This window comes from Bos javanicus, chromosome 5 (assembly GCF_032452875.1).
Source record: "Bos javanicus breed banteng chromosome 5, ARS-OSU_banteng_1.0, whole genome shotgun sequence".
NCBI lineage: Eukaryota > Metazoa > Chordata > Mammalia > Artiodactyla > Bovidae > Bos > Bos javanicus.
In genome coordinates, this window is record NC_083872.1 from 75727488 (window position 1) to 75850444 (window position 122957).

Consider the following 122957-nt stretch of genomic DNA (forward strand, 5'->3'; position numbering starts at 1 on the left):
TTCTCTGCCCTCTTGGTAGGAACCCAAGCGATGGCAGCAGTCAGCAAAAGTTACCATAGAGGGGTCAGCCTCACAGAGCCAGATGTGAATAGAAAGAGGCCGGATGCCCGCCCCCAGCCCACTCCTTGCAGAAGGAAGGAAACTGTGGAGGGGAGGGGATGTCTCAAAGACCCTGGGAGAAGTCCTCAGCTCCTGCGCACCTCCTTCACATTGCTGGGGGAGCTGGCGCTGGTGCTTTGGGGCCCCACTGGGGTTCAGAAGTGAAGCGCTGGCTCATCGTTCTCTCCTATGGCTTGTAGTTGATCCCAGGGCAGATGCTGAGTCCCATTCATCTTCAGGTCCCCCAGGAGTCCATGCATACAGCTGAGTCCCAGTGTCAGTCATCAGGTAAAGAAAGTGGAAAGTGGGCTTTCCACTTCTAAAGGGCCCATGAACCAACCACACTGAGAGGGGGTCAGATGCTCTGCCCTCGTTCAGATCTTGCTGAAAAATCCCCTTCTCCGGAGGATCTTTTCTAGACTCCTTTTCCTATCGCCACCCTCTCCCTGGCATACCCTCTGTGCCCCCTGCTCTGTTACCATCCGTCAGACTGCAGGACTTCTCTGTTCAAGTGAACCTTTTTATCATCCCACTAGAATGTAAGCTCCCCGAGGGGAGGAATTTTTGCTATACCCTCAAAGTCCCCAATACTTTGGCCACCTAATGTGAAGAGCCAAATGCTGAGAAAGAATGAGGGTGGGAGAAGGGGGCCACAGAGAATGAGATGGTTGGATGGCATCACCGACTCAGTGCACATGAGTTTGGGCAAACTCTGGGAGACAGTGAAGGACAGGGGAGCCTAGAGTGCTGCAGTCCATGGGGCCACAAAGAGCCAGACACAACTGAGCAACTAAGCACAGCACAGCACAGTTGACTGGGGAATCTCAAGTCAGTGGGCTCCAAGCCTAACTCATCTTACTTTTTCTAATTGCTTCATCCTGACACCCTCTGCCAAGTCCTGCTTCCCACTGGGTCTTCATGACGCGGGTGGGGGGGCATTCCAGCACATTTCAGGCTCTCCTAGCTATTAAAACTCAGACCAGGCCAGTTTAAAACTCCAAGTCTTGGTTCAAAGCTCCTTTCTGGAATGCCGGGGGGAACACAAGATTTTCCCCGTCTCTCTGGGGCAACTTGAATAGAAGGGCAGAGGGTGGGTCCTCTTCTTTCCTCTCAGGCCCTCCCTTGGTTGGGTTCTACCTGCTGAAATCCCTCTGGAGATGGGGTGTCTGGCTCCTTGGGGGCAGAGCCTCCTCTGTGGCTGGCTTTTCCCCAGGAGGGGTCAGTCCTGCCAATGGAACAAGCACCCCCTGCCAACTTCTTTGGTGGTGGGGGGAGCCAGAGCCCCTCTCCTGCAGGGGCCCTTTGCCACATGGAGGGTCCCACCCTCCATGTGGCTCCCTACATGAGCCCTGGGGTTCCCTGAGCAGTGGAGGTGGGGCACTGGTTTCCCCTGCTGGCCGGCAGGTTTCTCCCCCTCTCCCCAGTCTCCCTGGAGGGAGCCCTGCACAAGTTGAGAGGATGCGTGCCAAAGTCCCCCAAGGACGCCCTCAACAGCCCATCCCTGCAGCTGGCACCAGGCTCCTGCAGCTCCGCAAGCATGCAGCTGGGGAGCAAGATGTCAGCCTCCTCTTCTGGGCAGCATCCTCTGTCTGGATTTAGGATTCTCCTGGGTGGTGGGGGGTCTCCTTTGCCTAGTTCTGGGGGTGGGGCTGGAGAGGGAGTGGTACCCATTCACCAACACCATCCACTCTCACTGCCTCCTCCTCTAAACGACTTGAGGTTCTAATGTAAACAGGAAAGAACAAGGAGCTGAGGGGCTGGAGTGGCTCCTGGCAGCAGGGCCAGTTCTGCCACCTCGAGGACACCCCTGAGGAAGCTGCCTGGCTCCAGCCTTCTGTGATCTCTTTAGGAAGTGGGTTTCTTAGCATCTTTGACCACAGCTGTGGGTCTGGGTAATGAATTTTGGAGCAACTGGAAACGTCCCCTCCATGTCTCCTTGGTTGTTTATTGTAGATCTTCCCATCCTTGGAACATGGGCCAAAAGACCAACAGCTTGAAATGACCAGTGCCTAGAGAAATGTCCGGCACATCGCAGGCCCCTACCCTCTGAAAGGATGTCTTGGTGGGAGGACGGTTGTGGCTACAGTGAGTTTGTGCTGAGAGGTTAACAGGACGGGGAGGAAGGGGCCTGAGGTGGTGGGCACTGTGTCAGATGCCCTTCACATGCTATTCTGAAATAACCTTCAGGGGCAGCCTAGCCATCACCGCCTCCTGCTCCTGGTCAAGCTCAGGTGGACTCAGGAGAGGGTGGCCGCTGTGGGCCGGGCTCTGGAGTCTGTGATCCTGACTTCGGTTCCTCATTTGTAAAAGTGGGAAAAAGACTCCACGTTGTGAATTTTAAATTAGCTAGTACGTGTAACATGCTCAGCTCATGTAGAGACATGGCAGGTCATAAACAGGAATGAGAGTAATTTCCATTCTCATCTCTATCCCTGGGACAGACCCAGGTCTGTTTACCCGCAAAGCCAGTGCTTGGACATCTCCACTCCCACCCAGTGGGGGACTGAAGGAGGCCTATGACCCTCTGGGGCACTGGAACAGAAAGAAGCCAAGACTCCGGTGTGAGGGTGACAGTCGGAGGTGGGCTGTGATACCAGACCTCGGCCCATAGCCCTGATGTAAGAGGCACTGAGGAATTTGCGTGGGTCTTTAATCAGGGGAGTGAAATGATGAAAGTGGTGTTTTAGGAAGATTAATCTGGCAGCAGAGATAGGATGGAAAACAGTCAAGCTCAGTGCAAAGAATTACGACTGCTGCCCGGCTCGCTGAGAGGCGGGGTCATTAAAGGAAAGTGGCCTCGTTCTTGGCTCCCTGGGTGCTCAGGGTTCCTGGCAGCTGGGAGGGGGCTGGGTCTTTATCAAGAAGAGGCACCCAGGGCGGCCGGCAGAGGGCACTATTTTGCCAGGGACAGTAGTCATCACCAGGGAGCTCTGGCATCTGGAAAGCGGGCAGACAGACAGCAAAGCTGAGTCTGTTAGAACAAGGAGAGGGCCATCAGCCTCACGGCCAGGCGGCAACTTCCAAGCTGAGCATCTCGACTGTGGCAAATTGTGGGTGGGCTCTTGTTGGGGAGTGTCCTTCGGGGAGGGCAGGATGCCCACTGTCCCAAGGGCCAGCTGCCACCACTGGAGGCTCTGGTGCTACTCTGGGAGCAGCGGCCAATGTGTAAAATGGCTCCAGGGCTGCCCTGGCCAAGAACGGAACGAGCTGCTGCTTTTCCATTTTCTCCTTTTATTTAAAGCTGTCACAATAGACTGGAAGTGCCAGGCAGCTCCATCTTCTCCCATCTTCCGAGGAGACGGAGCCCAGGGCTGGGTTCCACCGCAGGGAACGGTATGGCCAGCCTCTCATACCAGCGCCTGGAAAACCTCCAGCTTCTCCCGGTACAGGTGGTGAAACTGCTTGGCCAGGTAGTGGAAGGGGGCTTCATAGTTTTCCATCTCCTTCTGGAGAGACAAGTTGAAGAAGGGTTGGCTGGCTTTAGGGATGTCACAGACAGCTGGCATTCCCCATCCCCTCCTCCCGTCAGGCGCTCCGACCTGTGACCCAACCTCTTCTTCCCAGCACTCGGGGCAGCTACTACGGTTCCGCCCGTTTTACAAGAAGGCAGCTGAAATGCAGAGAGATGAAGATGGCTTGCCGAAAGCCACACACTTGCCTGTGATGGAGCTGGGTCTGAACCTAGACATGTTCCCACAGAGCCTGTGCTTTTAGCTAGTCTCACTCTGTGTGACAGGACATCAAAACGAGACTCGTTCTTACTTAGCTTTGCCTGAGGTCCCAGAGGTCAAAGCAAAACAACAGATGGCATGCTCTGGAGGGAGGACCAAGCAGGATGGAGGCGGGGGTGTGTGTGTGCTGTGGTATTTCCCCAAGGATGGGATGTGGGCGCTTCTCTTTTCCCTCACCCTGAGGTCAGTGGGAGGGTCCCAAGAGAAGCCTACAGCCCAGGGACTTAGGAAGGTGCTGGGCCCAGGCTTGGAAAGCACTGAGGTGAGGCTGGGGCTGGCTGTTTGGATGGCTGAGCAGGACAGGAAAGACTGTCTGCACTACCTCCTCTGTCAAACTGGGGTTGCAGCCGTGCTTCCCTGGACCAGCAGAAGGCCCTGCAGGAACCCAGTGTGAAGCTGTCCTAAAGGGACCTCCCGGGGACAGCCCCCAGGAGGGTGATGGGTTCCACCACCAATGGATGGCCTGGAACGGAGGTTGCAGGAAAGGTGAGCAGGTGTCACCTGTGAGGCGGAAGCTGCAGGTGAGCGAGCGCCCCCTATGTGGGTAGGGAGGGCATCTCAGACACCTGGCAAGTCCAGAGGGGCCAGAACAGGTCCCAGCAAAGAGAGCTGGAGGGGAAGCACAGGTGTAGAAACACAGACGCAGAAGCCCAGTCCTGCTTCCCACAGCAGGCTCAGGGGGTGGAGCTGACTTTAAATCAAGAATTTTGACAGTCACTCAGGACTGGCTACTTTTATAACTGAAACAATGAATAATTTTGTGACTAAAGGTGCCCAAAGGATTTTTTATTATCTGAGAGATTAAAGTTCTGCAACTTGCCCTAGATTTTCTCCATCCCGTGGGAAGAACCTGCCCTATAGGGTGAGCATGACAAGCTCTGGGGGAAAGAAAATGATACTCTCTCCACTTAGCTATCATTTGTCACTCTCTATAGGAGAAGGCAATGGCACCCCACTCCAGTATTCTTGCCTGGAAAATCCCATGGACGGAGGAGCCTGGTAGGCTGCAGTCCATGGGGTCGCTAAGAGTCGGACACGACTGAGCGACTTCACTTTCACTTTTCACTTTCATGCATTGGAGGAGGAAATGGCAACCCACTCCAGTGTTCTTGCCTGGAGAATCCCAGGGACGGGGGAGCCTGGTGGGCTGCCGTCTATGGGGTCGCACAGAGTCGGACACGACTGAAGCGACTTAGCAGCAGCAGCAGTCACTCTCTCTGTGTGTGCCCATGAGTATTTAAAAAAATTTTTTTAAAGAAATAAGTTGGCAGAAGAAAGCACCCACTACTTTCAAGACAGTAGCTCAAACTATGAATTCACGAGTACTTGTTTTCAGACAATCCTTGCCTGCTGGCAAAAGTGCAGTCTTGAGAAGAGACAATGAAATAGTCCCACTAAAATGGAAGGATTTCCAAACCAAAGTATGTAACGACGTTATCAAGCTCAGAGCCTCTGTTCTACAGTGGTCTGGGGTGCCAGGTGTGCAGTGGCCCAGCTGGCTTAGGCAGAGCCCAGCCTATAATTCAGAGGCTCCAAGTATGAGAAGAGCAGCCTTTCCACTCTGCCAGACAGGGTGACAGAAACAGGTATGTGAAACCAGATCCTGCAGAGAAAGTTACTGGACTTTCCGGGAAGGCAAGTCCCAAGGTAGAAGAGACAAGTCACCAGCAGAAGAACCAGAGGTGTCAGTGTGGAGAGGGGGCTGAGGAATGAGAGGACCACTGGCGGCCCAGACAAGTGTCGATACTAAGTTCACAACTACCAAGGACCGGAAGGCTGTCACTCTCCAGCAAGACCAAGAGGAATAACTCAGTTGTATCTGCAAGGTGCTTTGGGTTGTACAGAGTGTAACATCCTAGGACATGTCAAACAGCAAAACATTACCTTGGTTGAAAATGCAGTTAAGTGTCGAATGGGAAGAGAATGAGGCCGGCAAAGCACACACTTGAGGATTTCTAAATGAACCTGAAAGCTCTTAAAAGCTATATCTTAGGGAAAACGCAACATAAAAAGTGGGGAATTCAATGGAGGCAAGCCTTTTTATACACATGGAGTGCTCCTGAAGTAGCAGATGTAAACGGCACCATTTTCCAAATGCACTCGGAGGGCTTGCCAATGACAGGAGTCCTTTTGTTAAATGACAAATCATAGTCTCGCGGACATCTTTGGACACCTGTAGAGTAGGTCTGCTTTGCATGAAGAATCCTTAGAGCAGGGTCAGACTAGTGCTTAATCTGACCTAGAATTCTGCCCCCTGCTGCTGCTGCTGCTGCTGCTAAGTCACTTCAGTCGTGTCCGACTCTGTGCAACCCCATAGACGGCAGCCCACCAGGCTCCCCCGTCCCTGGGATTCTCCAGGCAAGAACACTGGAGTGGGTTGCCATTTCTTCTCCCCCTAGAGACTCCCAGAGTGGGCTCTGTGGGAGGCCATAGCCCCTTCGAGAAGGTTATCGAGCTGGGCAGGGCTGTGTTCTAGTTCTGGTTCTATGCTTGTTAGCTGGGTGACCAGAGAAAGCTACGCAGTCTTTCTGAGTCTGTCACCAGTGAGATAAAGAGAGCAGCAGGGCTGCTGGAAGCCTAAACAGATAATGTGTGCAAAACACCTGGTACACGGTGCAAACACCAGTTCCCCTCCTCTCTTCTTTCTGCAAGAGGAGCCATCCCTATGGATCTTTCTTGAACTTTCTTTTATTTAGTATTGCCCAACTTCTTAGAGCAGTAAACAATGCATTAAAATTTTTTAACTTCTGCTTAAAGAAATGCTTTAAGTTTTTTTGGTGTGAAAAGGCCAAATATTGAGGGGTGTCAGGAAGTCAAAGAGGAACCACAAAGGATCCCAAATAGCCAAAGCAATCCTGAGAAAGAACAAAGTTAGAGGCATCATAGTTCCTGTTCAAACCATACTGCAAAGCTACAGTATTCAAAACAATATGACACTAACATTAAAAACAGATACAAAGAGCAATGGAACAGAACTGAGAGCCTGGATATAACCATATACAGATATGGCCATCTAATATTTGACAGGGGAGTCAAGAATACTCAAAGGGGAAAAGACAGTCCCTTCAGTAAACAGTGCTGGGAAAACCAGATATTCACATGCAAAAGGATGAAACTAGAACCCTAATTGGCACCACTCACAGAAATTAACTGAAAATGAATTACAGACATGAAATCATAAAATTCCTAGAAGAAAACACTGGGGAAAAGATCCTTGACACTGGCTTTGGCAATGGTTTTATGAATATGACACCAGAAGCATAAGCGACAAAGGCACAAATCAGCAAGTGGGACCAAAGCAGACTAACGAGCATGTGCACAGCCAAGGAAACCATCAGCAGATGCAAAGGCAACCTGCGGAATGAAAGAACGTACTTGCAAGCCACACATCGGATAAAGGATTAACATCCAAAACACACAAGAATTTGTACAACTCAACAGCAAAAACATAAATACTATGATGAAAAGAAATGGGCAAAGGATCAGCAACAGATATTTTTCCAAAGAAGGTATTCAAAGGACCACCAAGTATATGAAAAGGCGCTCAACATTATTAACCATCGGGGAAATGCAAATTAACCACATTATGTCACCTCACACCTGTGAAGATGACCATCATCAAAAAGACAAGAGATAACAAGTGTTGGTGGCGATGTGGAGAAATGGGAAGCCGTGTGCACTGTTGCTGGGTATGAAAACTGGTGCAGCCAGTGTGGAAAACAGGATGGAGGTTCCTCAAAAAATTAAAAATAGAGTTGCATGTGATTCAGACTCAGACCCACTTCTGAGTCTGTAACCAAGGAAATGAAAGCACTATCTTGGAGAGATTTCTTCATCCACGACAACAGTCACAACATAGAAATAACATAAGTGTACACTGATGAGTGGATAAAGGCAATGCGGGCCACACACAGAGGAATATTATTCAGCCACAAAAGAGAAGGACATTCCGCCATTTGTGACAATGTGGATGAATCCTGAGGGCATTATGCTAAGTGAGATAAGCCAGACAAGAAAGACAAATATTGCTATGTTGTCACTTGTAAGTGGAATCTAACAAAAGACAACTCAGAAAGAGAGCAGATTGGTGGATGCCAGGGGCAGTGAGGGTGGGGGCAGGAGAAAGGGGTGAAGGTGATCAAAGGGTACAAAACCCCCCGTTTTAAAATGAGTATGTTGTGAAGATGGAACTATAAAGAAAAAAGAAAATCAAACAGCAGTAACTAACACAACATTTTAAAGCAAATACACTCCAATAAAAAAATAAAACAAAACAAATGGCCATGTAAGACAACTGTGGCTGCATTTAGTAAGAAGAGAGGAAGAGATGGGCTTGGCTAAGTCTCAAATGGCATTTGGTTGTATTTCCTTTTTAATTACAGCTTTCTTAACCGCGCTGCTGGTGGTACTTCGTTGGCATCAGCTCAGGGGGGACTAGTTAACCTGCACGGTTAATATCAAGTGTGAGCCGCAGCCTCCCCAGACATCATTTACACCCGCCCATTTCAATCGTGCAGAGGCGAACACCTGACCAGAGCTTGAACGTCCAGCCCAGTGGCCTCTCGTGATGAAAGCTGGGAGTGAAGGTTAATTTCTGAGTTCTATCAAGAATTCCAGAGAACGTGGGATATTAGGGTGAGGAGGCAATTTCATGAATGTGAGTGGAGGAGGAGGGAAAATGAAGTATTGTTTGCTGTGGGTGGAAGAGTTACTGCTTTGCTCAAAGGCGTGCTGTGTACAACATGGGTAACCCTCCATACAGTAAAAGCTCACTAACTGGAACTTCATTAATGCAGCATTTATGATTACTGGACCAGAGGCAAGACTGACATTTACCTCCGTACAGTCTAGGAATACAAAGATTTGGTGAGTAATAATAGTATAAATGAGATTACTGGGGGGAATAGTTATACTTAAAAAAAGCTAACATTGACAGAGCGTTTACTGTGCCCCAGATTTTGTGCTAAGTGTTTTTATATTCACCATCTGACTTAATTCTCATATTTATTACTCAATGAGGAATATATTTTATCATCCCTATTTAATAGGTGAGGAACCTGAGGCACAAACAGGTTAAATAACACTCAAGGGGCCCACAGATAGGGCTTCTATTCACCATCAGAGGACAGAACACCCGATTTTACTTGCTACACTTTCCCTAAGGAAAGCATGCTGCTTTGGGGTGTTTAAGAAGTTCACATCCAGGGACTTCCACAGTGGCCCAGTGGCTAAGACTCCACCTTGCAATGCAGGGGATGCAGGTTCAATCCCTGGTTGGGGATCTGAGATCCCATATGCCACAGGGCAACTAAATTTGCACCCTGCAACTACCGAGCCTGCGTGCTGCGACTGGAGAGTCTGTGTACCACCACGGAAGATCCCGCGTGACAGTGCAACAAAGACCCCCACGTACCGCAGTGCCGCGACTGGAGAGTCTGTGTACCACCATGGAAGATCCGCATGACAGTGCAACATGTACCACAACCAAGACCCGATGTAGCTAAATAAAAAAAACAGTTCACCGCCATATAGGAATTGAACAGCAGCACCCATCGAGTTTTGTAGATGCAACAAGAGTACCTGTAACTTAAGTGGAGTTTGAGCAGAAAACGACCTCAGGGCTATTTATTAAGTAGCCCACTGACTCTGAGAGAACCAAAGAATCAAGGCCAGAGGCCACAGGGCCGGGAGTGAGGTCCAAATGACCACTAGGGATGTTTCAGGCTGTGCCAGGCATGGTGAGTCTACCCAGGAGCCCCAGGAAGGGGTTGGCCCCTGGCCCCTACTGGCTCTGAAGTGGATGTTTCTGGGTGGCTCCTGCAGAGGGCAGTGTTCACTTGATTCCCTGCCATCATCGCACAAACGTTCATCCAAATGGTATAGCCTGGGTCACATGCCTGCACCCTGGCTGCAGGGAGGCTGGGAACTCAGAACTCCCCATACAGGAGGGGCTTCACGTGACACTGTGAACACGCCAAAATCATGATATCTCGCATTGAAAGTGCTGGGAACAAACCACTCTGTCCCAATTCCTGAGGGCTCCTGTGGCTTGGAGTCACTCTGGGGCTGCAGCAAGGTGGCGACTGGGAGCAGTGAGGGAAACCAGAAGTCGGGGGTCCCAGTCCTGGTGCATCGTCACCCCATCAGGAAGTAGGAAGTGTGGGACAGCTCCTGGATCAGGGGACTGATTCTGAGGGCCTATAAAATAATGTGCCAACAACGCCATAACCACGTGCCTCCTGCAGACGTCCGGCGGCACTGTGGCTGGACACAACACGTTTGTATTCCTTACTAACTGGTATCCAGCTTTTCCCAGGGCTGGCTGGCTGATCCGCTTCATTGTAACACACGAGTGACTCTTGCTATATTGAGACAAGATCTCAGGCGAAGGATGTAACATCAGCTCCAAATCTGCGTATGGTGTGGTAACAACTTGATGCATGCAAGGTCACGTGAAAAACTGCTTCCAGCCAAGGCCCTGCTGCAGACTGGGGCTATGGCGCAAGCAGCGGTACTTACCACGGATGTTTCAAAACATTCCAGGCCTTGGCCCAGTGCCCACGCCTGGGCCTGGGCCACATCCACCACTCGCCTGCCAGCCAGGTCTGTCTTGTTCCCCACCAGCACACCTACTCGAAAGAGACAATCAGAGCATCACATTATAACCATGGCTGTCTGGGAGGACAGCTGGAGAGAAAAAACAGCAAGCAGCCTACTTCTGAGGGGTGTGAAATGTCATCTGAGAGGGGCCGTCTGACCCCAGGTGGTGAGCACCAGCAGACTCTGCGCTGGGCCCCAGGGGCGGAGGCAGAGTGGGCAGCATGCCCTTCCACCTGCAGTTTTTGTTCAACCCCTTTTCTAGATCTTGAAGGTACCTGCCTGCCTTGTCTCCTTAAGGCTCTGAGTGCTGTGAAGGCGAGGACCAAACCGATGTGAGCATTTGTGATCATTTCTAGCGCATGGAGCAAACTTTCAAAACGGTCATTAATACTAATCTGAGGGCTGGGCTTGGAGTCAGGGATGCAGAGGTAATTTAGTTCTGTTGCCAGCTGTATCCGCTGCAGCTAATTTTTGAGCCTGCCTCTGGAGATTGCTTTCCTTGGTCTCTAATGAGGAGAATTTGTTGATCTCACATAGGGATGAGAAATAAACTGATTGAGAGCATTCAGAAGTGACAGCGGGCCTTGCATGTTTCCTGGTGCCCCACATACAGGAGAAAATGAGGGCTGTTTCCTTGGGGTGAGCCTTCCAGAAACAACTCGCATTCATATCCCAACACCTTCCCCTTAGTATGTTTGAGTTGCTCCACAACCCTGCCAGATGGGCATCACCAGGTCCATTTTACAGACTCAGAGGTGTGGCAACTTACTGAGGTTGCAAGGGCTCCGAAGGGGCAGAGCCAGGGTATAGTCCAGATTGCTACACCCAAAGCCCAGAGCATCTTGTTTTTGCACCCACAGGTACCTCTGCAGTGACCTTGTGCCCTTGAATTTGAAGGACAGAGGAGCTGCTGGAAACCCTGGATGCCTGCAGCTCTTACCTGGGAGGGTGGTCCCTGGAATCTGAGATCGAGCCTTCTCCAGCCACTTGCTGCAGTTGGTGAAGGACTGCTCGTTGGTCACGTCGTAGACAAGACACAAGACATTGGGACTCTCCCACTAGGCAAGGCAGACAGGATTCGAACACGTCACTGACAGAGAAAGTGACTTCTAGGCGGGGAGGCAATGTGGCCTTCTAAGGGAAGGGACACGTGAGTGCAGGGAAATGAAAAATCCAAAAGGGGATATGAGTCAGAAAACTGAGCCACACCCATGGATGAAAACGATTTATCCACAGGTATGAATGGGAAGGCCTAGGCGCAGTGACCATGATGGCGAGAGCTTGAATCCATGCCAGGCTCTCTGCTGGGCATTTTCTGTGTGTCACTATGAAACCTCCCAACTCTGCAGGGCTGGTCTGAAGATCCCTATCATGTAGCTGAAGGTAGTAAGTTCAGAGTGGGTAACTGACTTGCCCAGGTCACATGGGATTCAAACACCAGGGTGGAGCTGATGCCTTTCTCTACCCAGAAATGCTTTGTCTGCCTCGGTTCCATGAACTCATTCTGCTACTTGTTCTCATCGAGGGCCCACTCTTATGCAAGTTGATGTGCTTTTCTGCTCTGCAGGCCTGAAAGCGCATCCTTTTTTTTCATTAGCCAGTTGCTAGAAGGTGGTTTGCTAACATCTTCTTAATAAGGGTCAGCTTTTTAAAATGCAAAGGGTATGTTCTGCTTCTCCAGCAGTATGTCAGCCCTAATCCAAACCAGATCGGCCACTGGACAGGGTTCATGGTCCCAATTAAGAACCAAGGCTAAGCTCTCAGGAGCCGGCACCTTCTGGGGCTGCTCAGAGTCCTGGGCCAACCTGCTGCCTGGCACAGGCTATGGGACTGCGCTGATACTCGTCCTGGTCTCTGGGGACCCCCATTATGCACAATTAGAGACCGGTTTATTTCTAAGGTGTTATCACCTCCCAAGGTGTGAGGGAGAAGCCTTTTCCTTTTAGCTGTCCTTGGAAGGTCAGCCTGGAATTGGCTCTGCAGGCCTCTAGGATGGGAGGAACTTAGACTAAATTGATGATGCCCTTGCACCTTCACTTCACAGACTAACTCAAGAAGTCTAGCTGAAGCCACACTGACCACCTCTGTGAGCATGCAGGAGAGACCTTCTTCTTCCAGGCCTCAGTGAGTGGGCCCAGGATGGGCAGCAGGTGACCCTGACGTCCCCAGACACTTTATCCCCTCCGCCAGGCAGCGCTGGCCATTACGTAGGCACGTGGTAAAACACCAAGAACTCATGCGTGAGGCCAGCCCTGTGTGAAATTAACATCACTAGATCTATTTCTCTTAGACAAAAAAAAAAAAAGAAAAAAAAAAAGGAGGGGGGCAGCAAAAATTTCTATTAAAATGTAGCTCTTCTTGGAAAGGCAGGGGCTCTGGAGATCTCAAACCTTCTAATTAGCTCACTGGCCCAGATTAGCAGAACTGTTACCTTGGAAGGTACAGCAAACTGGATCCTAAGAGGAAGGCTGTTCCGGCTGGAGGAGCCTGGGCAGCAGGGGCGGGTCCCAGAGCAAACCTAGATGGGGTGGGCTTGCAAATATGGGCACAATAAAGGACAGAAATGGTATGAACCTAACAGAAGCAGAAGATATTAAGAAGAGGTGGCAAGAATACACAGAAGAACTGTACAAAAAAGATCTTCACAACCCAGATAAACATGATGGTGTGATCACCAACCTAGAGCCAGACATCCTGGAATGCAAAGTCAAGTGGGTCTTAGGAAGCATCACTACGAACAAAGCTAGTGGAGGTGATAGAATTCCAGTTGAGTTATTTCAAATCCTAAAAGATGATGCTCTGAAAGTGCTGCACTCAATATGCCAGCACATTTGGAAAACTCTACAGTGGCCACAGGACTGGAAAAGGTCAGTTTTCATTCCAATCCCAAAGAAAGGCAATGCCAAAGAATATTCAAACTATTGCACAATGGCACTCATCTCACACACTAGTAAAGTAATGCTCAAAATTCTCCAAGCCAGGCTTCAACAGTAGGTAAACTTCCAGATGTTCAAGCTGGTTTTAGAAAAGGCAGAGGGCCGGCGCGTGAAGCTGGTTCTAGGAGCCCCGGGTGGTGCAGGCGTTAGGGCAACGCGGAGCCCCTGTGGAGCCAGTGGGGTCCGGGCCGGAGAGGGGTGCGGAGGTTACGAGGGGGCTCCTCCAGGGCGGTGTTGACGGAAGAGGAATAGAGGTCACCGGGGGCATCAAGTGCGAGGGTGACCCTCCTCACCCATCCTTACAGGAGTCGCAGCCTTCCTCAAGAATGTCTGGGCCAAGGAACCGGTGCTAGTGGCATCCTTCGCCATTGCGGGCCTCGCTGTAATCCTGCCCACACTCAGCCCCTACACCAAGTACTCGCTCATGATCAACCGGGCCACACCCTACAACTACCCAGTGCCCCTCCGAGACGACGGGAACATGCCCGACGTGCCCAGCCACCCCCAGGACCCCCAGGGCCCAAGCCTGGAGTGGCTGAAGAGACTGTGAACGCCTCTGTTGACAGGGAGCAGCCCCCGCCCCGATGGCCCCAATAAATGCGTGAAAACCAAAAAAAAAAAAAAGAAAAGGCAGAGGAACCAGAGATCAGATTGCCAACATCTGCTGGGTCATCAAAAAAGCAAGAGAGTCCCAGAAAAACATCTACTTCTGCTTTACTGACAATGCCAAAGCCTTTGACTGTGTGAACCACAAAAAACTGTGGAAAATTCTGAAAGAGATGGGAATACCAGACCACCTGACCTGCATCCTGAGAAATCTGTATGCAGGTCAAGAAGCAACAGTTAGAACTGGACATGGAACAACAGACTGGTTCCAAATAGGAAAAGGAGTACGTCAAGGCTGTATATTGTCACCCTGCTTATTTAATTTATATGCAGAGTACATTATGAGAAACACTGGGCTGGATGAAGCACAAGCTAGAATCAAGATTGCTGGGAGAAATATCAATAAGCCCAGATATGCAGATGACACCACCCTTATGGCAGAAAGTGAACAAGAACAAAAGAGCCTCTTGATGAAAGTGAAAGAGGAGAGTGAAAAAGTTGGCTTAAAACTCAACATTCAGAAAATGAAGATCATGGCATCTGGTCCCATCACTTCATGGCAAATAGGGAAACAATGGAAACCGTGACAGACTTTTTTTTTTGGACTCCAAAATCACTGTAGACAGTGACTATAGCCATGAAATTAAAAGACGCTTACTCCTTGGAAGAAAAGTTATGACCAACCTACAGCATATTAAAAAGCAGAGACATTACTTTGCCAACAAAGTTCTGTCTAGTCAAAGCTATGGTTTTTCCAGTGGTCATGTATGGATGTGAGAGCTGGACTATAAGGAAAGCTGAGCGCTGAAGAATTGATGCTTTTGAACTGTGGTGTTGGAGAAGACTGTTGAGAGTCCCTTGGACTGCAAGGAGACCCAATCAGTCCCTTCTAAAGGAAATCAGTCCTGAATATTCATTGGAAGGATTGATGCTGAAGCTGAAACTCCAATACTTTGGCCACCTGATGTGAAGAACTGACTCATTTGAAAAGACCCTGATGCTGGGAAAGACTGAAGACTGGAGGAGAAGGGGATGACAGAGGATGAGATGGTTGGATGGCATCACCAACTCAATGGACATGAGTTTGGGTAAACTCTGGGAGTTGGCGATGGACAGGGAGGCCTGGTGTGCTGCAGTCCATGGGGTTGTTAAGAGTCGGACATGACTGAATGAACTGAACTGAACTGAACTGGAAGGGGAGTCACGCTATGGGACCTCGAGGGCACCCCCTAGTGGGGAAGGAAATCTTTGCTCCAGGCCTAGGAGGTAGCATGCATGCTAAGCTGCTTCAGTCATGTCCGAATCTGTGACCCCATAGACTATATGCCAGGCTCCTCTGTCCATGGGATTCTCCAGGCAAGAATATTGTAGTGGGTTGCCGTGCCCTCCTCCAGGGGATCTTCCCCAGCCAGGGATGGAACCTGAGTCTCTCAAGTCTCCTGCATTGGCAGGCAGGTTCTTTACTACTAGTGTAGGAGGAGGACTGAAAAAAACATCCGTAGGAGGGGGTTGCCTAAGAGAAGAGGGTCACCAAAGTCGGAGGGTACTCTGGCACATTGGGAGCCCAGCTAGTCCAGAGTTGGGGGGAGGGGCAATCACAAATCACATGCAAAAGCTGCTTTACCTGCCAAGGGGCCACAAGCCCCAAGGTTGGGAGGAATGACCCTTCAAGAGTGTTGCCATGGTCACCTTTCCTGGCGACTAGACTGCAGTGGCATTGTTAAGGGGCAAATCTTTGGAGGGAGGCGGAGGTTAGAAAAAAGACTGATACTTGCCAATTTATCCAGCATTTCAGAAAACAGCTCTTTGCCGGCTGAGTCAAAAATGAAGAGTTCCTGGAATCAGAAAGGCAGGTCTCAGAAAGTTGAGGAAAGCCCTGGCTGCACACGTGGATAGGACTCCTGCTCACCTTCAGGGTGATCCATGCATGCACACGTGCACATACATTTATCTCTTGCCCTCTGCAGGCAGAAGAGGATGGCAAGAGGAACGAACTCAGGTACACTTGTTTCCCACCCCAAGCAGCCCCTTCTGGGTGGCGTCTCACCTCTTCTAACCCCGAGTGCAAAAATACCAGGAACAAGCTGACTCCCCACCTGGCAGAACAGAATGCTAAACAGGCTGACAAGTGCTCTGGTTTCCGAAAGGTCATTCTGCACTTTGTTAACCAAATTGATTTTCAAATCTTGAAAAACGATCCTGTTTAAAGGAGGTCACGGAGGAGGCCTGGGGAAGGCATTTAAAGTAGGACAGTCTGTCAGGGTTCTGGACAGCTGAGGCTTGATGCTGGCGGAGGGCTCAGGATGACCCTTCCTGCCCGTGTCCCAACCTTCGCCGGCACAGGTGAGAGCCCCTCCCCGTTGCTGCCATCCAGGAAGTCTCCCCCAGTGTCCCTGTAATTTCCCACTGGCTCTGGTGACCAGCACACGCTGTCTGAAGGTCAGCAGCATCCTCTGCTTTGCACATTGGCGATAGCTGCGTTCATTTTATCCCTTCTCACTGCATCTCGGGTACTTAAAATTGCTTTTTGCTCATGGACTGCTTTGACAATCTGGCGATTCTTAAACCTTCTCTCCAGGAAAGTACATGCAAACATTATTGTTTGGTTGCTAAGTCGTGTCTGACTCTTCTGTGACCCCACGGACTGTAGCCCGCCAGGCTCCTCTGTCCATGGGATTCCCCAGGCAAGAATACTGGAGGGGGTTGCCATTTCCTTCTCCAGGGGATATTTCTGACCCAGGGATCTTCTACATTGGCAGGCTGATTCTTTAGCACTGAGCCACCAGGGAAGCCCACAGGCAAACGTAACAGCTTGGAATTCAATTTCAAGGGTTGAGCTTTACCACAGAGAGATGTGGGTTAGGAACTTTGATACTCAGGAAGTTCTAAGGGTGAGGTCCAGAGTCCAGTCTTTCTCACTTCCTCTTCTTTTTCTCTATAGATTTTATTAACTGAATATAGACTTCTATTTATTAATAACATAATATATGGCAGCCCAAGTCACCAAATACTGTTACAAAATATCCCCTCACTTTTGCTAACTGAAAATCAGGATATTGCTTTATTCTTTTCTTCAAATCATTACAAAACTATGGTGTGGTAGAGACAGTCATATAATTAGGTCCTGGTTGTTAACTCAATGGACATGAGTTTGAGCAAACTCCGGGAGATAGTGAAGGACAGGGAAGCCTGGCATGCTGCAGTCCATGGGGTTGCAAAGAGTTGGACAGGACTGGGTGACTGAACAACAACAATTAACTGTTTCAGGAGGGAACCTGGCCATGGCAATGTCACAGCTGAAATATGTACCTCTGAGCTCCTAGTCTTCTTTTCTTTTGGCAATTGTTGGCCTCACCTCCTCTTCTTCATCTCTTCCCTACAGTGCTTCCCATGTCCCTCTCATTCTGTTCCCAAATGCTCAGACAGGTCTAGACCAAGTCCTGGCACTATTGGGTAGCTAGTCAGATGTGAGCAGGTCCTGCTCCATCCTGGACATGATCCTCTTTCCTTCTCCCACCTGGACACTGGTGACCAGAGCATGCCCAGAGATCCTTCTTCTCCTAGTTCTTGACCACCTCTCCTAGTCAAGGACTACTGCTAAATTTCCAGCCTTAGCAAAATTAAGCAAGATAAAACCTCCAGCACAGGTTGGCACAGGCACACCAAGACCTAAATGGTGACTCAAAGTAACCAGGGGTTCATTATGCTGTATTTGTAATAAATTAGCACTGCACTTTCTGCCCCCTCCCCTGCTGTGGCTTACACTTGGGTGCTTATGGGTGACTGTGCATGAGGAGAAAAATTCTTAGAACCTAAAGCTGTCAATCAACTTGTCAGTCAGATGATGCAGGGCATAGGGAGGGACCACCACTCTAAAGACCCCAACTGTACACCACTGAGGGGCTGCTTCTGATTTCCAAACAACCTGTTCTTTCTCAAGAGGATACTCTTGTTTTGCTTAATAAAACTATTGCTACTTAAAACTGTTCTATGTCAAAGACAAATATCATATGATATTGCTTAAATGTGGATTATAAAAAATGGGTACAAATGAACTTATCCTCAAAACAGAAATCAAGTTACAGATATAGAAAACAAATTTATGGCTACCAGGGGGCAGGCAGGGGGAGGGATAAATTGGGAGATTGGGATTGACACATATACACTACTATATATAAAACAGATAACTAATAAGGACCTACTGTATAGCACAGAGAACTCCACTCAATAGTCTATAATGGCCCATTGGGAAAATAATCTGAAAGAGTGTATATATATAACACACACACACACGCACATATATATATGGGGGCTTCCCTGGTGGCTCAGATGGTAAAGAATCTGCCTGCAATGCAGGAGACCTGGGTTTGATCCCTGGGTTAGGAAGATCCCTTGGAGAAGGGCATGACAACCCACTCCAGTATTCCTGCCTGAAGAATTCCAAGGACAGAGGAGCCTGGAGGGCTACAGTCCATTGGGTCGCAAACACTTGGACACAACTGAGCAACTACTGAGATATATATGTGTGTGTATATATGTATATATATCTGATTCACTTTGCTGTACACCTGAAACGAATACAACTTTATCAACTACATCCAATTAAAAAAAAAAAAAAAAAAAGCTGCCCTATGTCTCTCCACTGAAGTCCTTCCCCCAGAAGGTGAGAGCTAGGAAATCACTGTTCCCCAGGGATAGCGCTGCTTCTCTCCCAGAGTGGAGGACAGTGACCCCCGGAGTCCGCAGGCAGAGCTGGGGCAGCACTGAGCTCCCTCAGGGGGAGCAAGGGGACCACTCACCACACTGTCCCCCGTGTCAGGGACTGGCACTGTTTTCACCACCAGATCCACCCCTGTTGTCTGCGGAGGAAAAGGAAGAACACACACGTCAGGGGGCCCCACGGGGTGTATTGTCAGGAAGAGCACCCCACCCTGGGAGGCGTGTCCCTGGCTCCGGTGTGTGTTCTGGGCTCACTTCTTGTGCATAAGTCAGAGAGGACCTAGTCTCGTCCAACCCCCTGCCCACGAGCAAGCTGTATGTGGTGACCAGCTGACCACAGGCTAGTCTGCTCCATACGGCTCTGCACCCTGTGGCTTGTGGCCATTCGTCAGGTCTCTGAGGGTTTCTTAAGGACACTGGGAAAGTCACTCCCTTAGGGGTTATCTGATCACTTCTCTTTAAGCCTCTGCCAGGCCTACGACACCCACATCTCACCAGGGTGTAGTTCTTCTGGAAATGGGCCCCGTCGCTGCGGAAGAGCTGTGCCAGGGCGGTCTTGCCCACGGTGGGGTCTCCTGTGAGGTCAGAGTAGAAGAAAAACACTGCTTTCACGCTGATTTGACTCAAGGATCTCCCACTCCAGAAACTTAGTCTGGAAACCGAAAAACTTCAATGAGTTCTCAGAGAAAACGTGCCTGATTCTCATGGGAAATTGCCCTGGGGTTGCTGGCAGGGCAATGGGTCTGTGAGACCCATTTTCCAAACCAGCCTCATTTCTTCCGGGCTAATCCTTTCATCTGCAAAAACTGACCCACAAAGTAACAGAGTCGAAGGAGAGCTTCTGAGCACTGGAAACAGAACTGAGACTCTTCCACTGAAACATACCTGATGGGGAAAACCTGTTCCTTACAAACTTGAATTTACTTTGAAGTCTTGAAGGTAAAAAGCTTCCCAGGTGGCGCTACTGGTAAAGAACCCACCTGCCAATGCAGGAGATGTAACAGACATGGGTTCAATCCCTGGGTCAGGAAGATTCCCTGGAGAAGGGCATGGCAACCCTCTCCAGTATTCTTGCCTGGAGAATCCCATGGACAGAGGAGCCTAGTGGGCTACAGTCCAAAGGGTCACAAAGAGTTGGACACAACTGAAGTGACTTAACACACTTGAAGGCAAGGAGGTATGACCAGGCACAGACTTACGGATTCAGGTGACTAAACCACTTTGAGCTAGAGCATTCATCCTTAGAATCCTGCATAATTACTGAGGGGCAGAGGGGGTGAGAGTTAGGTGGGACCATATTTATGACAGAGAGTCAGGGACTACATGTGCCACCTGAAACCCATTTCCAAAGGACATTTTCCACTTCCACCTCCTGGTACCCATTTGCAACCACTGTGGATCCATCTTCCCAGGGCCTCTCCTCCAAGTCTACTGGCAACAGCCACTGGTTCCTCTGGCAACAGCCACTGGTTCCTCTAAGTCTATCTTATACCTACCGGGTCCATCTCCTCAACTTTGTCAGTGGACAGCCCCATAAATTGGTACCTCCAAACTAAAAGTTAATGTCACATTTTCAAGTCTGAGACCTGGACCTTTCACAAGGTGGCAGGGGCAATTTGTTCTGGAGTTCCTCCCGGGCCCCCAGGGGTGCTAGAGACTCTCAGGGCTCATCCTTCACTCCCCTGTGCCCTCCCAACACCCCCACTGGTGGCTCTGCGTGGCCTCCTTTGATACCACGCTGTTTTCATTTGCAAGATCTTTTCCACCTTGAGCTTCACACTGACTCTCCCTCCATCACCCAGCACCTTGGCGAAACACCTGTCTCCTGCTTTCTCACCCCTTTGATCCTCAGCAAAATCGCCATCAAGCTCACAGCCTTCTTAGTTGCATCCTTTGATGTCATATCCTCACCTTAATCCACATCATGGGTGGCTCAACGTTCCTTTTACTTGACTCCTGGATAGCCTGCTGCTCTGTTCACTTTTCAGTTTTGACTTCTGTCACCTCATGTGAGACAACTACTTGACTACTTGTGACATTTCCTTTCACGTTGACTTCTCTGGGTCTGAATGAGCTAGTAAGGTCTTGCTTTTCTATCTGCTACCACTTCTTAGAAGGGAACCAACATGGGTTGAGCCTCCATTATGGACCCATTGATACAAACTCATTCACTCCTTCCCAGGCCCCTTACTTGACAGATGAAGATACTGAAACTCAGAGAGCTAAGTAATCTGCCTAGGATTCCAGTAGCATACTCTTTCTGCCAGTCCACCCCTCTCCTAGAGCTCAGGGACCCTTCTGGCCCATTTCTAAACTGCCCCTGCGGGTCCTCATCCCTGCAGCCTTTCAGGAGATGACTGTATCCACCCTCCCGACTTCAATTTTGTTTCTGCATCCAGTTGGAAATGGACTCCTCCCGCTTGTGAAATTCCCCACAGATTTGTTCTGGTTAATTTCATATATCTTGCTTCCAACTGTCAGTCAGAGTTCCCCATACTTCTGGAAAACCTCCAGTGTCGGCTAAGGAAGGATCTGAGCATGAGCAGCAAGGGGAGCCAGCCGATAAACACGTTTGCAGAGCAACAAGATGACAAGTGCAAGTTCAAATAATGCAAGCTGAGAACCAAGATGTCTGAGGGCGCAGGGAGGAGAGAAGCTGATGAGGGCTTTCGTCAGCAGGGAGGACTTCCCTGGAGGAAGCTGAACCCAGGGGTGATGGTGGGGACAGGGGACGACGGGTGCACTGCTTGATGGAGAGGGTGCCATCTGCAAGGTCACCTGTGACCTCGTAATTGCCAAGTTCAGTGGTTTTCCCTCAGTCCTCATGCTCCTTAACGTCTCTGAAAGATGTCAGCGTGAAGGAGCATCCCTCCTCCTCCACCAGGGTCAGAGCGGCCCTCTGGCCCTGGTGAGCCTGCACTGGCTTGGTCTTCCCGCTGCTCCTCCCCCTCCCCCATGTGGACATTCTTGTGCATCCATCCTTAGTCCCCATCCACTCTGTCCCATTTACTCTTGCTACCTTTGCTGTTACTTCACGTGCCACAATCCATCTCCCAAGCTTTGCATTTCCAACAACCTGCGGGTGTCTTCACTGCAACGCGGGGCCTTCACCCAGTCTCAAGTGTGTCCACAGCCACACTGGGGCCAGAGTGGTCCTGCCCCCGTCTCATTGTTCTGTTCACCATTCACTCTCACTGTCCCTAGACTTCACCCACAGTCGCCTCTGAAGTCTTCACCTCCTTCCTCCCACGCCCAGGCAGCTCCTCTTTATTCCTTACATCCTTCACTGGGTCTCCAGCCCGAATTTCCTTTGTTGTCAGGGCTGACACTGCCCTAGTTACCTTGAACTTCAACTGGGTCTCTTGTCTCAGCCCCAAACTCACCCATCCGTGGTCTGCCTTGTGATGCTGGGGGCTGGGGCTCCGCACTCACATTTCTCTGTCTCCCAGGGGCTTCCTGTCACACTCAGGGGCTTCCTGTCAGGCTCTGCCAATGTGAGTTCAAGAACTCTTCCAATGTGGAAGGCTGGTCGGGGGTAGGAAGAGGGACTTGCTCCTTCTCCTCTTTTGCAGTTTCTCTTAGCAGTCTCCTAGTGATGGCCTTCACCCCAGCAGCAGAGGTCGGCTGCTGCCTCAGTTGTGTTGTTTGTGGTTCTGCACTTCTGGGCCAGCCTGAGTACACCCCCTCAGAGACATTAGCATCGGTGGGTAGGGTCCCCTTCTCAGAGATCTGCAGCTCAATTCCAAGGCCCTTCTGAGCTTCGGGGTTCTGATACCCAGCCATCTTCCCTCTGTTCCTGCAGCCCTGGGGTGAGGCTCCTTCCTGCAGTTCCTCTGTGCTGCCTCGCTGTTCCCATTTGTCTTCCCCGCCCTCCAGTAGGTGTTTAATGAACATCCCATGCTAAATCCTCACTATCTAGACACTGAGTGCAGTTTCAGCTTTTGCCTGGACCCTACCTCATGCAGCACTCAGTAATAGAAGTGATCTTAAGACAAAGCCCCTTGGGACGGGCTGGACTTGTCTTTCCCTAAACCCAGGACTGAGCTCCCGGCTAGTGGGCAATGGGTCCTAGTGATCTATGACAAGTGCTGACATCACACACTGGGTACCACCCCAGCCGGGCAGTGTCCCCTCCTTGGAAATCTGGATCCTGGCTCGGGGGGTGGGGGAGGTTCTTCTTTAAGTTTCTGACAACGCTGATCTCTACCTACCCCTTCAGTGTCATGACAATGTTGTCTCCTGGGTTTTTCAGTCTCTGACACCCGATGAACCAATTCCATACATTAAAACCTCTCTGCTGAAATGCCTAATGTATCTTCTGTTTTCTTGACTAGATCTGGACTGCAAAAACTTCCCAGTTGGCCCTATTTCCTTTTTGTTTTTTCTTGCTGCTTTTCTTTCACCCTGAGTTTGGCATCAACAGACAGGCCTTCATAAAGCAGAGCTTTCCCCTGGTGATGTGCTCACAGAGCCTGTCCAAAGATGCTTTCCACTGTGTACCCTTCTCCACCTTCCAACCCTGTCTCCGACTATCCCTTACACAAGATCTGGGCTCTACCCTCCTATTCTCTTACTCCCTGAAAATTCCTCGAAGAAAATCTTCTTCTAGGTCTCCCTAATACAAATCCTAATCCCGCTCAATTTTCTGCCAGGCAAAGCTCAAAGAATGTCCTTCTGATGACCAGCCTCTGAAGGTCATCCCTTGGTCCTGTCTTTACCTGCCTGGCTACTGTGGCTCACTGCTGGTGGCATGAGACTTGTCAGAGCAACCTTCCAGGGGGGCACAATTATCACCCCCATGTCTGTCAAGAGGCACTAAGTACATGGTACTCAGGGCACAGATTCCAGCTCCAAGGCTTATGACCTGTGAGACCTTGGTTCTGTAATCTCTCTGGGCCTCAGTTGCTACATCTCCAAAATGGGGAATAACAATATCCATCTCAGAGAATCATTATGAGGATTTAAGGAGTTAACATCTACAGTGCCTGACATATATTAAGTAATATTTAAGTGATCTGGAAGCACATAAAATACAGATAAATGTTAAGTGTTGCTTTCTCTCTTCGTCTGAGGCAGCACAATTAGCAGCCGTGCCTTGAGGTATGCCTCTGGGAGCTGGCACACAAAGGGTGTTTGCTGCGTTATAAGCGTTTGTGTGCAATCCAGGGCTTCCTTCAGTGTGGGAGTGGGCTGGGTTCATCCTGGGATTCCCAGTGCACTTTGTGTGGTGACTTACACACAGTACGTGCTCAATAAATATGAGGACTGAATAAGCACTTGAATTGAGTCATCAGGACCTTTGGTAGCTAGTTCTGCGAGAGAACAGACGTAGACTGACTCCATTTAAACAACTGGTCAGTGCGGGAGGAGGTGCGTGTGGTGGGGGTGGGGTGGAGATGGGCTGTGCATAGCGATTCACTGCACCGAGGTCTGTTGTCCCTGGAAACTTCCAAGATGAGAAGATATTCTTAAGGCCTCAGAAGGAGGCTACAGATTGAGGGCTAGGTTGGAGTTTAGGAACAACTTGTAAGGCCATGGATGAAATCAGGTAAAACTAGTATTTGAGAGTGTGAGTATAAAGGACAAGGAGTCTAGAATCAAGGCCCGAGATGGTAGCCTGTGGGGCTAAGAACAAGCCCTGGAAATCAGATTACCTGGGTCTAGATACCAGCTCAGCCAAATCCAGCTGTGTGACCCAGGGCAAATGCCCCAACCTCTCTGGGCCTCAGCTGCCCCATCTGTAGAGGAGAATGACGATAATCCTGACCCCACAGAGCTGTTGAGATGACCTGTGCTGAGGGTATAGCACAGCGCAGGCACAAAGATGATGCTCAGTAAGTTGCCTCGTGATAGAAGTTGATTTAAAAAAGAAATAGGAGAAAGAACAGTCAGAGAGAGAAGCCCATTAAAAAAAAAAAAATCTAACTTCAGAGAAAAACATCTCCATCTTATCCATGAGGAGACTGAGGCTCAGAGAAGTGCTTTGTCCAAGAGGACACAGCCAATCTGTGGAATTATTTTTGTTGCACAATACTGCCCCCGCTGGTGCTCTGGAAACTAGACACTGCTTTTGAAGACCATTCATTTCTTTTGCTCCAGCATGATCTGAGTGACTTCGATCAGTCATCTTTCTGTGTGACTCTTTTACTTCCAAACTGGAAAAGTCATTACAAACACCACCCCTTTCAGTCTGAAAGAGAAGAATTTAAGAAAAATAATCTCCTTTTCCTCTATATAATCTCTCACTGCTTCTTTCCTGAATTGGTCAGAAAAACCTGGAAAGGTCACAGGTGTCAACAGTAACACAATTTAAGAATTATGGAGGTGAGCAGATCTGGGGGGTGGGAATCCGGCTAGGACCTTGGGCAACAGACTTCATCTCAGTCCTCAATGAGGTCAGAACAATTCAGCATCTAACCCAGGGTGCCATGCTGTGCTTAGTTGCTCAGCTGTGTCAGATTCTGCAACCTCATGCACGGTAGCCCGCTAGGCTCCTCTGCCCATGGGGATTCTCCAGGGAAGAATACTGGAGTGGGTTGCTATTCCCTTCTCCAGGGGATCTTCCCGACCCAGGGATTGAACCCGGGTCTCCTGCATTGCAGGCAGATTCTTTACCAGCTGAGCTACCAGGGAAGCCCTACTCCAGGGTGCTGCTGCTACTGCTGCTAAGTCACTTCAGTCGTGTCTGACTCTGTGCGACCCCATAGACAGCAGCCCACCAGGCTCCCCTGCCCCTGGGATTCTCCAGGCAAGAACACTGGAGTGGGTTGCCATTTCCTTCTCCAATGCATGAAAGTGAAAAGTGAAAGTGAAGCCGCTGAGTCGTGTCCGACTCTTAGCGACCCCATGGACTGCAGCCCACCAGGCTCCTCCATCCATGGGATTTTCCAGGCAAGAGTACTGGAGTAGGGTGCCATCGCCTTCTCCGCTCCAGGGTGCTACCTACTGTGAAAGGGTTAAATGAAATATATGTGCCTGGCAATGTAGCAAGGACTCAGGAAAGTACATCTGTGCTCTGAGGTCCCAGGTCCATAATCCAGGCAAATGTTACCTGGAGTAACATTGAGCAGTAACACCATAAATATGCATGCCACATATGCATTCATTCTACAAATGTTTACTGAGTACTTCCTATGTTCCAGTTGTATGTTCTGGGTGCTTGGGATGTATCAGTCAGCAAAACAGATACCCACTTTTGGGGGATTCAACATTTATGTCCTCAAACTTATGGGGCAGCAACCATAACTTTAGGTCTTAAAGACAACATACATGGTATTTTTGCAAACACTGGTCAGCTGGACATTACTGTCTCCTATCCCTGTTTTCAGAAGAATAGGGTCAAGGAAAAAAATTCCCGTAAGTAAGGACCACCTAAGTCACTGATGCCTAACTTTGAAGTACAGCACATGGTTTAGTTGAAGCACTTATGGTGTGCTTAGCCTGCTTTTTTTTAAAAACCAGTCTGCTCCTCTTGAATACAGCTCCAATTGGTAACGGTGGTCTCAGAGTATGACAGGGAGCGAAGGAAACCAGCCGCAGCTACAAGTGTGCTCTGGAAGATAATTATCCCATGCCTAATGGAATTTACTATATCAGTAATTGCATTAACTCGCCTTTGAGAGAGAGAAAGGGAAAGACGGTAGATAATTTACGTGAACAAAAGCTCTCAACAATTTATGAAGTCTCTGGATTTCGGACACTGTATTCGCCCGCAAGTTTTCAGACTCACCTGCCAGGATGCATTTGGCTGCGAGCTTCACCATGGTAACCAACCACCTCCACGGACCAGACAAGAGAAGAGCGGCTGCTGGAGGCGTTGGTGGTCCTGCCTGGGAAGGGGAGTAGGGAGAACTGGCGCTCAAGGGGCCAGTGGCCACGGTGGGGACCGGGACAATGGGGCCTGGACCCTTCGGGCCGCCCGTGGGGCGGTATTTGGCGCTAGGGTCCCGGTGGGGCGCGGAGGAGCGCCAGAAGGGGTCAAGTTCTTCAGAAGGCAGCCGGGAAGGTCCCAGGGAGGCTATGCGGCTCCCGAACCCAGTCCAGCCCCCGGCAGTGTGGTTCGGGAACAGTGACCCAGAAATCCTCCGGCCCCCAGCCCCACTGTGGCTTTGATGTCCGAGCAACCACCGCCCGCCTGCCCCGCCTCCTCATCCCCCGCCCCCGCCTCCTCCTTGCTGGCCATCGATTGGCTGCCATCAAAAACTCCCACCCCCGCCCAGGGCTCACGGAGACCAGTGAGAGAAGGGGGCAGGGCTAACAGCCTTTCCTCGCCAGATAATTCGTAGCAGCAACTGCTCTTCAAGTTTATCTCGCTTGACTAATAATTGCAGAAGATGTCAATCATTTCCGCCTCCCGCCCCCTCACGGCTTGAAAGTTCAGGGAAAAGCAGCTCCAACCTTGTATATCCAGAAGCGGCGATAAAACAAGCTTTCTGATTGGTCAGAGGCTGGCTAGGCCTATCTTTGGGAGGAATGGTGAATCGCCGTACCCTCCTGCCCTTCTGGAAGTGGGTTCGCCCATGAAGGGGGCCGATCGCGAGCGCGGGAGACGAGCGGCGCTGGCGCACTGGACGAGGTGCGCTTGCTCAGGCCGAGCTTTGAGCCAGCGCTGAAGCAGCGCTTTTCGCCTTTCCAAGTCCCAGATTCCAGGGAGCGTGGACATAAAGTGCATCAAGAAATCCAGTCTTTGGCTCCTTAAAGCCCAGGGATGTTATGCACTTTAAACATGAAAGTGTTAAAAGTGATGTCTATGGACAAAGGAGAAGTGGAGGATGTGAAGGAGCGGTTGGACTCAGGAATTTGAAGTTGTACTTTCCTCTGAGCCCAGCCCCTCTTGTGAAGTGGAGAACGTATTATATACCACACCTGGAATGAAAGCCAGCATCCTGGATATTTCCCCTCCCCGCTCCCCACCCACCTCCCAAGGAGGCTGACTTTCCCGGGAGGCCCCTCTCGCTCTGCGGTCAGGGACCCCAGACTGAAATCACTGTCGTCTTCCTGACCTGGGCAAGTGGCCTCATCCCTGAGTCTGTTTCCTCACTTTTAAAAGGGGCTCGTGGAATCCACCTTCGGTTGTCCTGAGACTGTAAGTGCCTGAGACACAGTAGGTGCTCAGCAGTGATGAATGGATGAATGAGAAGAGATTTACTGAACAGATTGGGTTTATCATCACCGTCATGTTGGCCAGATGCCTGCACCCCTTTTCTCACTCCTGCCGGTTCCTCTGGGATGGCTGATGCTAAAAGGGAAGAACAGCCCCTCAGGGAAGATGCAGCCTCCAGAATTTGCTATCATATGCCCTTCATTTAGGGCTTCCCAGGTGGCACTGGGATAAAAAATTTGGCTGCCAATGCAGGAGACACAGGAGCCGTGGTTTCAATCCCTGGGTAAAGAAGATCCCCTGGAATAGGAAATGGCAACCTACTCCAGTATTCTTGCCTGGAAGATTCCATGGGCAGAGGAGCCTGGTGGGCTATAGTCCATGAGGTTGCAAAGAGTTGGATATGACTGAGCATGCACACACACATGCCTTTCATTTACATGGAACCCTCTCACCTGCCGGGTGTCTTACTGTGGCTGCCAATCTTTCGCAGGACAATGAACACACACATGTTCTACAAACTGCTGCAAATGTTTCAGGCTTGAATCAGGACTGAAACAATGCAAGTTGTCTGGAATTATCTTTCCTTGCCTGTCATTCCCGGTATTATGGTTAAGACCTGTCTCCTGCATTCCGCCTTACTTGTTTTCTTGGGAGACATCATGCAGTCTGTCTCAGACACCCCAGGTCTCGGTGAGTCACAAAGCCTCTCCTGGTCTTCCTGCCTCCACCTCCAGACTGTCCTGTTAATCCCTTAAAGGACCTCTTGAGTGAGTCAGCCTCCTGAGGCAGCTCCGTGGGGCTCAGATGCTGAGATCCATCTGGGGGTGATACCTCTGGGAACCTCAGTTTCCTCATTTGTGAAGGGGTGGGGGGTAGTAATTGCACCTCCTTTATGGGGTTGTCCTCCTCAGCACCACATCTGCCCTGGCCCTTTCCTTCCTGCTCCTGGGTGTGATTTTGGTCAATACTGTTGTAAGAGCATTTTGTATCTTCCCAGAGGGGCTTCCCTGGTGGCTCAGGACTGTAAAGAATCTGCCTGCAATGCAGGAGATCTGCGTTCAATCCCTGGATCGGGAACGTTCCCTGGAGAAGTAAATGGCAACCCATTCCAGTGTTCTTGTGTGGAGAATTCCATGGACAGAGGAGCCTCCATGGGGTTGCAAAGAGTCAGACATGACTGAGCAACTAACACACACACACAGAGGTGGTAAACCCCATACGGTGAATTCTCCCACCTCACTCCCCCATCCCAAGGGCCTTCTATACACTACTGATGATCAAACAACAGCCACATGACTGTCACTGGGTTTTAGGGGATCAGAGAGTTTGGGAGCCATAAGGACGCTTGAGATATTCTAGTCTAACCCCTCCTTGAGCCACTATAACAGAGCTGGCATTTGCCAAGCCCACACTGAGTGCTGGCCTCAGTTTGAGTGCTGTAAAGAATTCATTAACTTACTATTCATGTTCCTGTTTGATATTGACAATAACCCCTGTGAGGCGTGTATCATCTCTGTTTGATAAACAGGGAGACTGAGGCCCAAATGAGGTGAAATCAGATGCCCAAGGTCACAAGGCTGGTGAAGGGCAGAACTGAAGGCAGGTAGACCATCAACCTCTTGGCCCTTACTGGGACCTCTCCTGCCTCTAATCCTCTCTCAGTTCTTTCCATCCTAAAGAGTAAATATTGATTGAGTTCCTTGCACTAATAGCTCCTACTGATTGAGCATTAGATATTCCAGACATGTGCTAAACACGTCACATCTTCTCTCTTATAGGATGCAATGACTCTGGGAAGTGGAAGGGATCATTCCTTCCATTTCTCAGGTAAGGAAACTGAGGCCCACAGAGAGCCCAGGCTCATGCAAGAAGAATCAGAACCAATCTCAGGTCTCCTGCTCTTGGGACCAATTTTTTTTTCCATTGCTTGGTGTACTCTTTCTGTTTTCATTAATAAGCTTTTCTTGAGTGCCTACTCTGGGCCAGGTCCTGTGCTGATTGCTGGGTCACGAAATGAAGGTGCCAGAGACCCAGGCAACTCTGGCAAATGTTGGCTATGGGGGAATACTGGCCCAGTCATATGGAACCCTGCATTTTCTAGAGGAGCCAGGAATCTGGATTTCTTTTGTGTGTGTATTCCCCCTGACTCTCAAATTTTGGCAATGAACTTCAGTTTAAAACACTGCAGCAGCTGCAGTTGAACACGTCTGTTGTCTGGTTCTCTCTGGGGGCTGCCCGTTTGTGACATTTAGTTGAGAAAGACAGATGTGTGAATAAATCTTATGACAAGGGTAGATACAGGACCCCAAGGAGCACTTTTAACCCTGGTTAGGTGGAGTTGGGAAGGATATTCTGGAAGAAGAGCCTTGAAGAATGGGTAGGAATTTACAAGGTGGACATAGAGGTAAGGACTTCCTGGGCAGATGAAACAGCACATGCAAAGGCATGGAGTCGTGGGAAGGAGCTGAACATTTGGAGGATGGCAGGTGACATGCTGTGCTTAGGGCTGAATGGGAGACTGGTAAGAGATAGGTCTGACCCAGGCCTTTGCTTGAAGCCAGATGTACAGCAGAATGGCAAAAGAAAGTGAGGCAAGGCCTGGCATAGAACCTTCTCTGAGGGATTCATTCAACAAATATTTTTATTGGGTACTACTTACTAAATGGGCTTCCCTGGTGGCCCAGTGGTGAAAAATCTGTCTGCCAGTGCAGGAGACACAGGAGATGCAGGTACAATCCCTGGGTTGGGAAAATTGCCCAGAGAAGGAAATGGCAACTGCTCCAGTATTCTTGCCTGGGAAATCTGATGGAGAGAGGCGCTTGGTGGGCTACAGTCCATGAAGTCACAAAAGAGTCGGACACCACTGAGAGACTAAACAACCATACTTACTAAGCACCAGGGACCAAACCACCATAGTGACTATTCTCAGGGAGCATCCAGCCCAGTGGGGAAGCAGATAATCAACAGTGGTTATCTGTGACTGCTTATGGTCAGTGTTGAGTAGGAAAAGACTAGTTGCTTTAAGAATAAGTATTCTGTGGTCCCTGGATCAGCAGGATCAGCATCATACAGTGACTTGTCAGAAATGCACATCCCCAGGCCCCACTCAGACCAACTGAGCTCTGAGGGTGGGAATCACAGTCTGTGTTCTCATAAGCCTTTCTGGTGATTCTGGTGCCTGCTCGTGTTTGGGAGACATTGCTCCTAGGTCATGCCGGGACCCACTTTTATCCATCTTCTCCAATTGCTTTATGGCTTCTCAAACTCCCCAAGACCCTTCCTACCTCAGGGCCTTTGCACTGACTGTTTTCACCATGGCTGCATGACTTTCTCAGTACCTTTAGCTCTTTGTGCAAATAAAGGCCTCCCTATCTCCTTGGAGAGGGCTTCCCAAGTGCCTGGTTTAAAGAATTACTCCCAATCTATCAGACTCAACTCCTTGTCTTACTGTGCTTTCTTCTTAGCATTCAACACTACCTGATTGTTTTCCATGTTTATTTATTTATTTGCCTTGTATCTGTCTCCATCCACTAGAAGATAAGCTTCATGAGAACAGGGATGTGATCTTTTTTGTCCTCCCAGCATCTCAGGTCATGCCCAGCATGGTGAGATACTTAGGAAGTACTTTTGAATGAATGAATGAATCTCCTAGGGTTTACCCTTCTGGTCATTCATTCGTTCAACAAGCACCAATTCCTGTGGAGGTAATGGGCTTATTGTTGGAAGGGGTTCCATGGCCATTTGGACAGGGGCAGCCTGATGCCTGGTCTTTCACGCCCCTCCTTCCCCCTACACTCAGCTAGCTCCAGACACAAAGAACCTCTGGATGCACCAGAACCTCCAGTTCTGTGGGCTCTATGGAGAAGGAGGAGTTAATAGCACTGCTTCCCAAAACCAAGGACTGGGCTGATTAGGAAGCTAGGACTTCGGGTGAGAAGGAGGTGGAGAGGCAGCTACTGACAAGTTGTTCTCAGGGAACATTCAATCATCCTGGGGTTGAATGCTTTCCGACAGCCCTGACAAGCAGCGTTCATCTGAGCTGCGGCTGAGTGCCAGCATCAGCCGCAGTATTCCACGCACGGTGCCCCGGATGACCGTGCCCACTGCAGTGGTTCCAGGGGGTTTCTGCTCTGCCTGGGCCACTCCTTAGAGCCCAGCGCTTGTGGAGTGTATTAGCAGGGTTGTTGGATGCAAAACAGTCCTGCTGGGGACATAAGAGGCTTTAAGAGAAATTAGTGGGGAAAGGCCTCTTGAGAGTTATCCAGCATGAATCCTCAGGAAGAATACCTTTGGTACATTAAAGCAGATTCTCCCTAATGCCTTCCTGGCAGAGGACAATGCAAAAGAGAGGGCCAGTGGATTGGTAGGAATCTTACATATTTAGATTAGGATTTCTTCATCTCCGCACTGTTGACATTTTGCATCGGCTATTTCTGGGTTGTGGGGGCCATCCTGTGCATTGTAGACTGTTTGCAGCACCTCTGGCCTCTACGCACTAGATGCCAGAATCATCTCCCTCATTATGAAAGCCCAAATGCCTCTAGATATTGCCAGATGTTCCCTGGGGGCCAAAATTATCCATGGATGAGGACCACTGATGTATGAACTCAATGTGTAGGGCTTATTGATTTTAAAATGGAAATCTGCAAGGATCGGGACTCAGACTGTGTAAGTTTGAACACTTCTTTGCCTTTTAAGCTCTGTTTCCTCATTCCTGCATCTCTGGGTGCCACAAGGATCAGCTGTTACACATAACAAGTAAAGGATCTAGACTGGGGGCCTGACAAATCCTAAGATTCAGTGAACACCACTCTCATAACAGCCATTGGGATGGCGGTGAAGCCCCCAAGGATGATCTATAAAGCAGCGGTGGCGTCTGTTTTACAATTATTTGCATAATGCACTGTGTCATAGCTGCCTCTGGTACACTGCCTTCTCATGGTAATGACCTTTGCTGTTGAGTTCTTCACTGTTCACGTGGGCCTGGTTGTTTATGCCTTCGCTGATGCAGTACTTGGCCGTGGCCACCCCAGTAAAGGGCAGAGGAAATGTGACTGACTCACCTTCTGTGCGCAGGGAATGCAAAGTGGAGCCCTGAGCTGGAGCCCGAGTTGCACAGAGACTGCCATATCCTGATTCGACCAGCAGGGGGCAGTAGCAGCTGGGAAAATGCTGGCTGCTGCAGGAGGGAGCCAAACCTTGCTGTTTTAATTTTCAAGCCTGCCAAGTATTCCGAGTTGAGCAAATCATCCTTCCAGAGCCACCCGAGGTTTCCTTTAACAGCTCATGGTAGCTTATCTGCAGGAGCCTAGAGATGCTCTTCTAGAACATTCTACGTTTACCATGTCTGCCCATTTCCGGATGGCTCAGTCTGAACCTAGGGCAAATTGTGCTGTGGCAAAGTTAAACTGGTTCCTGTTTTTCTAAATTCCTTTTTCCCTCTGCTCACCGCACCCCATCCTGCCGCTTACCTGAGTGACACAATGCCCGTCCCAGAAAGCACCCCAAGCAGCTAGCTGTACCTGTCACTCATGCCCAATTTTACCTTGTTCTTCATCCCCACCCCCACCCCCATATAAACTGCAGTCCAGAGTCTTCAGATCAGATCAGATCAGTCGCTCAGTCGTGTCCGACTCTTTGCGACCCCATGAATCGCAGCACGCCAGGCCTTCCTATCCATCACCAACTCTGGGAGTTCACTCAGACTCACGTCCATCGAGTCAGTGATGCCATCCAGCCATATCATCCTCTGTCGTCCCCTTCTCCTCCTGCCCCCAATCCCACCCAGCATCAGAGTCTTTTCCAATGAGTCAATTCTTCGCATGAGGTGGCCAACGTACTGGAGTTTCAGCTTTAGCATCATTCCTTCCAAAGAAATCCCAGGGCTGATCTCCTTCAGAATGGACTGGTTGGATCTCCTTGCAGTCCAAGGGACTCTCAAGAGTCTTCTCCAACACCATAGTTCAAAAGCATCAATTCTTCAGCTCTCAGCCTTCTTCACAGTCCAACTCTCACATCCATACACGACCACAGGAAAAACCATAGCCTTGACTAGCTGGACCTTTGTTGGCAAAGTAATGTCTCTGCCTTTGAATATGCTATCTAGGTTGGTCATAACTTTCCTTCCAAGGAGCAAGCGTCTTTTAATTTCATGGCTGCAATCACCATCTGCAGTGATTTTGGAGCCCCCCAAAATAAAGTCTGACACTGTTTTCCACTGTTTCCCCATCTATTTCCCATGAAGTGATGGCACCAGATGCCATGATCTTCGTTTTCTGAATGTTGAGTTCTAAGCCAACTTTTTCATTCTCCACTTTCACTTTCATCAAGAAGCTTTTTAGTTCCTCTTCACTTTCTGCCATAAGGGTGGTGTCACCTGCATATCTGAGGTTATTGATATTTCTCCCCGCAATCTTGATTCCAGCTTGTGTTTCTTCCAGCTCAGCGTTTCTCATGATGTACTCTGCATATAAGTTAAATAAACAGGGTGACAATATACAGCCTTGACGAACTCCTTTTCCTATTTGGAACCAGTCTGTTGTTCCATGTCCAGTTCTAACTGTTGCTTCCTGACCTGCATACAAATTTCTCAAGAGGCAGATCAGGTGGTCTGGTATTCCCATCTCTTTCAGAATTTTCCACAGTTTATTGTGATCCACACAGTCAAAGGCTTTGGCATAGTCAATAAAGCAGAAGTAGATGTTTTTCTGGAACTCTCTTGCCTTTTCCATGATCCAGCGGATGTTGGCAATTTGATCTCTGGTTCCTCTGCCTTTTCTAAAACTAGCTTGAACATCAGGAAGTTCACAGTTCACATATTGCTGAAGCCTAGCTTGGAGAATTTTGAGCATTACTTTACTAGTGTGTGAGATGAGTGCAATTGTGCGGTAGTTTGAGCATTCTTTGGCATTGCCTTTCTTTGGGATTGGAATGAAAACTGACCTTTTCCAGTCCTGTGGCCACTGCTGAGTTTTCCAAATTTGCTGGCATATTGAGTGCAGCACTTTCACAGCATCATCTTTCAGGATTTGGAACAGCTCAACTGGAATTCCATCACCTCCACTAGCTTTGTTCGTAGTGATGCTTTCTAAGGCCCACTTGTCTTCACATTCCAGGATGTCTGGCTCTAGGTCAGTGATCACACCATCGTGATTATCTGGGTCGTGAAGATCTTTTTTGTACAGTTCTTCTGTGTATTCTTGCCATCTCTTCTTAATATCTTCTGCTTCTGTTAGGTCCATACCATTTCTGTCCTTTATAGAGCTCATCTTTGCCTCTTTGCCTGAAATGTTCCTTTGGTATCTCTGATTTTCTTTTTTTTTTTTTTTTTGTATCTCTGATTTTCTTGAAGAGATACCTAGTCTTTCCCATTCTGTTGTTTTCCTCTATTTCTTTGCATTGATCGCTGAAGAAGGCTTTCTTATCTCTTCTTGCTATTCTTTGGAACTCTGCATTCAGATGTTTATATCTTTCCTTTTCTCCTTTGCTTTTCGCTTCTCTTCTTTTCACAGCTATTTGTAAGGCCTCCCCAGACAGCCATTTTGCTTTTTTGCATTTCTTTTCCATGGGGATGGTCTTGATCCCTGTCTCCTGTACAATGTCATGAACCTCATTCCATAGTTCATCAGGCACTCTATCTATCAGATCTAGGCCCTTAAATCTATTTCTCTCTCATAATTTCCCTCAGTCCGTTCTTGACCTGCTTCCTTGCGTTTTCTATCTATCAGCGAAGGATATCTTTGAAATTGAGATGAGAAAAAAGAGGCACACAGAAGTTGAGCAACGTGCTTAGATTATACACTTGAAACAGGGTGAGGTAGGATTCGAACCCATGCCAGCTGGCGTCAGGAGCCATTGCCGTGCTGTTTCCAACGGAGCATCTCTGCCAAGTAGGCAGGGCTGGCCTCTGCTGCCTCTTGGCCCTCACTCCGACTCGCTCAGTGACACCTCTTCTCCTGGCTCCCCGCCTACCCCCAGGCTGCCTTTCTCCAATGCATGGGTGGAGTGAGTCCTCCCTGCAGTGAGATGGTAGCCCCCAGGGCTATCAGCCTGCCCTCCAGGCGCTCCCTGGTGAGTATGCTCTGGCCATGACTTAACTCCCACTGTAGGCCACTTGATGTGGCTGGACTTGAACGAACAATTCTTCACCCCAGCCTCTCAGAGTTCCTGTGAAGCTCAAAACCGATACCACCTGTTGCCTCAGGCATGCTTTGCAAGCTGTAAAGTGCTGGACAAAGTTAAAGGCTGTCAGTTTTACCAAGATCGACTCCTTTCTCCATCTCTTGCTCCAAGCATTCTTGGGGCGTGTCATAAGCATATGAATGTGGCATCTGTGGGCTGGCATCTGGCAGCCTTTGAACAGACTGGGAATACCTTTTAGAATGCAGAGTCAAGGGCCTTTTCCGGATGGAAGCAGTGGGGCTGGTGGGCATGTTGCCCAACAGGGAGGCCTCCAGGCCTGCTTGCCAAGCCTCTGGTCCCTGTAAACAGGCGTGATTGCCTGGAGACCCTGGCAACCCTCTTTACATTTACTTGAGGGAGCTGACAGGACATGAGCTGCCCAGAGCATCTTGACTTCTCCCACTGGGGGGCTGTGTGCCTGATGGCACCAGAGGGACAAGGGGACAAACTTTTAAGTCAACAGATCTGGATTCAGAGTCTCATCTAACATAAAGATGGTTCTGTTTCCCCCTGTAGGTGAGACACCCCTCTGTTTCCCCAAAGAGAGTTCTGACGTCTCGCTTGCTGGGAAAGATTTTTAAGATCTCAAGAGGGAAAAGAAAAGCAAACAGCTGTGGGATATTTGAAATGAAGAATAGATACCAAGTCGTGTGGAGATTTCTCTCAAAGGGCTGACATTTCAAAGCTCTTTCCTGTTTTCTCAAACTTTAACAGTGCATCCATTTTCCAGAGGAGAAAACAGAGGCTCAGTTAAATGCTTTGAAAGACGTGTCTGACATCACATGGTTAATGAGAAGGTAGAGTGGGATTAGAATTCATATCGTCTGTTTCCACATCCAGCTCCACTGCTTACTGGTCAGGTGGCCTTGGGAGAGCTCAAGACCTCAGCTGAGCCTCCGTTTCATCATCTGTAAAATGGGACTAGTGACCTATGAGAGAGAGAGCTGTGAGAATTAAACAGGATAATTCCTGTAAACCATTTGATGCAGCCACAGAATAAACACCCAACAAATACCAGTGGTTTTTACTACTCTAGGATACGCTGTTATTAATGAATGAATGATTAACTTAAATGGACCTTGGCCATCTGCTGGGGCCTAGGAAGCTTTCCTTTCTAGAAACCAAAGAAATGAAGGCAGTTTCCTTTGCATGGAAATAAAGGCCCTAACTTATATGCAGAGTACATCATGAGAAACGCTGGTCTGGAAGAAGCACAAGCTGGAATCAAGATTGCCGGGAGAAATATCAATAACCTCAGATATGCAGGTGACACCACCCTTATGGCAGAAAGTGAAGAGGAACTCAAAAGCCTCTTGATGAAAGTGAAAGAGGAGAGTGAAAAAGTTGGCTTAAAGCTCAACATTCAGAAAATGAAGATCATGGCATTCGGTCCCATCACTTCATGGGAAATAGATGGGGAAACAGTGGAAACAGTGTCAGACTTTATTTTTGGGGGCTCCAAAATCACTGCAGATGGTGACTGCAGCCATGAAATTAAAAGATGCTTACTCCTTGGAAGGAAAGTTATGACCAACCTAGATAGCATATTCAAAAGCAGAGACATTACTTGGCCAACAAAGGTCCAGCTAGTCAAGGCTACGGTTTTTCCTGTGGTCATGTATGGATGTGAGAGTTGGACTGTGAAGAAGGCTGAGAGCCGAAGAATTGATGCTTTTGAATTGTGGTGTTGGAGAAGACTCTTGAGAGTCCCTTGGACTGCAAGGAGATCCAACCAGTCCATTCTGAAGGAGATCAGCCCTGGGATTTCTTTGGAAGGAATGATGCTAAAGCTGAAACTCCAGTACTTTGGCCACCTCATGCAAAGAGTTGACTCATTGGAAAAGACTCTGATGCTGGGTGGGATTGGGGGCAGGAGGAGAAGGGGACGACAGAGGATGAGATGGCTGGATGGCATCACTGACTCGATGGACATGAGTCTGGGTGAACTCCGGGAGTTGGTGATGGACAGGGAGGCCTGGCGTGCTGCGATTCATGGGGTCGAAAAGAGTTGGACACGACTGAGCAACTGAACTGAGTCATGTCTGGTGGCAGAATTGCCCGTTACTTCCTCTGGATCATTAACCTTCTTGAAGGATCCTTCCTAAAGCAGAGAAAGGGCCGCCTGCCCCCATCCCCAGTGTAGACCATCCCTGACCTTCTCTCTGAGGGCTGCCCCCAACCAGTGTAGACCATCCCTGACCATCTCTCTGAGGGCTGCCCCCCCCCCCCCCCAGTGTAGACCATCCCTGACCTTCTCTCTGAGGGCTGCCCCTCCCAGTGTAGACCATCCCTGACCATCTCTCTGGCGATGCTGACAAGCGGGACTTTTGTGATGATTATGCAAGAAGCCTTTCAATAACTGACCCTCTGCTCCAGCAAGAAGCTTTGAATTTTGCAGAACTGCTGGAGCAAAGTAATTTCTCATCTGGCACTGGCTCCCATAAGTCTCACAACCATCTCAGAATTGTCTCTGAAGTGCTCTGCCTAACCGATTGCCCTCTGCTCATTTCTCGAGAGTTAACAGATGTGAGATTTAGAGGAGAGGGTGACAAGTGGCCCGGGACCTGGAGAAGCTGTTGTGGTGAGAGGGGCCACTTCTCACTGGAGCACATCCAAATTGGCATCGTGGTGAATATAGAAAAAGCTAGAAAGTTTAACGGCCTCCATGGCTTCCCTGGTGACTCAGATGGTGATGAATTTGCCTGCAATGCAGGAGACCTGGGTCTGATTCCTGGGTTGGAAAGATCCCCTGAGGAAGGGCATGGCAGCCCTCTCCGTATTCTTGCCTAGAGAACCCCAGGGACAGAGGAGTCTGGCAGGCTACAATCCACAGGGTCGCAAAGAGTCAGATGTGGCTGAGCAACTAACAGTTTTACTTTCACACTCTCAGGGGCCCCCTTGGCTGCTGCTTCCCTGCTGCATTCTCCTCCCAGTGGCAGATGGTTACCTACTTAAATTTTTTTTTGTGAAACTTATTTTTTGAAAATTTATTTACGTTACCATATATAAAATAGGTAGCCAATGGGAATTTGCTGTATGGTTCAGGAAACTCAAACAGGGGCTCTGTACCAACCTAGAAGCAGGGGATGGGGAGGGAGGTGGAAGGGAGTTTCAAAAGGGGAGGGGATATATGTATACCTATGGCTGATTCATGTTAAGATTTGACAGAAAACAGCAAAATTCTGTAAAGCAATTATCCTTCAATAAAAAAATAAATCAATTTAAAAAAGAATAATAAATGGGACTTCAATGGTAGTAAAAAAAAATTTTATTTATTTATAGCTGCCGGGTCTTCATTGCTGCAAATGGGCTTTGTCTAGTTACAGAGAGCAGACTGCTCATGGCTGCTGCCTCCCTTGTTGCCGAGTGTGGGCTCTAGGGAGCCTAGCTTCAGTAGTTGTGATTCCCAGGCTCTGCGCAGGCACAGTAGTTGTGGCTCTTGGGCTTAGTTGTTCCCGTGACACGTGAAATCCCTGGTCAGGAATGGAACCGCATGTCCCCTGCACTGGCAGGCAAATTCTTAACCACTGGTGGTCCACACCGGGGAAGTCCCAACTAGCCACTTTTTAATTCGTGTTCCTAAATATGGGATGCACATCATTTACCTACCCCGTAGGACAGACAGCTGTAGTGGGTCTCAGCATGGGCTCTGGGGTCAGATAAACCAGGGGTGGGCCTGACTCCTACACGGTTTTAGTTTGGAGTTGCCCAGGAGACCCTGCCCAAGGACGTCAGCACAGTGTTTTAGGGTGAACCAATTCCTGAAAGTACTACTTGGGGAGTGGGGTGGAGACATGAGACAGGGCGGGGAGGGGACCTCTGGGAGGGCCCAGCACTAAGCGAACTGCTGCGGAGGGCAGCTTAGCCCCATGGAGACTCGGGGACACTGCATGGAGCTGGAGTCACCCCAGCTCCACGGAGGGAGCTGGCAGGTACTTATCCGCCCCAACATCCGGCCCTGGTTGGAGCTGCACAGCTGCGACCCTCCGTATGTCCGCCTTGCCCTGTGCGGGGGCAGGATGTCCACAGCCAGGAACAAAAACCCACTGGACAGAGAGTCTTGGGTCATCAGGGTGAGGGATGGAGGCCCTGCAGGAGCCGCGGTGACCGCTCCCCTCCCCCAACATGGGGCTGCCTGCCCTAGGCCCTTGGGAGTCTCAGATCTGATCCCCATAAAGCCCCAAATGCAGACACACCTTCTACCACTTCCCTGAGAAGGCAGAGTGGGAACGGAGGTAATTCAGAAAAGAGCTGGTTGAGATGCGGTTTGGGGTCCAGGCGGGCTGCTCAGGCCCTTCTCTGGCTGCACTGATGGAGGAGGATGCCCCTCACAAACGACCTCCTCATGCCTATACAAGCCTGAATGTCAGGTTCACCCGATTCAGATCTTCCCAGGCTAATGTCCTGCAGAGTGGTAGCAGGGGCACTGGGGCTGGGGCATCTTTACTCTAGGGGCAGAGTTGGAAGGAGACTGAGGGCTTTGGGAAGAGCTCTCAGAGTTACTATGATGACTCAACAAGGTGATGCTTCTGAAGTGCTTAGTTGCATAAGGAGCAAGTAATCATCCAAAAATCATTTGTGGAGATGAGTATGCTTTTAATTTTCATTTTCTATGTTCATTTTTATTGGCTGTGTGGTTTGGACAAATTACCTAACCTCTCTGAACCTCAGTGTTTTTCATCCATGTCACCCTTGGGGGGTCATGGTGTGGATTAAGAGATGGCATGTATTACATATGGGCTTCTCTGATAGCTCAGTTGGTAAAGAATCCACCTGCAATGCAGGAGACCCGGTTCAATTCCTGGGTCTGGAACATCCGCTGGAGAAGGGATAGGCTACCCACTTCAGTGTTCTTGGGCTTCCCTTGTAGCTCAGCTGGTAAAGAATCTGCCTGCAATGCAGGAGACCTGGGTTCGATCCCTGGGTTGGGAAGATCCCCTGGAGAAGGGAATGGCTACCCACTCCAGTATTCTGGCCTGGAGAATCCCATGGACTGTGTAGTCCATGGGATGGCAAAGAGTCTGACACGATTGAGCAACTTTCACTTTCATATATTATATTGGAGAAGGAAATGGTATCTCACTCCAGTATTCTTGCCTGGATAATCCCATGGACAGAGGAGCCTGGTGGGCTACAGTCCATGGGGTCACAAAGAGTCGGACACAACTGAAGTGACTTAGCAGCGGCAGCGTATATTATATACAAGCATCTGGTGCATACATAGTAAGTACTCAACAGAGGAAGAGGCAAATGTGGCCTTGTCCAGCCCCAGAACTGGAGCCCAACACAGTCATATTCTCCAGGTTTGTGACTGAAAGAAGAGTTCTGAGCCCTGACTTCCAATTTTCCCTATTCATCCTTCCCCATCTCTGGTCCTTCTTCACTCCCTCACCCCTCATCTGCATCCTTTCCCTGCACTTGGACATTCTATCCATCATTCAGCTTTCTGCCCAGGTGCAGGCTGCTCCCGCTGTTATCAAAAGGCACTCAGGAACCCACTGGCCAGCTCCTCCTCCCAGCCCGAGCTCCCTCCCTACCTGTTCCCAGCTTCTCCCAGACAGAAGGGAGACAGAGATAATGAGTGAGGCTCCTCTGAGCATAACAATGAAGGAAAGGAGTTGCGTTCAGCCGATGAACAAAGTAGAAAGGGAGCTCGGAGGGTGACGATGAGATGTTGGGGCTATGGATGATGGGTAGTTGGAGGCTGGTGACACTCAGCCTAGACCGGGAGGATGCTGAGCAGGGAGGACTTCCGCTTGGCTCCTCCCTCCCTGCTGCGTTTGGAAGGTCCTTGTGGATGAGGTACCGTGGAAGGGTGGGAAGGTGGGAGATGAGTTCAAGTCCTCTTTCTGCTCTGCACTTCTGTGAGGCCTTGAGTGAGTCACTGGCCACGTGGCCATATCCACATCATGCCACCTTTTGTGTGCCAGGCCCTGGGATCCAGCAGGAAACCCCACAGACATACTCTCAACATCTTACAATCTCTGGGGCACTTGGCTGTGAATTAGGTGGTTACACTCCCCCCACCCCCTCTACACCTGTAATGTGGGCAGTTTATGGGCTCTGATCCCAGCTGGGGGCATCGTCTGGGTGGTGTTCCTGAGGATGAAGAGGGGAAAGCCAGGGAAAGAGGGGCAAGGAGGGCAGAATGGTCCAGGCTGAGGGACCAGTTTGGAGGGAGAGGCAAAGTTGGAGGACAGGGGTGGGGAGTGGGAGGCTGGGCCATCCCTGGGGGCACAGATGGCTGGGCTGGGCTTCTTATTTTATAAAATGACTTGTGAAATATTTTATTATAAATATATTACAAAAATCTAAATAAAATAGATGGAGTAGTCACTGGACAGTTTTAAGCAGAACTATGTAACCTGGTCTGGCTTGGTAAGGGCACTTGGGGGCTCTGGGTGGAGAATGGATTGGGGAGGGGGAGAGGAGGTCAGGAGAGTGGGTAGGAGGCTGTGCAGGGATCCAGTGGCCAGAGCAGCTCCCACCAGCATCTCTCAGAGTCTTGTTGAGAGCAGCTCGTACAGTAAAGGTCCCTGCTATAAAAATGCCACACCTGAGTTACCAACAGCAACTGGAAGAATGGCGTCATTGGAAGAGATGCCTAACGTGCTGACCAGAGGCTTTTCATAAGTGTGAGAATCAGGCCACGTGGCTCCACGGAGTCGTGTCCTGCCATGCCCGTGATCAAGCCTGGACTGAGGCGGTGGCTGCCAGGGCAATGGATATGGGCCAAACCAAGACGGATGCAGAAGCAGGAGGGAGAGGAGTGATGGGGGTCAGTGTCACTTGTCATGACACCTCTGACTACACCATTCCCTCCTGCCCCCGCAGGGTACCCTTACCTTGTCCTGACCTTGTCCTGCTCAGGCTCCAAGCAAATCGTTTCCAAGACAGGCCCCTGGAGCCAAAATCCTGTGTCCCCTAAGAGGGTCAAAAAGACAGGCTTGGCGGCTGCACCACGTGACACCCCGGGGGGCATTGTGATGTGTGGGCGGTCGTCTGGGTGCAGGGTGAGAGGCGCTCAAGGCCACCCAGGCCAGCGGGCAGCGGCAGCTGTCACTGTTCCTGACTCAAGTGTCTTTCTCATGGAGCCCTGCACTGGTTTCTGTGGAGATGCTCCACTCCCTAACCCCCGCTCCTGCATTCCACATGGGTGATGTATAGGGGGGCCCCTCTTCATCAGCCTTGTCCTCAGGCTCCAAAATTGGGCCCCGTCAGACTTCACATAGAAACCTGGGTCCCCCAGGTCATGACTATTGTCATGAGCATGTGTGCACATGTGCTGCCCACTCATACACTCTCACACACTCTGGCTCACCCAGGCCCACTTCCAGCCATTTGACCTCAGCGTCTGCCTTCTCAGCCCCAGGCTGAGCCCCTGGTAAGGTGGCCCTTTGGAGCTTGCCACTGCTTTGGCGCAGTTCCTGGTTCTGGCCTCTTCTAGGCCTGGGTGTGCTGCCTCTGTCCACTGGTACTATGGAAGGCAGCTCAACCATCACCCGTCCCTGACTCTCAGCCTGGACCCTGATGGGTGGCCTGCCTGTGCCCCATCTTCAGTGAGAGCCCTCCCTGACAGCCCTGCCCAGGGCAACAATGCAGGGCCCAGGGGAAGGGTCAGCAGATGCCACTGGTACCAGGTCTGGAGACCTGACATGGGCAAGAGCATGGCCGCGGTTCCCACCCCAAGGCTGTTGTGGGGAAGAGCAGAGCCACTCTGCAGGACCACCGCCATGTCTGCTCACCCAGCTTCCCTCCCTTCTTCTGACTTCCACTGGTACCTCTCTCCTGATTCTTCTCCAGCCATGAGCTGGAGGCCCATCCAGGATGGGCCAGTCAGGGCTGCCATCCTTTGGGTTGTGATGATTGGTCCAAGGAGGGATGCAGGCTCTGGAGGGGGCTGCCGGTTTAGAGTCCTGACCCCACCACTTACTCACACTGAGATCTTAGGCAAACATGTATGGGGTTGGCCAAAAATTTTGCTCAGGTTTTTCCATAAGATGTCATAGAAGAAACCCAAATGAACTTTTTGGCCAACCCAATAACTTCCCTGTGCCTCAGTTTCCTCACCTGTACAATGGAGAGAATAATGGTCCCCACTTAATTGTTGTACAGATAGAATTATGTAAACGGCTCAGCACAGAATCAGTGCTCAGTAAATAAGAGCTGCTGGGATTAATAGGACTAAATTTGGGGCCTTCTGATGGAGTGATTGTAAAAGAGAAGCTCTTTTTTAAAAACTGATATTATGAATGTACACCTTGAGCTACTGGAGGAATCTTGCCATCAGGAGGGAAAGCCTGCCTGATAATGAATTCAGCACAAAGAAAACCAGAGCTCAGAGATGGGGGAAGAAGGAATGAATCCTGATGAAATCACTTGAGTTCCTTGATTCAGCTGTTCCTGAAAGTGTGCCCCTGAACTATTCAGGAACATAACCAAGTCTTTGTTTTTTCTTCTTTTTTTGCTTGCATCGTTTTGAGTTGGGTTTCTATCATTTGCAACCAAAAATGTCATAATGAGCATCCATCTGTCCATCCATCCATCCATCCATCCACAAGTCCTAGCTGTGGTCTAAACACATCACTTTCCTCTCCAGGACTTAGTTTCCACATCTGTAAAATGGGAATTTCATCAATTACTTGATGGATGGTTTCAGCGATGAATGGGCAAGCCATGTACCAAAGGCAGAGGAGGGTCTCAGTAAATTTCACTTCCATTTCATCTTTTCTGTCTATATCCTGCCCCACCCCCACCTGGAAAGTCAAAAGAGGATCCACGCCCTACCAGACCTTGCTCCTTCAGCAGCAGAATCTGATTGGTACAGCTTTTATTGTTTCTCTGTCATTTTCCAGAAGATTGGTGTCATGAGAGGGCCACAGGGAATGGGGGAGTAAAAAATAACATAAACAAACAGAAAGGCAGGAGGCAGCGAGAGGGGCTGAGATCGGGTCGTTCAGGGCAGAGAAGAGCCAGATCTGGGCAGTCAGAGCCTCTTAGCTTTCAGCCACCAGAGTGGAAAATTCTGCAAAAGAAAACGACAGAAGTGAGTCAGAGGGGGACCGTGGCCTGGGACACTGGCTGGGACCTGACTGTGGGGAGACACCCCCCTCCAGCTCCACTGCATGGTGTTTTTTCTTGATTCTCAAATATGCTGCAGAAGAGAGAGCTAGAGTGATGGAGGGAGTGAGCATGGGGATGAGTGAATGAAGGAGTGAATGAATGAGGTGAGATGGGAAATGATGCACCCACCATATTTTTTGTGTCATGATGTCATGTCACCCACAAATTATTAGTAATACTAACTACAATGCTAACAGCCCTGATAGTTTTCTGAATGTTTATCACATACCAGTCAGTTTTCTAAGTGCTTTATATACAACATCGTATTTAACTGACAAAAATCCCACGATGTGCATTTTATCATTATTCCCATTCTACAGAGAGGAAACAGAGGCTCAGAGTCCAGCAAGGTCTACGAGGTCACACAGCTAGGAAGAAGCACAGCCAGGCTTCACATCTCTTTCTTTTAGCGCTTGGTTTTTAGCTCCTCTTCTGAGCTATTTCTTAGCCCCTTGGTTTTACTCATGAGGGTCACCAGCAGAATCTTGAGAACACACGAAGTCCCAGGCCCTTGCTACAGAATTTTTGACTCAGAAGGTCTGCGGAGGGATGAGTTATTTTATTTGTCAAAAGGTGATTCTGGTGAACAGCCAAGTTCAGAAACAGCTGTGTGCTCCTCCTCCTCTGGGGGACCGAGCCAGGCCCTGGAGGAGACCGACCATGTGACTTCTGTACACAGCTCAGGGGGGTGAGTGTGTCCTGGTGCTCAGAATGAGCTGGGCTCTGTCTCACATGCATGCATGCTAAGTTGCTCCCGTCATGTTCCACTCTTTACAACCCCTGGACTGTAGCCTGCCAGACTCCTCTGGGATACTCCAGGCAAGAATGTTGGAGTGGGTTGCCATGCCCTCTTCCAGGGGATCTTCCTGACCCAGGATCAAACCTGCATCTTTTATGTCTCCTGCACTGGCAGGTGGGTTCTTAACCACTAGCACCACCTGGGAAGCCCCTGTCTCACACAGCTCCTCATTTAATCATCACAAACACTAGGGAACTGGGAGTTATTATCCCCATTTTACAGAGAGGCAAACTGAGGACCAGAGAGCAGAAGTGACTTTTCAGTGACTTCAGGTAGTAATTGGCTGAGGATTCAAGCTCTGGGATCCAGACCCCTCCATGTGGGCTTGCCTGCCAGTCCACGGTGGTCACCCCCTTCCCCAGCCGTGTACATTGGCCCTGCTTTGCCTTAATATTAAGGATGTCAGAGAGAGACCAGTGTTGGCACCAGGGGGCAATCAGACATCTTTCTAGTGAATCCAACTCCATTAAAATGAACAAAGGATGGGGCAACCAGGTGAGGGGAGGTGCAGGGGAGTCCAAGATGGTCCCCGCACCATGCGAGTTTCTGGAAGAAGATGCTATCAGGAAGTGCTCTGTGCTGCTGGCCTTTTCTCTGAATCTCAAGCGTGCCGAGGGCATTCACACCCCAGGATCTTTGCACCTGCCATTCTCGTTGCCTGGTACATTCTCCAGGCTGCCTCACGGCCGGCTCCTTCTCACTCACCTGGTCTCAGCTCAAATACCACCTCTCAAGGGGCCTTCTCTGACCCCTCTGGTACAAGCAGTGACCCACCCCTACTGAGACCCTTTTTGCTACCACCATTTATTTATTAGCTTCACAGCACTCCCACTCGGAATACCTCTGAGTCTATTCTTGCTTATTTACTTGCTGTCTGCTTCCTGCGTTGGACCCTCTCAGGCTTTGTTTCCTCCGTCCCACCTCTTGGCTCTGCATCTGACACCGAGGGGACCACATGTGTTTGTGAAAAGATGGGAGAGGCACAGAGACTCTGTGTTCCCAGCAAGAAGAGGTGCCTTCTATTTAAGGCATCAACAAAACCCTCAAAGAAAAGGTGGCTTTTGATATAGGCATATAGGCAGATGCAGGATTCCCACAGGAGAAAGCAGAGGGAGAGGTCCAGTCTCAGAGGGCAGGAAGCAATGGTGTGTATTTGGGGAAGACTCAGTAGTCGTGCTGGGCTGGCCTCTTGCATGTAAGGTGAGCTCAGCTAGAGAGGCCTGGGCCCCCGAATCTGGCTCTTCCCCTTGTGGGCTGTGTGACCTTAGACAAGGCGCTGAGCCTCCCTGAGCCCCACTAGCATCCTCTGTAAAAGACAGCTCTGCTTCTGACTCAGGGCCGTCAGAAGAGAGGTGCTGATGCACAGGAGGCCTCAGCCCCTTCTGGCAGCTCCTCTACCCTCCCCGCTCCACGTGTTCTCAACTGTGGGGTCCTCATGTGCTGGTCAGTAGGGTTTCTGCTCAGCAGTCAGGTCTTCTGAGACCTTTATTTGGAAGATTTACTTTAGGAGAGTCTTCCCTGTTGTTTTTCTCTCCAAGAAACGAGAGAAGACAGAAGGAGTCGGCCACCCTCTCCAATATGTGTCTCTGAGATGCCATGTCCCCAGCCTGCCAGACACTGCGGGACCCTCAGGTAAGGTCCCCGTCACCTCTGGAAACGCAGGTGTGATGTGGGGACAGCACAGGGGGGGACTGAGAACTAGATTTCGAGGCTCAGTCCAGCCCTGTTTGCTGGGCGTCCGCTCCCCAATCTGGCCCTGGAGTGAAGGGAGAGGGCAGTAACAATTCCTAGTCAGAGACAAACAAAAAACTGAATGTGAAGTGGCTTCACAAAGGCCACAAGAAGTATCTGGGGCTCCCCTGAGGTTCATCCTGTCCTCCCCAGGCTTGGTATGATACATACTGTGAAAACCTCCCAGGGTAATTTCTTCAATGCACATGGTTATGTAAAATGTTATCAGTGGGGATGCTGGGCTATTGTTGGACCTACAAAGTTAGAAGGATTTAAAAAATCACCAAGTGAAGAAACAAAACCACCTAAACAATACATGGAATCATCATGGAAGTGACCTGCCAGTGACCCCACCGGGTGGAGGGCTCCTCATCTTTTCGGGATTTGACCTGGGAGATGGACGTCACCCTTTCCTGTCCCCAGCTAGTCCCTGAGGCCAGGAAAGTCAGGTGGCCTGGAGGTGGGGGACTGGGGATCAAATCCAGGTGAGAGAGGGGAGAGTTCTCCTGCTCGTCCTGAAAACCCTCAGGGTGGCGGGCTAAGGGATCACAGTGAATGTCAGGAATGGAACCCATCATTAAACACTAAAAATTCCTCCCACAGTCCAGGCATCAAAGCGTCCGCTTTCTCACCAGGGGCTCCTCTGAACCTACAGCACCCCACTAAGGCAGGTGGTTCTTTTGAAATGGTTTTTTTTTTTTTTGGCTGCACAATGAGACCTGTGGGATTTTAGTTCCCTGACCAGGGATTGAACCTGTGCCCCCTGCGCAGGTGTCTTAACCACTGGACCACCAGGGAAGCCCCAAGATATCTTTTACCATTAGTACTTTGATTAATATTGCCCATTTTTATAGAATTTAAAAATTCTTATTTTTATTGCCTCTGTGGGAAGCATTTTTGCATTTACCATCTCATTAAGTTCTCACTTCCTCCATGGGAGAGAGGCTTTTGTCTGCATTTTATAAGGGGGGAAACTGAGGCCGCAGTCCATGCATGACCAAGATCGCACAGAGGACATGATTCAAACTTCCCTCTTTACCCTGGAGGTTTCCAACCTACTTTGACCTGGGTCTAGAGTGACACAGGCGTCAGCTCAAATATCGCCACCCCATGACTGTCATATTAGCCGTTTTTTATTTACTTCATGGTACTTATCACTCTCTGAAATGATCTTACTCATGTAATTGCTTATTTCTTTCAGTCTCCCCCTACCACACTGTAAACCCCCAGGGGTCAGGGGGCACTATCTCTCTTGCTCACAACTCTCAAGCAACAGAACAGACCTGGCCCCCAGCAGATGCCTGTAAACAAATACCAAATGGGTGAACAGATGGATGAATGGATGGCATGGCTCATGAGTCCTCCTTAGGTGTTCAGCAAGTACTGACTTTCTGCATATAGTTCTCACGACAGCCCCAGGAGGCGAGTGGGATGATTCCCATTTTATAGATGGGAAAGTGGAGGCCTGGAGAGGTCAAGTGTCAAGGTCATGTAGCATAGAAGGGACAGGAGCAGGGATTTGGCTGTGGTCTCAGGAACAGCCCCTACATGAAGGTAGAGAGGCCGCTCCTGAGAAGGCTAGTATCTCACGTCAGATGGAAACATGAAATCTCTCTAGCTTCAACCTGCCATTTGATCTGAAAAACTGGCTGGAGCCCGCATAGTCTGTCCTTGGGCACTGAGTCATTCTCTTCTGGGATAAAGGAGACATGAGTCTGTCCACCATCACCTGCTCATGGGGTAATTGTCAAGAGGGGTAATTGGTCCTTTCCATTTCCTGACCTCCATCCACGCCACCCCTAACCTTCACCCTAGAAATGACACGTTCTTGGCTGCTCCTCAGCAAAGAGCCTGACTATTACCTTCACACCAGATGGCATTTGGGGCAGTCAGTGTGAAGGGGGCCAGGGGACACCGACCATGGGACCCTCCAGCAGTAGAATGTCTGACATTCTGGAGCTATGGAGGTGTTTTCGACCTGTGAGGTTTTCAAAAGCCTCTAAAAACAGACCTCTGGGATCCCCCATGAAGCAGTCAGGGTGTCACAATAGTACATGCCCTGGCTTTTTGCAGAAAACACAGGATTCTAATTTTGTCCTCCCAGATCCGGCGGCAGGGCACTTGGGAGACAAATCGAGGGCAGGGGTCACCGCTTCTGTTCCTTTTGTGCCTCTCTCAGGGCAGAGCTCTTAGGAACCAGCCAATTAACTAATAGCCCTCCTACCAAAATGTCTCCTCTAAAACATCTGGGTCTCTCCTGAGAAAAAAACAAGCAAACCTACAAAGACTCTGTAAAGTCCAGGTCAAGTGATTTGGCAGTAGGAGGCTGGCATGGGGGACGGACAGCAGCGAATGGGGGTCTGGTCTTGGTTCTGCCTTTACTCATGTCCCTGGACAGACACCTCACCCTGCCAGGTCTGGGTTTTCTTATTTGTGCAGCCTTGGGTCTAGAAGACACCTTTCCAGCTCCCCTCCAGAGTGTGGAGCACAGGAGCTGGGAGTCAACCCTCAACTCCCATTTCTTGCTTCTGTGACCTGGGACTAGGTGCTTCACCTCACTGTGCCTCAGTTTCCTCATCTGTAAAGTGTGGCTCCTTGGGCTGTTCAGAGGAAGCAGCTCTAAAGCCCTTATCACTGGCTTGATCTGTAGCTAGCACGCAGCATTTGGTAGCTGTTATTATCAAGATGTTTCTATAGCTCAAGAACTTCCCTGATGGTCCAGTGGTTAAGACTACAGGTTTCCAATGCAGGGGGTGCTGGTTCGATCCCTGGTTGGGGAACAAAGATCCCACATAACCCAAGGGGAAAAAGAAAAGTATCATTCTATGGCTTCAGGACTCTGTGGGAGAGGGAGAGGGTGGGATGATTTGGGATAATGGCATTGAAACATGTATAATATCACATATGAAACGAGTCGCCAGTCCAGGTTCGATGCATGATACTGGATGCTTGGGGCTGGTGCACTGGGACGACCCAGAGGGATGGTATGGGGAGGGAGGAGGGTTCAGGATGGGGAACACATGTATATATCTGTGGCGGATTCATTTTGATATATGGCTAAATTAATACAATATTGTAAAGTTAAAATAAAATACTTAATAAAAAAAATGTAAAAAAACCCCCACCAAACCCATGAAATGCCTGGCTGCTGCCTGGCAAGGGGGTGTTGGGGGGGTGGGTGACACCACAGATGGCCCCATCACCTTTATTTCTTGCCCCACCCCCCCTCCCCCGCCCCTGCCATTTCCTGTCCTGTCTGGCACCTGCTGACAACCTTCCAACAATCCTGGAAGCTGGGTCTGAATCTTGCTCCATCGCATCCTGCCTGGGCTGGGTGGCCGTAGGTCACTACCTGACCTCTCCGAGCCTCAGTTTTCTCATGTGTACAATGGGTATGATAACGTCTACTTGCACAGCTCTTGGGAAGACCCGATGAGAAAATACAGATAGATGCCTGGCATATAGGAGATGGTGTATAAATAAATGTTAGTTCCTTGGATCTCCTCAGCACCACTGGGACAGGTTGGGGCTTTGAAATAACAACCGTAATCACAAAAATCCTGAGACTAAGATAGGAAGATGGAAACAGACAGAAGACACAGGAAGCCCAAAGAGCAAATCACTGATGTGATGCATGTTTCTGACACTGTCTATCCCATCCGAGTTAGGGTCCCATCCCTCATGTGCCTGTCCACAGACACTCATTCTCTGCCCCTCAGTTTCTGCATCTGTAAAATGGGGACACTGAGAGTATCTCCTCGTAGGGTGACAGTGAGGACTACACGAGGTACAGTGGTTCTTGGGCGGGGGGACATTCAGAGCCCTTCCTCCCAGAGGGATTCAGGTGCATCCCTACCTTTCGCCAAGGAAACCTCACCTGAGGCCCCTGGGGGCCACCTGGCTGGTGTCCTCATCATCTGATCAGGAAGAGAGGAAAGGTGGGGGGTGAGCAGAGGAGGGAGCAGGCAAAGGGTCAGAGGATGGGCGGGTTCAGTCCTCTCCTTTCCCTTCTGAAACTGAAATTAGCTTAATTAGGTCTGTCCCAGGTCCCTGCGCTGTGGGGGTTGGACAAAATTAGAAGCTATTGACAGGTGAGCGCAGCACCCGCTGATAGCCTGAGGGGAAAGTGAGACGAACTTTGAGTCAGCGCCTGGAAGACGCTTTCCTCCCCTCTGTCGTGAGGAGCAGGATGAAGGCAGGCCTCTGGTTTATCACCTCGCCTCTAAATAGCTCCTGGGCTGGGTTTCTTATAAATCGGTATTGCAAACAGGGATCACTTTCCCACCCGAGGACGGGGAGGCTGGGTCATTCGAGGTCAAGGCGGAAGGCAGTGAAGAGTCGGTGAACAGTAATGGGGGTGCCCTCTGAGCCAGGCACCACCCTAGGAGCCGTCCCACTTCATCCTTACCAGCCTTCTTATCCCCATTTTACTTACAGGGAAACTGAGGCCGAGCGCCACTCAGCCAGGAAGATTATAACTTAGGCCTGGCTCATGGTAGGATGCGTCTCTTTCTCAGAGGTTGGAAATGAAAGGCCCTGAGTGCTGAATTAAGCTGTAACCTCCAGGGCCAGAAGAAGGGACATCTTTCTTTCTCCCCTCACTGCTGTTCCTTTTGGCAGGAGGGCGGTTATATAAGAAGTGCTGCCTGCCCTCCCTTGGCTAAATCTTATCTAGTGCAGCATAAGGCTGGGAGTTAGGGAGAGTCCACACGGGAATAAAAGCAAGCATCTTGCTAAGCACAGAAACCATTTATAACTCAAATGTCCCAGCTCAGCCTGTTGGAGGGAGTGGCAGAGTCAGGACACCCAGGTTCCATTCGGCCAAGGGCTTGCTGTGTGACTTTGACACTTCACATCTGCGGGGCCCGTTTTCACATCTCTCACTGGGGATCACAGACTCCGTCCCCTAGACTGTATTGAGCCCGGATGAGGAGGCAATGAAATAGGACAAAACACTGCACGCCTCGGGGCTCTGCCATCAAGGCTGCGGATTGGCCCTGGTGTGCACCTCCTGCCTGCCTTGGAAATCAAACCCCATGGGGGCTGGAGGGCTGGAATTACAGGGAGGCGGCAGGATTCTCCTTTTGTCCTTCTCACTGTCTTCCCGTCTTAGACTTGGTTTCATTTCCTTTGAGGGTGGGTATTCCACTATTTGCAAAGGATTTTGAGGTAGCTTTAAGAGATGCAGGTTTGATCCCTGGGTTGGGAAGATCCTCCAGAGGACGGAATGCTGACCCACTCCAGTATTCTTGCCTGGAGAATCCCAGGGACACAGGAGCCTGGTGGGCTACAGTCCATAGGGTCACATAGAGTCGGACACGACTGAAGCGACTTAGTACTCACAAGAAAAAGCACATGAAACAAGAGGAAAAGAATCATTTCCAGAGTACTCACTTAACTCTCGCAACGATTTTTGAAAGTGGTTATTTTTATCCCTACTTTGGGATGAGGACATGGATGCTCAGAGAGGGGAGAAGGTTTGACTATTCACACTGCCGATAACTCGCACTCTACAGGTTGTGTTTTTTGCCTGACTTCAGGAGTTCCAGCCTGAGGGCTTACTCCTTCCCTCTCGCCTCCCACATTAAATAGGCTGCTGCTGCTGCTAAGTTGCTTCAGTCGTGTCCGACTCTGTGGGACCCCAGAGATGGCAGCCTACCCTGGGATTCTCCAGGCAAGAACACTGGAGTGGGTTGCCATTTCCTTCTCCAATGCATGAGAGTGAAAGGTAAAAGTGAAGTCGCTCAGTCGTGTCCAACTCTTCGCGATCCCATGGACTACAGCCCACCAGGCTCTTCCATCCATGGGATTTTCCAGGCAAGAGTACTGGAGTGGGGTGCCATTGCCTTCTCCCATTAAATAGGCTACTTAAGGATAAAAGAGAACAGATTTTTGCCAGAAGGAAGCAGAAAAGGCAAATGCCTTCAGGCACATGGAACCAACTGCAAGGGTCAGGCAATCGTTGTGACTAAATTTCTCAGCCATGGAAGCAAAAAGCAAACCATGGGCTCTTGAGTTGGACCAGGCCTGAGGCATAGGAAATGGGATCTGCCACTGGGATCAGGTTTCAGGAAACTAACAAGGATTGCTGTGTGTGGGTGTGTGTACATGGGGCGTGCAGTTCCTGTTTACAGTGTGGGGTGGGGGAGTGCTGGTGAGAGTGCGGAGGCTTGCAGCAGGTCCCCAGTCCTGAGTAGCTGAGTGATCGTGGGTAAGCCACCCACTTCCCTGGGCCTTGGTTTGTACTCCCTTCCCTTCCCTGTCTGTACAGTGAGAGCATGTCTTGGGATGCTGTTGTGAGGCCTGAGGAAGTGCCCACGAATGGTGCCTACTCTTCTCATCAGCCTGCCCGTCCATGTGGGCAGGGATTGGGTACAGAGAACCCAGACTGTGGACACATGCAGGGTGGCAGAGGGTTCTGCTGGGATCTCTGAGTCTCAGTTTTGACTCTGCTCTTGAGTGAGCCTGGGCATGCTCCTTAACTGCTGGGTGCCTCAGTTTCCTCATCGGTAAACCGAAGAGTGATGGCATCTACTTTCTAGGATGATCATAAGACAGTGGTACTCAGAGTGTGGTCCCCAGACCATAAACACCACGTGGGAACTCAGTAGAAATGCAAACGCTTGGGCTCTACCCTGGACCTAAGGAAGCAGAAACCCTGAGGACAGGGCCCAGCCATCTGTGTTGTGGGCTGGGTGCTGCTGGAGACCCACGGTGGGGGAGGACAAGTACTTGAGAAGGAACCTGACACTTCCTAGTCTTGCCTATTACTGATGCCTGGGTTTGGGGGCACCTTCCACCTTCTGGTCAGCTTCTTCTTCCTTTCCTACTTTAACTCTCCCCTTTACCAGCTCTGCAACAGGCTTTCAAAGGTGGCTGTCGAGAATCAATTGACCACATCTATAAAAGTCTTAGAGCTTCCAGGAAGTAAGGAAGCTTCCTTTACTTTCCCATCTCTTTCCCTGAGAGACAGGAAAGCAAAGGGTTATAATTAGAACTTTGTCTTTCTACCCACTCTTATCAGTCTGGGATACTTAATGACCTGGTAAATATCACTCATCTGCAGAAGGGCAAGCAGCTAGAGATGGAGGCAGTACCCCTGGTTCTGGAAACCCCAGGCACCTGCTACATGCAAGCCCGCAGCCAAAAACGGGTCTCCACCCTTAGCCTGAGGACAGCTCCCTATACACCACACTTCCTCGTCATTGTATCCCCAGGCTGGACACATATTCATTCATTCACTCGTTCATTGAACTTTTCTTTTACCCCTACTATGTGCTCTGTTCTAGGTGCTGGGGTCAGAGTTGAACCAAACAAAGTTCCTGCTTTTGTGGAGCTGACATCCATCCCAGAGGAAGAGAAGCAATAAGTCAATAAATAAAGTCATCTATGGTAGATGCCTTTTGACTTGGAATGAATGAATGGATAAAGCAGGCAGCCCAGAACACTTGCTTTGGATCCAGACAGACCCGAACTCAGATCTTGACCTTGTCTCTTCCTAGGCAAACCCTTAGCCTCTCTGAGTCTCAGTGTCCTCATCTGTAAAATGGGTATAGGAGTAGTATCCTCAAAAGAAGCTGGGGAGATGAAATGAGTAAAATGCTAAGCACAGTGTGTGGCGCAAGGGGGCACATTGGAGTTAGATGTCACTGCTGTTCCTACTCCAGGTCACACAGCTGAGCTAGCTGGCAACCTGGCCCTCTGTCTAGGGGTGTATGCACTGGGGCACCTGGGGAGTCCCAGGGATTGAAGAGACCCCAGGATTGGCCAGTCATCTGACTGCTAATGTTAAGAGCAGGCACCTAAGGGTCAGGGACAAGTTCCATAAATTGTCCCAAGTCCCACCGGGAGCTGAAGGCGTCCTCCAGTTGGTGGACAGGGCTTAGATTCTTTGGCCTTGAGAGGGAGTAGGCAGCAAAGCAGAGAGCCTAAAATAGAAAATTCTGGGCCCACGGAGGGCTCTTTCTTCCATCCCGCTGCTTACTGGGCTCCATCACACCCATCCTTCCTGTCGCCCTCCAGAAACAGTATGGTGCACGGGGGCAGAAGCGGGGATGCGTGTCTTCATCCTCTCATCTCCAGAGTACCAGATGTGGCCCCCCACCTCAGGGTGACCTGTTCTTGTTGCCCATTTCATCTCTCGCCCCTCTCTTCTGTTCTGCCCTGACTCCCACACTTGCACCAGGTTGGCTGAGCCTGGACTGTGCTGGCAGACAGACCCAGGTTTGGCCCCAGTGTCACCTTGGGCCCTGGAGCCGCTCTTCCTGCATCTGCATCTGTGTCCTCTGTCATCCCGAGGTCACGTGAGGTGACGTGTGTGCAGAGTCCAGCTTCGGACAGGACACACATCGTTCACCCTGGTAATCATTCTCTCTTGCCTCCCACCCTCAGCAAATCAGCTTCTAGTCCCTTTCTAAACATGCCCTAAACCTCCCAGCCTTAGTGCCTTTGCTGACTGATAGCCAGCCCTCGCCTCGACCTCCCTCCACTTGCCCCTTGGCCTGTGGCAGACCTGCCCATGGTCTCTAGTCTGCACCAGTGCCCGCTGTCTCCCTCTTGCAGAGCTCGTATGCACCTCCCGGCCTCTGCCTGGTATTTACCCTGTGTTTGTGTCTGTATCATAGAGCTGTGAGCCTTGCACAGATAGAATAGCAATAGTATGACAGCCGCTGTTTACTGAGCACTTACAGTGCTCTGCACTCTGCACTGCCATAGAATCCTCACAAAATCCCAGTGAGTTATGTGGTGTCATGTCAGGAAATCAGGGCTCAGAGGTGCCCAGCCAGGAAGTTGTGGGTCTAATTCCTCTTTGCCTCCTCCACTGCCTGGTACTGTAGATATTTGCTACTTAGTAAATATCTTTTTGGTTTGATTGAAGAGTTGAATTAGGGCTTTAAGATCTGAGTTGGGCAGGGAAGGAGGGAGGGAGAAAAGGAGGGAGGCCAGGATCTGGCCTGGTTTTTCTTCATTGTGTAGGTTGCTTGTGGGCAGCCAGCCATGAAGACCCTGCCTAGGGCTTCTGAGCTGTAGCATATTGGCTGCAAATAAAAATGGGAAGGAGGTCCAAAGGCCTGGCTTGGGGTCATGACAGGAACCAGGTTCTGGGTGGAACTGTCTGATAAGTGACCCGGTGAGGATGGGGGTGTGGGGAGATGTGCCATTCACTGCAATCACCTGAACCAGCCACCCATTTCCCTCTAGCACCCTCTGCTCTGGTTCTTTTAAAACCACCTCCCTCTTTCCCAGACCCAGGAAGGGCAGCTGCCAATGGGAGGCCAGGCGACTCATTGCTTCTGACCTTGTTAGAGTTGCTCCATTCTCATTTCTGGCATAAAACTTTAATAAACTATGTCCATGTTCAGAATCCTTGTACCTTTCCGAAGGCAATTTTGTGTCTCCAGCCACTTAATTTTTACAATGAGCCCAGGCAGGTCTTAGGATAAAACTGTGCACTCCGTTTGTCAGATGCAGGAACCTAGGTGTGGAGAGCTGATGGTCAAGGTCACAACTGGTGAAGAGCAGAGAGCAAGGAGAGCATAGGGGGCTGGATTTCATACTGAAGCAACAAATGTGTATTAAGTGTGGGCTGGGTGTGGGCTAGACACTGAGTATAAAAGGATGAATGTAACCTAGCTGCTATTAAAAAAATTAAACAGGCATGTATATAGCACTTCTCTGTGCCACTGTTCTGTACACATCACTCATTAACACAGGTAATCCTCTGACAATCCAATGAGATAGGAAGCATCATTATACTTAGTTCAGAGATGAGAAAACTGAGGCCTAAGAAGTTACTTGAATTGCCCCAAATCACAGTGAGAAAGTGGCTGGGCTGGGATTTGAACCCAGACAGCACGGGCCCAGAGCCTAAGCATTTAATACAATTTCCTTTTAAACTGGCCGAAGGGACCATCATTAGGACTGGCACAGATGTGGTGTAGCATGTTGGAAAGAGCTGCGTGGTTCTGAATCCTCACTCCCCACTTATGTCCTACCTCCCCGAGCCGGTCAAGCACCTTCAACCTCAGTTTGCCCATTTGCAAAATGGAGATGATTCTTAAGGATGTTGTGATGCTACAAAAGATAAAGATGCTGGGATGTGAATGCTGGATAGATCTGAATGGAGAAGGGTGTGGGATGGTCGACCACCAACCCCTTGCCTGTCCTGAAAGCAAAGCTCGAAAAGCAAGGTCAGGCTGGATGTTTCTTTTCCTAATTCCCAGCTGATCCCTGGCTGGTTGTTTTTTTTTTTTTTCCCCCCTCTGGCTCTCCTACAGTGCTGGAATGGTATACCTGAGTGAAGCCAAAACAGGTTTTGAAATTTGAAGTTACAGGATACCCAAGACAAGATGCTGAGGAGAGGAGAGAAAGAATTTCCATCCTTGGAATCTGAGAATGTGAGAGCCAGTAGGGTCCTTGGGGATCAGTTGGCCTCATCTCCTTGGGTTACAGATGGGAGGCTGAGGCCCAGAGTAGGAGAGAGACTGCCCAAGGTCACAGAGCCCATTTGGGCAGAGCTGCGACCAGAACCCAAGCAGAAGTGCAGACAAAGTTCAGAAAATATCCCCAATTCTCCTGGATTCCTTACACAGCAGAGAGAGAGAGAGATAGAGAAAGAAAGGATCTATTCCTTGGGGGTTGTTCAAATCTAGAAAAAATAGCAATTTTTTCTTTGCCTGGCTTACACGACAGAGCTCTTAGACCTCACGGATTGCCATTTTTCTTCGTATCTTGGGGACTGCAGGACTCCCCCCTCCCCTTCTCATGATGGAGGGACATAGCTCTGAGTTTTTGGCATCCAAACATCCCAGACCCACGATGTGCCCAGGTCACAGGTACTCACCATCAGCCCCAATCTTGCCATCTCCATCTTTGTCTCCAGCAGCCAGCAGCGTCTTGGTTTCTTTAACAGACAAGTCTCTGGCATCTGGGGAGAAGCCTTTCAGAATGAATCTGGAGGAGGAAAGGGAGAAAAGGGGGAGGGAATCAGGTGAGGGTCACCTTGTGGATGGTGGGCTGACGTCTGCACAGGGGAAGCAGGAGGCTCGAAGAGGAGGATGAGCAGGGAACATGCATGCCATTGTGCTGGGCCAGGTAGCCCCACCATGGCCAAGCTTCACGGATGGGTGTGCAGAGGACAGGCTGTCCTCAGCAAAGGGTTGCCCTCACTTCTGCTAGGGCACCTGAATTTGTTTATTTATTCAGTCAACAAAACAAATACCAGGGTATCTTCTCTGTGCCAGGGCCATGCTAGAAATGGGGGCATAGAGTTGGTCTTTGGAAGCCAAGTTGAAAAACAGGGAGGAAGTCAAGTATTCCAAGAGATGCCACACAGTGTGATGGAAGCAATGGTGGGAAGTGGAAAGCGGTTGCTTGAATGGTGCATCCATCCCACTGAAGGGGAGGGAAGAGTCAGGGGAGGCTTCCTGGAGAAAGTGATGCCTAGAGGATAAACAGAAGTCAGACTTTGCATGTGTGTGCGCGTGCGCATACACACTGGGCATGGGAAGGTAGAGGCGCAGGATCTAGACAAAGGGTACCCTTGTGAGATGGTTTAGGGGAGAGACAGGATGGATGGGGAAGTCTCTACTTGAAAGGCCCCTCTCCACACCCTCCCCCTTCTCTTCCTGACAAAATTCAAGGCAGTCTTGGCCAGAGAGTTACATAAAGCACAGCTGGATTGGCAGACGTGGGCCAGGTGGCCGAGGGGGTTATGGTGGGAGGATTTTTGCTGATGTCATTTTTTTGCCTTTTCCTAGTCATAACCTTCTCTGCCTTGCTCCCAGGACTCTTGACCCCTCAAAGCTGGTTCCGCACCCCATGACATGCCCAGAAACTGTTCTAACCATCATGGTACAGAAGGGCAAGGTCTGTGGGATGGCGGAAAGTGGCTTTTAGAGGAATGAAAATCAATGAAATACTCAAGGGAGCGCTCTCTGTCTTGGCTATGGTGTTAGGCAATGAGAAAAAGTGCCTCTCAGTTTGTATTAAATTATTAAGTAGCATCATTCCATTAGCAATATTAAGTGGCTATAATTTAACCTAGTTAGTTGCACTTTCTGCAGAGGATTTTATTCTTCCAGAAGCAACAGCAGATGGTTCTTTTCTGTGACGGATGCAGAGAGCAGGGCACACAGAAAGGAACCTGGAAGCAAGTGTCCCAACTCCCACCCTGCTCCCTCCCCCAGAGCCACAGAAGATAGTCCCTGCAGGCCTCAGTTTACCCCAGCTCCTCCTCCTCGATGAAGCCGCTCTTGTCTTTATCCAGGATATGGAATACCTTCTTCACGTCTTCCGGGCTCTTTTTCTTTAGGCCAACCATCTGGAAGAACTTTTTGTGGTCAAAGGAGTCGACAGCTGTTGGGAGATGGAGAGGAGGGTGTTAAAATGAGGACAGAGAAGGGTCCTGGGAAAAGGTGGGAGAATGGGGGTGTCACAGCTGGGCCAGTCCTGGGGGATGGAGGAGATACACCTCCGTGGCAGGGCTGAGGGAGTCCAGGCCAGGCAAGGGGGTTTGGACCAAGGTTGCACAGCCATGGGTAGCAGAGGGAGGATTGCACCCAGATCTCCCTGGGTCCCCAACTCCCTCCACCTTCGACTATACCCTTCGCTAAGGGTAGGAGTAGCATTTGAAGGCAGAGAAGTTTCCATGAAGCCTTTTGGGTGGTGGCTGAGTGGGGGTGGGCACGGGAATTGAAGGAAGAGTGAATATGATGTGTGTCTGTTGTTGGGGAGGAGGGTCGACCTTTTTCTTGGCCATGGATTGTGTGGCCAGAAAATCAACACGGAGAGGACAAGTTTCTCTCAAGGTCACCTAGTAGGAGGAGCGGGGGGAGGACACAGAAGTCCTGGCTTTGCTGCAGAAAGCCATTCCGGTGGGAGTGGGGGTGGGTGCTGGAAGTCTCCCCAAGAATTCCCAGTTAGGTTTCCTCTCAGAGGGACAAGATGGGTCAAGGAGAAGTGGGTGGGCTATCGCAGGGCTCTGGGAGGGAGGCTTCATGCCCAGGGGATGGAGTGCCAAGCAGAAAGGAAGGGAGCCCCCCTTCAATATTCTGTACCCTGAGCTCTTTTTTAAGGACAATCTGGGAGAGTAAACGACCTTAGACCAAGTAACATGTGTGTCGGGGGTGGTGGGGTGGTGTAGGGGCAATCCCATGGAAAGTCAAGGTATCCTCCCTGGCTAGAGGGGAGGAAAGTTGCTCTGTCCACCTCAGACACTAGATGGAGGGGGATGGGGACAGCACCTGGAGGTGACCCCCGTGCTCATCCCCCTTCTGCCCTGCGAAGTGACCTTGGGCAAGTTTCTAACCCTCTGCCTCCCTCAGTTTCCCCATCTCGGGGACAGGAGGGAGGAGGAACTTAAGCAGCTAAGCGTTCAAGTCCAGGGCAGCTCAGAGACATGAAACTGTCCGTTCCCCTCTCTCGGTGCCTGAGGAGGCTGGAAGTTGCAAGCGCGGAGGATGCTCTGCGCACAGCGCTGAGCAGAGCAGAGCGCCAGCTTGGGGAAGGTCATCTCGCTCCCTCGCAGATCCGTTGAGCGGGGTGGGCCCTGAGCCCCGGAGAAGGGGCTTGGACATTCAGGAAACCAGCAAGCAGTAGCTAGGCGAAAAGAGCCCTCTCCGGAAAGGGGTCGCGGGGAGAGAAGCATGCGCACCTATGGCCCCTCCAAGTGCCTTGAAAAGCCCCGAGCGCTCACAAGGACCCAGAGGTCCCGCTTTCCACCCCGGTCTTCGCCCTTGGTCCGGGACCTGAGTCCTCGCAGCGCGGTTACCCAGCCTTTGGCGCCCCAGAGTTTCGGTTGTCAGGCCAGGCGCCCGGCCTCCTAGCTCGCTGTCTGCGCCAGGTCCTGGCGGGGCCAAGTTTGGGTAGTGCCGTGGACCCTCTTCCACGCTCCGCTAGCGCCCGGCGGAAGCGTGAGCATAGAAGCGCCGGGAAGACTGGCCAGCCGCGGGACCCACGGGGGTGCAGGGGCCAGGGAGATGGATGAGGGGACAGGGATGCGGAGGGGAGCGCGCTGCTCACCGGTAAAGGCCCCCACTGCCTTCTTGATGTCCTCAGCGTGGAGCAAGTCTGTCATCGACATCCTGCAACTGTTTGAGCGGGCAGAGCAAGTGCGAAAAGATTAAAAAGTGCTTTTCTCATCATTTCTGCTCATATGACCTGCGCTGCAGTGCCGCGCGCCGGGCGCACGCCCGCCGGCCTGGCGCAGAGCCAGGGGGCGCGGGGCTCGGCGCGCAGCCACAGCGGCTCAGTCCAGCGGAGCCGCCGATCTGTGCTGACCGGGCTAGCCGGCGGGCGCACGATCCCGCCGCCGCTCCCGCCCCGCCCTGCCGGGGGTCCTTGGGACTCCAGGGGCTGCAGCCAGGGCTCCAGGGGAAGGGGCAAACCCTGGAATTTAAAGGGCGCCCGCGTTCCCAGTTGGAGGGTTTTCCTGCCGTCAAGGGCAAGCAGGAAGCGCCGGCCTGGTGCGACGCAGGGTCTGGGATCCGCGCACCTCCGAGGATGTCCGGCCTCTTCGGGGAGTATACTGGACCGACAGGGGCCAGGTCTACATCCTCGTGGGCCCCTTGGCCCTACTCCCATTCTCTCTCCACTCCTACCTCTGCCTCCGCTGTCTGTCCTGGATGCAAATTTATGCTGCAAAATCTAAGCTCTGAGGTCTGGAAACCTGACCCACAGGGAGGTGGTGGCAGGGATAGGCCGGTGCTGCTAGGGCCCTCTGCGGGTGCCCCATCCCACATCTGGTCAGGAACTCGGAATACAGAAACCTATTTTATTTTTTTCATAGTCTGACTTTTCAAAGAACCCTTCTTGGATCCCCACTAACTACTTGCTTTCCAGGTCTCCTGAGCCAAAGTATCATGCGGGTCTGGACTCCTCCTGCCCCTATAAACCGTATGGGGGAGGGGAGGGTGGCAGAAGGTACTTGCCCTCTGCACTTTCAAGGCTCACGCTTGGGGAGCTGGTGCCACCCTCAGACCACACTTCCGAGACACAGGTTTTATGGCCCCAACTTCATCTCTGGGAAACATGACACTACCTGATCTTTATGCAGCCAGAGACTGGTTGCTGTCTTTCCCAGGGTTCCCCGAGGGTTCAGGCTGCAACCAGCTGTCTCTAAAGTGTGCAGAGCACTGGACAAGGAGTCAAGAGTCCTGGGTTCAAGATCTGGGGTTGCAGTAAGTCCTTATGTCACCTTGGGTTGTGACCTTTGCCATCCCTGGGCCTCAGTCTCCCTCCACTTTGTTGATGGTATGTGGGTGGTCCTTTGTGGTGGATTCTCAACACTCTGACTTCAGGTGTGGGCAGGTGGGCGGGGCTGAGACAGTGTGCCTTGGTGGAGGAGCTAGGGAGAGCTATGGAGAAGGCAATGGTACCCCACTCCAGTACTCTTGCCTGGCAAATCCCATGGATGGAGGAGCCTGGTAGGCTGCAGTCCATGGGGTCGTTAAGAGTCAGACACGACTGAGCGACTTCACTTTCACTTTTCATTTTCCTGCATTGGAGAAGGAAATGGCGACCCACTCCAGTGTTCTTGCCTGGAGAATCTCAGGGACGGGGGAGCCTGGTGGGCTGCCATCTGTGGGGTTGCACAGAGTCGGACACGACTGAAGCGACTTAGCAACTGAAGCGACTTATCAGCAGCAGCAGCAGCAGCCCGGCTACCCTATAGCTCAGGTTCCCTGGCACTCACTGTTGACACTATCTCCTTCAGCTTGGTGTTGGACGGCTGCCCTTCCTGGGAACCTTAGGATGCTGCTGGCTCCAGTGGGCCCCCTTCTCTGTGAGTCAGCTCCTTCAGGGGACAGCCCACCAGCTGGTCTCCAAGGCACTGATGCTGCAGCTCCTGTCCTGATCTCTCACCGTGTGAAGCCATCCGTGGACCCCTCAGCTGCCCCTGTTGCTTCTGCTCTGACTGGCCTTTTAACTTAGAGATGCTGGGCTTCTGTGTTGTCATCTCAAGCCCCAGGCTCAGCTCACTTCAGGGGCCTTGTTGGCAAATCTGCTTCCCCAGCTGAGGGATTCTTATGCTATACTAGTGGGGAAACTGAGGCCAGAGAGAGTCAGCGAGTGGCATAAAAACACACAGCAAGGCAGTGGCTCAGAGGGATCCACCCCTGGCTCTACTAACGTCAAGTCCAGCGATCCACTGCATGGGGCTCTGCCAGCGCCCAGGACCATACCAATCAGGTACCACATGTCTCAGCCTCAGATCGGCTTCCGAGGAGCCCCGAACACTGACCCCTGTGGCAGAGGCTGGACTTCAACAGCCCCATCCTTCCCTCCCTGCTTCTTCCAACTCTCCCTGCTGCAGAAGCTTCCCATTAACTAGACACCATAGTCCACCCAGCCAGAGCATCAGATGATGTCTTTAGGTCAGCCCATCAGCCCTCCATACCCCTTCCTCCTGTGTCCTCTGCCCAGGCAAGGGCCACCTCACCTGAGTCCATAGATGTCTGACTCCACCCATCTTGTTCTGTAAGGTGGGCTTAGCCAGTGGGAGGAATTTGCCTCAGGTCACACCACGAGTTAGGATGGAAACCCCAGGAATTGTACTCTCAACCGTGAACTTCATGGCTGTCTGCCTCAGCCTGTGTCACCAGCCTAGCCTGTGTCTCTGGCAGGGAAGGGGACATTTGGCCGTCCCACCTCTCCTCCCCTCCATCCTCGTCCAGCCCCGGTGGCTGCCACTCACCTCAGGTGTGGCGTGGAGGGCTGGAACCTGGACCGAAAGGTTGGCTGGTGGGAGATCCCGTCAGGAAGTGAGCCTGGGGGAGGATGGCCACCTATATAGGCTTCCGCTCTGGCTATTTTGGGAGGTGGCGCTCCCCTCTGTTCCCAGCCCCCTCCCCTTCCGGTGTCAGGTACTTCCCAACCACGGTGCTGGGTGTCTGTATCACATTCACCCTCCCTGGGCCCCTCGAGCCAGGCCTATTAATAACCCCTAGTCCCTGCCTCCCTCCAGCACCCAAAACTGAGGCTCAAGCAGGGCTCTCCTCTTCCATGAAGTCTTCCATGAACACTCTAGATGCCAGTAACATCGCCAGGCTCCAAAATCCCACAAGGAAAGGAAGGCAGCACTCGAGCAGAGGGATGGAATAGGAACTGTCTTCCATGCATGGGGCTGGTTAGATTCCTATTTTTACTCAGTCTTCTCCCTCCAGCCTTGCAGTACAGGCCTGTCTCCCTCTTGCTCTTGCATGAGTGAGGCAAACAGACAGGCTAGGGGTTCTGCGATTGACTACTCAAAGCTGTGGACTGGAGCAGGGAGTGGACCCAGCATTTTCATAAGATGACCTAGTGCCTCCTAGAAACACATGCTCTGCATGTTCTCTGACAAATTCCTTCCTCTCTTTGCATCTCAGTCTCTGTCTGTAAAATGAGTTCAATTAGAGGCAGACTTGGCTCTAGAGATGGGCCAGATGAAGAACCCCCTGAAATTGTATTCCCAAAATCACATGCAAGTGCTCTTTTGTGAAGCAAGGGCCCACAGCTTTCAGGAGATTCACTAAGACATCTCTGGGGTGGTCTGTCTTGGATTGGAGATGACCATCCAAGGGGTGTGCTTTGAAAAGCATGAATGAATTTAACACATATTTACTGAGTGTCTAGTATGAACACCATGAAAGCTTCCTTTTCTCATCCCCAGCCTTAAAAAGAATTTCCAGGATGCTGACATTGTCAACAGGACATTCCAGTTCCTGATGGTGGTGTTAGGAGGCCCAGTCTCCATGCGAGGTAGATTGGAGGGAAGCTGTACTGGTCCTTCGTTGAGCATCAGTTGACTCCATGGATGGAAGGAGCAGAGGGTGAACTGGATGGGGAAGCTGGTTCTGGAGCCTGAATGTGTTGTGCTAAGGGTCTGGACTAGGGTGATGGTAATGGTATCAAGGAGGGATGTAGACATAGGATAGCATCTCTGAGGAGACTCTTGCAGGCTTGAGGGCTATGAGGAACAAGTTGGACAAGTCCTAGCTGACTCTCAATTTTCAAACTGGGGTTCACTAGAGATTGGCAGTGCTGCTTTTGAAGGCGGTAAGCCTGGGGAGGAAGTGGTACCAAGCTGGGGAGATGATAGTTGGAGATGAGCTCAGAGATCCTCCATAGTGACCTCCTACAACCTGCTCACATTGTAGGTGAAGAAACCAAGGCCAAGATGACAGACCCAAATCATGTAGAGAGTAGTGAATGAACCAGGACTTTGTGCTGGGTTTGGGATGCTTGGAGGACATTCTGGTGGAATGTGCCCAGGAGCTCTGAACTTTGGAGAGGGCTGACTGGACATAGAGCTGTGGTGGTCATTGGGGAGGTCAAGGAGTTGAAGTCACAGGCATGGCTGAGCCCTGGGGCAGTGGGTTGGGGGATGCAGCATCTTGAGGACCAGCCATGGAGAAAGATCCCCGGCTGGGGTCTGGGAAAGTAATCACACTCGTTTGCTGAGTATTATACCAGGTATAGTGTACACTGCATCATGGTTTCATCCTCATAACTCTCCCTATAAGGTAGGTATTGCCTTCAGGATTTTGCTAATGAGGGAACAAGGCTCAGCAAGGTTAGGTGACTTGCCTAAGGTTACAGAGTGCCAGGGTCCAGCCCCGGTTGGATCCAGGGATTCCCTCAGGATGATGGCGTTGGCGATTAAGGGATAGCAAAGGCTGAGAGATTTATTAGATGCTCAATAATAACTGGTTTACACGGGAAATCAATAAAGTTCGTGACACCAAACTTGCTCTGACCACGGAAGCTGCAGGCACCCTCTCGAATAGCGGAAGGTGCCCCACCTTAGGTACCTTCTCAAGTGGTTCTTAGAAGCCCAGGTAAATAAGTGGTTGCAGAGGACCCCCGCACTCCAAATTATTTTGGCATGAAGGAAGAACACAAGAGAAAAGGAAGAAAAGGAAACAAGAAAGAACGACACAGGGAGACCAAGCTTCGGTGAGCAAGGCCCATAGCTTTATTTTCAACAGGGGCTTTTATACCATAAGTTGCACATAGAGGATAATAGGGGGTGTGAAATCATGCAAAGTCAGCAGTCTTTGATCCTTATCGAAACCAGGGTTTCTTTTCTGCAAACTTATCGTGTACAAATGGTTTAGGTGGTTTACATCATCTTCTGGCCAGAAGGCTATTAACATTTTATGACTCTGACAAAGGTTTGTCAACCATAAGACTTATTTTCTCTAAGAGTAATTATTTTAAAGTTTGGCACCATCCTCCAAAGGTGTTAGATAAAGTTGCATTCCTATAGGGCAGAGATGCAATGGGTTTACAACAAAGGAAAGAATTTATTACCTTAAGGGTCTACAGTTGCTAACACCAAGGCCACTACTTATTTTTTCTACATACCAACTATATTAATTAATACACTTCCAAGGATACAATACAGGGGATGTGGAAACTTGGCAGCAAGCATTGGCTCATCAATGAAATCTTCTACTAGTTTTATTCTGACAGCTTCTAACTCTCCGAGAGGCTCTAAACTATTTGAATATCTTAAGCTTCCCGTGCCTCTTGAGGCTGGGAGACTGTAAACAATCAAATGCATAGCTGTAGGAGTCCAGCTAAACTTGTCAGGCAAGTTAGAGAGCCATCTGAGGGGTTTGGAGTTAAATACTCCTATTATGCCCAGGAACTTTATTAACTGGAGCTGTAAGTTAACTCTTTTTCAGAGAGAGAGATGGTGATGGGGAACAGGCCCCCGTAAAGTCAGAGGTGTAGGTGAGAGCACAAAGCAGTAAAGCAGGCAGACTCTGGTTTTGGGGTAGATGCTCAGGCAGGCCCAGAGGGGCACCCCTTGAGTTCTGGCTCGCCTTGCCCACCAGAACTCTCCCACATAACCTTGTTATGGGTGGGGACTCCTGTGCTGGCTCCCGGCATCTCCCCCTTTTTATTTCTTAAAACAGCCAGATGCAGTTCAGTCGCGAGCTTCTGAGTGCTCTGTCGAAGAATTCTGACAATACAAGGAAGAATGATTATAAGAAGCAGAATTAAAGCATCCAGAGCAACATAGCTAAAAACAGTAGACAGAATATTCTTTCCTGAAATGAAGTTAGAGCAAGTGTGGAAGAAGTCATTTGCTGCTCCAGCCGCAGTAAAATCTAATCGGGAGTGTTCCATGGTTGCTATTTGATCGTGAAGTTTCCCTAAATCTAAACCAATGTCAGAGCTGTTCTAGACACCTGAAATATGGTTTTTAATTTTTTCCCAATCATAATCTGTCTCATTTACTTTCAGGGGTGTTACACATATCCACCGGTAGTCAGCATGACAGGACATTGCCATTTTCACTTTTAAAGCCTGCAATTCAGTCCCAATATGTGTTACTGCTTCCTCTAGGGCATCTACCCTCATTTCTAATTTCCTGTCTATAGCTTCCTGGGTTGCCAATGTTAAAGAAACGTTTTTGGACATAGTATCAACATATTGAGCAGTATGTACTTGTTGAGTCAATGATATTGCTGCCACGGTAACAGAAGTAATGGCAGTTATTAAAGCTGCTATTCCCAAGATAAGTAAGCCCACAAACCATCGTGTTCACATCAAATCCTGCAGTTGTTGTAATACAGCCAAACTGTAATTATCATACCAGTAATTAGGCACAGTTACAGGTATCATGAGATAGGGTGGACGTTTCAATACCACAAGAGAATAAACATTATATTGGGGGGTCAAACAAGATGAAAGCATACATTGTTCACAAGTTACTATATTAGGTCTGCCTGAATAATTCATGTATACATTTAGTCTCTTGGAGTCATTAGTAAAGAGAAAAACATAAGGTGAGGGTAGACAAGCTAAAATAGAATAATTAGAATTGCTATCTGGACGGAATAAGGAAATGGGAGCAGTGGCAGCAAGGGCCCTCCAAATTTCTGGCTGCTGAAAAGTTCTGTTCTTAGTTGTATAAGACAATATAGGAGGAGCACATTCATTATTATGCCATCTAGTGATACTTAATGGCCAAGGAACCAAGTCTTTCTTCCAATTATAATATCTACTGAGAAAGTCACCAAGGAACAATGGGCTCATACCTGGGTCTGGGTTACTCCAGTCTTGAATCATGTAATTTCCTCCTCCTGGTATTCTATAATCAATTCTCGAATCATAAGTACAAGATTTCCAAATCGGATACCCTGTACGATCATCTATGGTGTTCCATATGATATCTGAAGGCTTGGTGTTATAACAACTTGGATATCCAGGAGGGGGTCTATGGAATACAGTTTTGTGGGGATCAAGGGCCCCAGGCATACGAGCCTGCAACATCCAAACCGCTAGACGCTCTCTAAGTTCAATACTTGAGGCTGGAGAACGGGTCAGAATTGCTTTTTTAGAGGCTCCAATACGTCCTTCCTTAGGGTAGTAATAAAGCTTTCTATATAGTTGGGGAAGTTGAAGCAAACAGGAAGATCGTCTATTAATCCCCTGAAGGTAAAATTGAAATTAATAGGATATTTATCTGTTGTATGGGAAGTATATGACCCTCCCAGTAACTGAGGCTGGTTTGTGTGGATCCGTAAGGGGTTGAGAGGGTAACAGGCAGGAAGGCCAGGGGTCTCCAAATAGAGGAAATAGCCTGCAAGTGTCAGACATTTTTATCTCTCTTAAGCGGCAGGAGGAAACAAACTAGCAATATTTTTTCCTTCTCTATACAAATTTAAAGGGAGGTTTCTCTTAAAATATTGTGTTGCCGTAATGACACCCGGCTTCGCCTGAAGTTAGCTATTCCCGAGTCTAGAGATAACCAATGCCTTTTTCTTATGGAAATGTTTGTCTTAAGCTATGCTAATGTACTATGCCTTTACCCCAAACTCTGTCTCCAAGTCGGTTCCGCCTCTTGGCCCAGAACCTACTTGACAAACCAGTATGGATATTGTTCCCCTAATCTATGTAAATGAAACTATTTGTATGGTGGTCTGCCCTTCTTCAAGATTCAAGTTAATCATTTTATGGCCCAGGATAAACCATTTGGTGCCAAGATTATCCCAAAATGCATCTTATGGGTGAGGGGCCTGGTGCCATTCTGAATTTTAAGACATTCCTTTCTTTCATTAACAGACTGCTAGTGACTATATAACATCCAGCTAAAGACTAGCAGGGGGGTACTCTTTCTGCCCCCTTCTGATGCCTATGTCAGAAGCTTTCTCTATCTCCTTTATACTTTAATAAAACTTCATTACACAAAAGCTCTGAGCGATCAAGCCTCGTCTCTGGCCCCGGATTGAATTCTTCTCCTCCGGGGGCCAAGAATCCCGGTGTATTCGCGTGATTCAACAACAACCTTTCAGGGTCATGTTCCAAGTAACTACTTGAAAGGTTGGAGGATCTAGAAAGTAAGCCCATTTCTTTTCAGGAGTGGGGGAGTAGGCGCTTACCTGGCAAGATAATAAGGCAAGCATAGCAATAAACACCTTCTCAGGGGAGGCAGGAGAGCCCTGCGGGGAAGCTATCCCTTGTGCCTGGTGACAGAGCGCCTTAATCTGTCCCCAGGTAGGTATGGGAGCTTGTTGAGTTGCACGAGCTGGGCGTCCTGGTGGTCTCCTGTAAAGCAAAGACTTAGGGGGAACAATATCCTTTATGCGGAGTTGTGACATCTGTCTGGTGGGTGGCTCCCCCTCCTGTTCATCCAGGATCTCTGGCGTCATTCGTCTCAGGACCAGCTGGGCTTCCCTTGTTGGCAGAGGGAGTGGAGGTAGAGGAGGCCCCTTCCTCTTTTGGGGTCGCGGCGGCCGTGGAATCCAGTATCCAAGGGGTTGAGACATGGCAAATCAATCTATCTGGAACCCAAATTGGAGAATCTGCGTCCTGTGGAAAAACACAAGCATATCTTCGACCGCTGGTTAACAATGGGTTGGGACTTTTCCATTGTCTGGAAAGGAGGTCCTTCCATTTAACTAATGGTTTTGTATTCAATTGCTCTGGGCACCAATGGAGAAGCATTGCGGTAATTCCGGCTGAATCAGTATTTAAAACATTTATTACAAAAAGAGCATGTTGCAAGATGTGATGGGGAGAACTATATTTAAACTCCCCTTCTTTTAATTTTTGAATTTGGATTTTTAACGTTTGGTGTGCTCTTTCTACAATGGCTTGTCCTGGTGGATTATAAGGGATGCCTGTATTATATTTAATTTGAAACTTTAGACAAAATTCCTGAAAAGACTTGGAAGTGTAAGTAGGAGCATTGTCAGTTTTCAAAGCTTTTGGCAAGCCCAAATATGAAAAACAAGTAAAGAGATGTTGTATTACATCTCTAACTGCTTCCCCTGTACGAGCAGTTGCAATAATAACATGAGAAAAGGTATCCACAGTTACATGAACAAAAGACAATTTTGCAAATGAAGAGATGTGAGTTACATCCATCTGCCAGAGTGCATTAGGTTTGAGACTGCGAGGGTTAACTCCCATAGGTAAACTATTTACAGCAGTGGGACAATGAGAACTGGAATGAACAATTTCCCTAGCAGATTCTCGAGGAATCTGAAATTGATATCTTAATGCAGTAGCATTTTGATGGTGGAGTGAATGAGAAGCCCGGGCTTCTTCAAAAGCAGAAGCCACTGTTACCTTAGTTAGTGAATCTGCCAGGTCATTTAGGGCATTTAAAGGTCCAGGCAATCCAGAATGAGCCCGAATGTGGCCGATAAAATATGCTCGGCTTCATTTCCAAATTTGCTGCTGCAGTTTAGTTAGCAAGTGAAATATTGCAGTTTTGTTCTCAGGCAGAACTGCAGTCTCAGTGTGTGGAAACAGTCTGACCACCATACTGAGAGTCAGATCAGATCAGATCAGATCAGTCGCTCAGTCGTGTCTGACTCTTTGCGACCCCATGAATCGCAGCACGCCAGGCCTCCCTGTCCATCACCAACTCCCGGAGTTCACTCAGACTCATGTCCATCGAGTCAGTGATGCCATCCAGCCATCTCATCCTTTGTCGTCCCCTTCTCCTCTTGCCCCCAATCCCTCCCAGCATCAGAGTCTTTTCCAATGAGTCAACTCTTTGCATGAGGTGGCCAACGTACTGGAGTTTCAGCTTTAGCATCATTCCTTCCAAAGAAATCCCAGGGCTGATCTTCTTCAGAATGGACTGGTTGGATCTCCTTGCAGTGCAAGGGACTCTAAAGAGTCTTCTCCAACACCACAGTTCAAAAGCATCAATTCTTCGGCTCTCAGCCTTCTTTACAGTCCAACTCTCACATCCATACATGACCACAGGAAAAACCATAGCCTTGACTAGACGAACCTTTGTTGGCAAAGTAATGTCTCTGCTTTTCAATATGCTATCTAGGTTGGTCATAACTTTCCTTCCAAGGAGCAAGCGTCTTTTAATTTCATGGCTGCAGTTACCATCTGCAGTGATTTTGGAGCCCAGAAAAATAAAGTCTGACACTGTTTCCAATGTTTCCCCATCTATTTCCCATGAAGTGATGGGACCGAATGCCATGATCTTCGTTTTCTGAATGTTGAGCTTTAAGCCAACTTTTTCACTCTCCTCTTTCACTTTCATCAAGAGGCTTTTGAGTTCCTCTTCACTTTCTGCCATAAGGGTGGTGTCATCTGCATATCTGAGGTTATTGATATTTCTCCCGGCAATCTTGATTCCAGCTTGTGCTTCTTCCAGACCAGCGTTTCTCAAGATGTACTCTGCATATAAGTTAAATAAACAGGGTGACAATATACAGCCTTGACGAACTCCTTTTCCTATTTGGAACCAGTCTGTTGTTCCATGTCCAGTTCTAACTGTTGCTTCCTGACCTGCATACAAATTTCTCAAGAGGCAGATCAGGTGGTCTGGTATTCCCATCTCTTTCAGAATTTTCCACAGTTTATTGTGATCCACACAGTCAAAGGCTTTGACATAGTCAATAAAGCAGAAATAGATGCTTTTCTGGACCTCTCTTTCTTTTTCCATGATCCAGCGGATGTTGGCAATTTGATCTCTGGTTCCTCTGCCTTTTCTAAAACTAGCTTGAACATCAGGAAGTTCATGGTTCACATATTGCTGAAGCCTGGCTTGGAGAATTTTGAGCATTACTTTACTAGCGTGTGAGATGAGTGCAATTGTGCGGTAGTTTGAGCATTCTTTGGCATTGCCTTTCTTTGGGATTGGAATGAAAACTGACTTTTTCCAGTCCTGTGGCCAGTGCTGAGTTTTCCAAATTTGCTGGCATATTGAGTGCAGCACTTTCACAGCATCATCTTTCAGGATTTGGAATAGCTCAACTGGAATTCCATCACCTCCACTAGCTTTGTTCGTAGTGATGTTTTCTAAGGCCCACTTGACTTCACATTCCAGGATGTCTGGCTCTAGGTCAGTGATCACACCATCGTGATTACCTGGGTCGTGAAGATCTTTTTTGTACAGTTCTTCTGTGTATTCTTGCCATCTCTTCTTAATATCTTCTGCTTCTGTTAGGTCCATACCATTTCTGTCCTTTATCGAGCCCATCTTTGCATGAAATGTTCCCTTTGTATCTCTAATTTTCTTGAAGAAATCTCTAGTCTTTCCCATTCTGTTATTTTCCTCTATTTCTTTGCATTGATCGCTGAAGAAGGCTTTCTTATCTCTTCTTGCTATTCTTTGGAACTCTGCATTCAGATGTTTATATCTTTCCTTTTCTCATTTGCTTTTCACTTCTGTTCTTTTCACAGCTATTTGTAAGGCCTCCCCAGACAGCCATTTTGCTTTTTTGCATTTCTTTTCCATGGGGATGGTCTTGATCCCTGACTCCTGTACAATGTCACGAACCTCTGACCATAGTTCATCAGGCACTCTATCTATCAGATCTAAGCCCTTAAGTCTATTTCTCACTTTCACTGTAGAATCATAAGGGATTTGATTTAGGTCATACCTGAATGGTCTAGTGGTTTTCCCTACTTTCTTCAATTTAAGTCTGAATTTGGCAATAAGGAGTTCATGGTCTGAGCCACAGTCAGCTCCTGGTCTTGTTTTTGCTGACTGTATAGAGCTTCTCCATCTTTGGCTGCAAGGAATATAATCAATCTGATTTCGGTGTTGACTATCTGGTGATGTCCACGTATAGAGTCTTCTCTTATGTTGTTGGAAGAGGGTGTTTGTTATGACCAGTGCATTTTCTTGGCAAAACTCTATTAGTCTTTGCCCTGCTTTATTCCCTATTCCAAGGCCAAATTTGCCTGTTACTCCAGGTGTTTCTTGATTTCCTACTTTTGCATTCCAGTCCCCTATAATGAAAAGGACATCAAGGTTAAATTCCTCCTCTGCAAGCATAAAAAAAGCCTCTATAACAGCTGTGAGTTCAGCTCTCTGGGCCGAAGTCTCCTGCATATGTAAAACTTTATACTGATCTCTTGTAACTATAGAAGCTCTGCCATTAGCTGACTGGTCAGTAAAAACCATTAGAGCGTCTGAGATGGGGGAGTATTTACATCTAACAGGGAAAATAACTGATGTTTAGACATAAAATTTAGCAAAACATGTGAAGGTAAATGATGCAGAATTTGGCCAAAATAATTTCCTACAGCAATCTGCCAATTTTCATCAAACATTAGAAGAGCATCAAGCTGTTCTTTATTATATGGAATTACAATTTCTGCTGGCTCTTTACCAAATAATTCAATACTCCGCTTTCTCCCCTTTAATATTAAAGTAGCCACTAAACCTGGATAAGAAGCCACTACCTTTTTAGCTTGAGCGCGAAGATGGATCCACTCTAGGGGGCCGTTTTGCCATAAAACTCCTGTAGGCGCTGTTGGAGTAGCCAGGCAGAGGAGTTGGCAGTTTGTTTGTAAATCAATTATTTTTACATAGCTATCAGATAAAGCTGCTTCTACTTTGTCTAAGGCCTCCCGTGCCTCAGCAGTTAATTGTCTTTTAGAAGTTGGATCAGGATCCCCATGTAAAATGTTAAAAAGAGGTTTTAATTCGGCAGTGGTTAATTTTAAATAGGGCCTAATCCAATTAATATCGCCTAAAAGTTTTTGATAATCATTTAAAGTAACAAGGTGATCTTTTCTTAATTGTAAAGGAGCATGAGTCACAGTTTCTGATAACCCTTCCTAAGTAAGTTATGGGCGGATTGACCTGAATTTTTTCTGGGGCAATTTTTAAGCCTCTGGCTGTCAATGCCTAAGTCAAATCTTGGAGGACAGTTTGTAAATGAGCTCTATCAGGATGAGCTATTAAAATATCATCCATATAGTGAATCATATACAGTTGTTCATATTTAAAGCCCTAATATCTTCTATAGCTGCATTAACAAATTTTTGACATAAAGTAGGGCTATTTTTTGGAGAAGGAAATGGCAACCCACTCCAGTGTTCTTGCCTGGAGAATCCCAGGGACGGGGGAGTCTGGTGGGCTGCCGTCTATGGGGTCACACAGAGTCGGACACGACTAAAGCGATTTAGCAGCAGCAGCAGAGCTATTTTTCATTCCCTGGGGCAACACTTTCCATTGAAACCTTAAATGAGGCTGTTTAAAATTTTCTGATGGTAAACAAAAGGCAAATCGCTTTTTATCCTCAGCATTTAAGGGGATGGTGAAAAAACAGTCTTGCAAATCAATTACAATAATATTATGTCCTTCTGGGACAGCTACTGGGGAAGGAAGCCCGGGTTGTAAGGCCCCCATATCTTCCATAGTGGCATTGATAGCTCTTAAATCTTGTAAATGTCACCACTTGCCAGATTTTTTCTTAATAACAAAAATAGGAGTGTTCCAGGGACTATTGGAGGGCTCAATATGTCCCAATTGCAGTTGTTCAGAAATTAACATTTTAGCTGCCAGTAATTTTTCCTGAGGCAGAGGCCATTGTTCTACCCACACTGGGTCTTGAGATTTCCTTGTAATGGGGTCGGCAGCAAAAACAATGGCCTCCATTATAAATTTGGATATCCCAATCCAGTGCATAGCTGTCGAGGGGTTGGACAAATTGGCTCAATTATTCCTTCCTGTTGTTTACCTAATCCTTTGGATGGATCATAGCCCATATGGAGCATTTGAGAGGGCACTTTTTCATTGGGACTGAAAAGTAGCACTCCCATTTGAGATAACACGTCCCTTCCCCATAGAGTAAAGGAGAGTGAAGGAACTACATAAAGCTGGAAAGTTCCGCAGGTATTCTCAAACTGCCAATCTAATATTTTTGCACTTTCAGCTACTGCCTGGACTCTCCCTATTCCCACCAAGTCATTTTCAGTTGTATGCGTTGGCCAGGAACTAGGCCAATCTTTCCCAGCAATGCAGGAAACATCTGCCCCTGTATCTAACAGCCCCACAACAGACTTGCCAGAAACCAAGATAGTTTTCATAGGGCGTTTCTGAGTAATCTCTGTTACCCAAAAGACCATATCACTAGACCCAAACCCTCTTTCTTGTCTCTCACTTTGAGTAGCAGCGTGCCCTATGGCAGCGTGATAAGGTAAAAGTAAAAGCTGTGCTATTCTTTGTCCTTTATGAATTTGTATAGTTTTAGTTGGGGGTGAAATCATTATTTGAATTTCTCCTGTATAGTCTGAATCAATTACTCCAGGCACAATTATAAGTCCTTGCGTGGCTAAAGAGCTTCTGCCTAATACAATTCCCACCAAGCCTGTTGGTAATGGGCCTCTAATCCCGGTAGGGATTTTTATAGTGGGACTATCTGGTGTTAATATTGTTGAGGTGGTGGAACTGAGGTCCAATCCTGTGCTGCCTGGGGTTGCTCTGATGAGCTCTGTGATGGGACGAAGGGTATGAATGGGTTCATTGTTGTTGTCGTTGCCCCAGTCGTTATCAGGGCCTGGGGCTGGCCCCTCAACCCGTTTCCCGACTGCTGGTCAGGAACTAGCGAGGTTCCGTTTTTATGGAATCTTGATCTGCAGTCTTTAGCCCAATGATATCCCTTCTGACAACGAGGACAAAGTGATTTAGGGAGATTAGGAATCATAGCCATGGAGGCAGGGTTTGGCTGAGAAGAGTTAGCTGTTCTTTGGGGGCAGGTGCGTGTAAAGTGCCCCTTGTGACCCCAAGAAAAGTAGGCTCTGGATGAGCCAGCATTCCGGCCTTGATTATTGGAATTCCTCCCTGTAAGAAAAGATTGAACTGCTTGCTGATAAGAATCTCCTTTTATGGCCGCTGCTATGGCAACACCCTGCATCATTGCTGGCCCTACATCTGCACATTGCTTGATGAAATCTGACAGTGTTCCATATTTTTTTATAGGACGTAGGATAGCCTGGCAAGTAGAGTTAGCATTTTTGAATGCTAATTGTTTTATCAATATGTCAGCTGCCTCATTACTAGAAATTACTCTATGAATTCCTTCCATAAGCCATGCTACAAAGTCCTCATATGGCTCCTCTGGTTTTTGTTTGATGTTTGAAAAGGAAGATGTTGATTCCTTTCCTTGATACAGTGATCGCCAGGCCTTAAGGGCACAGCCTGTCGCTTGATCTAGAATCCTTGTGTCTAGAGCCATTTGATCTCCCAGTGTTCTAAATGCATTAGTTCCTGCTATCATATCTTTGGTAATATGACTTAGGTCATCTCTGCGGTTGGCATCAGCCTGCTGTTGGGCAGCATCAGATTATTCAGCTTTCCAAAGCATAAATTGCCCTCCAGATAGGCAAGCCTTAGCAACTGATTTCCAATCATGAGGTGTCAGTGGCCGCTAAGGCCTCTAACAGTGTTATAGTATAGGGGGCTGTAGGCCCATATGTAGCACAAGCTTGTTTAAGCTCTTTTATCATTTTCATAAAATGATATCATTTTAAGCTTTCATATCATTTCAAGCTGGTTTTAGAAAAGGCAGAGGAACCAGAGATCAAATTGCCAACATCCGCTGGATCATGGAAAAAGCAAGAGAGGTCCAGAAAAGCATCTATTTCTGCTTTATTGACTATGTCAAAGCCTTTGACTGTGTGGATCACAATAAACTGTGGAAAATTCTGAAAGAGATGGGAATACTAGACCACCTGATCTGCCTCTTGAGAAATTTGTATGCAGGTCAGGAAGCAACAGTTAGAACTGGACATGGAACAACAGACTGGTTCCAAATAGGAAAAGGAGTTCGTCAAGGCTGTATATTGTCACCCTGTTTATTTAACTTACATGCAGAGTACCTCAAGAGAAACACTGGACTGGAAGAAACACAAGCTGGAATCAAGATTGCGGGGAGAAATATCAATAACCTCAGATATGCAGATGACACCACCCTTATGGCAGAAAGTGAAGAGGAACTCAAAAGCCTCTTGATGAAAGTGAAAGAGGAGAGTGAAAAAGTTGGCTTAAAGCTCAACATTCAGAAAACGAAGATCATGGCATCCAGTCCCATCACTTCATGGGAAATAGATGGGGAAACATTGAAAACAGTGCCAGACTTTATTTTTCTGGGCTCCAAAATCACTGCAGATGGTGACTGCAGCCATGAAATTAAAAGACGCTTGCTCCTTGGAAGGAAAGTTATGACCAACCTAGATAGCATATTCAAAAGCAGAGACATTACTTTGCCAACAAAGGTTCATCTAGTCAAGGCTATGGTTTTTCCTGTGGTCATGTATGGATGTGAGAGTTGGACTGTGAAGAAGGCTGAGAGCCGAAGAATTGATGCTTTTGAACTGTGGTGTTGGAGACTTTTGAGAGTCCCTTGGACTGCAAGGAGATCCAACCAGTCCATTCTGAAGGAGATCAGCCCTGGGGTTTCTTTGGAAGGAATGATGCTAAAGCTGAAACTCCAGTACATTGGCCACCTCATGCAAAGAGTTGACTCATTGGAAAAGACTCTGATGCTGGGAGGGATTGGGGGCAAGAGGAGAAGGGGACGACAAAGGATGAGATGGCTGGATGGCATCACTGACCCTATGGACATGAGTCTGAGTGAACTCCGGGAGTTGGTGATGGACAGGGAGGCCTGGCATGCTGCAATTCATGGGGTCACAAAGAGTCGGACACGACTGAGCGACTGATCTGATCTGATCATTTTCATTGGAATGGGTTCCCAGTAAGGGGGTTTTCCCGTACCATGTGCATCATACACTATCGGAAAACAGGCTTCAATGTGGAGATCAATCTCCTCGTCGGGGCCCGAGAGGACCCTCCTCTGGGGAATTCCTGATAGGGGCCTTTTATTCCCATAAGGGTGGGGAGGAATGGGAGAGTGGGAGCATCTCCTCTCCTGTTCTGAAGATCCCCTGACTGTCTGATACCCAGATCTTACAGATGGTCTAGTTGGGAATGTTTCTCCAAAGCTCTCAGGAGCGGATGGCCTGACTAGGGATATTTCTCTTACTTTTTAAGGGATGTGTTCTGCTAGGAGAGGCCGATCCTCATCAGAATGATATTGAGCTGCTGCCTCTAAAGCTGTTTCATCTTGAGGGGAAAGCTGATCTTTCTTTTCATCTTTATGACTGCTGGTTTTCATAGCAGCTAATATAGTCCTTAGTTCTTGATAGGTATGTATGGGCTCTTTATTTTCATTTTCTTTTTTATCAGGTACTGTTTCATTTTCATTGCCTTTTTCAACAGATACCTTTCAGGCCCACTTTCTTTTCTATCTGGTATTTTTTCATTTTTATTTTCCTTTTTAGCGAGTCCCTTTCCAGATTCAAAAGCGGGATCTAAAACATCTCTCATCATATTCCACAGAGAAAAGGTGTTGCTGCTGCTGCTAAGTCGCTTCAGTCATGTCTGACTCTGTGCGACCCCATAGATGGCAGCCCACCAGGCTCCCCTGTCCCTGGGATTCTCCAGGCAAGAACACTGGAGTGGGTTGCCATTTCCTTCTCCAATGCATGAAAGTGAAAAGTGAAAGTGAAGTCGCTCACTGGTGTTTGACTCTTAGCGATCCCATGGACTGCAGCCCGCCAGGCTCCTCTGTCCATGAAATTCTCCAGGAAAGAATACTGGAGTGGGTTGTCATGCCCTTTTCCAGAAACTAACATAATGTATGTTAATTTTATTTCAATTTAAAAAAAAGAAAGAAACATTCTATGCCCAAAAATGGCAAAAGGGGGAATACTGACTCATTTGACAGGTAAATCCAAGAAGGTTCACATATATCTTGACCCAGAACTCAACAACTGCCATGAGAATGCTGTTTCTATTTCTCAGAAATACCTTGTATTGCATTGGCTACCTGCTCAGACTGACTGTCCCTTGAAGGTTACAAGATGGTCTTTCCCTGCAGCACTGTAAACCTTCAGGACCAAGCCCTATGGAGAAAAGGGAGTCTACTGCCCTAAAATCTTGATCAGTATTCCCAGGACTGAGTTTCATTGACTGCGATTAGCTTGGCCTGGTCGCCCACCACCCTTAAACAGGTCACTATCAGTGGCAGAGGTTGCAGAGGCCTGGACTGCAAGGCACCTTCAAGACTACACCAAGGGAACTGCACGTGGAGGAGGTGGGGCTTCTGGGTGGTCAAAGCCAAGAACCATTCGCTGCATGAGTCTTGGAGTGGGAGGATGCCCAAGTGTGCCAGGCACTCGGGAGGTTTGTGCCCCAAGTCCTTGGTGAGTTTGATGACAGTATACTTTTGAACTTCTCCAGGATGATTCACTCTGGAGCCTAGAGCAGCCTTTCTGAACTTGAGATCTCCATCTCCATCTTGACCCTTGTGAGGCCTAATAAGCAACTACTCCCATCCCCTTGGGCCTCTGCTTAAAGGTAGCAGCAGAGCCCAATGGCATTTTCTCCTAGCTTTAGGGTTTCTTTCAACAGTAATGAGGTAGATGAGTAGGACATATGGATGTCACATTCCCACATTGACCTCACCTCTTCCATTCCTTCATCCCTGAAACTGTGCCTGGCCTTCAGCTGAACACTTCCACTTACACATTACTGAAATGGATCCCATTACCCTCCTTTTGGCCTTCCCAGGCTAAAGAACCTTCCTGCCAGTGCAGGAGATATAAGAGATTCGGGTTTGATCCCTGGGTCGAGAAGATCCCCTGGAGGAGAACGTGGCAACCCATTCCAGTATTCTTGCCTGGAGAATCCCAGGGACAGAGGAACCTGGTGGGCTACAGTCCGTAGAGTTGCAAAGAGTCGGACATGACTGAAGTGTCTCAACATGCACTCATACAACCTCCTTTTACAGATGGAAAAGCTTAAGTTCAGAGAGGTCAAGTCCCTTGCCCAAGGTCACACAGCAGGCAGGGACCAGAGTCTGGTCTGTCTGCCTCCACTCCTGTCCTGTGCTGTCCCCAAAGCCCGCTCTGGCCTCCCAGCTGGTGAAGAGAAGGAGGCCAGTGTGTGTGGGTCAGCAGTCTGCTAGTTGCCGTCTGCCAGGAGACAAGCATTCAGCTGTCAGCTTCACTGGTGATATTTCATTAGTTCACACTATTTCCACCTGCTGTGGTGGGGAACAGGATACAGAGTTCCTCACATCCAGGGGCCTGTCGGGCTGGGTGGAGGCTGCGGGATCTAATGATATTTATGAGGTCAGCCCTGTGAAGTGATGTGTATTAACTCAAAGGAATGTCAGCCTCATTCCGTCTTGAGCCTGTGGCCTTGTTTCCCCTCTGGTCCCCCACTTGTATTTAAGTGCAGTTTCACCCCTGAGAGAGAGAGGTCAACGGGTAGAAAGTCCTAAGAGTGTTAAGAGCATGCAGGTAGACAGCCCTGGGTCCCTACCCTGGCTCTGCCACTTACTTGCTGTGTGACCTTGAGCTGGTCGCTCTGCCTCTCTGGGCCTCAGTTTCCTCATCTGTAAAATGGAGCTGAAGAGGAAGCTGTGATGAATACTGAATGAGACCCTGCTTAAGGGATCTGGAGGATACAAAATCCTACACAAATGACAATCGGAGTGGTTATCATTGTGAGGAATTTACCCTCAACCCAGTCCTGCCACTGAGGTCTGCCTTTGCAGAAACACACAGAGCAGCTTTGTGGATAGGAATATGGAGAATCAAGGAGTGCCAGCCCCTGATAACCACTGGCTTTTGGACCCAATGTCCTTGCTGGGGAAATCAGGAGTTGCTGATAAGGAAGAAGGAAGAACTAGAGGATGTGAAAGGTACAGGGGCTGAAAACGGGGTCTCAGACCCAAGGTGGTCCTAGCTGGGGCTGGGACTCTGGCAAATAAAGCCGAGGTTGGGGCTGTGTAAGCTGAGGTGGTTATAGCTCTTGGCCACCTGAGTTTGAATCCCTTCCTTGAAAAGCTCACCTATCTCAGTGATGCTCAGAGAAAACCAGGGAAGAGTTCAGTCTGTGAGGCTGGAGTTACAAAGGGGAGCAGCGCATCCCAAGGTCATGGCTGTGAAAGTTAGAAGACCCAGTAGAAACTGGTAAGCACCCAGACTGTCCCTTTTTGGACTGTACTGAGTGATGTGTGTGGAGAAGCGGAGAGATGTTGGTCTGCAGAGTGTTTAAGAACTCTCTCGGCTCCCAGATGCCTGCTGACATCAGGGAGCAGACAACATCCTACCCTGAGTGCAGCTCAATGGATAGAGCCATCCTAGATTCTAAAGGCAGGAGCCTTTCTCACATTATCATTTCTTCCTCAATGCACTTCTACCTCTGTCCGTCCTGGCTCCCATCTCCATGACAACCCACATCCCATAACAAGAGTTAGAATGGTCATCGAGGACTTTCCTAGTGATGCAGTGGGTAAGAATCTACCTACCTACCAGTACATGGGACACAGGTTGGATCCCTGATCCAGAAGATCCCACATGCTGTGGAGCCAGAACTGCTGAGCCCACGTGCCTAGAGCCCGTGCTCCATAACAAAAGAAGCCATCACAATGAGAAGTCCGTGCACCACATGGAAGTGTAGCCCCCGCTCACAGAAATGAGAGAAAGCCTATGCACAGCAAGGAAGATCTAGTGCAACCAAAAATAAAATTAATTAATTAATTAAAAAAAGAATGATCGCTTGAAAGAGGTTGTGTATTTCTGTGTGTATGTGGTGTGCGTGTGTTGGCCCTTGCACCCATGCTCATGCCCACAGGGGATGGCTGATAAATTTCCATGTGTATTTCTGGGACTCCCATCCTGTGCGCTCTTAACTGACTCTTGGGATAGACAGTGACTGGCACTCTCCCAAGACGGACCCAGGAGCTCTAACAGTCAGCAGGTGTCCTCTCCATCATCTAGCATCTTTGCCTCAAAATCAAGTAAATACTAATATTCTGAACTCTGCTACAGTAATGAGGGAAAACAAAGGACTCATATCTGTACCCTAGTGTTACAGATTGAGTTGTATCCCCCCAGTTTCATCTGTTGAAGTCCTCACCTCTAGGACCTCAGGCTGTGACTGTATTTGCTGGATTGGTGTTTACAGAGGTAATTCACCTGAGATCACTGGGGTGGACCCTAATCCACTGTGACTGGCTTCCTTATGAGAAGAGGGGTTTGGGACACAGACATGCACAGAGGGAAGACCATGAAGATACAGGGAAAAGATGAGTGTCTGCAAGCAGAGAGAGGCCTCAAGAGGAACAACCCTGCAGACACCTAGACCTCGGACTTCTGGCCTCCAGGACTGTGAAGACATTAATGTCCGTTGTTTAAGCCCCCCAGCCTGGGGTCCTTTATTGTGGCAGCCCCAGCAAACCATTGCATGAATGACACAGAGAGACTGCTGACGGGGGTGTAAGAGGGAAGGGGTCTTAACACATGGACCATGGTTTCATGAAAACTCTCCATGTCTTTTGAAATGGTTACCTTTCCTTTCTTAAAGAAATTTTTTATTATAAAAATGACATATACCCTTTAAAGAAACAATGGAAAATAATGGGGTTGGGGTCGGGGAGTCTCCAGGGATTCATTGCTACCTGAGTACAACCAGCCTTTGTTTTTTGTTTCAACCACGCCGCATGGCTTATGGGATCTTAGTTTCTCGACTAGGGATCAAACCTTGCTCACAGCAATGAAAGCGCAAGTACTAACCACTGGACCACCAAGGAATTCCCCCAGTACAACTACTGCTATTATTTCTGGAGACTTTTTTGCCTTCCTGCTTCTGCCAGGCCACCCACCTGTCAATCATCCTTGGTGAATCAGCTTGGATCCCACTACTTACTGGAAGCCCTCTTTGGTTTCTCCCCCACCTCCTACCAAATGCCCCTCCTAGCCCCTGCATTTGCCTTCATCACTGCCTCAGTAATGGCCCCGTTATCCCACCTGTTCTGTGTTTCCAGCTGCCTTTTCAGCTGGGAGTTTGAGGCACAAACACCTGCTGTCCACCTTCTCCAGGAGGGCCTCCAAGGAGAATAAATCAAACTGATGTTTTTATTTTTGGCTGCATGTGGACAGTGGTTCTCTAAAACATGCTTGGATTGCTACTTATAATGCCATCTAAAACCATTTATCTACCTGTACTTCAGAGGCACCTACCGGTATATAATTAATGTTTCAGGAACTGCAGGCTAAGAAGCAATGTTGTAACAAATTCAATAAAGACTTTTAAAATGGTCCAGATTAAAAAAAAAAAAAAAGGAACTGCAGGCTACCCTTTAGGTTCAAGCTTCATATTCATGGAGTTCTCACTTAGACCGAAAATTGCAGCTCATATTCTGATAGGAGAGGATGCTTTGGGGAACTGGAAACCAGATACTGGAAATCAGACTGAGCAAATCTGGAATGTTTGATACCTATATGTCTTGGTGTCTCTTCAGCCAATGGAGGGAGGCCTGATGTTGGCCCCTTGTGGGGAAGCCCTCGGTGATACAAACAATGTGTTTTAAGGGCATGGTTGAGCCATCACTTTCATTCTGATTCTGGGTTGAATTCCATTGAAAAAATATTATAAATCACAGAAGCTGAATCCCTTTGAAAACGTAGTGCTCCCTATCATGCTCATGACCCTAGACTAATCCATAGATGGTGTTGGGCCACAGGACTGAGGCTTGAAGACAGTGACTGAGAATCAGAAAATACACATATTGGCAAAGCAAGGTGGAGAAGGACTGGCTGGGACTGCAGGCCATGCTTCCCACCCTCCCCACTATCTCTCCCCCTCACTATCTCCCTCCGTCCCTCTTCCCACTCTCACCATCCCCATCTCCCCTCCGCTTTCCCCCCTCTATGCCTCTTTCTTAGCTGGACCATTCCTTTCCTTTGTATCCTTGGCCGGCCTTTCTTTTCCACAGCTCTCAGTCATGACTCCTTGGCCTTATAGTTCTATTGCATTGATAGGTCTTTAGAGATGAATTTACCCATCTCATTTTCAAGGTTTTTCCTTCTGTTGCTTTTTGAAAAATTGTGATAAAAATGCACAACAAAATCTGTCATCTTAACCACTTCGAAGTATACAGTTCAGTTGAACCAAGTATACCATTCAGTTGTACTAAAACGTGTCAACCATTTCGTTTTGCAGATGGGAAGCCTGAGGCTCAGAGGGAACGGGACATGTCGGGGGACATGGCAGAGAGAGGACTCACACTCAGACTATGGATCGCCTTCTGGGTCCTGAAAGAGGGCAGGACATGTCAAAGGGAAGAGGAGGAACAGGGTAGAGGGAGAGGTGTGAGGCATGGGCAGGAGGTGCTGGGTCATGGTTAGACAGTGGTCCGCGCTCTGTTCTCTCCTCCTCAGCTGGAAAAGGCATGAACTATCAAATGAAAAGAACATACTCAGTGAAAGAAGTCAGGCACAAAAGTCATCCATATACTGTATGATTCCATTTGCAGGAAGTATCCAGAATAGGTAAATTCATCGGTGCAGAAAGTGGGTTGGTGGTGGTCAGGGGCTGGGAGAGACTAGAGAGTGACTGCTTAATGAGTAAAGAGTATTATTATTATTATGGGTGATGAAGAGTTTTGGGAAGTAGACAGAGATGATGATCCCACAATACTGTGAAGACATTAAATGCCACTGAAACATAGTATTCATCCAAAGAACACTGTCTTTTATTACAGGTTAAATATTTAAAGAGGAACATAATAATGTATCATAATACGTGCATAATAATAATGTAACTGAAAACTACATTATATTTCGTATTTATTATTATCTACTGAATTTGCTTTCACTTATTTAAGAGGTGCAGAGAAGGCAATGGCACCCCACTCCAGTACTCTTGCCTGGAAAATCTCATGGACAGAGGAGCCTGGTAGGCTGCAGTCCATGGGGTCACTAAGAGTCGGACACGACTGAGCGACTTCACTTTCACTTTTCACTTTTATGCATTGGAGAAGGAAATGGCAACCCACTCCAGTGTTCTTGCCTGGAGAATCCCAGGGACAGGGGAGCCTGGTAGGCTGCCGTCTATGGGGTCACACAGAATCGGACACGACTGAAGTGACTTAGCATAGCATAGCATAGCATGGCATTTAAGAGGTGTTAATTGCTTCTTATGAATATGGAACTTTGTTTCCGTCCTAATGAAAAAAAATGCCCACTGAATGCTTTACTTTAAAATGGGTAGCTTTCTGTTCTGTTAATGTCACCTCAGTCAAAAACATTTTTTTTCACCCAAGATTGTTAGTGAATCTTGCAGATGACAGAATATCACATAACAGATGTTTTCATGGGCATAGTCATGGTGGGTGACACTCACCAGACAGGAGACAGATGGGAGACACCGCCTTCCTTCTGCCTTGAAGGATTTCCTCATCCACCTTGACAGTAGCTTGTAGGAGTGACCAGAAGTGACAGTGTGCTCCCTTTCTGGATATTTTTCCACCCTCTCCCTCCTGCAGGACCATGACAACAGTCGCTCATCCCTCATGACTTAATTCAGGTGTCAACTCTTTCCTGAAGCCCTCTTTGATTGCTCCCCACCCCCAATTGCACGCCATGCTTACGTTCCCTGCATTTCCCAGGACAGCTGCTGTGAAGCGATTATCCACTGACTTGTCTGCTCCCACCCTGTCTATGGGCCTGTTGAGATCAGGGACCTTTCAGAGGCAGAGTGGAAATGTAGATGTAGACCTTGATGCCACATCTACCTGGGTTCAAAGCCTGGCTTGGCCGACTTATTAGCTGGGTGACTTTGGGGCAAATTGCTTAGCCTTTAGGAACATCAGTTTCACATCTGGAGAATGAAGATGAGATTTCCATTTTAGGGCTGTGTCAAGGCACCTTGATTATATAATCTTATTCCCTGAGAGATTTTATCTTTTTCTTCTTCTCCAGCTCCTCTTCCTTTTCCATTATGATTATTTTACTTTTGATTTTCCCTTAGTTTCAGCCCTTTCTGAATATTTTCAAACTGTCTCTCTGACCAGGTGAACAGCAGAATGGGTAACCTGGTGTCCATGGGGGCGGGCTGCAGTGGTGCAAGTGGGGCGAGCTGAGTGAGGTGGGTAAGTATCTGGGAACAGTGATGTCTGCTGCCATCGCCTAGGGGCAGGAAAGGACAGCATTAGCTTGGATTGCCAGCTCATCCTGTGTGATGCAGCCAGAGAGTCACCTTCTCTGAGCCTCCACTTCTGGTTGTGTAAGTAGGGGTTCATGTAAGGACTTCCCTGGAATGTGGTGAGGGTGAAATACACACCAGTGGAAAGGTCCGTATAGTCAAAGCTATGGTCTTTCCAGTGGTCATTTTCAGATGTGACAGTTGGACCATAAGGAACCCTGAGCACCAGAATTGATGCTTTCAAACTGTGATGCTGGAGAAGACTGTTGAGAATCCCTTGGGCAGCAAGGAGATCAAATCAGTCCATTCTAAAGGAAATCAGTCCTGACTATTCATTGGAAGGACTGATGCTGAAACTGAAGCTCCAATACTTTGGCCACCTGATGCGAACAGCTGACTCATTGGAAAAGACCCTGATGCTGGGAAAGATTGAAGGCAGGAGGAGAAGGGGACAACAGGGGATGAGATACTTGGATGGCATCACTGACTTAATGGGCATAAATTTTGAGCAAACTCCGGGAGATAGTGAAGGACAAGGAAGCCTGGCATGCTTCAGTCCATGAGGTCGTGGATTCAGACACAACTGAGCGACTGAAAAACAACATGGGAAGACCTGATGCAGACAGAGGTCATAGGAATGGAGCATGTGCTCAATAGCTGCATATGCACAGACATACCACCAGATGCCTTGCTTTTGTAGTATCCCTGCTAAATTGGAGAATGATGTCATGCATAGAAATAGAAATGCACTCAGCTGTTTGCTGGGTTCTAAACAGATTCTTCCGTCAGTGAGCTTTCAGGAACTCCACATTTCTACCCGAATTCTTAAAATGATTTGCAGACAAGTAAGAAAGGAGACAACTTGGCAACTGAACAACAATAACAAGGAAGGAGTTCGGTTTCCCAGGCGGTTCAGCGTCTGCCAATACAGGAGATGTAAGAGACGTGGGTTTGACCCCTGGGTTGAGAATATCTCCTGGAGGAGGGCAGGGCAACCCACTCCAGGATTCTTGCCTGGAGAATCCCATGGACAGAGGAGCCTGGCAGGCTACAGTCCATGGAGTCACAAAGAGTCCGAAATGACTGAAGCGACTTAGCACACACACAGAAAGGATACTTCTGTTCTTCTTTTTTTGCCTTTTTAAAATTGAAGTTAAAGTTGATTTACAATGTTGTATTGGTTTCTGGTGTCTGGCAAAGTTCAGTTTTATATATATGTGTGTATATCTGGATAAATTCTTTTGCATATTCTTCTCCATTGTAGTTTATTACAAGATTTTGAATATAGTTCCCTATACTATACAGTAGGACATTGTTCTTTATGTTTAGTAGTTTTTATCTGCTAATCCTAAGCTCCTAATTTATCCATCCCCCATCTTTTCCCACTTTGGTAACCATAAATTTGTTTTCTCTGACAGTATGTTTCTGTTTTGTAAATAAGTTCATTTGTATCATCTGTTAAATTCCACATATAAGTGGTATCATATGACATTTGTCTCTCTTGGACTCGCTTCACTTAGTAGGATAATCCATGTTGCTGCAAATGGCATCATTTCACTCTTTTTATGGCTGAGTAATAGTCCATCACATATATGTATATATTTATATATCACATCTTCTTTATTTAATTGTCGATGGACATATAGATTGCTTCCATGTCTTGGCTATTGTAAATAGTGCTGCTATGAACATTATGGTGAATGCATCTGTTTGAATTAGAGTTTTGGGGGAGTTCCATTCTTGATGTCACAGCTGGTGCCTGGTCTTGCAGGCTGAGAGGTGAGCAGGTAAGGGACCAGAGGCAGGAAGTGACACCCCCACTTGAATTCCCTCAGACCACAAGTGTGGGCTAAGGCCCCCCACTCTTGTTGGGTGAGGAGGGTTGAGAAACATGACCTGGACATGTGAAAGTCAAGTGCCAATGTTGAGTGACTTTGGGGCAAGAAGGGAGACGGGGATCCCACCCTCCAGGCTGAGTAGGCTATAGCAAGCAGCTCCCTAAAGACTCTAAACTCCAGGGCAAGAGCCCAGTTGAAGTCTTAGATCCATAAGTGGTAAAGAAACATCAGTAGGATGAATCAAAAACATGGGCTGATCCCTGAATTCCCTCTTCTCACTTCCATCCCTATTCAATGGAAGGAAATGTTCTGTAAATTCTTGAGCTCAGTTTCTCTATATGTCAAATGGGCACAATCTACCCACTTCAACAGATTCCTGTCTAAGATGCTACGTTAAGGCTCCCATCCAGGTTGGGGTTTCACACAGGCTCAGCAGGGCAGTTCCTCTCTCTTCTCTCTTACACTATATGGAACCACTTACCTCTCCAGACTTCCGTCTTCTCTGAAAAGTGGAGGAAGTGTGCTGTCCCCATTCCCACAAAGGGAAGCGTGTGAGCTGCAAAGGCAGTGGTTGGACTCCCCATCCCCTCTGAGCCCAGGAAGTGCTGAGTGGGCATTGCGGAAGGGCAGAGATGTCCCAGGAGCCAACGCTGCTCTGCAGCATGGTCCCTCCTTCCATGGACACCCTCCTGGTCTGTTCCCAGTTCTCCTTGACTCTCAAGCTCTGAAGAAACAAGATCCCTGTCTGGCTCCATCCTCGTCTGTTTCCTGAGATTCCTTCAGAGGTTCATGGACTGACCGCCCATCCTGGGCTGAAGAAAGGAGTCTTCTGGGTCTTTCTTTAGGTCCACCTTATGGGCATTAGATGGGACAGACCTGAGAACCTTTCTCTTCATGATGTGAAATCAGTCAGTGGGTCCCTAACAGGTATTCTCTGAGCAAAACACCTAGGAAAATACTTCTGCCCTTAAAGAGGATGCACTTACAATACAGATTAAAATATTAATATATCTACCATGGTACTTGAAATAGATGTGGATACGTGTAACTTTGTACATGCATGTAAATATGTATATATGCCTCCAAGCATTTCTTCACCAACTCTCTATGCCCTACAGTTCAAGCTGCTGTGAAGTCTTTCTTGGACCATCATAGTAAATATCCATATAGATATATACACAAGTAAGAGGTGATAATATTCCTACATGGTGTTAACCCTGGGCATAATTCCAGCCATTTTGCATTTTTCAACTCATCTATCATCTAAATGAGTTTGAGCAAACTCCGGGAGATATTGAAGGACAGGAAAGCCTGGCATGTTGCAGTCCACGGGGTTGCAGAGAGTTGGACATGACTTAGCAACTGAACAACAGCAATCTTCTAAAACTATCATTATTTCCATTTTACAGATGGAAAAAGTAAGGCATCAGAGAGGCTAAGTATCTTGCCCAAAGTCACACAGCAGATAAGTAACAGAGCTGGGATTTGAACCCAGGCAGTCTGGCTCCAGACCCTGTGCTCATCATTCTATAATCTCCTGACACTCACCAGCAGCAGCCTCTGATGTGCACATCATCTGCAGAATCAGCCCCTTCAACCACTCTTCACACACTCTGGAACCTACCTCCCTATTACCTAAAACCCTCCAGCTCACCCCTCACCCCCATCTTTGGGATAGCAGTGAAACCCCTTCAGCAGGTCCTAATGCCCTCCTCTGCCTCATTTTTAGAAGTGGCTCCTTTGCAACATGCACTTGAGGATCAATATCTCTGTCTTTTTCAGTATGAAGCCTCCTTTATAATGTCAAAATAATTCTTGAACCGAGCATGGTAATAGTTCTACTTTTAGTATCTATTGATTTAGAAAACATCTACCAGCAAAGAGCTACCATGAATTCCGTAATACTTTAAAATATATTTGCTGGATTGTGATATGTGATATATTACTTTTTCAGTTTATAAACCAGGCTGGATTCAGAGATAAATTCTCAGACTTATACTAAATCCCTGAACCCAGAGATTCTTATCCCTTAGCTAGGAAATCACTGTTTTTCTCCACTCTTTCAAAATTTTGCAAGTTCCCAAGGCACATTTGAACATTCTGATAACTTGTCCTGGAGTGACCCTCCCTAAGGACTCGGCTAAAGCACCACCTCCTCTGGGGAGTCCTTCCTGACTCATCTCATCACCCCATCATTGCCCAGCAAATAGCTCTGCTCCATTGTCTCTGCACCATGGCTCTTCTTTACTATTGCTCAGTCACATTGTCCCATCGTCATTTGTTTGCAAACACTAGTGTATAATTTGGCCAAGTACAAGGAGACTTGGCATCCATGAGACCCAGCTTTCTGTCTTGGCTGTAGCATCTTCTAGCTTTGTGTACTTGGGCAAGCTTGAGCAAATGCCTTCACTATTTTTGAGCATCAGATTCTTCACCTGTAAAATGAGGATGTCTTCCTAGCATCACCTGACACATTTCTGATAACAGAGCCATTCTTTCTGCTTTTCTTCATCTCTATTTTAAAGTAAAGAATCCATTCTATGTGGTTTGATGGGGCTGCAGTGGTGGTAGGTGTTCCAGACCTGGACAAAATGAGGGCTCCATCTCCTACTCACAGTAATTGGCTTGAAAGTAGGCATGTGGCTCCAAGCAAGCTAATCCAGTCCTGTCTGGAACTTTCTGTAAGAAAATAAGAAGAGATTTTCTTGTCACTCAGGGGTTGCTATGCAGGTAAAATGTGGCTCTAGAGGGGTGGACAACTACCTTACCTATCACAAAGAAAGAATCTAAGAAATGGAGCAGAAGATGAAACATTGACTACATCATACAAGTCTCTTGATCCAACCATTCCTGAAGACAGTGAACTCCTGGGTTTCTAATTACAAAAGCCAACAAATCCTTCCCCACCCCCTTCCTTTTAAACTTAAATTAGCATGAGTCAAGTTTATTTCCTTTGTACCAAAAAGAATTCTATGGCAGTCCATTACATTGGTGGTTCTTGATGAACCATGTTTTTTAGTATTCATGCCCCTGAGTTGTCAACTCCTATCGACTATGGGCGGAGCTTGAAAGTGATCAATGAAATAAGATGGAAGTGATGCTGTGCCTATTCTGGGCCTAAGTCTGAAGAAGGCTTGACAGCTTCTGTCCTCTTGGAAGGCCTGAGCGGCCCTGTAAATTCAGGAGAGACCATGTGGAGATGCCACATGAAGAGGAAGACATCCATATGCCACATAGAGAGATAGAAGCTCAGTTTTCTGGTGTCCCAGCTGGGTCCAGTCCCCTGTCAACCTTCCAGCTGAATGTAGCCACATAAGTGATCACAGGCAAGACCAGATAAATCATCCAGTCTAGTCCTCTTCAGATTACAGTATTTGGAGTGATGATAAAATGATTGCTGTTTTAAGCCACTGTGATTTGGTGTAGCTTATTATACAGCAGTAAATAACAGGAGCACTGACTAATATACTCCTTCACAGGGCTGTTGTTAGAACTAAGATACTGCAAGTAAATTGCTTAGCATATGCTTGGCACATAGAAAATGCTCATTAAGTATCAACTATTTCTTTTCTTATCATTGTTATTATTATTGTTACCCAAATTTTGTTGTTATCCAAATGTTTGCTGCCCAAATTAGACTGTGATCGCATTGTATCATATACATTGCTATATCCCTGGGATCCAGCCCAGAACGTAACATATGTTTAGCACTCTGTCAATGCTGCTTTCAATGAATGAATGAATGAATGAACAGCAAAAGAAGTGTTCACAAATGCAAAATTCAGTGCATCATGCATAGTTTATCCTTAGCGTGTATTTTTGATCTGTGTATATTTCAGATGGAATTCGATCCAAAGTTGTCTAGACCACTGAGGGTCTAGAAGACTTTCCAGGACAGCTGATCTCCTTGTAGTAACTCAGTGATCCAGACTGAGGGAGATTTCAGAAGTCTGTGGCTATACCATCTAGAACATGGCCTCTGATTGGGTAGTATATCAGGTGAACGCAGACATGGTGAACACCACATCGGCTCTTAAATTCTTTCCAGTAGAAGGGCACACCATACTTCCTGTTATACTTCTTTGGCCAAAGCTAGTCACATGGCCCCATCTAATTTCGTATGTGACAGAGGGCTGTTCTCAGGAAGAGGGAATTCCTTAAACCTTCCCCCACTCCAAGCAGGTGCTTATGCTTTACAGGCAAGATGGTCAACAGCTCTACCACTAGATTAGCCCTGGTATAGTGAAAAACAAAGATAATACTCCGTGCATCTCATTTTACAGAGAGAAAATCAAGACTAATAAGCAAAGTGACTTCCTTAGACCCCCAAGATTGATCAATTTTTAATTTAAAAAATTTAATATATATGAGATAATACTAGTCTAGCAAAATGTTAAGAGTAATTTTCTGCAGTGGGGACATAGTGTTCAGTAGAATTCCTTCAATTTTTCTGTACATTTGACATTTTCTGTAATGTTTTTAATTTAAATTTACTTTTAAATCAGTTAACATTAATACATTTACATTATTCAAAATTCAGAAGGTATCAAAAGTTAAATATTATAAAGTCTTCCTTCTCCCCTGTCCCAGGTTCCTAGGTTCTTTCCCAAAGGGAACCAATGTTATCAGCTTTTTATGATTCCTTCAAGAGATATTCTGTGTCTGGGCAACCACAATTGCAAACAGATGCAGGCTTCTCCATTTTTTAAAAAAAAATTATTATTAGGTAGCAGAGTTTTGCCAAGAGAACACACTAGTCATAGCAAACACCCTCTTCCAACAACACAAGAGCCAACTCTACCCATGGACATCACCAGATGGTCAATAACAACATCAGACAGATTATATTCTTTGCAGCCGTAGATGGAGAAGCTCTATACAGTCAGTATAAACAAGACCAGGAGCTGACTGTGGCTCAGATCATGAACTCCTTATTGCCAAATTCAGACTGAAATTGAAGAAAGTAGGGAAAACCACTAGACCATTCAGGTATGACCTAAATCAAATCCCTTATGATTATACAGTGAAAGTGACAAATAGATTCAAGGAATTAGATCTGATAAACAGAGTGCCTGAAGAACTATGGACAGAGGTTCGTGACATTGTACGGGAGGTGGTGATCAAGGCCATCCCCAAGAAAAAGAAATGCGAAAAAGCAAAATGGATGTCCGAGGAGGCCTTACAAATAGCTAAGAAAAGAAGAGAAGCTAAAGACAAAGGAGAAAAGGAAAGATATACCCATCTGAATGCAGAGTTCCAAAGAAGAGCAAGGAGAGATAAGAAAACCTTCCTCAGTGATCAGTGCAAAGAAATAGAAGAAAAAAATAGAATGGGAGACTAAAGATCTCTTCAAGAAAATTAGAGATACCAAGGGAATATTTCATGCAAAGATGGGCACAATAAAGGACAGAAATAGTATGGATCTAACAGAAGCAGAAGATATTAAGAAGAGGTGGCAGGAATACTCAGAAGAACTATACAAAAAAGATCTTCATGACCAAGATAATCATGATGGTGTGATCACTCACCTAGAGCCAAACATCCTGGAATGTGAAGTCAAGTGGGCCTTAGAAAGCATCACTACGAACAAAGCTAGTGGAGGTGATGGAATTCCAGTTGAGTTATTTCAAATCCTAAAAGATGATGCTCTGAAAGTGCTGCACTCAATATGCCAGCAAATTTGGAAAACTTAGCAGTGGCCACAGGACTGGAAAAGGTCAGTTTTCATTCCAATCCCAAAGAAAGGCAATGCCAAAGAATGCTCAAACTACTGCACAATTACACTTATTTCACACACTAGCAAAGTAATGCTCAAAATTCTCCAAGCGAGGCTTCAACAGTGTGTGAACCGTGAACTTCCAGATGTGCAAGCTGGTTTTAGAAAAGGCAGAGGAACCAGAGATCAAATTGCCAATATCCACTGGATCGTCGAAACAGCAAGAGAGTTCCAGAAAAACATCTATTTCTGCTTTATTGACTACGTCAAAGCCTTTGACTATGTGGATTACAGCAAACTGGAAAATTCTTAAAGAGGTGGGAATACCAGATCACCTTACCTGCATCCTGAGAAATCTGTATGCAGGTCAAGAAGCAACAGTTAGAACCAGACATGGAAGAATGGACTCGTTCCAAATTGGGAAAGGAGTATGTCCAGGCTGTGTACTGTCACCCTGCTTATTTAACTTATATGTAGAGTACATCATGTGAAATGCTGGGCTGGATGAAACACAAGTTGGAATCAAGATTGCCGGGAGAAATATCAATAACCTCAGATATGCAGATGGCACCACTCTTATGACAGAAAGTGAAGAGGAACTGAAGAGCCTCTTGATGAGAGTGCAAAAGCTGGCTTAAAACGCAACATTCAAAAAGTGAAGATCGCGACATCTGGTTCCACTACTTCATGGCAAATAGATGGGGAAACAATGGAAACAGTGACAGATTTTATTTTCTTGGGCTCCAGAATCACTGTAGATAGTGACTGTAACCATGAAATTAAAAGACACTTACTCCTTGGAAGAAAAGTTATGACCATATTAAAAAGCAGAGACATTACTTTGCTGACAGTTCTGTGTAGTCAAAGCTATGTTTTTTCCAGTAGTCATGTACAGATATTAGAGTTGGACCCTAAAGAAAGCTGAGTGCTGAAGAATTGATGCTTTTGAACTGTGGTGTTGAAGAAGACTCTTGTGAGTCCCTTGGACTGCAAGGAGATCAAATCAGTCAATCCCAAAGGAAATCAGTCCTGAATAGTCATTGGAAGGACTGATGTTGAAGCTGAAACTCCAGTACTTTGGCCACCTGATGTGAAGAACTGACTCATTTGAAAAGACCCTGATGCTGGGAAAAATTAAAGGCAGGAAGAAAAGGGGACAACAGAGGATTAGATGGTTGGATGGCATCACTGACTTGATGGACATGAGTTTGAGCAGGCTCCGGGAATTGGTGGTGGACAGGGAAACCTGGCATGCTGCAGTCCATGGGGTCGCAGAGTTGGACACAGCTGAGCAACTGAACTGAACCCACTGCACACACAGCTGTACATTGAGAATGTCCCTTGCACTAGCTAAATGCTTTGTACCCAGTATCTCTTTAATCCTCACAGCAACTCTGTGAGGGAATGTGAAGTCCCCATTTCATGGATGAGAAAACTGAACACAGAGAAATTAAGTGAATTGTTCCAAATTCCATGAATAATAAGTGGCAGCATTAAGATGCTAATCTAGGCTTTCTGACCCCAAATTCCGGGCTATGAGCTGCCACCTGCAGCACAGGCATGGAGGATCAGGGGGATGTTCTGGTATTTTGTACACAAGGATGGCATTGAAACACACTCCTTCTGATGGGACTCAAACCCAGCCATGCCTCAGACTAGGACTTGAACCACAGTTCTTGGCTTAGAGGGGAAGCAAACACACTGTCTTTTAGTTGAAACATCTCATTTGATCTCAGGACTTACTGGAGCTCAGGTTCTTTTGTCGTGATGCAGAAAGGATTCAGCGTGAGGCAAAGTGATGGACAAAGAGTGAATTTATCAGCATAAGATGCTTGTGAGAGATACAAGCAGGCAGGCGAGGGAGTGCAGCCCTGAGAACAAAGAGGGCTACATTTTTATAATTAAAGAAAAAGTGGGGAGCGAAGAAGACCATCTTCTTTCCCCAAAGGGTAGACATCAAGGCTTACATCATTAGTTCCTCCTTTGAGCCTATATGGTCTAACCGGAACTGTTGTGGTGCTATTTAAATAACTAGTATGTTGGCACAGGATGGTAACATACACTAACATATGGTGATTCAACTCAGGTTTCAAGATAATATCCACCTTCCCCTAGTTTTTTCACCTTTCACCTATATTCCTGTATTAACTACATGCGGAAATGCTAGTCTTCAAGGCCCATTAACACCTTGACTTCAAGTAACAAGATTCAGACTCCATGGCTCTTGTCTTGTGTTTTAACTATCAGGATTGATGCCTTGAGGGTGCCTGGTGCTTGAATGTGCCTGGTTTTCCTTCAAGGCAGAGTAGATTGTTGCCAGGTTACTGGATTCTTCTCTTCCATGGTCATTAGCTTACAACAATCTCCCAGACTTCCTGCAACTTCTGTCTTCGATCCCCTAGCATGGTATAGAGTTTTATAAATGAAGCTAGAAATGAGAACAGGTATATCGCTGTGTGAACTAAGTCCCATTCGAGTGTCAATGAGACTCCAGTGCATCCTGCTAATTTTCACTGAGTCTTACCCAAGCAGTGTCTCCTGGGATGGAAATAGATTTACAGCTGTCACAGTGACTAAGCAGGTATAACCAGAAGCAATTTTGTCTCTTCTGTCCCACCCCAGTGCTATGGGGCTTGTTCCTGCTCTGATCCTGTAAGCAATTATCTCACTCTTTAGGTAATTAAAAGTGCTTTCATGCTGGTGGACACCCCAGGTATATCAGTTCAGTAACTAGCATGTCGAGTTTTATTTAATGGTTGAAATTCCAAATTTTATTCAGAGATAAAGCTTCACCCCTCCTCTGGCTGCCAGAGAAGGAGCCTGCAATGGGAAAAGGGAATGGGGCCACATTTCTTGATTCTCTGTATTTCGCTCTAATTACTCATCCTCTAGCTTGCTAAGAATTGATGTTAAGAGGGCAGGAGGTTCTTGCCTCTGTGGCACTCTTGGGAAAGGGTGTAGGCTCTTTCTGGGTTTGAAAGTGAAAATATTAGTCCCTCTGTCAGGTCCCACTCTCTGCAACCCCATGGACTGTAGACCGCCAGGCTCCTCTGTCCATAGAATTCTCCAGGCAAGATTACTGGAGTGGGTGACCATTTCCTTCTCCAGAGGATCTTTCCAACCCAGGAATCGAACCGGAATCTCCCACAATTGCAGGCAGATTCTTTACCATCTGAGCCACCAGGGATCAGATGTTTAAAGTTGAGTGTTTCAGGAGACCACTTATGTGGATTCTTTGGAGATTCTCATTGCTAAGAACTTTTCCTTCCTTTGTGGGTGACATTTCTCAGAAAGGACACTGGAGAATCCTCTCTTGATCCCTGGGCATCCACCTCCAGCTTTCCAGCAGTTTTCTGCTGAGGTCTCTTCATTTATCTAGGCAGCGGTCAAGTGCAGGATCTGAGACCATCTTTTGCTAGCTTGTTCTCTTCTGTGGTCATGTCTACAGAAGATAAGCTCCCCAGACAGCATTAGACTCTCTGTAGCTAGGAGTAGTGTCACTTGTCAGTCAGAGTTACATACTCGGCTGCCCCTGACCACTTCATCAGACAACAATCTATGAGGCCTTAAGTATCCAGAATACCTGAGTCAGCCTTTTGCTTTGGCTTGCTTGGAGCTTCTCAAGCAGTTCCTGGTGGATTAATCTGCAAAGATGGCCACGAACAATTCCTCTCATCTGTATGTACACTCCACTGATCTCAGCAAGAGGTAGTCTTTCCTCCTCTCTTTTGATGGGTGGAGATGACCTCGTGACATATTTGACCAACTGAAAAGGTACTAGTGATTTGTGCAAGTTCTGAAACCTGGACTTCAAGATACTGTGTAGCTTCCACTTTTGCTTTTTTGGGATCCAGTTGCCATGTAGAGAAGCTTAGGCTAGACTTCTGAATGATGAGAAACCAGATGAAAAGAGACAGACCTGGCCAGTCCTCCACCATTCAAGCTAGTCCAGCTTTTAGCTAAATGCAGTCACATGGGTGACCCCAAGGGACATCATGTGGAAGAAGAGCTGCCCAGCAAACCCCAGTTGACCTACAGAATCATGAGACATAACGCATTGTTGCTTTAAACCACTAATCATGACCACAGAAAATTGAAGTTAAATTTGGTACCTAGAAGTTGGTACTCCTAGGACCTAAAAGACATGGCATTGTCTTTGAGACTTCATGGAGGGTGCAGTAGGAGGGTATGGAGGAGATTGTTAGTGAGGCTGTAAGAGCATTGAGAAAATTTCACCTAGAGGTTGTAGAAAGGTGGATTCCTTCATATAATATCAGAACTTTTAACAACACTGTTATCTACAATAATGCAGATGATAGAAAACTGCATCATGTATTTATGGATATTCTAAGAAGATGTTTCAGGCCAAATGTTGAAATGACAGTTAGCTTATTTTACTGATATGTAATAGGTATCTCAAAAGAAAATTAAATTGAAGAAGGAAATTTATAGGTAGAATTTTGAGACAACAGAGGACCCAGAACAATTTCTCTAGTCAGCAAAAAAATTCTCAAAATAAGAAATAGTCTCAGGGCAAAGATAAAACATAAGGGTGAGTAAAATATGGCCTCAGGATAAAGATCATATCAAAGCTGTAAAATTTCTTTTAAAGACTTTTAAAAGCATTTAAGGTTTTTCTTTATAGACCCTCTCAGATAGACAAAGATTTCAAAAATCTTAAGGGAGTGTTCCCACATAGCCTGCCATGCTCAAAGGAGAAAGAAACCTATCTTGGATAGAATTATGGGTGGGTCTTTTGGGACACAGAGTAAACACCAATAAGATTCATGTGAAAGTGAAAGTCGCTCAGTCGTGTCCGACTCTTTGCGACCCCATGGACTATACAGTCCATGGAATTCTCCAGGCCAGAATACAGGAGTGTGTTGCCTTTCCCTTCTCCAGGGGATCTTCCCAACCCAGGGATCGAACCCAGGTCTCTCACATTGCAGGCAGATTCTTTACCAGCTGAGCTATGAGGGAAGACTGATAAGATTCATGGGAAACATAAAATTTTTAAGGAAAGTGATTGGTGAAAGGATCATTAGGCTGGACTCAAAGAGAGACAATTCAAATTGAAAAGAGGTCTTTGGGATCCCAACTTTCTACAGTTAGGAAGCAAGTTGAGAAAGCTGTTCTGCTGCAGAAGAGAGGCCATTTCCTATGGAAAAGATGACTTAGAAGGTGGAGCCAAGAGCCAAGAATAGTGGATTAAGGAATTACTCCCTAGTGAAGCAGATTTTCCTGCCCTAGAGTAGGGGACAATGGTAACATGTACTCAGCTGGATTTCCAGATTTTCTATGGACCAGTGACTGCTATGTGCTCCCCTTTCCTCCTCTTTTTGTATAGGCCTCACCATTGTATGCTGGGTACATAGGGGCAGAAATCTTGTCTTTTGGTTCATGAATCTCTGAATCAAGAGGAAACTGAACTTGAGGAGTTGCATCTGAGGAGCCTCATTTGTGCCTGGATGATGGAAATAGAGTTTTGCCAAGAAAATGCACTGGTCATAACAAACACCCTCTTCCAACAACACAAGAGAAGACTCTACACATGGACATCACCAGATGGTCAACACCGAAATCAGACTGATTATATTCTTTACAGCCAAAGATGGAGAAGCTCTACACAGTCAACAAAAACAAGACCAGGAGCTGACTGTGGCTCAGATCATGAACTCCTTATTGCCAAATTCAGACTTAAATTGAAGAAAGTAGGGAAAACCACTAGACCATTCAGGTATGACCTAAATCAAATCCCTTATGATTATACGGTGGAAGTGGGAAATAGATTTAAGGGACTAGATCTTATAGATAGAGTGTCTGATGAAATATGGTCGAAGATTTGTGACATTGTACAGGAGACAGGGATCAAGACCATCCCCATGGAAAAGAAGTGCAAAAAAGCCAAATGGCTGTCTGAGGAAGCCTTACAAACAGCTGTGAAAAGAAGAGAAGTGAAAAGCAAAGGAGAAAAGGAAAGATATACCCATTTGAATGCAGAGTTCCAAAGAATAGCAGGAAGAGATAAGAAAGCCTTCCTCAGCGATCAATGCAAGGAAATAGAGGAAAATAACAGAATGGGAAAGACTAGAGATCTCTTCAAGAAAATTAGAGATACCAAGGGAACATTTCATGCAAAGATGGGCTCAATAAAGGACAGAAATGGTATGGACCTAACAGAAGAAGAAGATATTAAGAAGAGGTGGCAGGAATATTCAGAAGAACTATACAAAAAAGATCTTCATGACCAAGATAATCATGATGGTGTGATCACTCACCTGGAGCCAGACATCCTGGAATGTGAAGTCAAGTGGGCCTTAGAAAGCATCACTACAAACAAAGCTAGTGGAGATGATGGAATTCCAGTTGAGCTATTTCAAATCCTGAAAGATGATGCTGTGAAAGTGCCACACTCAATATGCCAACAAATTTGGAAAACTCAGCAGTGGCCACAGAAAAAGGTCAGTTTTCATTCCAATCCCAAAGAAAGGCAATGCCAAAGAATGCTCAAACTACTGCACAATTGCACTCATCTCACATGCTAGTAAAGTAATGCTCAAAATTCTCCAAGCCAGGCTTCAGCAATACAGTGAACCGTGAACTTCCAGATGTTCAAGCTGGTTTTAGAAAAGGCAGAGGAACCAGAGATCAAATTGCCAACATCCACTGGATCATTGAAAAGGCAAGAGAGTTCCAGAAAAACATCTATTTCTGCTTTATTGACTATGCCAAAGCCTTTGACTGTGTGGATCACAATAAACGGTAGAAAATTCTTCTGAAAGAGATGGGAATACCAGACCACCTGACCTGCCTCTTGAGAAACCTATACGCAGGTCAAGAAGCAACAGTTAGAACTGGACATGGAACAACAGACTGGTTCCAAATAGGAAAAGGAGTATGTCCAGGCTGTGTACTGTCACCCTGCTTATTTAACTTATATGCAGAGTACATCATGAGAAATGCTGGGCTGGAAGAAGCACAAGCTGGAATCAAGATTGCTGGGAGAAATATCAGGAACCTCAGATATGCAGATGACACTACCCTTATGGCAGAAAGAGAAGAGAAACTCAAAAGCCTCTTGATGAAAGTGAAAGTGGAGAGTGAAAAAGTTGGCTTAAAGCTCAACATTCAGAAAAGAAAGATCATGGCATCTCGTCCCATCACTTCATGGGACATAGTTGGGGAAACAGTGGAAACAGTGTCAGATTTTATTTTTCTGGGCTCCAAAATCACTGCAGATGGTGACTGCAGCCATGAAATTAAAAGACGCTTACTCCTTGGAAGGAAAGTTATGACCAACCTAGATAGCATATTCAAAAGCAGAGACATTACTTTTCCAACAAAGTTTCATCTAGTCAAGGCTATGGTTTTTCCTGTGGTCATGTATGGATGTGAGAGTTGGACTGTGAAGAAGGCTGAGCATCGAAGAATTGATGCTTTTGAACTGTGGTGTTGGAGAAGACTCTTGAGAGTCCCTTGCACTGCAAGGAGATCCAACTAGTCCATTCTGAAGGAGATCAGCCCTGGGATTTCTTTGGAAGGAATGATGCTAAAGCTGAAACTCCAGTACTTTGGCCACCTCATGCAAAGAGTTGACTCATTGGAAAAGACTCTGATGCTGGGAGGGATTGGGGACAGTAGGAGAAGGGGACGACAAAGGATGAGATGGCTGGATGGCATCACTGACTCGATGGACGTGAGTCTGAGTGAACTTCGGGAGTTGGTGATGGACAGGGAGGCCTGGTGTGCTGCGATTCATGGGGTCGCAAAGAGTTGGACATGACTGAGCGACTGAACTGAACTGAACTGATGAAAATGATGAGATCCTGGACCTTAATTTTGCTATCAAACTGAGAAGAGACTTTGGGGATCTTGGGACAGTGAAGTGTGTCTTATATGTTTGATATCTGTGGCCAAAGGGCAAACTGGAGTGAATTAACGATAGTTGTGAGTTCTTTGCATCTTCTCTTATCAAAAAGTGCAGTGTCTATCATCCTCTTTGAATTTGGGCTGCTCTGTGACTTGCTTTGACTGATACAATGCAGCAGGAAGCCAGCTACCACATAAAGACATCTGAACACTCTGCCAGAGAGAGAAGTCCTGGAGGATAAATGACAACAAAGGGTAAGAGAGAGCCCAGCCATTCCACTAATTCCCAGTGGTGCCAGAGGGTGATAGAAAAGCCATTTTAGATCCTCTAACTTGTTGAAGAAACTTAGCCAACACCCCATGGAGCAGAGGTGGGCTGTTCCCACCAAGCTTTGCCCAGTTGCAGAATCATGAGGCAACAAATAGTCATTATTTTAGGACACTAAATGTTGGGCTTAACATAACTCAGTAATAGAAAACTGATACAGGAGTTGTTACCAGAAGTGGGATTTGAACCTACACAAATGTTGAATCCACTGACAACATGTGCCTCGCTGGATATCATATTTCTATGGCCTATTGATGCCTATGTACCTTCTGTTTTCTCTCTTCTTGTTTTTTAATGGAAGCATCTATTACAGTTATCTCACACTGTGTGGGCATGTGTGGGCATGTGTGGGCATGCCACTCCTCCCATCAAAATGCAGAATTTATTTCTCCAACCTCTTGTCTCTGGGATGTCCTTCTGACTTGCTTTGACCATCAGCATGGGTAGAAATTACACTGTGTGAGTTTCTGAGCCTAGACTTCAAGATGCCTTGTAGTGTCCACCTTTGTTTTCTTAGGATCCAACCATCCTCTAGCAGAGCTTGAGCTAAACCACTGAATAATGAGCGCCTACACAGAGAGACAGAGTCCCAGCCAGTCTCTAGTCCCTCCAGTTCACCCCACCTGCTGTGCCAGACTTGTGGATGAAGCCTCCTCGATTTCCCAGTTACACCTAAATCCCAGTTGAGTGTAGCCATGTGACTAATCCTCAAATGACACCACGTGGAGCAAAAAACCACCCAACCGAAAGAATCATTAGAAATAGTGCATCATTGAAGATAAGTTTTGAGATTTTTTTTCCCCCACAGTAATAGGTAATTGAAGCATACCCCCAATAATGACCCCTCAGGGTTGGGGTACATTCTCCAACACATCCCACTAAAGAAAAGTTTTCAACCTTCAGCTTCTCTGCCTCTCCAACTTTAACCCTCTTGTAGCTCCCAGTGGATGAGAGGCCAAGAGTCACACAACTGTTTTTTTTTTTTTTTTCACTTTTTAATTTTTGCAAGACCAGCATAAGGGATCTAGTAAAGGGCTGGGCAAACCATAGTCCAAATCCAGCCAACCACCTCCCCTCTCCAGTTTTACTGAGTTATAGTTTGTTTAATGGCTCGTAAGTTATGGCCCACAAAGCCTAAAGTATTTAGTATCTGGCTCCTTAAGAGAAAATTTCCAATCTAGAATCTCTCTTTGGTATGTGGGAATAGTTGGCAGCTCTTACGTTGGCCCCTGAGCTAAAAATCAGATGACAATCCTTCAATTTCAGCATACTGTTTCAGATGTTTGACAAATAGAGCATTCAATGGCCAAATAAACTTGAGAAATGCACCGTGGAAAAAGCAACACGTAAATAAGATTCTTTAATTGCAGCCTTCTCTCCAAAGGGGCAAAAAGAGGCCTCTCATAGGCTGTTCTGCTGTATTTCTAAATATCCTGGAACCTTTTCCACTGGAGGGTCTTATATGATTTGTGTCCCATATGACACACTTTGGGAACTCCTGCTTTCTGATTCAAAAGATGGTGAACATTCAGAGAAGTGCCAAGAGGCCGGTCTGAATTCTTGATCCTGTGCCTTCATCTTAACCATTTTGCCCTCTTTCCTCCCTAGGGTTTTATCTGGCTGTCTGCCCTTCTTGGTCAGAGGCAAGTCTAATTCACACTAGGGTATGACAGAGTTAATGGTCTCTGGTGGAGCGGAGGGTAGGGGTTGAAGATCTCACGTTTGAAGGATGACAGGAAAGGACAAAGTTGAATCCAGGGGTGTTCACTTTTTCTCTTTTTTGTCACCATCAAAGTTGTGATTTGTCAGCCAGCACCTCTCCTGTAACAGTTCTGTAGCTTGCCAGAGTTACTTCTGAACAAGTTGCTTTATGATCAGAAGGAATATTTTATGCCAGGAGGAAATTAATCTGCTCAGACTTGCTGCATACCCCCCTGACATGATGGGCTCCTCTGTCAAAGGATGTTTTAACTTCCAGCTTCTTCCTTTGATTGCATTCAAAAGGACCCGACAATGCTGAGCCATCATTTCAGCTCCTAAGAGCTTTTCTCTGCATTTGCCGTCATCCCAGGAACTCAAGATGAATTAACTTGCAGTGGAAAACGGTGGAGAGAGGGAAACTCTCTTCTCTTTGCAAAGCTAATTTTGGTCTGGAGGAAGATTTATGCAGGAAGATTAGAGAATATGTTAAAAAAGAAGCCATGGTTGTGTTTATTTTCAGCCGCATTTGCACACATGACATTTGCGGATGCTCCAACAGTAGGGCCTCAACACATAAAGCTTTGATGAATTATCCTCGAACAACAATCTTTTCTTTGATTGGCATAAAATTTCTATTTCTGATTTATTGAAATGCTGAACAACAAAGAGGCATTTTGAGTGATATACACTGCTCTGCATGTTCAAATTCAGTGAGGCTTATCCATAGTTACACGTATGCAGAACTTTGTGGTCTAAGTAGAATTTAATTGTGGAATTTAGGCTTAACAATGGAGTCATGGGGGTGATTCTTGGGCCTGGGGACCTTCTTTCTGCAAAAATGGATGACAAAGGACTTCCCTGGCTGTTAGTGGTTTAAACTTCGCCTTCTAATGTAGGAGGTATGGGTTTGATCCCTGGTTGGGGAGCTAAGACCCCACATGCCTCAAGGTCAAAAAACCAAAACAGAAAAAATACCAGAAGCAATACTGTAACAAATTCAATACAGACTTTCAAAATGGCCCACATTAAAAAAACTAATTTTTAAATTGATTATGGGACAGAGCTGACTCTGTGTGTGCATGTGGTTGGGCTCCTCCTGGGCTGGTCCTGACATTCCTGTCTCTGGCACCCCTGGGAGCATTTGGTATCTCACTTGCCAAGATTAGAGAAGAAGCCAGGAAAGCCTTGCTGTCCACCGGGTGTGCTATGGTACTTTATAATCGCTCCTCCTGTGAGCTTAACAAGCTGGCACAGGGCACACATTTGACTCAGCTCTGAGTGCATGGGCCAATTCAACTCTGGAGCCTTCAACACCGAGGACCGACCCAGTCTGCGGTGTCTGCACAGGACAGTTGTCCCCTTTCACTCCAGCCCCGTCCTCAGAGGCCAGGTGGAGCAGCTGGTGCCTGGCACTGGGATACAGGGTCACAGCTGGGCCCATGCACAAACCTTGCTGGGCCTGAGTCTCCAGCGATGGAGGGGCCTCCTCCCTCCAGGGAAGATGGATGCTCCTTTGGCCAGGAGGACCTCACTGCCTGTGTCACTGCCCAGAGCAGTAAGGGCCTCATGCACACCCCCAAGATGGCACAGGAGTGGAGATGGTACCAGAAACACTGCCATTTGAGCTATTCCAAATCCTGAAAGATGATGCTGTGAAAGTGCTGCACTCAATATGCCAGCAAATTTGGAAAACTCAGCAGTGGCCACAGGACTGGAAAAGGTCAGTTTTCATTCCAATCCCAAAGAAAGGCAATGCCAAAGAATGCTCAAACTACCGCACAATTGCACTCATCTCACACGCTAGTAAAGTAATGCTCAAAATTCTCCGAGCTAGGCTTCAGCAATATGTGAACCGTGAACTTCCTGATGTTTAAGCTGGTTTTAGAAAAGGCAGAGGAACCAGAGATCAAATTGCCAACATCCGCTGGATCATGGAAAAAGCAAGAGAGTTCCAGAAAAACATCTATTTCTGCTTTATTGACTATGTCAAAGCCTTTGACTGTGTGGATCACAATAAACGGTGGAAAATTCTGAAAGAGATGGGAATACCAGACCACCTGATCTGCCTCTTGAGAAACCTATATGCAGGTCAGGAAGCAACAGTTAGAACTGGACATGGAACAACAGACTGGTTCCAAATAGGAAAAGGAGGACGTCAAGGCTGTATATTGTCACCCTGTTTATTTAACTTATATGCAGAGTACCTCATGAGAAATGCTGGACTGGAAGAAACACAAGCTGGAATCAAGATTGCGGGGAGAAATATCAATAACCTCAGATATGCAGATGACACCACCCTTATGGCAGAAAGAGAAGAGAAACTCAAAAGCCTCTTGATGAAGGTGAAAGTGGAGAGTGAAAAAGTTGGCTTAAAGCTCAACATTCAGAAAATGAAGATCATGGCATCCGGTCCCATCACTTCATGGGAAATAGTTGGGGAAACAGTGGAAACAGTGTCAGACTTTATTTTGGGGGGCTCCAAAATCACTGCAGATGGTGACTGCAGCCATGAAATTAAAAGACGCTTGCTCCTTGGAAGGAAAGTTATGACAAACCTAGATAGCGTATTCAAAAGCAGAGACATTACTTTGCCAACAAAGGTTCATCTAGTCAAGGCTTTGGTTTTTCCTGTGGTCATGTATGGATATGAGAGTTGGACTGTGAAGAAGGCTGAGCATCGAAGAATTGATGCTTTTGAACTGTGGTGTTGGAAACTCCAGTACTTTGGCCACCTCATGCAAAGAGTTGACTCATTGGAAAAGACTCTGATGCTGGGAGGGATTGGGGGCAAGGGGAGAAGGGGATGACAGAGGATGAGATGGCTGGATGGCATCACTGACTCGATGGATGTGAGTCTGAGTGAACTCCGGGAGTTGGTGATGGACAGGGAGGCCTGGTGTGCTGCGATTCATGGGGTCGCAAAGAGTCGGACACGACTGAGCGACGTATCTGATCTGATCTGATCTGATAGCTACTAGGCAGGCTTCCCTTCATGGGAATCCCTGTCTGGCCTTTCCATCATGTAGGCTGCCATAGCAGGGAAATGTAAACCAAACCCAGTGAGAATGGAAACTAGATACCTTTATTCCCAATTCTCAACCCTCCCATGACCACCATCACGTGCGGAAAGAAATCCCAACTCCTTCCTAGGACCCAGGACCTAGAAGCTCTGGTTCTCCGCCTACCCTGCCTCTGACCTCACCTCCCACCTTGCCCTTCCTCCTTGACTGTGTGCTCCAGGAACCTTAGTAACCCTGTTGGTCCTAGGTAGTGATGCCATGGGTGTTCTTACTGCCAGGTCTCCAGCTCCTCCCTCAATCTGGAATCTTCTTCCTCAGATATCCTACTTCCATAGCGCTCTCTAGAGCTTCACTGGGGTCTCTGCGCAACTGTTGCCTAATGGGAGAAGCCATCCCCAGCCGCCACATCTAGGGAGGCATCCAGTCCTCCCCTCTGCTTCTCTCTCTCCTCACTTTTTTTTTGTTTCTTTAAGGCTCTTCCGCTGCTTGCCTAGGAATTGCCTATTCATATCTCCATCATTTGTCTCCCCCACTGGAAAGAAAACCTCAGCGTTTTCCCCACCCCCAGAACCGGTGCCTAGCAAAACAAACCAGTCAATAAATAGTTAATGAATGGATGGATCCGTGAACTAGAGGAGGTAACTCAGTATACACCGTGTCCTGGCTGCGAGACAATGGTGTTTCTGAGTGGAGGGAGATGCCTGGAGAGAAAAGCAGGGCTTTGACCCCCAGCCCTCAGGACAGACAGGGAGTGGCTACTCCCACCACTCCGCACTGGGGTGCATCTGATACACTGTGTTCACCACTCCAAAGTTTAATTTAGCTGATGCCTTGGCTGCAAGCAAGAGCTGGTAAATTTAGTTGAAGGATTAAGGAACGTATAAGATGCATAGCTCCTTAAAAGGTGCTGTATGTCAGGGGAGAAGCAAAGCCGACGCATCTCGAAGTTGGCTGTCAAAGTGGAGGTGGGAAGCCTTCCAGAGCAGGGCAGGCCGAGGGGCCATGTTTGCTGGGTCTTTTCAGGGGCAACGTTTCTGAGTGGGGATGGTGAGGGCAGTCACCCAGTCACTGAGCAACCCAGAACAACCTGCTGACAAGGAGACAGAGAGCTCTAAAGCCACCAGGCAGCCCAGAAACCATAAATCAATGGATGGGCAAATGTGACTGGAGGAAGATGCAAAAAAAAAAAAAAAAAGCCATCACAAAGGCAAAAGCAAGCAACAAGATGGACAAAAAAATATTTACAACACACATGATAAAACAGGGGTTGATGGATGCTGATTTACAGAGTTTATAACCTGTGAGAAAATGATGAACAATTCGATAGGGAAAAGGGTCCCGGACTTAAAGAGAAGAATAAAAAGGAAAGGAATACAGATGGATAATAAATGTATAAAAATCTGCTCAGACTCATCAACCATCAAGGAAACACAAATCAAAATGAAATGCCTTTTTCTTTTTATTGGATTGGCAAGAATTTTAAAGTATGATCCTATCCAGCAATAGAAAATAGCAGTGAGGAAAGGAAATGCAAATTTTCCCTGTGGGAGGGAAATTTGGTGATTTCTATCCAAATTAGAAATGCACAAGCCCTTTGACCGAGGAATTCCACCATTAGGTAACTACCCTATGGATACTTACGATGGTTCTCTAGACAAAATGTTTGTTTCTGAAGGTTTTTGGCAAAAAAAAAAACAAAACTATAAGCAATTTAAATTTTCATTAATGGAAGATACCTATGGGTTAGCCATACCTGAGGGTTAGCCATACTTGTGGGTTAGCCATGGGTGCGTTAGTCATTCCTATGGGAGATACCTATGGGTTAATAATGAAATATTCTATGGAGGTTTGTTTTTGTTTTTACTATGTACATCATTTTTATTTAAAAAAAGTTATTGGGTATAATCTGAATCCCAGGGTGTTGAACCCATTTTTGTTTTCTGACTTAAAAAAAAAACCCTATTATGTGTAATATAAGATGAAATAGAAAAACCTGCAACTGGTTTCAGCAAGCTGGACTCCAGACATGCAGTCTGAAAATTGCATCTGAATGACTTTGCCATTTGTTAAGCTATAGGATGACTCTGGGCAAGTTGTTTCTTTCTTTCTTTCTTTTTTTTTGCACCTCACTGGTTTTGTTAAAGGGGAAAAATAATCCTTATTTTGTGACTTTAGGCAAGTGATTTTACTTCTTGGGGACTTGAGCTCTTTGTCTATAAAATATAGATAATAATAGGTACTCTTGGGATGGTTGTGAGAAGTAAATAAAATAACTCATGTCAACATTTAACACTGATGATGACTGATGATGATAATGAAGATGATGGTAGAAGAGGAGGAGGGACCAAGATGAGGCGGGTAAAATGGAGCGGGGGGAAAAAAAGAAGGCCAGTTGGAGCCTCCTGAGTGTGGGCACTTTACATGCCTCAGCTCAGCAGTCCCCAGCCTTTTTGACACCAGAGACCAGTTTTATGGAAGATGATTTTTGCATGAATGGAGGGTTGGCAGCTAGTGGGGAGGGGATGGTTTCAGTATGATTCTCAAAAGGAGCATACAACCTAGATCCCTTGCATGCTCAGTTTCACAATAGGGTCCTCATTCTTATGAGAATCTAATGCCACTGCTGATCTGATAGAAGGCAGAGCTCAGGTGGTAATGGAGTGATGGGGAGCACCTGTAAATACGATGAGGCTTCACTTGCCACCTGCTGCTCACCTCCTACTGTGCAGACTGGTACCAGTCCGTGGTCTGGGGCTTGGGGACTCCTGTCTTAGCTAATGCAATTCTTCTAATTATGCCATGAAGTCTACATGTTGTAGATGAGATAGGTGACTACCACATCTGCCTTGGATGATCAAGGAAATATGGATGATCAAGGAAATAAAGGTCAATGTTGTGACCAATCTGAGGTCACCCAGAAGCTCCCAATAGAGCCAGCATTCAACCCAGGGTTGAACATTCAACCCTGAAGATGTTTTCGGTTCCAAGCCTCCCCATAGCACCCAACACCATGCTTGGCACATAGTAGGTGATCAATAAATGTATACTAAATCAAAATTTATTTCTAAGAGAGTTTTTAATCCCTCTAAATGATGCTTTGGGAGTTGCTCTAAGACCTGTGGTCCATTTCTTTGCAATTCCCCAGTGGCGAAGGTAGTCTGATTATTAAGCTATGAATTCAGCCCCAGACCCACACTTTTCTACATCCCACCTCTGTGGTGCTGGAGCTGAGATTTTGCAAACCCATTTCTGTGCTGCCAGCTGGCTCTTGTAGGGCTCTGCCACTAGCAGATGCAGAGAGAGGCCTCAGGCTTGCGGGGGAAGGAGGGCCTTGGGTTTTCCCTCCTCCTTGCCTTTCCCCTGAGCATCACCCAGCCTCATGTCTGCACCCTAGCAATGGCCCGTCATCTGCATGGCAGCACTTGTTACCATCTGCAGTTTTTCCCAACTCCCAAAAACCAGCCTTATTGCATTCCTTCAGATTCCAGAGCCATCGGGTATTATCCCCTCCTCAGCAGTACAAATCTCAGCTCTCCAGGGTCCCTCATCTGACTTGCTAGGTTCTCAGACCTGTTGAAACAATTTCCTCTAGTAAATTCTCTCTGTTAAAATAACTTGTACTTTCTCATTTTCTGCTGGACCCTGGTTGAGGGCTCCAGTCAAAGGTATACATTTTTTTGTTTGTTTGTTTTGGTGGTGCAGGCTCTTTCTTATGGTGTGCAGGCTTCTCTAGTTTTGGGGTGCAGGCTTAGTTGCCCCATGAATGTGGGATCTTGGTTCCCTTACCAAGGATTGAACCTGCATTCTTTGCGTTGGCAGGCAGATTCTTTACCACTGGACCACCAAGGAAGTCCCTGTAATGAACAAGGTAGATTTGACTTGGGGAAGTAACTATTCTTTAGACCCCAGTCTTGGGGGGAAAAAGAAGAAGGAAGAGGAGGAGGAAGAGGATCAGGCTGTCTTGTTTGCATTTTTGTTCATTTTGCATCAGAAGTAACTCTTGACCATGAAGAAATGAGACGCATGTTCTCATATGACTTACTGAGCTATCTCCTTCCTCCTGGTTTTGGATTTCTACCTTTACAACCCTGACAGGAAAGGTGTGAACACAGGAGATGAAGGTGGAGCACAGCAAGTCCAGTTTCCTCGTGGCAATGAATAGCACCTTCCCTGGGATCTGAATCTGTCATTGCCTTCACTGTGTCCTAAGGGGTTGGGAAGAAGGTGCTATGATCCTTTGAATGTTCTGACCCAACCAGGCCCACAAACTCCTTCCTACTTTTATCCTTGGAATTCAGGCAGAATCAGTTTGAAACTGTCAAAAGACCTCACTAAACCCTAAGGGAGGGCAGCTGAGAAGTAAATACGAAGAGGACATGAATTTAGGCACGTCTTGCTCAGCTCAATCTGCTTGCAGCCTGTCACTCAAGAGAATCCACAGAAAGCTGGCTTTTCTTGGGTCCCTCACTAACTACCCTGGTAGCTCAGAGGGTAAAGAATTCCGCCCGCAATGCAGGAGACATGGATTTGATCCCTGGGTCAGGGAAGATTCCCTGGAGAAGGAAATAGAACCCACTCCAGTACTCTTGCCTGGAAAATTCCACGGACAGAGGAACCTGGCGGGCTACAGTCCACGGGGTTGCAAAAAGTTGACACAACTAAGCGACTTACACACAACAAACACTGCAGCCTGTCACTCAAGAGAATCCAGAGAAAGTTTGCTTTATTTGGTCCTCATTAACTAGCCCTTGGCCTACTTCCCTGGGCCCAGTGCCGTTTGCCATCCCCCATCCTGGGGTGTTGATCCCAAGCAAGGGCTCTTGTGTCCAAGATGCAGAAAACCAAACATTCTCAGTAGATATTTGCAGCAAAGGAAGGGTTTATTTCAGGCCTCCAAGCAAGGGAGTAGGAGACAAATCTCAGATCCACTCCAACTTGGTTTATGAGTTGGGGTGTTTTTAAAGGAGAAGAACGAAGAAACTGGGATGAATCATCTTCTTGTGACATTTCTTAATCGTAGCTTTGGGCGTCAAGGTGTCTTCAGGTTACGATTCTCTGGCCAGGTGGTCCATGGCTTGGGGACCTGTTAGCCCATCTTGCCTGGACAAACAACCTGAGTTTGTATGTTAATAATGAAACCAATAAACATCAATTTTATACCTCAAAGACAACTTCATCAACAACAGCAATTTTATTCATTGACCATCTTCATAATTCAACAGCAGTTTGAATTATCTAACTCTGATTGATTAATTTTCAGTTAGCATAATACTGAGGTTGGAGGGAATAAGAAAGGGTTTGGAGAGAAAGAGTAAACATGAACTTGAAAAAGGAACTTGGCTTTAGAGGGGACAGTTCCAGGTTATGGGGGTGCTGATAATGGTGAGATAATTCATGTATTAACTCAACCACCCCATGAGACACTATTCTGAGCCCCATTCTATAGATAACAAAACTGAGTCACAATGAGGTTACTTAACTTTCTAAAGTCACTCAGCTGAAAGGTAGCATACTAGGATTTGAACCCAATCCATCTGGTTCCATAACCCCTTCTAAGGATGTCACCCTACAGGGGCCCCACCTCACTAGCATACTGCCATTGATAGAAAATTCTTTATATTGACCTGGCATTTCCTTCTAACCCTATACATGGAATTTCCTTTTAAAGACACACAGAATGAATCTATATTTCTTCAAAGCCGGCATGAGTCTCTTTCTGAGTTTTCTCCCCTTCTTATACTGCTGGAGTTCATACTGCCTCTTAGCAGTATGACCTTGAACCAGTTACCCACTCTTTGCCGCAGTTTCCTCATCTGTAAAATGGGAACATTGGAATAGCTATCTTATTGGGTACTTTACACATAGAGCCCCTGGAGCAGTGCTGAACACAGAGTAAGCCCTTGATGTAGATAGACTGTTTTTATTGTTCTGTAGCCTCAACTTTCCCACTTCAAATGGGGATGGTATTTACTCTTGCTCCGTACAGTGTGGCTATGTGGAGTCAGCCATGGATTTTGTGATCCTGACTTCTATCTGTCCCTCTCTTCAGACCCTCCCTTGGATGCACAGTCAGCCTCCTACCTGATCTTCCAGCTTTGGTCTTGTCCTGTTCCCACCCATCTTCCCCTTGACTTTCTTGATGCTCGAGGTAAAACGTAAATCCCATTCAGTCCCACCCCTGCTCAGATCCCTCCCCAGCTCTTCCTGGGCTTCCAGATACAGTTCAGTCTCCTTCTTTTGACTTTTAAAGCCCTCCTTGGTCTGTCCCCTGCTGACCTCTCCATCTCGCCTCTCCTCTCTCTGCCCTCTTGTTCCATTTTCAGCCAAATGACCCAGCTCCCAGGTCTCTGAGCCTCACCTGACTTTGAGCTGCTTCTGCATCCTGCCTGATCCCCCAGGGCCCGGCACAGGGCCTGGTGCACAGCAGAGGCTCTCAGTCTACAGAGGTGCCCAAGGGCTAACACAGAGCGAATGCTCTAAGGCAGTGTGACATTCGTGTCAGTTAATGTCATTATTTTGGGGGGAATCCCATTCAAGATCTGTCACCACAATTGTCTGATCCACAGCAGTGTCCTGGAGGCTGCCTGATGATCCAGGCATTAACCCTTTAGTCGCTGGATTATGAAGAGGCTCTGGAGGTCCGTGGGGAGAGTTAGGGGTGGGGTGGTAGTACACAGGCACCAAACTGGGATAGAAGTGCCAAAGAATGGATGCTTTTGAACTGTGGTGCAGGAGAAGACTCTGGAGAGTCTCTTAGACAGCAAGGAGATCCAACCAGTCCACCCTAAAGGAAATCAGTCCTGAACATTCATTGGAAGGACTGATGCTGAAGCTGAAGCTCCGATACTTTGACCACCTGATGTGAAGAACCAAGTCATTGGAAAAGACCCTGATGCTGGGCAAGGTCGAGGGCAGGAGAAGGAGATGACAGAGGATGAGATGGTTGGATGACATCAGTCACTGTCCATGACCCAATGGACATGAGTTTGTGCCAACTCCAGAAGACAGTGAAGATCAGAGAAGCCTGGTGTGCCATGGGGTCGCAAAGAGTTGGGCACGGCTGAGTGACTGAACAACAAAAGAAGCATATCAATATTTTGATGATGGCACAGCTGTGCCTGCTTCTCTGGAAAGCTCCTCCCCCGCCCGCCCGGCACCTGCTCCCTCCCTTCTCCCCAGGTCCCCAGTCCTGTTGCTCTGTGGACACCTCCAGCCCCTTACCGTCTGAAGACTTTTATTTTGAAGACTTTATGGCACTAGGGTGACCCATTTTTTTCTTCCCCAGAGTTTGGCCACAGGGTTTGGAAATCCTTCCTCACCACATGGCACTGTGGACACCCATCTGGCCTGGTTTCTTTAGACTACAAGTCCCTCAGCCCTGAGGTCACACACCCAGGATGGGGGCCAGGGAGCTCCTAGACTGCTCCCCTCCCTCTTCCCCAGCACACACTACACAGACAGCAGGGGGGCATGCAAGCTCGTGATTCACCACCTGAGACCTCCATCCAAATAGGTCTGCAAGCTAGATTAGCCTTTGAGACACAGTTTAGCCACCTCATTTAGGGATGGAGGATGCGAATTGAGATATCCTTGATTGATGGGAGCCTGTGACCTTGGACCAGGTACTTGGCCTCTTCAGGCCTCTGGGTCCCCTTGGGCCAGGGCAGATGAGTCTCCCAAAGGAAAATCCCCTCCCCTGTATTTGTTGCTTCATGGTCTCCATGGTGCTGGGTGCTTGTTGGCTGCTCAAGTTGGGTCCATTGGAAAACCATCTTTAAATTTGTAAGAGTTAGAAATGTCCGCAGGAGAATCATCAAGAGATGGCCGAGGTCAGCCCTTTGTGGACGGGGCATTATCCTTTGAGAACGTGGAGTATGTCACTCTGGTGGTGGTAGTGGTTTTGTTGCTCAGTTGTGTCTGACTCTTGTGACCCCATGGACTGTAGTCCGCCAGGCTCCTCTGTCCATGTGATTTTCCAGGCAAGAATACTGGAGTGGGTTGCCATTTCCTTCTCCAGGGGATGTTCCCGACCCAGGGATCGAACCCACGTCTCCCAGATTCTTCACCACTGAGCCACCAGGGAAGCCGACATGTCAATCTGGGGAGTCTTAGTTGCCTTGTATAAAATGCGGGCTGTTGCAGCCTGCAGTGCCAAGGGAGCCAGGTAAAGCGCCAGGCCAATTCATGGCCCCTGCATCTGTGTTCTTCGTCAGAGGGAGCTCTGAGCCCCAGGCTGGGTGATGAAGCCACAGGCACTCTGAAACGAGAAGGATGGAACTCCAGTCCCGGCTCAGCTCTGTGACTGGGGGCAGTTCATCCCCCTCTCCAAGCTGGAGTTTCCTCATCTATGAAATGAAAGATATACTGCAAAGGAAAGACAAAAAATGCATCGCAAATTTTTATAAAGTGGCTGTTATGCTATGCTTCATTCCTGGAGGAGTTGGGAGCAGGTGACCTCTTAGTTCAGGGGAATACTTTGATTAATTTTTGTGAGTTATTAGAAAGAAGTCCCCTGGGCATAGTCTGTGTAAAAGATGCTTAGACACACAAAAAGCAATAAACCACTTTGTACGAAGAAAGGTAGCAGCATTGGATTCTCCTGCCTCCTGAGCACGAGCTGTCATTATAGAGAAAAAATATAAACAGTATAATCCCACAAGGACAAAGGGACTAGAAAGGGAGCATCAAGAGTTGAGAGATTGCAACACACTTTAGAAGAGGGATTTGTTCGGAATGATGGTAACGTATTTAGAAGGCAGCAGAAACCAGAGTACACAGAAGGGGACTCCAGTGAGAGAACCCCAATAAAGTCCAGGACTTAAGGGGTGCAGGTGGAGGGGATGATGGGGTAAGTTAAAAGCCAGCAGGCAAGGGCTTACCCTTGAGCCTCATGAAAGATGTTTATTCTCTGGAGACCATTAAGGGGAGATTCTTGGGGCACCAAGGCCACCAGCATGACGCAGGACAGGGACAAGACCTGGGGATGAAAATGGTATTAATTGGAAATTTGCTTTCCAAATGGTCAGAACATCCTCCTGATCCTACCACCCCCAATCCACCCTTGCCCACTCCTGCATTCCAAGCATAGAAGTTCAGCGGCAAGGCAAGTTACTGGAAAATTTACTAGAGAAAATGACTTATGCATGCTATCTTTGTGAGTATTCCCAACAAGATAGTTGCCTCCTGGCCCAACACCCACATAGACACTTGTCAGTCCACAAGCCATCGCCCACCCTTGCAGAGCTGATCAGAGCCTGATCAGCCTTATCAGCATGTTTGTCTTAAATAGTGAACAACCAAAGAGCATCAGACAACTGAAGAAAGCCATCCATGTGAAACAGAGACATCAAACTAAAATGATAAAAGAAATTGAAAGAAACATTGTCCCACTAGATTGCATTCCAGAATGAATCACTGGGGAATCCCTGGCATTCCAATGGTTAGGACTCTGTGCTTTCACAGCAAAGGACCCATATTTGATCTTTGATTGGAGAATTAAGATCCCACAAGCTGCATGGTGCTGTTAAAAAAGAAAAAAAAAAAAGAATCATTGTATCAGAATGACTCCAGTCAAGACACAGGGCAGGAGCAAAATAAATTGCTGAACTTCACCAGTGGTCTAGTGTCTAATTCTCCATGTTTTCAAAGCAGGGGACCAGGGTTCAATCCCTGGTCAGGAAACTAAATCCCATATGCCACAGTGAAGATCCCATGTACCACAAGTAAGACTGGAAGCAGTCAAATAAATACATAGCTTATTGTCGCGTGTCACTGCGATTTTTGTGGCTGTTACACAGCAAAAGCTGACAGATACAATTCATAAAACCAGAATAGGAAGCTGTGACTACTGAAAAATCAGAGCACAAGAGAGAAAACTTGAAATTTAACCAAAGGTAGCCAAAATAAGAATTTCAGTAGTAGTTTTGGAAAATAAGTCACAGAAATATCTCTAGGGTAAAATAGGAAGAATTGGAGATGGAACATATGAGAGGGAAAAACAGACTTAGAAAAACAATTCAGGAGGTCTAACATTTGACTTAGAGGAATTAAAGAATGAGAGAGCAGAGAAAATTATCAAAGAAATAATTAAAGAAAGTTTCCACAAACCAAAGATCGTGAGTCTCCAGATTGAGTTGGTTTACGTGGAACTAGTAAAGTGAACAAGAAATAATCCATATCACAAACATCATCATAAGACCAGCAACAAAGAGAAGGTCCCAAAAGCTTCCAAACTTAAAAATAGTTTTAATACATTGAAAGTCACTTACTCCTTGGAAGGAAAGTTATGACCAACCTAGACAGCATATTAAAAAGCAGAGACATTACTTTGTCAACAAAGGTCCGTCTAGTCAAGGCTATGGTTTTTCCTGTGGTCATGTATGGATGTGAGAGTTGGACTGTGAAGAAGGCTGAGCGCCGAAGAATTGATGCTTTTGAACTGTGGTGTTGGAGAAGACTCTTGAGAGTCCCTTGGACTGCAAGGAGATCCAACCAGTCCATCCTAAAGGAGATCAGGCCTGGGTGTTTATTGGAAGGACTGATGTTGGAAGCTGAAACTCCAATACTTTGGCCACCTGATGCTGACTCATTTGAAAAGACCCTGATGCTGGAAAAGATAGAGGGCAGGAGGAGAAGGGGATGACAGAGGATGAGATGGTTGGATGGCATCACTGACTAGATTGACATGGGTTTGAGTGGACTCCGGGAGTTGGTGATGGACAGGGAGGGCTGGCGTGCTGTGGTTCATAGGGTTGCAAAGAGTCAGACATGACTGAGCGACTGACTGAACTGAAGTCATTGCTGACTATCTATTTTATATATAGTAGTATGTTGATCCAAACCTCCTAATTTATCCCTCCCCTCTGCCTTTCCCTTTGGTAACCATAAGTTTGTTTGTTTGTTTGTTTATAGAAAAGTTTTGCTTTATTTTTTAACACTTTTATTTTTTTTAACTTTTTTCTGAATTTATTAACATGATTTGTCTCCTTTTGTTAATGTGGTGAATTACCTTCATTGTTCTTTTTTTTAAATTTATTTATTTTAATTGGAGGTTAATTACTTTACAATATTGTATTGGTTTTTGCCATACATCAACATGAATCCACCACAGGTATACACGTGTTCCCCATCCTGAACCCCCTCCCACCTCCCTCCCAGTACCATCCCTCTGGGTTATCCCAGTGTACCAGCCCCAAGCTTCCTGTATCATGCATCAAACCTGGACTGGCAATTCATTTCATATATGATATTATACATGTTTCAATGTCATTCTCCCAAATCAACCCAGCCTCTCCCTCTCCCACAGAGTCCAAAAGACTATTCAATACATCTGTGTCTCTTTTGCTGTCTCGCATACAGGGTTATCATTACCATCTTTCTAAATTCCATATATATGCGTTAGTATACTGTACTGGTGTTTTTCTTTCTGGCTTACTTCACTCTGTATAGTAGGCTCCAGTTTCATCCACCTCATTAGAACTGATTCAAATGTATTCTTTTTAATGGCTGAGTAATACTCCATTGTGTATATGTACCACAGCTTTCTTTATCCATTCATCTGCTGATGGACATCTAGGTTGCTTCCATGTCCTGGCTATTATAAACAGTGCTGCGATGAACATTGGGGTACACGTGTCTCTTTCCCTTCTGGTTTCCTCAGTGTGTATGCCCAGCAGTGGGATTGCTGGATCATAAGGCAGTTCTATTTCCAGTTTTTTAAGGAATCTCCACACTGTTCTCCATAGTGGCTATACTAGTTTGCATTCCCACCAACAGTGTAAGAGTGTTCCCTTTTCTCCACACCCTCTCCAGCATTTATTGTTTGTAGACTTTTGGAGAGCAGCCATTCTGACTGGCATGAAATGGTACCTCACTGTGGGTTTTTTTTTTTTTTAATCATTTCTTTTTTTAAAATTTTATTTAATTTTTAAACTTTACATAATTGTATTAGTTTTGCCAAATATCAAAATGAATCCGCCACAGGTATACATGTGTTCCCCGTCCTGAACCCTCCTCCCTCCTCCCTCCCCATACCATCCCTCTGGGTTGTCCCAGCGCACCAGCCCCAAGCATCCAGCATCATGCATCGAACCTGGACTGTTTTTTAAGTGTAGGGTCTGTTTTTGTTTTACAAATAAGTTCATTTGTATCACTTTTTTAGATTCCACATGTAAGTGATATCATATGATATTTGTCTTTCTCTGACTTCCTTCAGTTAGTATAATAATCTCTAGGTCCATCAAAAATATAAATATAAGCTTTTTATTTAGAAATATAGAGACACTTAAAGGAAATAATGAAAAGGGTTTAAGTAGTTCCTTTGTGGGTGAGAAAGACAGGGCTTTGTAATTTTCTTTTTTGTTGTGAAATAAATGTCTACATCTTTTGTTCACATGATGACAGAGGGACGAGAAGAAGTAACAGGTGCAGTCAGAGTCACTGGTAGGGAGGAGAGTTGGAAAAGAGGGCTCACATATGGGAGAAGATTCCTGCAGGGGGCCATGCCTCCGGCCCAGGACAGAGAGCTGGCGAGGAGACCCTTACACCCTCTAGTCAAGCCCATGCCTTCCAACCTTTCCTGGAAGACTGCCACTGTGGTCTGAGGGGACTGAGGGGCAGAACTTGCCCCATAAGGGACTGCAGGGCCCAGCGGGGCTGGGGTAGGGATGGAAAAGTGTGGCTGCAGAAGAGTAGAGGAGACGTTTCTCATCCTGGAAGCACCTTTCCTCAGGTAGTACTTAGAGGCAGTAGAAATAGGAGTTGGTCAAGCAGAGAAGCTGTGGACACGACTGGGGACCAACCTGCAACATAAACTGGAGTTAGGCGAGGAGGGGAATGAGGCCTGACTTGGGCTGGATGGAGCCTGGCTTGAATGGAAGCGATCCGGGCTCAGTGTCCTGAGAGCCAGAAGGATTGGCAGGCTGAGAGTCAGATGTATTTAGGGAAGGCCTCCCTAGAGCCAGTGTGGATGATAAACTGCAGGGCTGAGATGGAGGAAGACCAGTTAGGCAGCTGTTGAAATAACTCAGACCAGACAGGAGGGAAGGCTGAATTAAGACCAGACTGGGGACTTCCCTGATGGTCCAGTGGTTAAGAATCTGTCTGCCAATGCAGGAGGAACAGGTTCAATCCCTGGTCCGGGAAGATCCCACATGCCATGGGGCAACTAAGCAGGTGTGCCACAACTACAGGGCCCATGCTTTAGAGTCCGGGAGCTGCAAGTACTGAAGCCTGAATGCCCCAGAGTTTGTGCTTCACCAAGAGAATCCCCACGCACCACAGCTAGAGAGTAGCCTCTGCTCTCTGCAACCAGAGAAAGCCTGCATGCAGCAATGAAGACCCAGCACTGTCAAACTTAATTAAAATTTTAAAACCATAATAAAGTCCAAGCTGTAGGGATGAAGAGGTGGGGGAAGTTGGAGGGAACTTGGGCAGTGAAATACATTCCCAACCAGTAAGATATAGCAGCTAGAGGGGGATGAGAAGGCCACGGTGACTCCCAGGTTTCTGGCTTTGATGAATTCGGAGGCAGAATGTGTGAGGAGGATCCACTGTGAAGAGAGAGGGAGGCCACCTTTGGGGAGCTGGGGGCACCTAGATGGAATGTCCAGGAGGCATTGGGACACACAGGCTTGAAACTCCGGGGAGAGTTGGGGGAACCACTAGTGTGTACATGGTCCTGGAGGCAGGGAGTAAATGAAACCCACAGCCAGAGAGAGCATGGAGGCTGAGAAGGGGGCTGAGGAAGCAGATGGCAAGGAGCCTGGGATGGAGCCCCTAGACTCACAGGAGGAGATGTCAGAGAGGTGGTGCCAGGGAACAAAGGCAACTTCATGGGCATCAGAAGAGGCCAAGGCTGGAGAATGGGCGCCACATAAGGCATGGAGTGGACGCACCAAGTGTACCACTGGTCACCCTGGCAGGAGGTCCCGTCAGGGATGGGCGTAGATCACCAAAGAGTAAGAGGATGGAAGGGCGGTTATGGAATTTCTCAAACCTCATGTTGAAAGCTGTCCCGTTCCTGGGTTGTGTTTCCGGGTGGTGGGGTGCTCTGGGAAGCTCTTGCACATTGTGGGTTGGAGAGAGGAAGTGCTTCCTTTAGCACAGAAGGTGGAGCCTTGAGGTGGAGGAAACACATACCTCAGTCACCAGGGTCCCAGCCTGGCCCAGGGAGAGGGGAGTTCCTGGGACGGGAAGCCCAGTCCTAGTGGGTCTCTTTGGCCTGCATCTGATTGCCCCCTTCGTCACATCCTTCTTCCCACCAGCTCCTGTTGGTCCTGCTTTGGACATTGGACTTTGGAGACTCATAGATGAGTATGACACAGTCCCTGACCTAAATGTGTTCATGGTACATAATCCTCAGCAGGAAGAGATAGAAGGCTAGAAGGCGCTCTCACAGAGACCCGCAACTCCCAGGAGCTGGGAGAGAGGCTGCCCAGTCTTCAGAGAAAGTCTTTAACCAGGTTAGGTGATGCAAAGAATTACAAGAAAGAGGAAAAGCCATAGAGTCACAGCAGTGGGAGGGAAATGGGGAGAAGGCATGGAGAGAGGCCAAGTTGATCTGTAGAAACATAAGGGAAACACTCTGGGGGCGCTCGGGCTGGAGGGAGAGCCTGGGCGAGGGAGGCTCCCCTTTTGGTGCCTTTAAGAAAGTCAAGTTCGAGGGGAGAGGGAGGGGCGAGATAGAGGTAGGGTATGAAGAGTACAAAATACTGTGAAGAATCTGCTGCCGGTGCTAGAGACTTGGGTTCGATCTCTGGGTCAGGACGATCCCCTGGAGAAGGAAATGGCAACCCACTCCAGTATTCTTGCCTGGAAAATCCCATGGACAGATGAGCCTGGCAGACAGTCCATGGGGAGCCTGGCAGACAGTCCATGGGGTCGCAAAGTGTCGGACACGAATTAGTGACTAAACAACAACAACAATATATTGTGCAACCCAGGGAATATAGCCCATAACTTTTAATAACTATAAATGGAGGATAGCTTTTAAAAATCGTGAATCACTATATGGTACACCTGAAACTTATGTAATGTCATAAATCAATTCTACCTCAATAAAAAAAATGTGAAAAGAAATGGAATCATTAAAAAGAAGTGTCAATTTCCAGCATGGCCAGGCTGTACAAACTACCATCAGAGGAGCCCTTCCTTCCTGGGGCAGAGTTCCATTAGAGGCAGTGACACCATGGTGGCACTAAGAAACAGCTGTAGACCCCTCAGGAAGGAGGGGGCCCTGGGTCAGGGAGGGCACGCACTTGGGCAGCTGCTCAGCCTCATCTCCACCTGAGCTCTCCTCAGCTCTCACTCGGTGCACTCTTACCAGGGAGACTCTTGGCTCCTAAGTCTGGTGCGGGGATCTGCAAAGTACGGGCCGAGGGCCATGTCTATGACCTATTTTTGTAAATAAAGTTGTATTGGAAGTCAGCCACACCCATTCAATTATTTATTGTTTATGACTGCTTTCATGCTGTGACAGCAGAATCTAGTAGTTGTGAGCGCCCGAGACTGGCGCCCTGCAAAGCTTAAAATATTTACTATCTGGCCCTTCACAAAACACATTTGCCAACACTGCTCTAATGGATATAGTAGG

General features: G+C 47.6%; 3 protein-coding genes and 1 long non-coding RNA gene across 6 annotated transcripts; 2 read left to right on the plus strand and 2 right to left on the minus strand.

Annotated features, from left to right (window-relative positions):
• Positions 1-3313: 3313 nt before the first annotated feature.
• Positions 3314-26859, minus strand: IFT27 (intraflagellar transport 27). Of its 2 annotated transcripts, XM_061417361.1 has the most exons (8): positions 26421-26831; positions 19187-19266; positions 18772-18831; positions 15748-15807; positions 11371-11488; positions 10350-10459; positions 9244-9330; positions 3314-3545 (listed from the first exon to the last, which is right to left on the minus strand). In XM_061417361.1, the coding sequence occupies exons 1-8, from the start codon at positions 26452-26454 to the stop codon at positions 3447-3449; spliced, it is 648 nt and encodes a 215-aa protein (XP_061273345.1). In that variant the 5' UTR covers positions 26455-26831; the 3' UTR covers positions 3314-3446. The 2 variants fall into 2 exon arrangements, with proteins under 2 accessions (XP_061273345.1, XP_061273346.1); XM_061417362.1 differs by lacking the exon at positions 9244-9330 and having other exon boundaries at positions 26421-26859.
• LOC133248622 (NADH dehydrogenase [ubiquinone] 1 alpha subcomplex subunit 3) lies at positions 13650-17955 on the plus strand (the record flags this gene model as incomplete). Its single annotated transcript, XM_061419013.1, has 1 exon — positions 13650-17955. A coding segment is annotated over one exon (267 nt), but the record flags the coding sequence as incomplete, so codon positions are not given.
• Positions 26848-57365, plus strand: LOC133247920 (uncharacterized). Its single transcript, XR_009736565.1, has 3 exons — positions 26848-28484; positions 47436-47529; positions 54918-57365. It is a non-coding gene; the product is annotated as an uncharacterized LOC133247920 (long non-coding RNA).
• PVALB (parvalbumin) lies at positions 44789-64399 on the minus strand. Of its 2 annotated transcripts, none has more exons than XM_061417364.1 (5): positions 64325-64399; positions 61651-61718; positions 59853-59985; positions 58472-58581; positions 44789-45000 (listed from the first exon to the last, which is right to left on the minus strand). In XM_061417364.1, the coding sequence occupies exons 2-5, from the start codon at positions 61709-61711 to the stop codon at positions 44972-44974; spliced, it is 333 nt and encodes a 110-aa protein (XP_061273348.1). In that variant the 5' UTR covers positions 61712-61718; positions 64325-64399; the 3' UTR covers positions 44789-44971. The 2 variants fall into 2 exon arrangements, with proteins under 2 accessions (XP_061273348.1, XP_061273347.1); XM_061417363.1 differs by lacking the exon at positions 64325-64399 and adding an exon at positions 62123-62141.
• Positions 64400-122957: the final 58558 nt, after the last annotated feature.

Excerpts from the sequence above, each read along its gene's own strand:
- PVALB (XM_061417364.1), bottom strand. The coding sequence starts at position 61,711 with ATGTCGATGACAGACTTGCTCCACGCTGAGGACATCAAGAAGGCAGTG. Across the intron at positions 59,986-61,650 it reads GGCAGTGGGGGCCTTTACCG|CTGTCGACTCCTTTGACCAC; the intron begins GTGAGCAGCGCG and ends ATCTCCCAACAG. Across the intron at positions 58,582-59,852 it reads ATCGAGGAGGAGGAGCTGGG|ATTCATTCTGAAAGGCTTCT; the intron begins GTAAACTGAGGC and ends TTCCTCCTCCAG.
- IFT27 (XM_061417361.1), bottom strand. The coding sequence starts at position 26,454 with ATGGTGAAGCTCGCAGCCAAATGCATCCTGGCAG. Across the intron at positions 19,267-26,420 it reads AGCCAAATGCATCCTGGCAG|GAGACCCCACCGTGGGCAAG; the intron begins GTGAGTCTGAAA and ends CTGACCTCACAG. Across the intron at positions 3,546-9,243 it reads TCTCCAGTCGCGGCACTGCG|AAGGAGATGGAAAACTATGA; the intron begins GTACGTGGGGGT and ends TTGTCTCTCCAG.